The 120,936-nt window shown below is 34.2% G+C and overlaps 7 protein-coding genes and 1 pseudogene across 8 annotated transcripts; 2 read left to right on the top strand and 6 right to left on the bottom strand.

Moving 5' to 3' along the window:
* Positions 1 to 5,570: 5,570 nt before the first annotated feature.
* On the top strand, positions 5,571 to 12,433 carry LOC133790349 (linoleate 13S-lipoxygenase 2-1, chloroplastic-like; annotated as a pseudogene).
* A 259-nt stretch (positions 12,434 to 12,692) lies between these two features.
* LOC133790350 (beta-glucosidase 13-like) lies at positions 12,693 to 17,621 on the bottom strand. Its single transcript, XM_062227954.1, has 13 exons — positions 17,391 to 17,621; positions 17,226 to 17,295; positions 17,022 to 17,080; positions 16,425 to 16,500; positions 16,258 to 16,335; positions 15,794 to 15,881; positions 15,090 to 15,345; positions 14,889 to 15,004; positions 14,049 to 14,272; positions 13,889 to 13,926; positions 13,358 to 13,460; positions 13,152 to 13,260; positions 12,693 to 13,043 (listed from the first exon to the last, which is right to left on the bottom strand). Exons 1-13 carry the CDS (start codon positions 17,571 to 17,573, stop codon positions 12,866 to 12,868), a joined length of 1,578 nt encoding a protein of 525 aa, XP_062083938.1. The 5' UTR covers positions 17,574 to 17,621; the 3' UTR covers positions 12,693 to 12,865.
* Positions 17,622 to 23,945: 6,324 nt separating this feature from the next.
* On the bottom strand, positions 23,946 to 32,212 carry LOC133790348 (beta-glucosidase 12-like). Its single transcript, XM_062227953.1, has 12 exons — positions 31,971 to 32,212; positions 31,765 to 31,834; positions 28,394 to 28,452; positions 28,208 to 28,283; positions 27,951 to 28,116; positions 26,769 to 27,024; positions 25,940 to 26,055; positions 25,216 to 25,433; positions 24,996 to 25,027; positions 24,778 to 24,880; positions 24,413 to 24,521; positions 23,946 to 24,300 (listed from the first exon to the last, which is right to left on the bottom strand). Exons 1-12 carry the CDS (start codon positions 32,175 to 32,177, stop codon positions 24,126 to 24,128), a joined length of 1,587 nt encoding a protein of 528 aa, XP_062083937.1. The 5' UTR covers positions 32,178 to 32,212; the 3' UTR covers positions 23,946 to 24,125.
* Positions 32,213 to 35,774: 3,562 nt separating this feature from the next.
* Positions 35,775 to 37,137, bottom strand: LOC133789703 (uncharacterized). Its single transcript, XM_062227476.1, has 4 exons — positions 37,052 to 37,137; positions 36,690 to 36,924; positions 36,521 to 36,610; positions 35,775 to 36,446 (listed from the first exon to the last, which is right to left on the bottom strand). Exons 1-4 carry the CDS (start codon positions 37,135 to 37,137, stop codon positions 35,775 to 35,777), a joined length of 1,083 nt encoding a protein of 360 aa, XP_062083460.1.
* A 21,787-nt stretch (positions 37,138 to 58,924) lies between these two features.
* LOC133790347 (uncharacterized) lies at positions 58,925 to 117,468 on the bottom strand. Of its 2 annotated transcripts, none has more exons than XM_062227951.1 (2): positions 117,137 to 117,468; positions 58,925 to 59,672 (listed from the first exon to the last, which is right to left on the bottom strand). In XM_062227951.1, exon 2 carries the CDS (start codon positions 59,624 to 59,626, stop codon positions 59,213 to 59,215), a length of 414 nt encoding a protein of 137 aa, XP_062083935.1. In that variant the 5' UTR covers positions 59,627 to 59,672; positions 117,137 to 117,468; the 3' UTR covers positions 58,925 to 59,212. The 2 variants fall into 2 exon arrangements, with proteins under 2 accessions (XP_062083935.1, XP_062083934.1); XM_062227950.1 differs by lacking the exon at positions 117,137 to 117,468 and adding an exon at positions 61,088 to 61,447.
* LOC133790344 (pentatricopeptide repeat-containing protein At5g59600-like) lies at positions 66,078 to 68,431 on the bottom strand. Its single transcript, XM_062227948.1, has 2 exons — positions 66,448 to 68,431; positions 66,078 to 66,351 (listed from the first exon to the last, which is right to left on the bottom strand). The coding sequence occupies exon 1, from the start codon at positions 68,280 to 68,282 to the stop codon at positions 66,657 to 66,659; it is 1,626 nt and encodes a 541-aa protein (XP_062083932.1). The 5' UTR covers positions 68,283 to 68,431; the 3' UTR covers positions 66,078 to 66,351; positions 66,448 to 66,656.
* LOC133790346 (phragmoplastin DRP1E-like) lies at positions 71,245 to 76,818 on the top strand. Its single transcript, XM_062227949.1, has 15 exons — positions 71,245 to 71,472; positions 71,566 to 71,629; positions 72,291 to 72,398; positions 72,926 to 73,027; positions 73,475 to 73,525; positions 73,635 to 73,696; positions 74,010 to 74,100; positions 74,217 to 74,281; positions 74,506 to 74,700; positions 74,808 to 74,927; positions 75,038 to 75,102; positions 75,377 to 75,602; positions 75,992 to 76,042; positions 76,154 to 76,525; positions 76,646 to 76,818. The coding sequence occupies exons 1-14, from the start codon at positions 71,344 to 71,346 to the stop codon at positions 76,355 to 76,357; spliced, it is 1,533 nt and encodes a 510-aa protein (XP_062083933.1). The 5' UTR covers positions 71,245 to 71,343; the 3' UTR covers positions 76,358 to 76,525; positions 76,646 to 76,818.
* LOC133789701 (vegetative cell wall protein gp1-like) lies at positions 102,034 to 102,543 on the bottom strand. The gene has a single exon (XM_062227474.1). It carries the CDS (start codon positions 102,541 to 102,543, stop codon positions 102,034 to 102,036), a length of 510 nt encoding a protein of 169 aa, XP_062083458.1.
* Positions 117,469 to 120,936: the final 3,468 nt, after the last annotated feature.

Here is a 120,936-nt window from a genome sequence, read left to right as displayed (position 1 = left end):
TTTTTTTTGGGTTGTTTTAACTTTTCTTTCAATTTTCTCTTTGCCTTTCTTGTAAACTCTTAAAATATTTTTTTTTTAAATAAATAAATAAATGGGGTTTGATTAGCGGCAATCAAGACCGATCTGTACATTTTGAATACTAAAGTCAACAAAAACACTCTTGATTAATACTAATTTTTATTCTTAGAACACCTTGAATAGCGATCTGACCGTTGATTAGGTCCGGAATAGTTTGTAATCACTCAAGGATGCCTTAGACTATCACATATGGCTGAGATCAACGACGATCGAGAACGATCTCTGCATTTTGAACACTAAAATCAACAAGAACAATCTTGATTAGTGTGATTATTGTTCTTAGAACACCCCGCATAGTGACATAACCATTGATTAGGTCTAGAATAGTCCATAATCACTCAAGAATGCCTTAGAATACGACATATAGGTGAGATCGACAGCGATCAAGACCGATCTGTGCATTTTGAACACTAAAGTCAACAAGAACACTTTTGATTAGTGCGATTATTATTCTTAGAACACCCTGAATAGTGATCCGATCGTTGATTAGGTCTGGAATAGTCCATAATCATTCATGGATGCCTTATAATACCACATATAAGTGAGATCGATGGCAACTAAGATCGATCCGTGCATTTTGAACACTAAAAAGTCAACAAGAACACTCTTGTTTAGTGCAATTATAATACCACATATGGGTCAGATCGATGGCGATCGAGACCGATTTGTGCATTTTGAACACTAAAGTCAACAAGAACACTCTTGATTAGTTCGATTATAATTCTTAGAACACCTCGAATAGCGAACCAATTGTTGATTAGGTCTAGAATAGTCTATAATCAGTCAAAGATGCCTTAGACTACCGGATATGGGTGAGATCGACGGCGATCAAGACTAATCTATGCATTTTGAACACTAAAGTCAACAAGAACACTCTTGATTAGTGCGATTATTATTCTTAGAACACCCCAAATAGCGATCTAACCGTTGATTAGGTCCAGAATACTCCATAATCACTCAAGGATGCCTTAGAATACGACATATAGGTGAGATCAGCGGCGATCGAGACCGATCTTTGCATTTTGAACACTAAAGTCAACAAGAACACTCTTGATTAGTGCGATTATTATTCTTAGAACACCATGAATAGCGATCCGACCGTTGGTTAGGTCCGAAATAGTCCACAATCATTCAAGGATGCCTTATAATACCACATATAAGTGAGATCGACGGACATCGAGACCGATTCGTGCATTTTGAACACTAAAGTCAACAAGAACACACTTGATTGGTGCGATTATAATTCTTAGAACACCTCGAATAACGAACTGACTGTTGATTAGGTCTAGAATAGTATGTAATCATTAAGGATCCCTTAGACTACCACATATGGGTCAGATCGACGGCGATCGAGATTGATCTGTACATTTTGAACACTAAAGTCAACAAGAACACTTTTGATTAGTGCGATTATTATTCTTAGAACACCCCGAATTGCGATCTGGCCGTTGATTAGGTCCGGAATAGTCCATATTCACTCAAGGATGCTTTATAATACCACATATAAATATTTGGAGATATATTTTAGGTTAGAATGTTTAGGAGGGAAAATTGGGGAGATTTACCATTTTGCCATCGAGGATGTTTTTGGCACCCCGAATCTTTAAGGTAACATTATAGACTTAAGTTAAATAAAACAAAATATAAGAAACCCTCGAAATTCTCTAAACCGACCTTATCTCCTTCTTTATCTCTCTCTTGTCTTCTCTCCTTTGGAAGCTTGGGAAAACCTTGGAGAATCTAATCAAAGACTAAGGAATCTCAGCTGGGATTTTGGGAGCTAGAGGCTTGGAGCTTAGGGAACTGATTTAGGGAATCACTTCTGCCCAAGGTAAGTTTTTTAATGTGTTGAATTGCAGCTGGTTTTCTACTGAAATTCTAGAGTATTGCATGTTGGATGGGTGTAGGATCATTCTTGAGATTTGATGAGGTTTAGAGCTAGTTCTTTGTTAGGTTTTGTTACTGGAAACATAGTAGAGCTTCAGTGATTAATGGTTTGATTTTTGGGTTAATTGAATTGGTTTACATGGTAAAAATGGAGGATTTTTCTGGGTTCGAAGGGTCGGGCCGCGACATTGTTCTTGCTGAGTCGCGGCCCTCTGAAGCAGAATGATGGCCTGGAAGAAGGGCAGGCCGCGACATGCCCTAGCTAGGGCCGTGACGCACCTGTCCTGTTTTGGGGCGTCTCTCGGGTTTGGGGCCGGACCGCGGCATGGCCTCATGGGGCCGTGACTCTTAGTGCATTTTTGGGTTTTAAAGTGTGTTTAGGCTTGGGAACTCAAAGGTTAAGGCTCGGGATGGATTTTATCACCTGGATTGATAGAATTCAAGGTCTCGGAGACTAGAATTATGACCCAAAGTTATTTAATGGATTAGAACTTGATGGATGGATATTGTTGGTGCGTTGTGACTATGGTTTCAGTGAGGCTCGAACGAAGGGACTGTGCTCGGGACATCAGTACTTAGGAAGCTCAGGATATAGGTAAGAAAACTGTTGTTCCCGTAGAGCTTGTGTTGCAGGGCACGACCCATATGATTGTGTTGTAGGGCTCAGCCCTATATGATTGTGTTGCAGGGCATTGCCCTTGGATTGAGTCTATTCATGTTTATGTATCTGTTTAATTATGATATGTGTGCATACTTGAGAATGAACGGCAATGGCCGGGAACGGCAAGGGCCGGGAACGGCAAGGGCCGGGAACGGCGAAGGCCGAGAGCGGCAAAGCCGAGAACGGCAAGGGGCCGGGAGCAGCGTTTAGCATGCGGAGTGCGAGTTGCCCGGGTGAGACCCTAAAGGATACCTGGGATATCCTCACAGTGTGGACTACGAACCCAGGGATTGGTAAAGCGCCTGAGACGACATGGCTGTATGTGTATAGCCTGAGGATGGCTTGTTTTCATGATTATGTTTTTGATATGCATATGTTATCTGCTTGTGAGGGTTTTCTTGTTGGGTTTTGGCTCGCGGGTGCTTATGGTGCAGGTAAGGGCAAGGGGAAAGTCGATCAACTATGAGTACGGAGAGCGTGAAGCGGCGCATACATGTTTGGCCTACCTGGCTGCCACGGCCAGGGGTACTTGGGAGACGGTTGTACTAAACCTAGATTTTGTCGTTTAGCTGACTTTAGTTATATTTTTGAGTTGTAAATATTTGTAAACAATATTTTTGGGATCCCAAATGTTAAACGCTCTATAATTTTCAGTAAATGGTTTATTTTCAAAGTTTACGACTCTAATTATGGTTTAATTACACTCTTGTCTTAAAACCTCAATTAGCGAGTTAATTACACGTTTTAAACTCACTTAGTAACGGCTCTAAGGCGGTAGGGCATTACTGCCGCCGTCATCATCAGAGCTCCGACGGGAGTTTTGGCTACCATTTAATTTTTTAAAAATTAAAAATTAAAAATTTTACGAGCCCTAAAAACATTCTTTTAGGATTCGCAACGCGAGTCCTAAAAAACCTCACTTTTTAAGGCTCTTAAACAAAGGACTCGCTCCCCACCACCTCTGCCACGATCTCCACTGCCCCTAATCATTCAGTTTCCAGAGATGATGCAATCAACTTATGATAGATTATATAGTATATAAATAGTAGTGTTTATTTGTTTTAATACTATTAAGGCAATTATTAATATTAGATTGTATGGCCTATTTTTTTTTTTAATTTTTGTTACACTATTTGCGGCGAAAATATATTATATTTGCAGTGAATTATTCACCGCAAATAAGCGTCAGACAAGACAAATCAGTCATTATTTGCGGTGAATAATAGGATTATTTACGGCAAATTATTTAAAAAATTTGCCGCAAATAATGGTCAATTTTGAAAAAATCCATGATTATTTGTGGCGAATTTATTGATATTTGCGGCAGTTTTTCACTGCAAATAATGAGGTTATTTGCAGTGGGTATTTTTTCGCCGCAAATAATAGTTTTTACGAACACCTTATTGCGACGAAGTATTTGCGGCGAATTGTTGTCGTAAATACTATTTGCAGCGAAATGTGGGGGTATTTGCAGCGAAATTGATCGCCACAAAAACCATAACTTCTTGTAGTTGTGGATACGACTTACTTTATTATGTACAAGGAAGGGGCTCATTGGGCTTGGTGCGGTTGTTTGGGATGATATATAGGTAGAATGGTGCGGTTCTTTGCAGAAAAAATCATTTTCACTGCGGAGTTGATGGTAGGGGTGAACATTTGACCCGAAAAACCCGCAAATCCGCCCAACCCACAACCCGAAAACCCGTTTTTTGGGAAAACCCATCAGATTCGGGTTAAATCCGACTTGAAACTGACAAAAGTCGGGTCGGGTTCGGGTTTGAAATTTGTTAAAACTTGGGTTCAGGTTCAAACTCGAAATAAAAAAAAATGGTATTTTTGAAAAAAAGTGTAAAAAATGGTATTTTTTTTAAATTTGGCTTTTCGGTCCAAAACCCAATTGGCTTAGCCCAACCCAAAATCAAACCCAAAATATGAAAAAAAATGGTACTCTTGAAAAAGAGTAAAAAATGGTATTTTTGCAAAATTTGGCTTTTCAACCCAAAACACAAATGGTCCAGCCCAACCCGAATCAAACTCGAAACCGAATCTGAATAAAACCCGAAACCCGAAAAAACTCGAAAATTTTGGATCGGTTTCGGTACCATTTTTCTCAACCCGAAACCCGTAAAGCCCGAACCCGATGAACCCGAAACCCAAAAATCCGACCCGTGTGCACCCTTAGTTAATGGAGTGTTTGGAGGCATTAAAGTGGTGCCACAAGGAAAGGGTTCGAGTCCATTTCTTCGGAAAGCGATTGCTAGTGAATATATATTTTTTTCCCAAAACTAATCACATAACAACCGACTTAAAAATAAAAACTTTTCTACATAATGGAGCTAACACTAAAAGATAGAGGGGCCAATTTTTTTGTTTGAATAAATATTATACTTATAAATATACAAAATATAAAAATGTATAGTTTTCTCAACAAATTTAGAAGGGGCAATGTACATTTATATATTTTTTTTTTCTAAAAATACATTGTAAGATAGAAAGAAAAAAAAGTGGTGGACGTATGTGGTAGGCACTAGGTAGGTAGCCATAAAAAGAGTTATTAGCTAGATGCCAATGGATCAAGTTACTATTATTTCTTTTTCCATTTTTGTGTTAATATTCATTTTTCTTAATAAATGATTGGCTAAGAAGGATTTTTTTTTGGATATCTCTTATCTTGACTGAATTATTAATTAAGATAAGAAATTTATTTCAGCAATTTATAAACGTGTAGGAAATGCGTATCTACTTGCAAGAACCTGTTTTTTTTGTTTCAAACGTAACAACAAAAAATAAAGATAAGAAACTGGTAAGAAGGTCGATATCGATATTGACCAGTCACGCTCTTATATCGATAGTGAATTGTTATAGTATGTGAAGAACTACCAAAGTTAGGTTATATATAGAGGTACATATATAAGTTATAATATCACATCACTAAATATAGATATAGAGACTTCTTATATATATATATATATATATAATGTTGAAGCCTCAGCAGTGTTCCCAAAGTAGCAGTAGTCCCCTTCTGAACAAGCCATTCATCCATGGAAATGGCAGTGTCCATTCTCATTCCCCAATAACAATTCCATTCAGCTTATTGTTAGGTTTACCATCCAAAAACACTAACAAAAACCTTCGTGTTGCCCATTCTCATGGCAACAATATAAGAGCTAGATTGTTTCAAATCAAAAAGGAGAAAACCACCAAGGTTACTACCACTGTAATCGTACAACGTTCCACCACTCCAAAACTATGGAAACGTGATTTCCTATCAGAAAAAACCCAAGATATCAGAGATAAATCTGATGATTTTCTAGGTGTGGCTGGTTTCAGTGTTGAGTTTGTTAGTGCTGAAAAAGATCCTGGTAAGTTATATAATCATTGATACTTTTTGTACACACTCCACACTCTGTTTAATACACTCGACACTATGCCTAATACTCTGTACTTTGTGTACACACTAGACGACGCTTTATCTAATACACTCTATTTTATGTACACACTTGACACTCTATCTAATACACTTTACTTTTTGTACACACTCGATACTCTGTCTAATACACTCTACTTTTTGTACACACTCGACACTCTGTCTAATACACTTTACTTCATGTACACACTAGGCGACACTTTATGTAATACACTCTACTTTATGTACATACTTGACACTCAATCTAATACACTCTACTTTTTGTACACACTCGATACTCTGTCTAATACACTCTACTTTTCGTACACACTCGACACACACTCGACACTTTGTCTAATACACTTCACACTATCTAATATACTTTAATTTGCTATATATATATTTATTTATTTGATGAAGAAACGGGAAAGCAACGAAGAAAAAAATGCTTCCCAACAAGAAAGGAGTTGAAAGGAAATGATGTGCACTACGAAGCAAAAGTTGATGTTCCACCGGATTTTGGTGAAGTGGGTGCTGTGGTCATTGAGAACGATTTCGAAAGAGAGATATTCATCAAATCTATTTCACTCAATTACAACGACAAGGCTAGTTCCAACAAGTCTGTTAACTTCTCGTGCGAATCATGGGTTCAATCTAAGCGCGATGTCCCTTTAGAACAGCATTTGAGGCTATTCTTCTCAGATAAGGTAACTTATAATTAATTATGATATATTAACCACAAATTAATGCATGCTTAATTGTTATTAGGTTATCCCGAACTATTAACTATATATTATCGTTCCTCTAATTTATTTACGGTATTGTAAATTGAGATGTCTTTTAAATTCTGTCCAATATGCTTAATAAAATGCTGACGTAGTTCTTTACTTGCTGATGTATATCAGCCACGTCAGCGCCACATGTGTCCCGAACTATAAACTATACATATTATCGCGCCCTTGATTTATTCACGGTGTTGTAAATTGAGACGTCAGTCTATTTCTGTCCAACATGCTTAACAGAATACTGAAGTGACTCTTTACTCGCTGATGTGTATCAGTCACATCAGCGTCACATGTGTAGTTTTAAAAAATTAATTCAAAAATATAAAAATCTATTTTCTTATTATTATATATTACAAGTAATTAGTTATAATAGTAATATAAATGTTGGATTTATGCATGTATAAATGCACAGTCATATTTACCATCGAAAACGCCAAGTGGGTTAAGTGAACTGAGAAAAGAAGAACTGAAAAAACTGAGAGGAGATGGGAAAGGAGCGAGGAAGGAGTATGAGAGAATATATGATTATGATGTGTATAATGATCTTGGAGATCCTGATAAAGATATCGAACTCAAAAGACCAGTGCTTGGTGGACCAAAACACCCTTATCCAAGACGTGGTAGAACTGGTCGTCCTCCTGCTAAAACTGGTACCCTTTTCATTCTCTCTCTTTATAAATTTATATAGTAGGGTAACATGTGTTTTTGCAAAGTATCATTTTGGTACCCTCTGTTTTCAATAATGCTCATATGGTACCCTGTATTTTAAAATCGTACATATTTGGTACCCTAAACTCAAATTTAATTAATAAAATTTTACCAATTTAATCAAACTGCTGTCAATTATGGAAGTTCCAAATTTAAATTTAATTACTTAATTATATATAACTGATGACAGTTTGATCGTATTAACAAAAATTTATCTATCAAATCTGATTCTAAGGTATCAAATATGTATAATTTTAAAATACAGGATAACATATGAGCATTATTAAAAACAGAGAGTAGCAAAATGATACTTTGCAAAAACATAAAGTACCAAATAAGTAAATTCTCATTTATATAAATATATATATATATATAAATTTCCCAGTCTTGTTTAAATTTCACCGATGATTGATAGTTATAATAAAAATAGTCGAGAAATAGGCAAGAACAATTATATACTAAAAATGGTTATTAAAAAAATACATTTATTTATATGATGACTTGTCACACCACAAATAAAATAATATTAAGTGGGAGGAAAAAAAGAATATATCATTGGGCAATTCCTAAGTGGTCCTTCTGAAAAGGCACTACACCAGTGTAAAAATAATTTATATGATTATATATATATTGTGTTCCTGTTAGTTCCCATAAATTCTAAATAATTTAGATTGTTGAGAATAATATTTAAATATTTTGTTACATATGTATATGTTTGAATTCTAATTTTAGCATAGTAAATTATTTAAAATTTATGGAAAAATAGTGAAATGTATCTCATATACAATATTATATATATGTGTAGACGTATCGTCGGAGTCAAGAGAGAGTGATGATGACAATGATGGTTTCTATGTTCCTCGAGACGAGGCATTTTCGGAGTTGAAGGAAAGTGATTTTGGGACGAGGAAAATTTTCTTAGGTTTAAAAACCTTACTGCCACTTTTAGAAGACAATGTGTTCGACAAAAAGTTCCCCAACTTCACCGATATTGACAAGATGTACAAAGAAGGGTATCAAATTACTACTGATAGTAGTAATAAATCTACAACAACAGCAGCCAAAAAATTGCTCTTAGATGTTGGATCTAAGATAATGACATCTTTTCTCGCAGCTGAGAGCCTTGTCGATAACATGATCAAGTTTAGGCAACCACCAAGCATGGACAGTAAGATACTTATATATATAAATATATATATATATATATATTTGTTAGACTTTTTTTATCTTAGTTTTATATATACTTGAGTTTAGTTTTGATGTGCTTTGAGTTTGGTTTCGGTTTTATGTTGACACCACAAGCTCAAACATAAGTAGTACATAAAAGCAAGAGACAGCAAAATCTATTTCTTATAAATAATATAGCTTGACATATATTGATTTATTTCTAACATACTAATTTTTTCAACTTGTTATTGACTAAATGTATTTTTCTTAACAAATTTGAATGCTTATTGTTAGTGGACAAGTTCTTTTGGTTTAGAGACGAAAGAATTTGCTAGACAAACTCTTGCTGGTCTCAACCCTTGCTGCATTCAATTGGTTAAGGTAGGTTTCGCGATTGATTATATATGTGGTGAAATAAAATATCGAGTTTTATACATGTTTTAATTTAAATTAAAATATGTGAAAATCGATATTAAATTATACTAATCACATTAATATAGTGAGTGATAAGTGTCATGGTGTGTCTTATAGAATTACTCAATCAGAAGAGAGATTGTGTATGGGCATTTAGAAGGAGAAAATAGCACAATTTAATTGAAAAGAGAAAGTGAGAAAATATAAGATTTTTGGGTAGTGATCAAGGTATATTAGATATTTTTTTTAAAAAAAAATCAAAATTTTGATTATAATATAATTTTACCTAAAACTTTAATCTTACTATTTTAATAATAAATAAATAAATAAAGACAATACTATTTTAAGAAACTAGGTTATCGATCAAAGTTGTGCGTGATTGGACCATGCAGCAATGGCCTCTAAAGAGTGAGCTCGACCCTGCAATATATGGTCCACAAGAGTCAAAACTCACCACAGAAATCGTTGACCAGCAGATTAAAGCCTACGATTATAATCTACTTAAGGTAATTATGACAACTTTATTAATTAATGCCTTTTTAGTTATATATAAGCATATATTGATTTAGTTTTGCACAAGAACTTGAAATAATAAAGATCTATTAATTAATTGTTATTATTATTATTATTATTATTATTGCAGGCTAGAAGAGAAAAGAAATTGTTCATAATAGACTACCATGATGTGTTGTTACCATATGTGACCAAAACAAAAGAATTGGGTGTAAATAGAGTACTTTATGGATCACGAAGCCTATTTTTTCTGACTCCAAATGGGACATTGATGCCTGTGGCGATTGAGTTGACTCGGCCACCAATGGATGGCAAGCCACAATGGAAGGAAGTCTATACCCCAACGAATCACTGGCATTCCACTGATGTGTGGCTTTGGAAGCTTGCAAAAGTTCATATCTTATCCCATGATTCTGCTGTTCACCAACTCATCAGTCATTGGTACGTATGCAATTGATTTTTTTTTTATTTTTTTTTTATTTTCAGTAACTAGATAAATTATAACAGAGTTTTTGAATAATAAGATGAATTTAAAAACAGAGTAAGTAAAAGAAAGGATGATGAACACCACAAGTTATTTGGTTACCAATTAATGGTCCTACATGTTGGGAGTAAACTCCCTAATCTTTTCACCATATAAAAAGTTCAAGTACGGCTCATCAGTCTTCAAAAAAGAACCTTCGAGTACACCCCATGACTTTTTCCTCTCAGTACTGCTCTTTTTTTTTTACTCACTTCTCAGCTTACACAAGTTTTTAACAAACTAATAACTGCAGTGAAATCAAGACACAAACTCCACAGTAGTGTACATTCTAGTTGTAGTTGTAGGAGACCTTTTACAAAATTTTAAGGAATCAAATAATTTGTATGATACACGTGCACGCGTGTATCTGTTTTGTTTTTTATGCATATGTGATCTAAAATTTTGTGGAAATCTTCTATAACTATATATATATATATATATATAAAAATGAGAATTTACAAAATACAAAGGGACTAATTAATGAAATAAATATATATATATATATATATCTATTGATGTTTCAGGCTAAGAACACATTGTGTGGTAGAACCTTATGTGATTGCAACAAATAGGCAGCTCAGTGCGATGCACCCAATCAACAGATTGTTGCAACCACATCTGAGATACACAATGGATATTAATGCTTTAGCTCGACAAATTTTGATCAATGCAAGAGGTCTTATTGAAAGCACATTCACACCAGCAGACTACTGTTTGCAGCTTAGTTCTGATATTTATGACAAACAATGGCGATTAGACCAACAAGCTTTGCCTGCTGACCTTATCCACAGGTATTATACCTACTAGTCTACTAAAATATCAAGTCACAATCTAACTATATAATAAACTTAATAAGGTGGTGTTAGGTATGGAGTAAAATAATAGTGAGAACGAGAATCTAATTTTTCTTTTATATTTAGTTCAAATTTTAAGGAGGTAAAGTTAATAATTTGTATGAGCCACACTTATATTTTAAGGATAAAGTGAACCATTTTGTACACAATAGTTTAATGTTACTTTCACCATAAGTCTCTCTATGCTTTTAAGGCAACTCAATTACTCAAAACAAACATTCCTTAAGGGTTTATAATTTTTTTTATCCTGAGTTTTCTCTAGTTATCTGTTTTGACCATGTTTATTTTTATTTTTTAAATTATGCATTTTGTAAAATGATTCAAATAGACCCAAAAACTAATTTTGACGAAGAAAACAAATTAAATATGACTACACATTTGTTATTCAGAATAATTATGCTTTTGTTCTGAATTGTTTGTTATTTAGTGAATTATTTATAATTTTAGTTAAAAAAATTTGACAAGGTTATATTTGAAATATTTTATAAAACTAAGAGTCTGATCATAAACAAGTATTATCATTTTCATTTTACATAGGAATAGCTAGCTAGGATCGATTGAATTTCATTATATATATATAGGGGTTTGGCGGTTGAGGACGAGAGGTGTGAACATGGTCTGAGGCTAACAATCGAAGACTACCCTTACGCCAACGATGGTCTTCTGATATGGGACGCCATTAAACAATGGGTCACCGACTACGTCAACCATTACTACACCAACTCGAGCGAGGTAGAAGATGACGAAGAGCTCCAAGAATGGTGGAAGGAGATCCGAACAGTGGGTCACCACGCTGCTGTAAACTTCGGACAATATGCTTTTGCAGGCTATTTCCCCAACAGACCATCGCTGACGAGAATCGCCATGCCTTCGGAAGACAAGGAGTCGAATCCTGATGCTTGGAAAGCGTTTAAGAAGAATCCAGAAGACACCCTTCTCCAGTGCTTTCCTTCTCAAATTCAGGCCACGAGGTATATGATTACTCTGGACTTGTTGTCTGATCATGCTAGTGATGAAGAGTATCTTGGTCATCACATCGAGCCTGCTTGGAAGGAAGATTCTCATATCTTGGCTGCATTCCAAAGATTCCAAGATAGGATTAAGAAGATTGAAGATATTATTGATGAGAGGAATGAGAATGAGGATTTCAAAAATAGACATGGAGCTGGGGTTTTACCTTATGAGCTTCTCAAGGCCTATTCAGATAAAGGTGTCACTAATAAGGGTGTACCATATAGCATTTCTATTTAAATAAAAATGTATTATAAATAAATGGCTAGCTAGCTAGCTAGCTAGTTATATATATGTAGAACCTTTAAATTTATATGCATGCATAAAATTTGTGGAGCTCTTTGAATTTGTGCTTGATTCAATCCACACGTACGTTAGTTGTATAGTACAAATAAAAATGCCAATTCACTAATTTGAGTGAAACTATCTATCCTGATAGTGTTGTATTTGGTATCTTAAGGTGTCCAACACCACATAAGCTCATATTTCAGGATTAGTTAACGATATCCTATAATACTCATTAAATTCAAATAAATACGAACCGATATTAAATTACACTAATATCAGTATGCCACCTACTTGTGATGTTGGGCACCGACCCCTTAGCAATTCTCATATATTTACTGCTTTGTTGTGCTTTTGTAATGTTCTCCCAACTTTATTGGAATTTTAAAGAGCTTTGAATTTATGCTTGATTCAATAATAATCCACATATATAAAAATGTCATCATCACATCCAAAGTCTAGCTAGAAGTCACCAATTCACTAATTTATATTTATTTAAAGAAACAACAATGTTCGATCGATCGATCTATATATATCCTTTAGCACCATCCCAAATATATATATATATATATTTTAGAATTTTTGTTGAAGGAAATTCTTAAACCAATGTGCTGAGAGTTTGGGGTGTCTTCTGAGACCATCGTTGTAATCCACGTAGTTAATGCCGAAACGAACAGTGTACCCTAATGTCCATTCAAAGTTGTCTAAGAATGACCATGCAAAGTAACCTTTCACGTTCACACCATCGTCACTGAGATCCAAATATATATATATATATATATATAAAGACATTAATTAGTACTTATATTACAAATTGAAAAGTTCATTTTGTTTTAAAGGTGTGCATGTTTATACTTACTTTATCGCTTTCTGCAAGTAATAAAGATGGCGATAGTGGTAGTCAATTCTTTGGTGATCGATGAGAGCTTCCTCCAGGGATAAATTTGGATCATTGAATTCATCGATGCCTATATTATGATATAATATATTTATAAATATATCTATGGACTTATATTTATGAATTCAAATTGAATTATATGTTAAAAAAATAAAAAATAAAAATACCGTTCTCAGTTATGTAAATGAGTAAATTATGATACTTTCTTTTTGTATAGAGCAAAATATCTCGAATTCCCCTTGGATAAACGTAGATCGCATTTGCAGTACCCTGTCATATATTAATTATTGAACCAATAATAACTAGTCAGAAAACACACAAGATCATTGCAACTTCAAAAACAATTAGTTTGAAAACACAGATGCAATGAGTTTGTGTTTTCTCAGTTTGATAATTTTAAAATACGCCGGAAATTTTTAAATTTTTTTGAATAATTTACTGTACAAAAGATAAAGTTCAAACAATTTATTTTTTTATACAAATACAAAAAAATAAGCACGCTTGCAATAACATATTTGAATCTTGTTTTCAGTATCATATAATTTTTTCAGAATTTTTTTTATAATATATGTTATAAATAATTACAATATATATAGTCATATAATTTTTTTTGGAATTACATCTATCAAAGTGCCGAAAATAAAAAAAAAAAACATTTTATCAAAAAAAAAAACAGATGACTATATATATAAACATACATTAGGTGTTGGACCAATAGGGACCCCATTACGCTCCGCTGCCACAAAATATAAATACGATGTCTTAAAGGTATCTATAAATATATTGTATCTATATATATACTAAATAGATATAAAGTCATATATGTATAGTAAGAGCAAGTTTTATTTTTGTACTTACGGGATAAGGAAGCCCAAGAATCTGTTAAGTAGCTAGAATTTTCAACAGTAGTATTATGCTGTGGAGCATAAGATGCATAATTAGAAGAGTAGTAGTTCAATCCAATAAAGTCAAATGACCCTTTTAAATTCATAGATTGCAATTTGCTGAATTTGGGCAGCCTGTTTCCCACTAGAGATCTCATACTTTGGGGATAGTCACCATTTGTCAAGGGGTCCATAAACCTGAAACAAGGCAATAAGTACATATATATACATACAATCTTAGAATATGTTAGTCCGTGTATATATATAAATCCAAACTACCACGACAAAAAAAAAAAAAAAAATTGAAAGAAAAAAATTTATAACTAAAATCACATGCATCAAGCATTATCATATCAAAGTCATTATTAAAAAGTTTGTCTAAAGTATCAGTTACAGAATGTTTTTTTTTCCTGAACTATAGTACTCGTAGAATTTTGCTGGTCAAAAATACCTCTCAATTATAGAATTTGTAGACTTTTGCTCATTCTATCCAAAATCGTAACAGTTTGTCCATAATTTAACTATCACGTTAACAAAACGTTATTATTTTGGATAAAAGTCTACAAATGATATAGTTCGAAAGGTATTTTTGCTATGGGAGCAAAAATCTACAAATACTATAATTCAGGAAGAAAATAACATTTTGTCCATAATTTAATTGAGCTTATAATCATAACAATTTTTATCATTATTATTAATAAATTGTGGACAATTATTTAGTCACAACAACTTGTGACTAAATATACTTTTTATTTATTCATAGCAATTTTCTGATATCCGTTTCTGTCTCTTACCAAACGCAAATTATACTTACCATCCATAGGCAAAATCAAGCGCTCGAAGAGCAGCATTTTTGTGGTGCTTTGCCTCAGAATATGGCACGATCCATAGGGCCACCAGTGTGATCCCAACCACACCTTTTTGACTTCCCTAAACAGATCGATCAATGCTAGCAAATCAAGTATCTGACTAGTTCTGTATATTATAATAAACTGGGGCTGATCAAAGAAAGTACCTGATACTTGTTCATATAAAGTCTAGCCGAGGCTGCATGGGCCAGAAGCTGGTGGTGTGTGACCAAATATGGCTCGGTGCCAGAATTCCCAGCAGTGCAATTCAAGTGTTGCCACTCAGAACACCTTCCTGGTGGGAACATTCCTGTTGCATAACCCACCACGCTATAAGCTATTGGCTCATTGAAAGTGATCCAATGCTTCACTCTGTCACCAAATTCCTTGAAACATAGCTCTGAATACTCCTTGAAATGGTGCCTAATGACATATAATTAAGGATGGAATTAGGAGCATAATACGAAGCTAAATCAAGCACTTGTTAATTGTTTCATCAACTTAATTAGTTTATGAAATGAGAAGAATCATGAGTCTCTGTCTAAAAATCAATTAGTTATTAGTGGAGTTAAAATTGGTAATTGGTAATCGTCCTTAAGATAGTGGCGATTTTTTGCTCACCAATCTTGAATCACCTGATCACAAGTGACCCATTTTTTTCAGCTCGCTTATTTTTTTGGATCTCAAGTATCTTTTCGCACTATGTGGATCTCGTGCGCCTTGGCTCACTACAAAAATCATGAGGCTCTTTCTAAAAACCAATTGGTGATTAGTGGAGTTACACATTTTCTTATTAATGGTTTAATATTTTTACACTTATTCTACGTGGGACACAATAGTCTAATATGAAAAATGAGAATCACGAGCTTACACAATGTGAGGGCTTAAGAAACCTCCATATTCATCTTCTAAAGCTTGGGGAAGATCCCAGTGGAAGAGTGTCACAAAGGGCTTTAGGCCTGCATTGATGAATTGTTAAAATAATGGGCAATGAAAATTGGCTAAAGTCAAAGATTATGAAAAAGGATATTGACGGCGAAAATGGAAGATTTGACCAGACTGACATGTGTCATGGTATTATATATTGGTCTATTTTATAACAATAAAAAAATTAAGAAATAATATAAATTAATTTTAAAAACAGAGAACCTAGAGAGACAAAAGAAAATGAATACTTGCTGCAGAGTTAAAAGTGGTGTTAATTAACTTAATTTGGAGATGAAAACCCTTTAACCATGTGCAATTAGTGATCACAGTAATGGTGGAATAAAAAAAAAGTACACCAATTTAAGATTGAACTATATATATATATACATGTATGAGATGTTTATATACCATTGGCTATGAGCTCATTAATTAGGTTGTTGTAGTATTTGATTCCTTCCTTGTTCACTCCTCCACTTAGCTTTCCACCTATTCATTGGTACATATAATTATACAATAAATACATGAATATATATAGGGTATAAACGTATATTATTTAATTTGTTAATCAAACTTACTTGGTAGCAATCTGGGCCATGAGATAGAAAATCTGTAAGCATCCATTCCCATTTCTTTCATAATTTTCACATCTTCCTATATAACACAATATATAAAATAGTTAATTAAAACGAATTTTCCATGTACGTATATATAAACTTTAATTTAAGTTTTCACAAAACTCTTCATTTGCATAAATCTATAGATATGAAATAATTCTCAATGGTTACTACCCATAGATAGATACTAACAATTATGATGATGTAGCAACATAGTGACTTGGTATAGCAAGTCACCAATATGTAAATATTTTTTTTCTACATTAATTTTGAATTTAGTTTTTTTTTCATAATTAATGTTGCTTCCAACCAATGAGAGACACTAACCATATTTAGAAATTGACATGTATTTAAAAAATAAAAAAATTACAATATTATATTTTTATAATAAATACACGTTTTTCAACCCTTCCAAAAATTTAAAAATATTAATTAACAATTATAAATATGTACAATTAATTTTAGTTAATATTAAAGTAACTGAATAATAATCATTAAGATATTGCACCCATATATATATATTATAATTTTCATTATATGAATTCCATGTGTACGTACCTTGTAGCGATGATATGCATCAACAGCCACATCCCCATTGCTGCCTCCCTTTATCTTGTCTGCATATTATATATATATATATATAAAAAAAAAAGAATTCTTAAATTTAAGAAGCATCTGGTGAAATATAATTGACATTTTTCAATGTCATTTTGGCAAATGAATATATATATATATATATATATGAAGAGAAAAAAAAAAGACCTGAATGTTTGTGGGTGTAAGTGTCCCATATACTTGGTCCCTTGCCACCTTCTTTGGCAGCACCTTCGTACTAAAACCCCACACCAAAATGTGTGTCATGACATTATATTATTTTGTCTTAATTAAATCTAACTTTTATAGTCTAAAATTTAATAATAATGGTACCTGATAAGCTGATGAAGCTGTTCCAAACAGGAAACCAGTGGGAAAACTGGTCCGATTGAGTGAAGCTGTGTCATATTGAGTAGGGATATTATTAATAATGGTTGCTGCCATTGATGACCCAAAACTACCAAATAATAACAGCAGCCCCATGAGCATGCACCACCACCCTAATTGACCTCCCATGATCACTATTACGTACTGCTTTTCTCAACTGCCTTATTAATAATGTCTCTCTCAACTCATCAAGTACTACTCCTACTCTTTAATTCGAGTGTGTATATATATATAAGAGAAAATGAGATATTAATAAATAATATTAATAATTTTTATTTATTTATTTATTTATACAAAGCAGGCCCGGTAGATCAACTATATATATATATATGAATTTATTTGTATATATTTTGAAACATTAATGAATACAATTAATAAAGGAACTATATAACATGATGATTCGGTTACAAAAAGTTAAAGACATGCACTTAAATGTTGCGCCGGCTAGCATATATGACCAGGTTTATTTTCTTCTTATTTACTTATAGTAATGTAATGATACCATCGAATATTTTTTTAGTAACTTTAAACTAAAACATTTGTCGTATATACATCGAAAGATATTAAGAGGTGATGTGGTTTACTTGAATCATTTATATATGTAATTTTTTTAATTTTTTTATTTAATAAAAGAATTAATTAATAATTTAAAAAATTCATATATTTCTAGGTGGTTTACAAACTATTGTGATGTTATACTTTTATCTTATTATAAATTACCATTCATTCATATTTTAATTTGTAATATGTCTAAATATTAATATTTTTTTTATAAAGGTCATTAATTTAACTCAATCTTGCCAAATAATTTTTTTTAGTTAATTAAATTTATATTAATATTTAACATATTACTTATATTTATATATTAAATTTTGTAGTATATATTTTTACATCATTTAAATTTGTAAATTATATATTGAAAAAATTGATATGTTATACTAGACCTATGCGGAGATTAGGTGACTTCCTAGAACTCCTAGAACTCATATGATAATAAGTGAAAAGTATTAGGAAATTGAAAAAAAAAATTGAATTAAATATATATGTATATATAAGGTATTAAGTGATGAGCTAATATATAAATATATATATATATATATATTCTGGTGAATTACACCAATATAACATTAAAAAAAATTAAAAAATTGAAGAATTACCAAAAGTATACAACAAAAAAATATATAATTTTCTATCATTATAAAAAAAATTGCAATTTTCTTACCCAATATTATATTCTTTTTTTAGAAAAATTATAATTAGCAAGATTAATATAAAAATTATTTAAATATATTATAAAATCGAACTAAAGGCAGTTATATATAATGGGAACATATATATTAGGTACGTGCCTCATTTTTGAAGAGATATTTTGTTCAAACACGCACATTAATTACTAATTGATTATTCAAGAACATACCCTTATAAAATAATAATATTGCAATATATATAATCCGTACAAATACATATATAATGCCATAATAATTGATTATATATATATATATAAAAAAAAACAACAGTACTAGCTGTTAAGAACCTGAATACTTAGTGGCACCCTATACGGCTACTATGCTCTGCCTCTACAGAATGTTTTCTCCAATTATTTGGCTGATTTGGTTGTTACACCTTTTGGTGAATATTCTTTGTAATCATTGTATTGGTACAATTCTGTTAGAATCGTTTTGTTTTATTATCTGTGTAAGTCAGGTGGCATATTGTGCAAGGCTGTAATTCTGTTACTCATCATTATATAAAAAGGCAATGCAATAGCTCAGAATTTCTTGAGCTGAGATTTCACACAAATTGTTCTCTCCCTAAAAATTCTCTTGGTATCAGAGCCAGGTTCGAGACACAATGTCAACCGGAAACTCTCAGACTCCCCTTCCCACTACTCCGGCGAACAATCAGCCCACACACCCAGCTGCTCCAATTTCAAGTGGAGCAGGAACTTTCACTGCAAATGACAGTGCACTTCAGAACTCAACCCACACCTATACCCAGCCATTCACTACATTAAATCAACCCTTCTCTCTCAAATTAGACAGGAATAATTACATCCTGTGGAAGACCATGGTGTCCACAATCATTCGAGGTCACAGACTCGATGGCTTCATCAATGGAAGTCGTCCCTGCCCATCTGAGTTTCTACCAGCTGAACCGACTGCAGAAGGCCAGTCAGGATTTGGAATGCGACTCAATCCCGAGTACGAGCAATGGATCGTGAGTGATCAGTTGCTGATGGGTTGGATTTACAGCTCGATGTCGGAGTCGATAGCCACTGAGGTGATGGGGTGTGCTTCTTCGGCTTCTCTTTGGAGTGCATTGGAGAACCTCTATGGAGCTCACTCACGGGCCAAGCTAGACGACACTAGGACTTTGATTCAAACTACAAGGAAAGGTAATACACCTATGGTTGAGTATCTTAGACAAAAGAAAATGTGGGCTGATAGCTTAGCTTTGGCAGGAGACCCATATCCTGAAAGTCATCTAATATCAAATGTTACCTCTGGTCTGGGTGCTGAATACTTACCCATTGTTGTACAAATTGAGAGAACTCGTATGACTTGGCAGGAACTACAGGATATTTTGCTTACTTTCGATAACAAACTTGAGAGATTACAGGCACTTGGAGAAATACCAAAAGCAGGAGGTTCAAGCGTAACTGGGCATATCAGTGGACCCTCTGCGAATTTTGCTGCTAAATCCAGTCATGGATCTGGAAGAGGTCGAAGTAGTGCTCATTTCGGTCGTGGAAGTACTCCTTTCAATCGTGGCAGAGGCTCGTTTGGACACAATGGAGAAAGAAGTGTTGGTCAGAGAACTCGAGGTAGAGGCCGTGGGTTCAACTCCAAACCCACCTGTCAGGTGTGCGGCAAATACGGTCATTCAGCTGCCTATTGTTATAATAGGTATGATGAATCCTTCATGGGTCAAGATCCCACTGCTAACAAGAGCTCACCAGGAGGAAGTCATGCCGCTTTTCTTGCATCACCCGAGGTTGTGGACAGCGATGTTTGGTATGCCGATTCTGGTGCGAGCAATCATATCACTGCCTCTGCGTCTAATCTGAGTCAAAAATCGGATTATGGTGGTAAGGAGAAACTTACAGTAGGTGATGGTAATCAAATAGAGATTTCACTTGTTGGTTCAAGTCTTTTGCCTACTAAAACAGATACTAAATTAGCACTTAATGAGCTTCTTCATGTTCCAAAGATTGCTAAGAATTTGATTAGTGTATCAAAGTTGACAGCTGATAATGATGTAGTTGTTGAGTTTCACTCTGATTTCTGTTTTGTGAAGGACAAGAAAACCAAGATGGTGCTGCTGCAAGGGATGCTTAAAGATGGATTGTATCAACTTGATACCTCAACAACAAAATCTGTCCATGCCCATAGTCACAATCCTGTTCGAAGTTGTCAAAGTGTGTTTCGAAAAACTGCTGCTGTTTCTATTTTACCAATTTCTGATGTAACACATCTCCCTAATGACAAGTCTTTACTTTCCAAAAATGACGTATGGCATAGGAGGTTAGGCCATCCTTCTGTAAAAATTTTAAAACATGTTTTAGAGGTTTCTCAAGTACCTTATTCAATGAATGAAACTTTGCACTTTTGTGATGCCTGTCAATTTGGAAAGTCCCATGCCCTTCCTTTTAAACTATCTTCAAACCGAGCCAAACATGTTCTAGAGTTGATACACACGGATTTGTGGGGGGCTTCCCCAATTGCTTCTAACACAAATTTCAAATATTACATCCATTTCTTAGATGATTTTAGCAGGTATACATGGCTGTACCCCCTTAAAACAAAAGACCAAGCATTAGAAGCCTTCATTCAGTTTAAAACACTTGTGGAAAATCAGTTTGAAAAGAAAATTAAAGTCCTTAGAACCGATTGGGGGGGTGAATTTCAAGCCTTTTCAAACATTGTCAAAACAAATGGAATTGATTTCCAACATTCATGTCCACACACTTCTTCACAAAATGGAAGGGCAGAGAGAAAACATAGGCATATTGTGGAAATGGGTCTAATCCTTTTAGCTCAAGCAATAATGCCTTTAAAATTCTGGGTAGATGCTTTTCAAACAGCCATTTATCTCATAAATAGACTCCCAACACCTGTTTTGAAAATGAAATCACCTTTTGAAGTTTTATTCAATAAAAGGCCAGATTACTCCTTCCTGAAGGTTTTCGGATCAGCTTGTTTCCCTTGTATAAGACCTTACCAATCTCATAAATTTCAGTTCCATTCACTCAAGTGTGTCAACTTAGGTTACAGTACCTCACACAAAGGATACAAATGCCTAAGCTCAACAGGGAGGATCTATATCTCTAGGAACGTGACCTTCAACGAGTTAGAGTTTCCCTTTAAAGAGGGGTTTCTGAACAATTATGCCCCTGAAAAAGAGGTTATTGTCCAAAACGCAGCTTGGTCCTCTTTACCATTTCTGCCTTTCACTCAAAGAACTCAATCCAACGCTCAAAATCTGGTTGATACAACTCCAACAGCTCCGGTCTCAGCATCCCCTGCAGCACCGCCATCACTGGCCAACGAACACACTGAGTATGAGGTTAGTAATCGAGAAGCTAAATCTGTTGAACAAGCTGAAGATATTGATTTAAATGATGCAGTTTCAGTTCAAATGGAATCCGAAACAGTTCAGCCTGCCACAGTTCAGAAATTACCAACCCATTCCATGATTACAAGAGGAAAAGCTGGAATTTTTAAACCAAAAGTTTATTTGAGTACAACCAAGTGGAATCTGCATTTGGAGGAACCCAGAAGTGTCAAAGAAGCTTTTCAGTCAAAGGAGTGGACTGAAGCTATGAATGCCGAAATAGATGCCTTGAAGAGAAACAGAACGTGGACTTTAGTCCCCTTTTCAACAGGTATTAACCCAGTTGGTTGTCGATGGGTGTATAAAACCAAACTGAAATCAGATGGAACAGTGGAGAGGTTCAAAGCCAGATTGGTTGCTAAGGGCTTTCATCAAAGGCCTGGACTCGATTTCGGTGAAACTTACAGCCCCGTTATTAAGGCTCCTACAGTGAGAATAATTCTTACAATTGCTGTATCAAGAAACTGGACTATAAGGAAATTGGACATAAACAACGCATTCTTGAATGGGTTCTTGCAGGAAGATGTGTACATGATACAGCCACCAGGATTTGAAGATTCTCAAAAACCAGATCATGTTTGCAAACTCCATAGATCGTTATATGGTTTAAAGCAGGCCCCTCGGACTTGGTTTGACAGACTTAAGAACACATTGCAGCAGTGGAACTTCAGAAACTCAAAGGCCGACACCTCACTGTTTTTCTACATGACAGAAACAACCATTATTTTTGTGCTAATATACGTGGATGACATAATAGTCACTGGTAATAATGTGGCTGAGTTGAGTGTTTTTATTGACAAACTGAACAAACACTTCTCTCTGAAAGATTTGGGGGCTTTGCACTACTTTTTGGGCATAGAAGTTCACAGGGATGAGACAGGACTCTATCTCACGCAGACCAAGTATATTGTAGAAATACTGGACAGATATGATATGTTGAATGTCAAGCCGTGCCCAACACCTATGATAACAGGAAAGACTTTGTCAAAAGCTGATGGAACAGTGCTCTCAAATCCAACAATGTACCGTAGTGCGATAGGAGCCTTGCAATATTTGTGCCATACTCGGCCCGACATTGCTTTTGCAGTAAATAGATTGAGTCAATTTCTTCAGACTCCAACAACAAGTCACTGGAGTGGAGTTAAGAGGATCTTGCGGTATTTAAAAGGTACATTACATCATGGACTGCATATTAGTTACTGTGAAAGGTTGAACTTAGTTGGATATTCTGATGCGGATTGGGGATGTTGTCCCGATGATAGACGTTCGGTGGCTGGGTACTGTGTTTACTTAGGTGATTCTCTTGTGTCGTGGTCATCAAAGAAGCAAGCCGTTGTCTCTAGATCGAGTACGGAGTCAGAATATAGAGCATTAGCACATGTGGCCTCAGAAATAACATGGATTGAGTCATTGCTAAAGGAGTTTAAATTCAAGCTGTCCGAAAGACCAGTTACATGGTGTGACAATATTAGTGCTAGTGTGCTGGCTTCTAACCCAGTTTACCATGCAAGGACCAAACATATTGAGATAGATATTCATTTTGTTAGGGACAAAGTGCTGAAAAAAGAGCTGGAAATCAGGTATATTCCAACTTCAGATCAGATTGCAGACTGCCTCACAAAAAGTGTCACTCAATCAAAATTTCAGGTTCTTGTTGACAAACTTGGTGTGAAGATGTCACCCCTTCGTTTGAGGGGTGGTGTTAAGAACCTGAATACTTAGTGGCACCCTATACGGCTACTATGCTCTGCCTCTACAGAACGTTTTCTCCAATTATTTGGCTGATTTGGTTGTTACACCTTTTGGTGAATATTCTTTGTAATCATTGTATTGGTACAATTCTGTTAGAATCGTTTTGTTTTTTTTATCTGTGTAAGTCAGGTGGCATATTGTGCAAGGCTGTAATTCTGTTACTCATCATTATATAAAAAGGCAATGCAATAGCTCAGAATTTCTTGAGCTGAGATTTCACACAAATTGTTCTCTCCCTAAAAATTCTCTCTGGCTTAATTATTCATAGAAGAGCCAGCGCATCTTATTATATATATGCATGGACTACTGCTCTCATTAATATTTCTTCATGAGAAAATTCTTAAACCAGTGTGCTGAGAGTTTGGGGTATCTTTTCTGACCATCTTTGTAATCCACAAAGTTAATGCCAAACCGAACAGTGTAACCTGAACTCCATTCAAAGTTGTCAAGCAATGACCATGCAAAATATCCCTTCACATTTACCCCATCCCTACACAAAATAAATTTATGCACAACTCACATTAATTAATTGATTAATATTGAAATATATATATAAAAAAAAAAGCTTCTTTTAATTAATTATATGTAAAGATAATTATTACTTGATGGCCTTTTTAAGGTAACTAAGATGTCGAAAGTAGTAATCAACTCTTTGGTTGTCGATGAGGGCTTGTTCGAGAGATAATTTGGGATTATTGAACTCATCAATGCCTGTAATTTAATTAGAAGTATATTAGCACACTTAATTATTATACATAATATCATCATAGAATTTAAATACCAGTATTACTATTTTACATCTCAAGGTGTCCAACACCACATGAGGTGGCACATTATAATTGGTTAAGAGACTTGATTTTGGATTGTATCAATAACAGTATGCCACGTATTTATGATATTGGATACTATTAGTACTCCTTAGTAATTCTCTTAAATAAGCATAAAATTATTTGATTATAATAATTACCATTCTCAGTGATGTAAATCAATGGATTGTTGTACTTTTTCTTGGTGTACTGTAAAATGTTATAAATCCCTACTGGATAAACATGGAGCCAAGGCGAAGCAGCCTGCAAATAAACCATATAATAAAATGAAAAAAAATAAAAAGATTTCGTACATATATATATTAGGTGTTAAAAATTGTACTTAATAATTGGTTTCAAGAACAAAAATTGTACACACCTTTGGACCAATGGAGAGACCATTTCGCTCGGCTGTCACATGATCATGTGATGAAATTAAAATTAATTATTCATTCAATAACATATGCATGTTAATTAATTATAGCTAGTGTATATATATAGTGGTGGCTTTAATTAACTAGGCTCGTTATTAGTAGCAAAATATATAACATTATTTTCAACACATTTGTATAAAGTTATATATATATATATATACTTACTTGTAAGGTTGGCTTTGGAGTCGGTGTTATAGCTAGGTTTGGCATTGTTGGGCAAATGAAGATAGGCTGCATAGTTAGCTGTGTAGTAATTTAAGCCAAGAAAGTCAAATGATCCTTTCACAAGTTTGGTTTCCTCTTTTGTGAACTTTGGGAGTCGGTTTCCCACCAGTTCTCGCATACTATGTGGATAGTCACCATTTGTTAAGGGGTCCATAAACCTGCAATTAATATTAGGTTTTTATTTTCACAAATATATATACATATATAGGGACAATTTTCTTATAGGGTTTTCATTTTAAGTCCTATCGGTGGAGCTCTTCAGTGTTCTTGACTCGCGAATAGTTTTCGGCGCGATTTTTTCTTATGATCGTGTATATTGTAGCTGTTTAAAACATCCTACAAATTTTTAGAAAATTTTGAATAGTTTACAGTACCAAAAACTAAGTTCAAATATGTTGTTTTCTACGTGCATAAAAAAATTAGTCACGCGTGCAACAACATGTTTGAATCTATAGTTTTCGGTACTGTAAACTATTAAGAATTTTCTAAAAATCGCGATGATGCTCTAAATAGCTACAATATATACGGTCATAAAAAAAAATCACGCCGAAAACTGTTGTAAGGTCGAGAACACTAAGAGCTTCACCGGTAGAGCTTAAAGTGAAGCCCTAGTGATCACTATATAGGGTTGTAGCTCTAAGGGCTCCGAAGTAATAATATGTACCATCCAAGCATGAAATCGAGGGCTCGTTTTGCAGCATTTAGGTTGTGCTTTGCGTTAGAATACGGCACAAACCAGTGCGACACCAATGTTATTCCAATCATGCCCTTTTGAGATGCCTATATATATATATATATATATGTAAATAAAAGTTAATGAAAAAAAAAAGTACATAAACATGACAATATTGTGAAAAATATGTACAAAATAGCATATATCAGGTACATGTGCAAAAAATTATGTACTAAAACATCAAATTTATTTTAAGTGGGACTCATCAGTATAATAATTTTTTTTTATCATAATTTTGGTATCATTATTCTTCTCATTATAATAGTTGAAGGTTGCACCTACTAAAGCGTACGTGTGCAACTTTGGCAATTACACAAGATATAAAGATATAAAAGAAGAAAATATATACATAAATATATTTAATATATGCTAAATAGTATAGTGTACCTATATGTATAGTGGGTTGGCATAACACACTAATTAATATAATGTACTAAATAAAGAAATATGTGATACCTAGCATTACAGTTAACTAGCTATACAATACATATTTTTTTGATTTCGTTTTCCCTTGGATGAATTTCGCTATTTCATTATGTAATTAAGTTTACATTTAATGCATATAAACTGGAACAGAACAGAGTTCATCCCTGCCATAACAAAAGTCTGGCCATTTTTATAGATTTAATAAGGGAAGGTCTATAGCTTTCAATGATGAACTACGTATACTTGTGTATTGTGATTGTGTTGTGCACTACTTGGTCTAAGAATTAATACTTAATTATGAGCATAAGAAATGAGATAATATAATGATGATTACTTGATATTTATCCCTGTAGAGTTTGACGGCGGCAGCATGAGAAAGAAGTTGATAATGGGTCACCAGATATGGCTCAGTCCCCGAATCTCCGCCGGTGCAATTGAGTCCTTGCCAGGCAGAGCATCGGAAAGGGGCCAACATTCCATTCGCATATCCGCCCATGCTGTACGACCATGGCTCGTTCAGTGTTATCCAGTGCTTCACTCTGTCCCCAAACTCTTTGAAGCAAAGCTCCGCATAGTCCTTGAAATGCCCCCTATACGTAAATACATTCATATTATATGCATATATATATATATACATAAATATAGAGAGATTCTACTATAGTTATTCAAAAAGAGCTCCATCGGTGGGGTTTTTGTGTATTCCCTACCCGTGAACAGTTTTTGACACGATATTTTTTTATAACCGTGTATTTGTAATTATTAAGAGAATAATGCAAATTTTTAGAAAATTTCGAATAATTTACGATGCTGAAAACTAGGTTCAAAACAAGTTGTTGCATGCGTAACTGATTTTTTTATTCGCGTGGAAAATAATATGTTTGAATCTAATTTTTGGCACTATAAATTATTCGGAATTTTTTGAAAATTTGCAAGATGCTCTAAATAAGTACAAAATACACGATTATAAAAAAGATCACGGCGAAAAATGTTCACAAGTCGGGAATACACAAAAGCTCTACTGGTGGGGCTTTTTTGAAGCCCCTACAATAAATCTCCCTATAAATATACACTTTTTATCCGTACTGTAGTAGTGTTTTATGTTTTCGATACTTGAGAAATTATAACCTAATTATTTTTTTGCATGACAGCGTACATGATAGTTATAGTAGGCATCACGCTAACTTTCAAGAAAGTCCGATAAATTTACAGTGCTAAATTTACAGTTCAAATAGTCTGTTTTCCACGCGTATAAAAAAAAAATTAGACACGCGTGCAACTGATTATTTGAACTCTAATTTCGGCACCATAAATTATTCAGAATTTTTTGAAAATTGGCAGAATACTTAATATAACTACAATATATGCCCTCATGCAAAAAAAATTGGGTATAATTTCTTATAGTGCCAAAAATAAAAAAACGCTCATACGGTAGGAACAAAAATGATATTTCTCAACCTAAAAAAAATTCCTATATATATTTATATAAACAACTATGGTCTTTGGCTATATTACTTACACAATGTGAGGACTTAAGAAACCACCGTACTCATCTTCTAAAGCTTGAGGAAGATCCCAGTGAAAGATAGTAACAAAAGGCTTCAAACCTTTGGCTATGAGTTCATCGATGAGATTGTTGTAGTATTTTATTCCTTTCTTGTTCACACCCCCACTTAGTTTGCCATCTGAATAAATTTATGAATTTATTAATTAATCATATATATCTAATTAATTAATGATTCAAATATAACATTCAAACTTAATTATTATACTTACTTGGTAACAATCTTGACCATGAGATAGAAAATCTATACGCATCCAAATTCATTTCCTTCATAATCCCCACATCTTCCTATATAATTAATTTCATAAATTTATTAGTACAACAAATTACTAAGCTTTATTATATAATTATTAATTAATTCATCATTAGCACTAATACATAAATATATAATTTTCTACCTTGTACCGGTGATACTCATCATTTGCCACATCCCCATTACTGCGGTCAGCTATTTTTTCTGCAATTTCATTATCACATAAAATATTAATATAAATACATATTTGATAAAAAAAATTAAATCCAATATATGATCAATGTTTTTTTTTTCCTAAAATATTATGATTATTAACTTAAATACTGAGTTAGAGTAAATTTATTAAATATTTTTATAAAAAAAGTATCTAACAATTAAAAACTATATATATAATTATTAATTTATGGATAAACATCATTAGCTAACTTCTTTTTGTAATTTATATAACATGATTTCTCCTATCATATATTTGGCTCTAGATTTTAGTCTTTGTATTAATTTATTATAATAAAGATTATTCATTCATAAGTATTAGAGTATGGTGTCCCACATAGAATAAATGTAAGAATATTGAGTCATTAATAAGACCATGAGTAACTCCATTAATCACCAATTAGTTTTTAGATAAAACTACATAATTCTTGTCATGATATCATGAGTCAATTTCCTAACAGACATTTAATCCACACTGATCTTGAGCCAACTTAAAAAAAAAGATAGACATTCAATCCACACCGATCTTGAGCCAACTTAAAAAAAAGATCTGCATAGTGCAATAAGACTCTTGAGAACCAAATAATGAGTTAAACTGCACGAGATTCACACATATAGTGCAAAAAGACAATTAAGATTGCTTGTGATGATGTCCGCTAATGACCAATTAATTTTTAAAGAAAATATGTAGGTGTGTGTAGAAATAGAAAAATTTACAAAGAGAAGTTTCTTGGAAATAAATTCATGGTTTTGTAACAGTCATGGGTTAATTAAGTTAAAAGCATTAATTATTATTATTGTCAATATATATCTCGAACAGTCCAACTTATTTTTTTCAATATATGAACATCTTACAACTTACGCAATATAACGTACGTGTGTCTTTATTATTTTGTCAAACACATTTTTCAATGTGGTCCTCTCTGTATATATTATTTATGTATATATTTAATTAAATTATTACTATATATATATACTGCCAAAAAAAAAAAACCACACAACGTTCAAAAGAATAGGATGGTTTTGTCAAGAATAAATAAATAAAAAATGATGCTACTATTATAATTCTTATATTTTCAGTTTGCCCCTAAACTTTTAAAAATTTTACCATTTGCCTCATGGAAATTTCTAATTTTAATATCAATTAATTTAACACTCATTATAATTAATCTACTTCATAGGAACTTTGTAAACATAATTTTTAGCCAAAAACAAAAAACCTTTAAGAAACCTATATCAACAAAGCTGAGTTTACTATATACTATATCATATATATATATATATATATAGTTGGGATCAATATATTGTTTCCTCCAATTTTGATAAAAAAAAATGTTTTAAACTCTTTCATTATTATTATTTTTTTTTTACCAAAATATGTACGTAGTAATTATAATTTTAAAATATTATTGATTAAATGATAAGTACTAAATTAGTTTCCTAGATATATAGAAAAAGAGTATATATAACACTATAAATTTATACAACTCTTTTTTAGAAGTTTCTTTTATACCCACTTGATTAAAGTTCTCACTCTCCCCCACTAAATTAAATTTAGGAATTGACATTTTTTTGGGATGAAATTTTATAATGCATAGACTAATCATGAAATGTTTTGCTTGATTGAATGTAAAAGTTTACACTTTCATGTTACCAAATTTAGTGGCGAATATATAATTAATTTATATGTATCGAATAGGCAACTACTAATTAATTATTAATTAATTTATGTTGCTCTCAATTGTTTAGTCACATGGTTTTGAATTTGAAATATCAAAACAATAATAATAACTATTGCCCTATTCAATATTTTATATTTTTCAATATTGTCCTTTATGCCCCAGCTGCTGAGTTGCATAACATATTAAAATGTTATATTTGTATAAATTTAACATATCAAATAGGACTTTAATTTAATAATTTAATTTGTTGAGAATTAGTATATTTTTAAGGTGATTTAATTCTTGACTATTATTAATATCTTAACAATAGGTCTTGGATTCTCTTTTTCCAAATTGTGTATTTTCCTCTAGTATTTATTATGTATTATTAGTGTAGTTTTTATTTGATTTTATCTTTAAAAAAAAGTTAATAGTTTCATTATGAGCTTCCTCCTTTCTCCCAATTGTGTTGTACAATTATTTTTAAAAATAATTAATAAATACACCATCCAATCAATAATTAAATATATAATTTTAAACCACAAATTCGAGTGTACTTAACCATATATATTTATATAAATTATAGATTATGAATTTCTCTATCATAATTAGCTAGTATATGTTAGTAATATATTATATTTTATATATTTAGAAAAAGAAAAAAAATAATAAAGATAATCATCATTTTGTCTCTTTGGATCATATATATTCCGTGAATTATTCAAGTCAGGACCCATGATCTCGGCTCCACTATAAAATAAAGTCTACCAGACTATATCATATCAAATGAGAATGTATATATAAAACTCTAACCTATATAATAATTAATAGGGTTTATATTTTTTTTTACTCTGTATTTTGATAAATTATTTTTTGGACCTTATGTTTTATAAAATGATTAAAATAGAACCCTAAACTCAATTTTGATGAAGACAAAAATTAAATATAACACAGTTTTGAAGCAGAATGATTTTATTTTTGTTCTGAATTATTAGTTTAGTAAATTATTTTTTATTTTAGTTAAAAAAACATTGACCAAAATCGGTTAGGGTTCTATTTTAACTATTTTACAAAACATAAGGTCCAAAAAGTAATTTATTAAAATATAAAATCCAAACAGGTAATAGAAAAAAAATATAAGGTCTAAAAATATATAAACCATAATTAATATCAAAACCAATCTATGCAATAATAATAATATTTAATAACAATAATAAACAATTAAATTAAAATGTAATGATAACAATTATATATATTATGTAAATTTATAGAGTTTTATTTCATTTGGGGTAGTAGAAAAAAAAATATTAATTCCTTCAAAATTCATCATTTTGTATGTTGATTTACATAATATGCAATAATTTATTTCTTAAATTTTTATATATATATATATATATATTTACAAAAATCTGAACTACATATTCTATGATGATGTAACACTCCTATTTATAGTCTATAGTATACCTTAAATATCAAATCACAAGCAAGGAAATATATAATAATAATTCAAGAGAAAATTAAGTTTCTTTTTGAATGACTCATTTGAATAAATAATTTTTTTTTTTAAAAAAAACTTACATACGCATCACAGACTAATAATATTCTTGAGAAAATAATATAAATTAGAAGAAGAAAAAAAAACCTGGATATTTGTAAGTGTAAGTATCCCATATACTGGGTCCTCTACCATCTTCCTTGGCAGCACCTTCATACTGAACAAAAATCACAAAACAAAGAAAAACCCATAATCACAATAAGAATGTAAAACTTAATTAAGGGTTTAATTATAATTATATAACATGATTATATAGTCATTATAATTATATGTATATATTAATTAGTTATTACCTGATATGAAGATGAAGCTGTTCCAAAGATGAAACCAGGTGGGAAACTGGTTCGGTTGAGGAGCATAGAGGCATATTGAGTTGGTACAACTGTACTTTCAGCTACCTTGGTAGATTTGGCTATGGCTGCCGAACCAAGAAGAAGAAGAAGAAGAAGAAACCCTAAGTTCAGTAAAAGTGATGAGTCTTTGTGATTATAATAAGCCATTGTTAGATTCTACAAAATATGATGTGTAACTTCTTGAAAACCAGTAGTGTGTCTTTATATACACCTACATGGCCAGTACTATTAATAAAATAATTTTTTTCGGTTATTTATTTATTTCTTTATTTTTGGGTTTTTGGTAAAATGGTACACTTTGTTTTAATTGTGATATTTTTTTTTAAGATGACTGCTGGCTATCAAGACAAGAAATTTTAGAAACTGGCTAAAATTCTAGATGATCATTTTGTAAAATATTATCAAAATTAAGTAAAAGTGAAAAAAAAAAAAAACTATTTTTACCTATTATTAAAAGTAAATTTATTATATACATATAACTAGAAACAAATTTGACAAGCAATATATTAATTAAATGGACAAAATGGGACGACCGATAAGTTATTAAATTTGAAAGCATCTTTATTAATTATGTGTTTGTACGAACATAATTGATACTTTTATTATTATTATTATTATTTTTTATGATTATTACTCTATTATTTTTGTATAAAGAACTGTTTTGAAGCTATATAATTTGACTTTACTGTTCACAAATGGACTGTCTGTTATTATCGTCTTAGCTTAAAAATTAATAATTTTATAGAAACGGTCATTTTTATACATGGAATAATAAATTATTGTCTCTGCTATCTAATTTATAGAATAATATATATATACACACGTATATTGTGTGCATAGACTGTTGTTAATGGTCAATGATGTATGTGATATATATCATATCCATTATTCTTTTTCTTTTTCTTTTTCTTTTTTTTTTGTGGCTTAAATATTATATAAGTTTAAACCCATTTATAAATATTTTATTTATTAATTAATTTTTGTTTATTATAAATATATGTATATGGTAATGGTAGTGGCAAACATAATAGTTATCATTATCTTTACTATCATTTGGACATTTCAACCATTTGAATATTTAGTCTTCTTACGATAACTAATAATTTTTTTTTGACAAATTATGATAAATAATAATTAAATATCAGTGATAGCTAAGATTCTCCTTTTTCTTATATTTTATTATTAAACCAAGGCATACATGTGTATTTGCATGGTGTTTATATATTTATGTATAAACTTGATTTGCTTAAGTTTTTATTTGTTGTTTATTAGTTTAATTAATTGCTTGATAAATTTAGGATATTATTTTAATTATAGGCAACTCGTGCAATACATGTGTGTATGTTCAAAATTTAATTAAAAATTATAAAATATTGACTTAAAAGTTATATTCTAATTAATTTAAATTGGTGAATACCACTATCACTAAAACCGGTTCGTCTTTAAATTATATATCAGATTTAAAGCTAAAAAAATGGAAAACATAATATATTATAAATTAAGAGAGAAATTCTTCCAATTAACCAAACAAATTACCATCTCCAAGTATGCACAATACTAATTATCTATGAAAAGCCTTATAGGCATACAATATAAAATGATTTAATATTTCATGAGATTTTTAGATCTAATTTCTAATTGGGTGAAATTTAATATAAAAAATATTAAATTCGCTTGGATAATGAATAATCATACATCCTTTAAAAGAAAACTAAGAGGATTTGTTTTAATTTAAGTATCTATTTATTGTTAATTAATTTAATTTCTAAATTTTAAATTAAGATATATAAAATAGTATTGTATTGTATAATTTATATATTTATATATAATGAGTTGATATTAAATTACAAGAAAATAAGTCACATGTACAATTATAAATCTCTGTGTTACTAAGGATATATGTTTGAGAAAAATAAATAGATTAGTTAATTATTAGATTATTAAATTAATTTTTTTAATAAACTCTTTAATTCAAAATTAATTCAATGAAGTAACTTATATGTATTGAATATATTAATTCAAAATTTATCGGTGGAAATTTCTCATATGTATACTTTTCTCACTTTCTTTTATTAATTAAGCATGTTAATTCGGCTATAATGAATAATACAATTCTCAAAATTTATAATATACTTATTGACTGACTGAGTAGTCATTATCTTTGGATCGATTTCATCACATGATTAAGATATATATCAGTTTCAAAAGTGTGAAATTTAGATTGAAAAAAAAAATACTTTATCTCTATATCGATCGGTGCCCTTGTGGTTATTATTCTCTAGTAGAAATTTTCAACATATCTATCCACTTTTTGAATTTATACATATTTATTATATATTTACACACGTATGTACCTTAATTAAGGCTAACTATATAGGTTTCGAAAACCAAGCAAATAACGAGTTGTGAATTTTCAAACTTCAACTTGTCTAAGCATTCTATTTATCTACGCTTCCAATTCCTACCACTAAGTTTTTTTTTTATCATTTAAGGTTTTCGTATAGTATTTCGCATGATAATATTGTTCGACTAATGTTAGGCACACACTTATTTTATACATTTAAAATGTATACAATAATATGCATTATTTGAGTATGTAAAATAAATGTGTCTATCATTATTCATATTATTTTTAGGAAATATTAAGGGGCGGCTTGTGAGCATTGGAGTTCCAAGGAAATTTTTGATATTTTTACAATATTTATATATAAAATTGTATTTTTGTAAAATTATGGGATCTTTTTGTATAGAAAAAAATAACATTTTTCAAAAATAAAAATAGGGCATTTTTATTTGGGGGCTCTAGGCCCGCCTATACTTAGGGTCGACCCTGGAAATATATAGGCTTGTTTAATATTGTTGTTTATAGCATAGAAAATCGTTTTGTTGTTTTCAAGATACAGGGAGTGTTTGGCTATAGTGTTTTTAAAAAAATTAAATATTGAACAAAAATTTAATAAATATATTGAAATAGAGAAAATATTGTGAAATTATGAAATAAAAAATAAGGAGAGAGAAAATAATGTGAAAATAAATAATGTGAGAATAAATGACGAAAGAGAAAATGATGTGAGATAAAATTATATAAGAAGAAGTGATGAAAAAAATAATAATTTCTATAACACACCACGTCACTATGGCTGCTTCCAGGAATGACGATTAGAAACACTACAACAAAAATGAGTTTTAGGGGCGACATGACCTGATGAGTCGCCCGTGAAAAAATGTCCCTAAAGGGAACATTAGGGACGACTCGAAGGGTCGCCCCTGATATTCAAATATCAGAGACGACACAGTCGCCCCTAAAACTTGAAATGTCGCCTCAAAATTTTGAAAATTTTGAATTATTTTTGTCGACATGTCGCCCCTGATACTCCATTAGTCGCCCATAATACATAATTATTAGGGGCGACGTGTCGCCCCTAATACTATGCTATGTCGCCCCAAATGTTTACACGTGGCATATTATCAGGGGCGACAGTGTCTCCCCTAAAACTATTTTATTTATAAAAAAAATAATAAAATTAACTATTTAAATACAATTTTAATTATTTATTTATCGAAATTATTATTTAAATTTTAAATAATTGAAAACAAATATATTAAAAATAAAAATATTATATTAAATATTCAAATTAGTTTATTAAAATAACAATTGTACATATTCATAATACATTAACATAACAAATAGTCATATTGTTCATAAAATTTAACAATAATTAATAATAAAATAAACCTAGTCTCCTAAATCAGCTGCCTCGTCCTCCTCCCTATTGTCTTCTTGTTGTGGTTGTTGCGGTGGCTGTGGTTGTGATTGCTGCGGTGGCAGCATCGGCCAAGGATATTGGGGAGGTAATGTGGACGATCCAGCTCCATACATGTAGGGATACGACGGCTGGGAGGACACTGGAATCGGCCACGGATAAGGTGTTGCTCCATACATATATGGAGGTACCATATGTTGAGACGGCGCTGCCCCGTACATGGAAGGATGAGTTGGAGCTGAGGTTGAGAAGACGAAGCCCTAGAAATATTGTCACTATCAGGCACAGGCGGCATCTGAACGTTTGGTGGACGAAATGAAGGTACAAAAAATTGAGATAAGAAATTAACTTGATCAGTCAATTTCTGTAGATTATTCTCCAATTTTTCTATATATTCTCTTGAATGATGAGGAGGAACTTGAGACTCGCTGAAGTGAGAGTGTTGGGTAGATGATGACCCCGACCCCGACCTCGACCCCGACCCCGACCCCGACCCCTTCAATTTGCGGGTCACTCCTCGCTCATGTCCACGCCTTTGGCCTAATACTTTTTGTAGCACCTCCACCTGATCAACTGATGACGGACTATCATTATTAGAAGCATCAGTGGATGTTTGCTGAGTTTGTAACTCAAAATCAGCCTTCAGTTTTTCCTGTTTTCAAAAAATGTTAGACACTAACATTACATATAACTCTATTTATATTAAAAAATATAATTCAAACTGACATAATCTTGGCGAGCATCATCGTTCACGAAATCATTTGTTGCTTTCTTCCAATGATAATCCTTCCATGACTCTATAAGGTCCGGGTTCGTCTAAAAAATATAACCCAAATGTTAGAGAACATATAATTTAAAAGAACATAATTTTGATAATATTTTATCTTTTACTTACTTTTTCAAAACGGATGGCTGCCAGCGATTTTGTACCCTGCGTTGTAGAATACTCTTCTTTCTTCCGATTTTCCTTATTCTTTACGGAGCGCGCAATAAATTGTGGACTTGTAAATAACTGACAGATCTGCTTCCACTCCTCCTTGTTAACATCATTGGTTGGGTTGTTTAGAACCTTATCCCAATCCTCCGGTCCATTGTAGTGTTTCTCAAAGTATTCGTGTCTTAGTGTTTTCCTAGTCTCAACATAGTGATTTAAATTGCACCAAACAGCACAGAATTTTAGCCAAGTCTAAGCAACGAAAATGAAAAAAAAAAAAAAAACAGAACCGTAAACTACGAAGGAAATCTATGAATATATACCTCTTACTTTGGACGGTTCTTGGTGTGTTCTTTCTTCTTCCAAACTTAGTACAAAACACTATGAACATAACAAGACCATTTGACATGAATTTAGAACTCAGAATCTAAGAGAAAAATTAACCCAAAGTAGGTTCGGACTTACGTTATTTTTGTATAGGCTATTCTTGCACCGAACCCTCAAAACACTTCCTTCTCTTGCTTTCTTCTACAATCAAACAGAGGTTCTTCTACAATCAAACAGAGGTTCTATATATTTATAGAATGGGTTAGTTTTATTTATATATTATACATATATATAGAAATACACACATATATATAGAATATGGGTTATACATATTTATATATTATACATATATATATTACATATATAATATATAAAAGCCGAGAGGTTACCTGTGTTGCAGCCGACCGTCTGGAGTGGGAGTCCGAGCCACGAGGGAGCGAGGTCGGAGGTTCGGTCTGGGTCTTGGGGTTGGGTCGGACAGGTCGGAGGTTCACATGATGGTGGTTCGGCCTAGGTCTTGGGGTTGGTTCGGAGAGGTCGGAGAGGTCTTGGGTCTTGGAGGTTTTCGCTGATGGTGGTTCGGCCTGAGGTTGGGAGAAAGATGATGGTGGTTCGGCCTGGGGTTGGCAGACAAGGATGATGATGGGGCGGCTGATGGTGGTTCGGCTGATGGGGTTGGAGAGGGTATGGAAAGGGAGGGAAGAGGGGCGGCTGAAAAATTTCAGAGAGAAATGAGTGAAGGAGAAGAGGCGCGGCTGGGAGGGGTTAGGTTATTTTAACAATATTAGGGGCAACACGTGTAACGACCCGAATTCGCTAATGAGGCTTAAGGGCCTTGATTAGTGTGTCTGGATAGCATAATGAGAATTATGTGTGACTTTAATGATTAAGATGCATGATTATGATTTAAAGCATGTTATATGACTATTTGAATATCTGAAATGCATGACTATGTGTATTAGTATGCATGTAGGCCCTGATTAGGTTAGAAGGGCATAATCGTAATTTTGGTCATTATGGGCGTAAATGTATTGATATATGTGATAATTGTTGAGACCACATTATTATGTGGATATATCTGTGATCTATGACTCGAGACGATCTTAGTGAGCAAAGTAGCGAAAAAGTCATGGCGGGGATTTATACCCGGCTCGGGGTGAGCCTAGGGGTATAAATGGGAATTTAGTGAGTATATTGGAGTCTATTTTAACATCGAGGAATATTATTGGTGATTAGTTAGGTATCGGGAATTAAGCGGTAAATATTTGAGACACTCGAGGAATTAGCGGGAATTTGGTAAAATGACTAGAATGCCCTTAAGTGGATTAAAGGGTTAGAGTTAAAAGGGAGGGCATAATAGTCATTTGGCTTACAGGAGTTAAGTGTTACTAAGGCTTTATGTTAGTGGAAATTGTAGAGAAATATAGATGTCTGAGGAAAGGGAGAAAATAAGGAAAAGGAAGAAAAAGGAAAGGGAGAAAACAGAGCTGGTTTTCTCTAAGGTCGGTTTGTGTCTTCTTCATCAATTTCTTGAGAAACTTTGGAGCAAAGCTCAGGGAGGAGAGCTGAGTTAGGCTGAGCATCAAGGATCCTAGGCTAGGTTTAGAGAATTGGCAGAGGTTTAGCAGGAACACCCTAACACTTGAGGTAAGGTTATAAAGTTTCTTCAGTTTTTGGTTTTGGTTTTTGAACTATGGTGCATAAGCTGAGTTTGATGGGAATTCAGGCCAAGAGTTGGGGGAGAGCAAGCCAAAGAGGTGTAGAGGTTGTCTTGAAATTGAAACCCCATTAAAGGTAAGAATTCTAAGCTTTTAACTCTGATGTTTTGACTGATTTTGCTGACTTTCTGAGCTTAGGGTTAGCTATGGTGAATTTTGGGATTAGAGATGCATGTGGTTGGGTTTTGAGTATTTGGGGTGAGTGGAGTATGTTCATAGGGTTGTTTTTGAGTTTGGTAAAGGTTTGGAGAGGTTTTGGTTGAGTTTGGTACGAGGAAATCGTAGGAAGGGAAAACTGGTGTTTGTCTGTCTGTGACTAGCGCTACAGCGCTAGCCTTTGGGCGCTGTAGCGCTAGGCCATGCATGCTGAGGGGATTTTGCTTCTGTTTGTAGCGCTGTAGCGCTACCCTGTCTTCTGAAGGGGATTTTAGGGTTGTTTGCAAGGGTTTTTGACTAAGGGTTTGGGTTTTGATTCCACCACCTTGTTTGGTGGAACTAGGACTTCCCAAGGGCTCGGGATTGGCCCCGAGGCTAGGTTTTGGACTTGAGGTTTGATGATGACTTTGGCCTATGGTTGTGTATAGGTGAGCGCTAGGGCTCGAAAGGGATCGTGCTCAAGGAGTCAAGTGATCAAAGCTAGTAAATCAAAAGGTAAGAAAACTGCACCCGATTATTTGATTGTGATGGGACTAAGTGCTCTTGATACTTGTATTGTGTCAATGATGGTATCATGCCATGGGACATGTGATAGCGGCCTAAGAGTGCCGAACACAATATTTGCGCACAGGGCGCGGCTTGGCCACTGGTAGCCAAGGACAGCTTAATTTTCACTGAGCTCGGTTTAAGCGGGCCGAAGTCAGTGGGATAACGGAGGGAGCGGCCTAAGGGCGCTAGCCCTAGTTATCATTTGTGAAATGATATGTGATGTGAGTTAATATGTTAGTATGTTGAATACTTGATTGTATTGGATGGTTATATGGTTGAGAACTTGTGATGCGATATGAGACATTGAGTTGTCTGTTGATTACTTATGCTCTGTGGTTGCGTTTTCTTACTAGGCATTGGCTCACGGGTGCTACGTGGTGCAGGTAAAGGCAAAGGCAAGCTAGACCAACCCTGAGATGGAGAGCTGCGGGGTTGAATGTACATAGCCGGCTGTTCGACCGCCTTGGTCGAGGAGTGGATCAGGACAGGGATTGCCTAACTGTCTGTTTTGCCTTAATATGGCTTCTTGTTGTATCTAAACCTTATGACTTTTGTAAACGGTCTTCAAACTTAATATTTTTGGGATCCCGTGAAAACAGGAAATGTTTCTTATGATAAATGTGGCTTTTAAGACCAAAATGCTTTAACCCTAGTTCCTTTATAGTTTCGGTAACACGTTTTAAATTAAATGACTTGATTAGCAGGTCTAGCACTTTATAAACACACAGTGTAGCGGTCTTGGCTATCCAGAGCGTTACAACACGTGTCGCCCCTAATATTAGAACATGTGTCAAAATTATTCTTATCAGGGGTGATGTGTTAGAACATTAGGGGCGACACGTGTCACCCCTAATATTAGAACATGTGTCAAAATTATTCTTATCAGGGAAGTTTTGTCATAATATTAGGGGCGACACGTGTCGCCCCTAATATTTAGAGTAGCTGCCAAAAATGATATATATCAGGGGCGACGTGTAAGAATATTAGGGGCGACTGCCAACCTGTCGCCTTTGATATTTCCTATATTAGTGGCGACATAGTGTCGCCCCTGATATTGTCGTCCCTAAAACCAATTTTTGTTGTAGTGTCTGCAAACCAACACGAGTCTTTCCAGCGTGCTTTGTCCTCATTCGCACGCTTCCTGAGAAAACTTCCTAGGAGGTCACCCATCATGAGATTACTCCAGGTCAAGCACACTTAACTTTAGAGTTCTCAAGTGATAGACTACCGAAAAGAAGAAATATCTTGTTGGCATAGGTAGTATCCATCAATCCATTTAAGTCATCTTCAACTGTGTAGTCTCATACTTACACAGTCTTAGAATCATCACACTTGACCTTCCCCAGGCGATGTGGGATTGCACAACTTTTACCCCGTCTTTCCCCATGCAGATCACGGGATTCTGACTGTCACAATCATCCCCCCTTTGGGGTCCGACATCCCTGTCGGCCACACTTCCGGCTGGGTCAAGGCTTTGATACCATTTGTAACACCCCATGTCACTCAGTCTACTTCCAGGAGTGACGACTGGCCCTGCAAACCAATACGAGTCTTTCACGCGTGCTTTGTCCTCACTCGCATGCTTCTTGGGAAAACTTCCCACGATGTCACCCACCATGAGACTACTCCAGGTCAAGTACGCTTAACTTTAGAGTTCTTAAGTGATGGGCTACCGAAAAGAAGATGCATCTTGTTGGTATAGCTAGTACACATCAATCCATTTAAGTCATATTCAACTGTGTAGTCTTATACCTACACAGTCAAAGAATCATCACATTTGACCTTCCCAAGGCAATGTGGGATTCAACAGCTTTTACCTGGTCTTTCCTCCTGCGGATCACGAGATTCTGACTGTCACAATTTCTTTTTATGGAATATAGAGACAGACTTTTTATTGTTCTCAAAAAAAATTGTGTTTATATAATTTTGTTTTAAACAAAATTGTTATTTGAAAATAATGTCAAGTACCCTTAATTACTTGTTTTATAGTGTTTTCCAAAACATAAAACAATTTAGATGCCAAACAAATTTGATATCCTATTTTAAAATTTTTATTTACTAAATGTAAACCTCTATTTGATTTTAATTGAAATACTATTAGTTATTTTTTAAGTAATTTTTTTTATAAAAAAATCATGAACTCTTTTTATTATTTTATATACTTTTAATTTTAATAATAAAAACTATAATAATCTTAATAAAACTATATTTTTTATAATTATACTAGAGTAAAAATAAGGATTTATACTTTTTGGACCATATTTTTTGTCTTATTATGTGTTTTGATAAATTATTTTTTGGACCCTTTTGTTTTGTAAAATGATTCTAATAAACCCCTAAACCTAATTTTAATGGTAAAAAAATTTAATATAACAATATAGTTATTAGCCAAAATGATTGTGCTTTTGTTCTGAATTATTAGTTTGGTGAATTATTTGTGATTTTAGTTTAAATTTTTTTGACTAAAATCGGGTTTAGGAAGTCTATTGAACTATTTTATAAAATACAGGGTCCAAAAAATAATTTATCAAAAATACAGAGTCCAAACAAGTAATGAAACAAAACACATAGTCTTAAAATAATAATCTTATTAAAATGTTTTGTTTTGTTTACCAAAAGCCGGTGCAATATATATATTTGTATAATTTATAAAGTTAAAAATTTATAAATAAAATTTGTGAAAATAAAGACTCAAATATAATATTTAGCTAAAAAACTCCAAACCTTATGTCAAATTTTGATGTTTTTTTTTTCTTGGGTTTATACTTTTTTGGACCTTGTGTTTTGTCTCATTACCTATTTGGACCCTGTATTTTGACAAATTACTCTTTGGACCCTATGTTTTGTAAAGTGGTTAAAATAGAACCCTAAAATCAATTTTGATGAAGAAAAAATTGAATATAACAACACATTTTTTAAGCAGAATGATTTTATTTTTGTTCTGAATTGTTAGTTTGGTAAATTATTTGTGATTTTAGTTGAAAAAACATTAACCAAAATCGGGTTTAGGGTTCTATTTTAACAATTTTACAAAACATAGGGTCTAAAAAGTAATTTGTCAAAACACAGGGTCCAAACAAGTAATGAGACAAAACACAGAGTCCAAAAAAGTATAAACTTTTTTTTCTTTTACTTTGATTCTAGGGGAAGGAAACTATACATGTTGGGTTCTTCTCTTCCTAAAGAAATAAGGCATAATAAACTGTATATGTTTTTCCACTACCCTTTTTTTCTCTTCACAATCATACATCTTTTCTTATATTATTTATTATACGTACTATCAATGACAAAGCCAAGATTTACAGAAATACAAAAATAAAAAAGTATATAGTATATATATATAAATTATATTCTTATACTTCATAATCTTGAAAATTCAAGTACACCAAATTTAACATATAATCTATACAAAATAAAATATAAATATTTATTCAACATTGAGGAGTTTTTTCACGTTACACAATTGACTCAACAAAATTAGAAATTTAATATTTTCTCACAAGGAAAAAAAAAGAAGTTGAAATTGAATTGTCAAGCAGCTAGGGATAAGGCCAAGTAGTCAGACAATACTAATTGTACTAATGTAAATCGATCATAAAAATTGACATCAACAATATTGTTCATTTCACGTTTAGCTTGGGATAGGAAGGAATTGACTGATAATTATTGTAACGCCCTACTAATATAGGACCATTACACAATGCGTTTAAAATAGTGTTTAACTCATTAGGTGAGTCATTTGGACTCAAAAATATAATTAATGTAAACTAAAGGTTTAAGTCCTAAAAAATTTGGTCAAAAGGTTTAAACTTTTCATTAATAATATAAAATTTTTACATAGGATCCCAAAAAGGGTTAATCAAAACATAATTACAATCAGTAGTCTCAAAAGTAGTTGACTTAAGCGACAAAATTGACTTTCTAACCCAAGTCCCTCAGATGTCCCGACCCTGACGACTGGGTAGGGCGAATATGTACGCGTTGCTCTAGAGCCCTCCAACTCATGGCTGGTCCACTTTCTATTTGCCCTTACTTGCACCATAAAGCACCCATAAGTCAAGGCCCAGCAAGAAAACTCAACAATGCATAATAAATATTCAGTTAAATATAAATAATAAATAGCATGCTTTGCAGATTATAATCAAACTCATTTAAGCATATAAACAATTTACACGGCCTATGTCGAGCGAGGCGCATCACTGGGGCGCCAAGTTTACGGCCTGTGCCGGGGTGAGTGTTTACAACACCCCCATAGTGACATTGTCATCACAACCTACATTATGCATGATTATATCGTCGAATACGGCCCATGCCGATCAACCACAGAAAATTATAATGTAATCAGATGCAACCAGTACAAATATAAAACAATGGTAAATAACCTTAGCTAAACCTTCAGGGCACACAGTTGTAACGCCCCCGATTACTCCAAGACCGTTACTGTGAGCTTTGAACCGTGTTTAACTTGCTAATCAAGTTCTTTGGTTATAAACGTGCATCTAGGTGTTATTAATAGGCTAAGATGAAAACCAATAAAAAGGAAATTATATATTTTATTTAAAACATAAAACTGTTCATGAGCCCATAAAAGCATTTACAAGTTATTTACAATACAAAATGGTCATTACATTGTAAAATTTACAACTCACCGACCTAAGCGGCGAAAATAGGGTTAAACCCTAGTCCCTCTGAGAAACCCCTTGGCCGTGGTGGTCAAGCAGCCGCATATGTACACATCGCCACCTAAGCTCTCCACTCAAGGTTGGGTGAGCTTTTCTTTCCCTTTACCTGCACCACATAGCACCCGTGAGCCAAAGCCCAGCAAGAAAACTCATTACTGCATGTATATAATATCAAATGATTATCATATCATCCAGGACTTATAGCCCTAAACAGATGAGTGACAGATGTAAAAGTCACTAATGTGGGTTTCGCACCCTTTACAAATGAGTGATCGAGTCACTAGCTTAAACCAGGTGAGTGACTGATGAGCAAGTCACTAATGTAAACCAAATGAGTGATCATGGAATCACTAGCGTGGGTTCCGTACCCTTAGCCGTGTGACAATGGAGTCACTTGGGCCTTCTGGCTCTGGCTCTAAGTGACTAGTCATGGAACAATACAAGCGCTTTTAGTTTTCATCGAACTTAGGGTCGGTCCGGCATTAATGCTCATGATGAGTCATTCAATGCTGATGTCGATTAGATCTAATCTTTTCGGCTCTTTGTTCATGACACTTATGCCGTTCCTGACTCATAGGTCAATAACATATGACCAGTGCTCAGTCCTACTGTCGAACTTGATTAGTAAGTCACAGCTTCACAGTCAGTTCTGACACCATTGCTGATTCTGACTAATAAGTCAGTACCATACACAAGTAAGCAATAATTGTTAAGCGTTTGATATGCAATAAACGTCCACTTTTAAACATTCAACATGCCTCATGAATAACCATGCATGCTACGTATGGTGTGCATTTTTCTTACCTCTGGTTCGAGCGGGAATTAGTAAAAGAACGACCCTTGAGAACGATCAACCTTTTAGTTCCTTGACGGTCACCGGGTCATAACCAATTATGGGATTCCATCAATAAAATGAATCACAAAAGGTTCCCGGACCAAAACCTAGCCTCCAGGACATTGAATCCTACTAAACCAGGTAGTAGGAACGATCCTGAGGCCTAAGGTTTGATTCCCCAAGCCAAAAAATCAATTTTGGCCAAAATGCCACTAAGGGTCGCGGCCCTACACCACCATGTCGCGGCCCACCTCCTAAAACAGAAGCAGCCACCCTTCAATCCCCAACATGGGTTGCGGCCCTCCTTCACCATGTCGCGGCCCAACGGCCCTTCAGCTCCACCCTTCCTCTTCAATGAGCTTGGGCCACGGCGCTCTAGAACAAAGTCGTGGCCTCATCTGAAACTCAGCCAAAAACCCTTGTTTTTCCCCTTCGAACTCATTTCAAAACCTTATTAAAACACTCCCAATATCACAAAGCAAAGCCACCAACTATTACCATAACTTATCTACCATATAACCATCAAAACCTAAGCCTTAAACCAATCAAAACTTCATCAAATTCCCATTTCAATGATCAAAACTCCAATCTCAAAACTAACATAAAAATAGAGCAAGGAACCATAAACTTGAACTAAAACCTTACCTTAAGCTTGAATTGAAACCTCTTCAATGGCTGAACACTAGCCTAAGACCTCAAGCTTCAATCTCCAAGTTTGAATCCCCAAACTTGCTTCAAGATGATGATCGTGAGGGAGGAAAGACAAGGCTCTGTTTTGGCTAACCTTCCACAGTCTTCAACTTATATATATAGCCTAGGTCAAATGACCAAAATACCCCTGATGCTTAATTCATCTCTTAACAGCCCCAAGGGCAAATCCGTCATTTCCCGCTTATCTCGTTAATCATAATTAACGCCTTCCAATTTCTGTTATTCTCAAATACTAATAAAATCATATCCCATTACCCTTTAATTCCCGGTAATGCTCTAATCATCAAATCACCCCGAGACTCACCCCAAGCCCCGAATTCAACCCAGTTATGACCAAACCAATAACTTGTATTCAAAGATCGTCTCATGTCGAATAGCTCGAAAAAATCCACATTATAATGTGGCCTCAACAATAGTTCACCAACATGCATGAAAGTATACAAATATGCCATCAAATGGTCAAATTACCAAAATTCCCCTATAATGAAATGTGGACCCACATGCATGCATTTATCATCATATAATAATATAATTCACATAAACATGCACATAATAGTTTAATGACATAATAAATAAATTATGGCCCTCCCGGCCTACTAATCCAACTATTAAACCTCATTAGGGATTTTGGGGCATTACAATAGTCATAATCTTTCACATGTCAATATCGGGCCAATGCCCTGCTCTATGGGCGTATGCCAATTTTCTTACCTCAGGTCCTGTGTGAGAATTAAGATGAACTCGAGTGCTATCCTCTCCCGAGCCTCTCGAAAATCCTAGTCACAACATTCATTAAATGCTTGTTAGGAACTAAGTCCATAGGTGGTCTCAAGTACCAAGCCATAGCTCTCGAGACCTCAAATTCCATTCAATAGGGCAGTGGAATTTTCCTCCGAGCCCCTAAGTGGGTCCCCAAATCAGGTCCCAAAAATCCTTGACCTAACTCACAAAATTTAGAAAATTGCATTTTCGAGGCATCTGGTGCAATCGCACCAACAATCAGTTTAGACTTTCTGAGGCACTAGTGCGATCATGCTCGGACCTAGTGTGGTCGCGCTATTGAACATTTAAGGGCCTTCTGGGACACTAGCACGGTCGCGCTAGGTCCTTGGAAACCCAAATCACAACCCAGAATTCTGTTCTTTCCCAATTCTTTTTCCCTGTGATTTCAGACCCAAAAACCCAACCCCGAACAGTTGTTCAACAGATTTTACACAACAATTCGACCGCAATTCATCAATATAGCACATATACCACATCAAGGTACCAATAAACATACCAATAACACACTAAAACCACAATTTGCAACTTAGAGTTTTAAACTCAAACTTTTGCCCCAAATCCGAAAATCCAAAGTCAAATTCATGATTTCAATCATAATTCAAGAAATAATCCAGTAGGTTAAGTAGTTTCTATCATCGATATATACTCACATAGCCTAGGGTCACGAATTTTCAAAAACAAACTCAAAATCCCCAAGAATCCCATCAAGAAAAGTTACCAACTCAAGAACACATGAAGAACTTCAAGAACTCATACCTTAGCTTAAATTCAAAATTTATAGCCTATTGATGATGACCTTAGCAGCTCCTATCTCCTCATGAAAGACTAAATCCCCTCTAAAATCCTGAAGTCTCCAAGCTTTTTTTGTGGTTTGTGTTTTTGAGTGAGTTCTCGAAGAGAACCAAGGAGAAGGGAGAGAGAGTAGTCTAGAACGTGAAAAGAAACCTTCAACACGTGGTTTGCTCTTTTCTCAATTTTGTCGTCAAAAGACCCTTTTGCCTAACTCTACTTAGCTCTTTAACAAACCTCAATGGCATTTCGGTCATTTGCCTATAATTCCCTCTAAACCTCAAATTACACCACTAATCCTCAATTATCAACTAATATCCATCAAAAATAGTTATTCCACCACTTAAGTTCATTTTACCAATACTCTTAAAATACAAAAATTCACAAAATACCCCTAGGGTTGACCCGAGCCAGGTATTTATTCTCGTTGTGACTTTTCTGCTAAAATCGCTCAAAAAGATCCACTCATGCCGAAAATCACAAATATCTACATAATAATGTGGTCTCAAAGCACATAACACATAATAATTACAAATATACCCTCAACATGTCAAAATTACGGAAATATCATTTTTTAACAAAAGCGGGTCTTTAAACACATTTAATAAACATAATCATGCATACTCAATTATATAAGAAAAAATACCAGTTTAGCCCCTATATTTTTCTCAAATACGCGATCGAGCTATGTGTTAAATGACAATTTGAATCCTGTGTTTTACAAAATATATCAAAATAGTACATTATACCCAATTTTGGTAAAAAAAAGGTTCAAATATAATATTTCATTCTCAGCTCCTCGACCACTTTCTCCACTTCTCTGAACCCAACGCATCATTAACGACCCGATAATTGATCTTATAATTGAAAATATTTTGATCAAAATCAGGTTAATGGTACTATTTTGATCCATTTTGTAAAACACATGGTCTGAATTGTCATTTAACAAAACACATGGGCCAATCGCATATTCGGGAAAAACACATGGACCAAAATGATATATTCCCATTATATAATAATATAATTCACATAAATGCCCCTCGTGCCCGATGGTGGTTTGATGGTGCTCGATGAGACCTTCAAAATCATGATTTTTCATGAAAAAATGACTTTGCTCGATGGTGGTTCGATGGTAGCTCGATGCCAGCTTGATGAGACCTTCAAAATCATGATTTTTCATGAAAAAATGACTTAGCTCGATAGTAGCTCGATAGTGGTTCGATAATGCTCGATGGTGCTCGATGCAATTCTTGCAAGAGACATAATTTTTCACTCGGGTGTCCATTTGGAGTGATTTTTTTTTTAATTTTGGGTATTTTTTCAAGATCTACATGTTTAACATGCTCATATGCATATTTGGGAAGTTTAAAACTTAAAAATATACCAAAAGATGTCTTAAACATGTCTAAATCTGTTCGAAATATAATATTTAGTGTGGTGGTGGTGTTGTGAGGTGAGAGAGAGTGAAATAAGAGAGAGAGAGAGAGAGGGAAGAGAGAAGAGAGAAATGAGAAGTGAGGAGGAAGTGGAAATGACATTTTGAGTAAAATGCCAAAAAATAGTATTATTTTGTCATTTTTAATATGCATAGCATTTTTTTGTAATTATAAAAATGATCAAGCATACAAATTGAAATTTCCCTTTATAAATAGTTGTTTGGTTGGAATACATCTTTCTGATTTCCCAAAAAAAAAAATATTAATTCTAATTAAGTTGAATAAACGTGATGAGGCCTTGTAAAAGGAAGATGACAACACGTGGTAGAAACGATAAAAATAAAATTTATTTTAAAATAATACACGTGAAGAAGCTAAAAAAAGAACATAAATTAAATATAGGACCCTTTCAAAAACATATTATGATTTTTTTTTTCTTTCATAAAAACGAAAATAAAGAAAACTCTTAATTATGTGTACACAGCGAAAAACAATTGTATCAAATATTAGGGGTTTATATTTTTTTGGACATTGTGTTTTGTCCTATTATCTGTTTGGACTCTGTGTTTTGACAAATTATTTTTTGGACCCTATGTTTTGTGAAATGGTTAAAATAGAACTCTAAACCCGATTTTGGTCAATGATTTTTCAACTAAAATCACAAATAATTTACCAAACTAACAATTCAAAACAAAAATAAAATCATTCTGCTTAAAAATTGTGTTGTTATATTCAATTTTTTCTTTATCAAAATTGAGTTTAGGGTTCTATTTTAACCATTTTACAAAATATAGGGTCCAAGAAGTAATTTGTCAAAACACAGGGTCCAAACAATTAATGAGACAAAACATAAGGTCCAAAAAAGTATAAACTCAATATTAGGCTTAAACTTGTTTTAATCTTGATTTTTTTAGAAAAAGAATAGTTATGTTATGGTATTTATTTTGTCACACACATGGAAACAAGTGCAATCAATTTTTAAAAAAAAAAAAAAAAAAAAAAAAAGTAAATGTGTAAAATAGAAGTGAATAATAATAAAATTTTCAAATTAAGTTAGATTTTCTGATAGTTTTAGATTCTCTCTAAACACAAGTTATTTTCTAAGTTTCTTTGTTATTTTCTCTTCTTCTCTTTATATCTATCTCATATGTTGAGAATTGCCCACACTAGTCTAGGTGATTCTAAGAATACATTGGAAGGCTGTGAAGAAAATAGAAGATCGGTTTAGTTTCTTGATAATACTCTGCGACAGAAAGGATACAAGAGTTAGAGAAACTGAAAGAATGACTCTTTCATTCCGATGCGTATACTATAAGTATTCTTGTCTTTGTTTTTCTTTGAATTCAATTTTAGAAACATGTTCTAAGTTATTTCATATTAATTTGTTTAATATTAAATCTACATGAAAATAAATAAATATTATGTATAAGTTTTACCAACACATTCATGGAAATAAGTGCAATCAATTTAAAAATAATAAAATAAATAAATCAAAAAGTAAATGTGTAAAATGGAAGTGAATATCTTGGGATTCCAATAATATTGTTCAATATATATAAAAACAGGTAATAATACCAAGTTGTATCATATCATGTGATCACTATTAAGTCACAAGGTTATTAGCTCATTATATAAATATATATATAACTCAATCAAATAAATTTAATTTATGAAATTATATAAGATAGTTTTAAAGCTTTTTTATTAAGGAAAAATTACAATATTCACGGCAATGTTAAAAAAATATCATTTTTTACGGTAAACTAAAATAATTACATATTTACCTTAAAATTTGTTTTTACTTCCCGTATAACACTTCTCTTTCCCTCAAAATTTATTTGACCAATCCTCAAACTAATATATTATTTATATCTAAATAGATGTCTATATATATATATATTTATATAATAGTGGTCACTTATCGACTGCAAAATAAATATATAAATATATATATGATAATATCTCACTTTTCTTTTTCCATTATGTACACTTTTGTTTTTTTTCTGTTGTCTTTTTTTCGTCAGTAATTTTAGTTCATCTCCATATTTTTTTATGCTAATAATAATAATTAAATATGGGATTTTCGCTTTTTTTTGCTCTCTATTAATATTACTTTTTATAATTAATTTTTTTATCCTATTTTTATTTAAATTGATATAAATGATCTTTCAATTTTATTATATATATATTCATAAATTTTTGTAACATAGTAGGAAATATAGTGATAAAAAATATTATATTGTTTTGAAAATCATAGCTAGTCAAATCTGAACACTCAATGTTAAACTAATATCTTAATCTTGTCAAAATTTAAGTTTTGTTGCAAAAATATATTTTAAAGTTAAAAAATTAGTTTTGTAAATTTTTGTAACAATCATGTTAAATAAATTTATAAATATTTATGTAAATGATAGTTACAAAAATAAATTTCTTGATTGTGAAATTAATTTTGCAAACTGTTGTTACAAAATTATTGTAATTCACTAATTTTTATATAAATATATATATAATAAAGTATTTTTATAAATAATGAATATCTTAAATTTATATGTTTAAGTTGAATAATATAAATGTGATGGTTCCTGTAATTTTTTGGTACAATATTGTAACATATGGAAAAATATAATATTTTAAAGTAAATTTTGGTTACAATTTCTTAACTATAAATTATTTTGGTAAATGTTAGTTACAAAAATATCTTTCCTAGTTATGAATCTAATTTTGTAAACTATTGTTACAAAAATAAAAAATTAATTACGAATTTGTTCGTAAGTTTTATGTACAAAAAACTACAATTTTAAAACTGATTTTTGTAAATAGTATTTACAAACATGTAATAGATATTTACAATTTTGTAACTGATATTTACAAGTTTGTAAACGTTGATTACAAAAAATTGTATTTATTTACGATTTAAAAATCATTCCATATTTACGCTTTTACCCCTCCATATTTTTATCCAAAAATTCCGTATTTTTGTAATTCACCGTATTTTTCATATTTTCTTTTAACTTTTAGTGCATTTTTGTAGATGTCCTTTTTTTTTATTCTAATTTTTTTGTCTCTAGCTCTCGACAGCCCAGCAAATTCTGTTATATTGGTGTTAATATTATTAATTATATATGTTACTTAATTCTTTATAAAATTACATTCATTTTTTTAATTATATATAAATTTTATGTCTAATTTTTTTTTGTGGCTTATAATCTATGTAAATTAATGGACCAAGTAATCTATCTAGAAGCATAAACGACTTCTTATAAGTTTTTTTTTTCATGCTTGACTAAGACTTTTATTGTTTATTATTTCAAAAAAAAAAAAAAAGACTTTTATTGTTTTACAATATATTTAATTATTTACAAAAATTTATATATAAATATAGGACAATTTTTCTACAGGGACTTCACTTTAAGCCCTACCGGTAGGGCTTTCAGTGTTTCTCAACCCGTGAACAGTTTTCGGCGCGACTTTTTTTTAAGACTGTGTATATTGTAGCTATTTAGAGCATCCTGCAAATTTTCAGAAAATTCCAAATAGTTTACAGTACCAAAAACTAGGTTCAAACATGTTGTTTTCCACGCGCATAAAAAAAAATTAGTTACGCGTGCACAATTAAAAAAGTTGATGCAAAAATGAATCATCAATCATCAATTATTGTTCATTTAATATTTATTTAAAATATAATTTTCTTTCTTATTTTATTATTATCTCACTAAAGAAATAAAAAATGAAGTAAAATATCTACATTTACATTTAATGCCGACACTAAAAATAATAATAAAATAATAAAAATAGTATAAAGTAAATAAAAAAGTAATTAATTAATTTTGATCCAAATATGCATTATGTTATATTGTGTGTCAAATTTGACACATTATTGGAACAATTTTTTTTAAGTTTACTATATTTTAGTATTACATCACGGATTTGCTCCTCTATTGGAGATCTTCTTGAGTAATGGAGACTTGTAACTTGTAAAGAGGAAGATAATTGAAGTGATAATAAATAAATTAATGCTTATAATAGTTAACTTTTACCAATACTCTCAAAATACAAAAATTCACAAAATAACTCTAGGGTCGACCCGAGCCAGGTATTTATTCTCGTTGTGACTTTTCCGCTAAAATCGCTCAAAAGGATCCACTCATGCCGAAAATCACAAATATCTACATAATAATATGGTCTCAAAGTACATAACACATAATAATTACAAATATACCATCAACATGTCAAAATTACGGAAATATCTTTTTTTAACAAAAGCGGGTCTTTAAACACATTTAATAAACATAATCATGCATACTCAATTATATAAGGAAAAATACCAGTTTAGCCCCTGTATTTTTCTCAAATACGCGATCTACCCATGTGTTAAATGACAATTTGGACCCTGTGTTTTACAAAATAGATCAAAATAGTACATTATACCCAATTTTGGTAAAAAAAAATTCAAATGTAATATTTTATTCTCAGCTCCTCGACCACTTTCTCCACTTCTCTGAACACAATGCATCACTAACGACTCGATAATTGATCTTATAATTGAAAATATTTTTATCAAAATCAGGTTAAGGGTACTATTTTGATCCATTTTGTAAAACACATGGTCTGAATTGTCATTTAACAAAACACAGGGGCCAATCGCATATTCGGGAAAAATACAAGGACCAAAATGATATATTCTCATTATATAATAATATAATTCATATAAATGCCCCTCGTGCCCTCCTAGCACGTTAATTAAAATACTAAACCTCATTAGAAGTTTTGGGACGCTACAATTATTGAAAACTAGAAAATATAACCGCGCTCCGCGCAGTCTTTTGTAATTATTAAAACATATATATTTTAAAATATTTTTTGGGTGATTGTAGAGTGGTGATTCATTTTCACCATACTCGTACAACATGTTCTTTATATGGACACGTGAAGACATCTTGACCATAATTTTTTATTTCGTGATGGTGTTCACTGTTGTTGTATAGCGAACCTCTTGTAGGTTTTTGAAAAATTCTGACAAATTAAAGTACTGAAAACAAAGTTAAAAAAACTTGTTATACATTTACTTTTATATATTATTATTATAAGCTTTGCATAGTTCTTTTTACAAATCAACTTGTAGAACTCAAGTTTTGTCAAAATATTAAAATAGAAATGGATAAATATTAAATTAATATGTATATACATTAATATTTTTAATTGTTAAGATATTTTAGAAAATAAAAAATGAATAAAAAAATTAGATTAAATGAGAAAATAGAAAGAGTGATTTGAAGAGGTTTTAGAGAGCCACATAATCTCCTTGAAGCTCTCATTTATATATATATAGAAATATTTTCTAAAATATTAAAATAGAAATAGATAAATATTAAATTAATATGTATATTTATTAATATTTTTAATTGTTAAGATATTTTAGAAAATAAAAAATGAATAAAAAAATTAGATTAAATGAGAAAATAAAAAGAGTGATTTGAAGAGATTTTAGAGTGCCACATAATCTCCTTGAAATTCTCCTTTTTATATATATATATAGATGTTTAATGTGAAAAAATATTGGTTTGGACACAAATCCACCAATAATGTCAAAATCACCAAAAGTCCCATACCAAATTTAAATGATCTTCTATTTTACATTTCCATTTTTTTCACTCCACACTTATTTTTATATAAACCCCTCATAAATATTCGAAAATTCTTTCCATACACATTATAATAAAATTTAAGTACAAAATTAATCGATTTCGTGGGATCCTTCATTTCTTTAAGCGGAACGAACAAAGATAAAATTATAGTGTCCATTAATAAATATATATATTTTTTTTTTACATTTATATCTATTATTTAAAAATATTAAATATTTTTAACAGTTTTTTAAAGAATGATTTAATCACAAATTTTATTTTTTAACTTAAAATAAGAACAATATAAAAATATAATAATTTAAAATTAGAAAAATTATAAAATTACTAATAAAATTAAAATAATTTATTTACACGCTTCTAAAAATTAAAGTGTATAAAATTTTTCATTGAAAATAATAAATTAATTAGTAAATAAATGATATATTAAATATTTTGGAAACATGATAAAAAAAATCAACATTTATTATTTCTTAATAGTATATAAGAATTTATAATATATTTGGTAATATTGACAAGAGATGGCTAATTTGTGAGTTGGGAAAGAGTAACTAGGAGAGAGACAAAGACCTCTTTTACCGATGTGAAACTAAACTAAATTAAAAAATTAATTAATATTCAATATTAATTCTAATTAAGTTGAATAAACGTGATGAGGCCTTGTAAAAGGAAGATGACAACACATGGTAGAAACGATAAAAATAAATTTTATTTCAAAAAAGAACATTAAATAAATATAGGACCATTTCAAAAATATTTTATGATTTTTTTTCCTTTCATAAAAACGAAAATAAAGAAAACTCTTATTTTTGTACAGAGCTAAAAACAATTGTATCAAATATTAGGCTTAAACTTGTTTTAATATTGATTTTTAAAATAAATAAAAAATAGTTATGGTACTTGTTTTGTCACATGCATGCAAATAAGTGCAATCAATTTAAAAATAATAAAATAAATAAATCAAAAAGTAAATGTGTAAAATGGAAGTGAATATCTTGGGATTCCAATAATATTGTTCAATATATATAAAAACAGGTAATAATACCAAGTTGTATCATATCATGTGATCACTATTAAGTCACAAGGTTATTAGCTCATTATATAAATATACAAAGGACAATTTTTGTACAGTGACTTCACTTTAAGTTCTATCAGTTGGGCTTTTAGTATTTCTCGATCTGTGAATAATTTTTTGCGCGACTATTTTATGACCGTATATATTGTATCTATTTAGAGCATCTTGTAAATTTTCAGAAAATTCCGAATAGTTTACAGTACCAAAAACTAGGTTCAAACATGTTGTTTTCCACGCGCATAAAAAAAATTAGTCACGTGTGCAACAACATGTTTGAATCTAGTTTTTTGACTATAAACTATTCGAAATTTTCTGAAAATTTGTAGGATACTCAGCTACAATATACACGGTCATAAAAAAAATCACGCCGAAAACTATTCACGGGTTGAGAACACTGAAAGTCTTACCGGTAAGGCTTAAAGTAAACCCCTATAGGAGAATTCCCATATATATATATATAACTCAATCAAATAAATTTAATTTATGAAATTATCTGATAGTTTTAAAGCTTTCTTTTTTATTCTAATTTTTTTGTCTCTAGGTCTCGACAGCCCAGCAAATTGTACTAAACATGTTCTGTTATAATGGTGTTAATATTATTAATTATATATGTTATTTAATTCTTTATAAAATTACATTCATTTTTTTAATTATATATAAATTTTATGTATAATTTTTTTTTTGTGGCTTATAATCTATTTAAATTAGTGAACCAAGTAATCTATCTAGAAGCATAAACGACTTCTTATAAGTTTTTTTTTTCATGCTTGACCAAGACCTTTATTGTTTTACAATATATTTAATTATTTACAAAAATTTATATATAAATATACATATATATATATATATTTATATCATAAAAATGGAATGAATTATTTGAGTGGTCTTGCCGTCTATGGCTAAGCCGGAGTCATATCCCATTTCCAATTAAAAGTTAACAAAAGGAAAATTTTAAAAGAAAAATGTTTTTTTTAGTATTATCTTTTATTACAACTTGTGGATTGGATAAAATAAAATATTAATATCTATACCAAACTGATCCAAGTTGTCTTAAATTTCAGTTATATCTTATTGGTCAGAAGGAAATAAGAGTATTGTAATGGCTTCCAATATCATTTTATATTAGTTTATACAATTTAGCATAGTATATTATATATAATTTTATAAATTAAAATATATGAGATTCGATATTAAATTATATTAATAGTTATATAACGTGTGTTGGACACTATTGTTGCTTCTTAAACCATCTTGAGATATAAATAATTTACTATATTTAGCACAAAAAATCAATAAATGATATATTTTGCGTAATTTTTATAATTATGCTCCAACACGTAATTGTAAAAGTTGATGGAAAAATAAATCATTCATTAATGTTCATTTAATATTTATTCAAAATATGAAGATAAAAAATAGTTTTCTTTTTTATTTTATTATTATCTCACTAAAAAAATAAAAAATGAAGTAAAATATCTACATTTACATTTAATGCCGACACTAAAAATAATAATAAAATAATAAAAATAGTATAAAGTAAATAAAAAAGTAATTAATTAATTTTGATCTAAATATGCATTATGTTATATTATGTGTCAAATTCGACATATTATTGGAAACAGTTTTTTTTAAGTGTACTATATTTTATTATTACATCACGGATTTGTTCCTCTGTTGGAGATGTTCATGAGTAATGGAGACTTGTAACTTGTAAAGAGGAAGATAATTGAAGTGATAATAAATAATAGTTAACTTTTGGTGAAATTAATGCTTATGGTATGAGCTACAAGTTATTCCAACTTGTACAAGTATTATTTAATCAGATTTTGAATTTAAATTGGATATGATAAATTTAAGCCTGCAGCCACACAAAATTCATCTTCCGACGAAACAAAATCCAAATTTTCATTATTTAAAATTTGGGTCTCCCTAGTTTTTAGTTGAAGTAGTCAACCAATACAATTTGTGTCGATGTAAGTGTTTTGTTCCTACGTTACAATATATATATATATATATACACACACATTAAGATCAAATTAAAGACAAAATTCAGAGGTAAGAACTTTTGTCTTGTCCATACTCGAAAGCTTTCACTTTAGCTTTGTTTCAATTCAAATCTTTGGTTGGAACTTGAAACTAAAGTTGTCCATATTTAGCTTTATTGTAACGTATAATATAAACCCAACAAGTGTTTTGATTCAATGCAAAGACTCGTAAACGTGGTTACTCTCTCAATTTATTTAAATATATATATATTTATAAAAGCTTTCATTTCATGGATAAGGTTTATTTGTCAGTATCTCTAAAGCTTGTCATCCAATATCCACTACAACTCAACTCGATAAGAACAAAACCCTACCCTGAAATAGATGATATACTTTGCTTGTGAACAACTCAGAGGCCATATTTGAATATTTTTTCACATGTCAACTCACACTTGTAAACTCAACATTAACACGTTCCTTCCTCTAAAATATTTCACTTACTTTTTTATAAATGTTAAGAAAAGAAATCATTGTATACAAACCTTCAGTGTATCTACTAAAACTTGTTCCATTATAGCATTGCAGATAGATAAATCTGAAATTTATCCCATGTTTGACTCACAACAAAGTTAGAACGATCGAACAATTATTAATCATTAAACCTACTCAAACTTGTTTCATCATAGCATTATAGATAGATAAATCTGAATTTTATCACGTTCTTATTCAACTCACAACGAAATTAGATTGATCGAACAATTATTAATTGTTATATCTACTTAAACTTGTTTTCATTGTAGCATTATAGATAAATAAATCTGAATTTTATCCCGTTCTTGATTGACTGACAACGAAATTAGATTGATCTAACAATTATTAATGATTGCAAATTTAAATATATAAAACTAAACTAAAATACTCAAGGGAATATAAAGCCTAGATAGATTTGAAGCCAAGCAGAGAATAATATATGTTATCTACAAACCAGGTGGACCAGTCAACAGAGCATATATATATATATATGACTTATATCAGAATTCCCACTAGAATTCCTTGGTACTGCAAGTCAAAAACAAAGACCCTAGTAACGTGCTCTGTGGTTCAGAAAAACTTCTTTTCAAAGCATCTCAAGTTAACTTGCTTGTCTACTACTAAATTTAAAGTCATATTTTGATGTCTAATCAGAGTAGGAACCAATAATGCATATTAAGGTATTTTTCTTTACAAATTAAAGTTTTATTTTCATCATATCATGGTGAAAATCTTCAGATATCAAATTAAAATCCCCAGTCACAGAACAAAAGTACATGAAACATGACATGTTCCTTTGCAAAAGACAAGTTAGAGGGACCAAACTGAATTTTGAGTACATGACCATAATGTCAAGTTAGAACAGAGAGTACAATACAAACACACACATAATATATATATATATATATAATATAAATATATATTACCTGATACCAAGCTATATGTTGTATCAGTAATTGCAATCAAAGAAGACGATCTAAACAAACAGCAGCTGGTCAAGTATGTCTTGCTAATTATACAATATAAATAACTAGTCAATTGAAATATCAATATACCATTAAAAAAACTACAACCAGCAAAATAAATTCCAAATTTCAAATTAAATAAGAACGAAATTAATGACATGGGATCACCAAAAAAGGTAGGAACAAAAAAACCTGCAAGACAAAAAAGATAGAAACTAGAGGTTTACTATGCCTCAGTTTCTATGACAATGTGGATGTAGGAAAGGAAACCATTGCAATAGGTGACTACTACAGTCTCACTCACTTGCACTCAACTCCAGCTTCAGCAGCTCGACGGGGCTTGTTTTTTCGCCTGCTCCCGTTATGCCGAAATCCATTAGATTTAGTTGAGTCATCAGTGCTTGATCTTGTTCCATTACCATTTTCTTCCTTAACCGAATCCGACTTCTCTTTTACCTGTGTATATCGCTTCCTCTTCTTTCCATTCTCTGCTGCAGTGGGACTTTTCATCTCTTTGGTTGTTATAACAGCTTTTGCACTCTCACTGTCATCCTCTTCTATTTTCTCAGCTTCTTCTTCATCCATCTCGTCCTTCAATGGCTTTTGAGGTCTTCCCCTTCTCTTCTGTGCAGGTATCTTTTCGTCCTCGCCACTTCCAGGATCATCATGATTGCTGACAGTCAACCTCTTACCCTTTCCTCTACCTCTACCCATAATCTTAAAACTCCACAAAAGAATAACTCATGCACAAAAACAATTTCTGCCCAACAAAAAACAAATCGCAACATAAAACAGTATAATTTTTACTTGTACAAAATTGTAGTCAAGTGGAAAAGCAAAAAAGGGGGGCAATATCTAAATAATATTTGAATAAACATAAAGCTCAGAACAACTTGAACACAGAATATTTCCAGCAAATCTCAAGCTAATATTCATTTCATTACCTTTTAACATAAAGTAGCATAAAAAGTGATACTTATCACCATGTCAGGGAACAAGTTTTCACTTTCAATAGTATATCACAGATGCTCAATGTCTACCACCAGAATCCACACTACTCAAAGACAAGGACTTGTTTGATTTATATACATCTCATTAACATATTAACTGGCTTAAGATAATATAGACTTTCTCTCCATAAACACACACAGTTAAGTTTATGGACAAAAAACTTGTTATAAACATGTTATCTCTTATATACATCAATTAAGGCAACATCTTAATCATTCACTTTATCCAAGAGCCACTGAGAGTGCCTTCTTCTATCATAATATCCCTAACTATTCTATTATCCTTGGTCTTCTCAAAGGTATGAGAAACCCCTCTATCTTATCCTCTTGGCTCACCACCTTTTTCTTAAACTCAATGGGTGGTTTATACACAACAGAAAAGGAAGGGTTTCACTTAATAGTTTTATGCTCTGGCTGTTTGGTGAAAGTAAATGAAATACTAACAAAAGAGATCACTTCTTTTAGTTTGATTTACAATATTCTGGACTAGATAACAGTTTAATAGGATTATTAGGCTGTGGTATTAGTGGATTTTACTTATCTTCTTTCAATACCAATCAAAAATAATTTTCAGCAAGACAATTAGCACCAATAGAAGTCAAATTAAATAAAAATAAAGTTTGCAGTTTTAGCAAGTATTTGCATTACATAATTGAAAACCCAATTAAAATATGAAAAATTCATCCTTTTTTTTTTTTTGTCAGAGGGATGAAATTTATGTTGGTTGACACTAACTAGTTAAGGCAAACCAGAATAAACCATGGAAAAGAACTGAAATTGGGATGAACAAGTATCACTATGAATATTAATATTGACATAAGGGTAAAATAAAAAGTAAAGATAAGAAAAATCATATTATCTTCAAAACCAGATATGACTTAATCCAATATATGAAAAAAATTCCTTAAAAACTCAAACTTTCCAGAAACCTATACAAGCGAGATCGATCAAGATACGAAGAACAGATGCAAGTATTGCATGAACTCCCTGGGACTGGGCTAATAGTAAGAATATTCCCCAATTAACTTCAACCTCCAAAACCCACAATAAGCAAAGACATAAGACATGAAAACACATGTTTCAATCACAAACACAAAGACAAGAGAATAGTATATGAGAGAGAGAGAGAGAGAGAGAGAGAGATGGAGTGATACTGATTACTGACCTTTTTTTTTTATGCAGTAAACCTTAGTGCCTCTTCAGAATGAAACCCATTACTCTTATTATAGGACTGAGAAAATAACAAGACCCAAGTGGGGTTTTCCTCAGTAAGTAGATTCGTTGAGAGAAAACAGAGAAAAAAATGAAGCTTTTAACGGTGGAAATCTATGATCTGAACAGGAAAAAGTAGATGGCCAGATCAAGAAACTTTGAGATTCAGAAGCATTAAAGAGTGAACAACGAAGAAGAGTTGGGAGTAAAGAGTACTGGTATGGCGCCACAAGAACAAGCCAAATGAAAGAGAGAGAGAGAGACAGAGAGATTTTTGTTGATTAGGCTCTCTCTGTAGTCTGAGCCCTCTGTAAAAACTGGGATGTGAGTGAGTATGTGTAAGAAAAGAAGGTCATTTTGGTAATTTTGTGTAGACTTGAAGAAATTGAGGACTCAAAATAGTATTTTATTTTTTATTTTAAAAAAGTTCAATTTTTTTTTAGGGTACAATTAATATGAGTTCACATGACAAGTATTGTAATTTTTAACAATGTAAATGTACTATAAATATTCAAGGTACAATGCCTTATATTACTTTACTCACTTTACACAACAACCGATCACAATTCAAATAAAATTAATATTTCTAATTCTAAGTTAAGTAATAGGTGAAAGTATAATTTTTTTTAGGGTTTATGCAATTTTAGATTTTGTATTTTGGCTCATTATTTGTCTGGACCATGTGTTTTGATAAATTATTTTTTGGACTTTGTATTTTCTAAAATAGTTCAAATAGACCCCTAAACCTGATTTTGATTAAAGTTCTTTGAACTAAAATCACAAATAATTCATCAAACTAACAACTCATAACAAAAATACAGTCATTCTGCCTAAGAACTCTGTTGTTATATTTAATTTTTTGTTTATCAAAATCAAGTTTATGAGCATATTTGAATCGCTTTACAAAACACAAGGTCTAAAACATAATTTGTCAAAACAGAGGGTCCAAACAAGTAATGAAGCAAAACACATGGTCTAAAAAAGTATAAACCCTAATTTTTTAAATAAAATTTTGTAAAATGTTTTATATTTTTTGTGTATTGAAAAGATTACTTCGTAAAATAATATATTTTATTTTGTCGAATATCCCTTTTAATTACTATTAACTTAAATTATATTTTTATTTAATAATTGTTGTTTTTCCTTAATAGGAATTCAAAAATGGGAAACCACACTTTGTTATTATAACATTTTTTTTCTTTTTATAGTATAAAGTATATTTATTTTTTATTTTCATTTATTATGTGAAACTATTTACATTTATATAATATACTAATTATATAATCAATTATAAATTAAAAAAGTAATTTGATTTTTATTCATTAGTTAAAAATAGAATATTTTCTCATATCTCATTTATTTACTTACCGATTTGTTTGTATACTTTATTTTTTTGTTGCTTGGATGCTTGATTTGATTGATTCAGTTTAGTTAAAACAAAAAAATAAATTGAATTAGACCATTCATAAACTAAATGGTTTGAAAAAATACTTTTGTTTAGTTTTAAAGTTATTTATTACAAAAAAATTTGGTCATTGAACTATAATAATTTAATTAATTATATCATTGTATTTAAATGTAACTTAATAAAAAAAATAACTTATAGTAGTATTTTTATATGGCGATAAGCTGGCAAATAAAAAAATCAATCAGTTTATAATATTTTGCACATAAAGAACATATTATTATTGGTTGAAGAAAGAAACGTAATAGTTATTAAAATAATTACAAATAGAAATCAAGGGAGGTAAAATAATCTTATTTTTCAATCACTAAATATATGGTTTATTTCTTTAAAATATAAAAATCAATGACAATTGACATTATAAGTAAGTTACAAACCAAATAGTTTATAAAGTAAAGTTTTCAGCCAGTTTGGGTGTGATTTTTTTAATTAATATAATTATTATTATTGTAAATTGGATTGAATAAGGGAATATTAATAAGAATATATTATATTTATGGTAAGGATTACTTTTTATTTATATTAATGCCTCTACCACGGTTAACTCATTTTTGCACTAATAGTTAAAACACAAAAATTTGTAACATTATTATCATTTCTTTATAATATTAGTTTACTAGTGAAAAAGTACTTAAAAAAATATACTTAAAATTAATAATTACATTAGTTACTTACACATAATTTATAAATTATGAAAGTTAATTGTAATTATAGTAAGTAATAATTTCCATCTTTTAAATCATAATAACTAGGTTTAATTTTGAATTTAGTAACTTATAAGATACATCTTATGCGACAATTTAAAGATGCTTTACAGCAATAAATCTACATAATAGTAACATGTAAATATAAGTTATTCAACTTGGAATTAATTTTAAATTTGAAATTACACATTTCTTAATGCATTGGCTAAGAATTGTTTTAAGTAAATTCTACTTTCTTTGACAAGATTTATACCCAAAAAGAAAAGAAAAAAAAACTTTATTTTGTTATCTTATTCTCATTGTTTTGAAACAACTTAAATTAAATTAAATTAAATGAAACTGACATTGTGGTTCTATAAATTGAATATCGGTTCAACCAAACTAAATAAATGGTATAGGAAAACATTTCACATGAATTTAAAGTTAAGACAATAAAAAAAAATTTAAAAAAAGAAAAAGAGAGACCTAATTGATTTAAATCCCTTCAACTATGTCATTTAATATCTTTTATCACATTAAATCATATGGGCCTAAAGACAGACCATGTACTATCATTTTATTTATTATTTTTATTTTTATTTTGTTTTAAGCTGCAGTAAAATATAATTGAGACAAAACTGAACATTTTTCACAAACCAGAACCAGATCCATAAAATGCTGATGGGTTGGATATATCCAAAAACCCACCATTACTAATATTGTCCATATATATATTTATGTTATTAAATAAAGAAAATAAAGAAAAGAAGAAGCACAACTGTTAATTTGGCTTAATTTACTTGACTGAGAATCTGAGATATATTTATATATAGGAAAGATAAAGGAAAATAGGGAAAAAAAAAGGGTTAAAAATAAAATAAAACAACTAGCTAATAAGACATATTAATGGATGACAGCCAACTGATTATGACAGTGGTTTTTAGTCCACAACTTTGTTCAAATTCTGGCTGCAAACCGTGTTGGTGTTACCTATTAAAAGATAAAATCTTTGACTTTCTGGCAACTTTTTTTTTTTTTTTTAATTTCTGCTTCAAAATCAAATGCAAGTCCATATTACCATGCACCATGTAATAAAAAGTACATATATTAAAATAATGAAGATTATTCTATAGTTTACAAAAGATATATTTATATATATATACTTTGTACTCCGACCAATTTACTGATTGAATTATGGGAATATACTTATTTGGTACCTTATATTTTTGTAAAGTATCATTTTGGTATTCTCTGTTTTCAATAATGCTCATATGGTACCTTATATTTTAAAATTGTAAATATTTGGTATCCTAAACTCAGATTTGATAGATAAAATTTTGTCAATTTAATCAAACTACTGTCAATTATGTAAGTTACAAATTTAAATTTAATTACATAATTATATATAACTGAAGACAGTTTGATCATATTGACAAAAATTTATCTATCAAATCTGAGTTTAGGGTACCAAATATGTACGATTTTAAAATGCAGGGTACCATATGAGCATTATTGAAAACAGAGGGTACCAAAATGATACTTTGCAAAAACAAAGTGTACAAATGAGTATATTCCCTTGAATTATTAATGGAAAATGAAAAAAGAAAAAGATACAACTAGAAAATTTAATAGGGGTATGTGAAATTATGACCATAAGTTCAAGATTACAAACATAACCATTATATTACTCAACTTCCATATTGAATGATTTTTTTTTTAAAAAAATTTTATGTATGGCCTACACACAATAATGTTATTAGTACCACAAAGGTTCTATTTTCTTCAAGAGGATATGCTTTGTAACAACCAAAATCTCATTTTAAACTGTTGTGAACCCATCAATGGATTGTCTTTGGCAACATTTTTGGGTGCTTGTGGGTCACATGACAAAACAAATTGAGGCATGGGGTGGTCCATGGGATCCCCTAATACATGGACCAACAACCACAGAAGCTTTGCAGGGTATGGTCTTTTTGGAGTGTATTAAATTCAAACTATTAATAAACATATTAGTGCTTACTTACACTTCACTCAATCTCTAAAAAAAACAAAATACCAAAAGAAAGTTGGAGCCTAAAACCATCTTGATATGCTATGCAATTATTGGAAATCAAAAATACATGCATGCATCTTCTTTGAATGGTTTGGAATACTTGCAAAGAACTATGAAAATAGCAGTGCAGTAGTTGGGATGTCTGTTATGAGAACTCGGCTAGGCCCTATTCAGAACCTGAGATTGATATTTGGTCAAAGGGGATTTGAATGTAGTTAGCACCACATGATCTCTTTTTGTGGAGAAAAAGAGAGAATTATTTGAAGAGTTGAAGTTAAAAAAAGATACTGTATATGTCAAGAATAAAATCATTTCATTTCCAAACCACCTCAGTCACATAATTCAAAGTTGTCCTTTTATATATATATATATATATATATATATTTATAGCTATACCCTGTTTTTTTGGCTGATGAAGTGTTATCCTCTGTCAGCAAATCACTAAACAGTGTTATGTTTTGCTAAATCTGCATATCATCCAATAAGAATATTTAATCAATACATGTGGTTTACTTGCGTAAACGTTATTCAATCCAAAATAACTATCAAAACTGTGTGAAATATCTTCAGTCACCCTTTCTTTTTTGGGAAAATATCTCTTTTCCAAAACTTGAAGCTCTTTCATGTCATGATGATGACCCTTTCATCTCTGGAAAGGCCAGTCAAATTTTCACATTTATTGTAAGATAGTGCAACCGGTTCCATACTGAAATAATAATGGAGGCTGAGAAAAACCCAGGTGGAGATTCAATCCAGAGGTGTGAAATGCATTAAGAAAGAAACCAAATCTAAATCCAAGGCTGAGTTACAATCAATATTCCAGGACAATCAAGCTAATCACTTACAGTCTTTGTTATTATTTCAGAAGAATGAAACAAAGGAAAAAGAATGGTATACAATAACGAAAATGACCGAATGATTATCAAATTAGCAACAGTACAAAGAATATTTGTTCAAACACAGACTTTAACATCACCTGCATCTTTCCATTCGCTACCATTTTCGTCCATTTTGACCTGTTAAACAAAAAGGAATGGATCAAATTAACTAGTTTAACTTTAAGTTTGATTAAGAAGCTAAAACGTAATGTTCTTGTATTTGTCTGTGAGTACCTTCTTAATGATCTGCCAGTCAAATGTAAATATGCATTCAAACTTTTTGCAAAGTTCTTAGATCTGAAATCCATTTCAGATTATATTGGAACTGCGTTGAGTACAAAAATCCAAATCTACAGAACTGATGAAATCTTCTTTGAGATCACACCTGCTCCAATAAAATCAATTCTGTTGCCTTATTTTTTCACTAGTTTAGTTAGAACAAATCAATCTCTTTTTTCAAGCCAGCTAAAACCAGGGCTTTTATGGACCTGCTTCTCCTTCATAACCTTTCTTACACTCTGAACCTCTTCCCACTCTCCATGAGCAGCATAGATATTTGATAAGGTTACAAAAGCTCCAGGTTTCTTCAACTCTATTTTCAAGATATCTTCAGCCATTACTTTAGCCAAATCTCTTCTTCCATGGATTTTACAACCACTAAAGAAAGCTATAGCAATGGACTCAGTTATATCCATTGGCATGCCCTTCACAACTTCGTACGCTTCTTCCATCTTCCCTGACCGGCACAAGAGATCAACTACACAAGCATAATGCTCTTTACTTGCCTCAACCCCATACCTCTCTTTCATGGAGCTGAAAATCTCTAAACCCTTCTCAACTAAACCACTATGGCCACAAGCAGACAGAACACAGACCAAAGTCACTTCGTTTGCTCGCATTCCTTCTTCCTCCATTCTCTCGAAAAGCTGCAACGATGAATCAACCATACCATGTTTCCCGTAGCATCCTATCATTACATTCCACAGTGCAACATTTTTGTTATGAACACTGTCAAATACACTTCGAGCATTCTTGACACCACCACATTTTGAGTACATATCAACAAGAGCACAAGCCACATAGGTGTTTACATCAACCCCCATTCTGTATATCAATCCATGAATTTCCAGCCCTGTTTGAACTGAACCCATTAATCCACACACAGGGAGTAATCCTGTGATGGTCACCTGATTGGGTCTGGTCCCTGAAGCTATCATGTTTCTGAACATTTCTAAAGCTTCACCAGCATGTTGGCTTTGAGTAAAACCTGAAATTATTGCATTCCAAGTAACCAAATCGGGAACACGTCCTCTTTTTCTCATCCTAGAGAAGAGCTCAGAGACTCCATGGGTATCTCCACACCGAGCAAACCCAACAATCATGGCATTCCACGTGAACTCATTTGGTTCCAGTCCTTGCAACTTCATCTCCTCAAACAAATCAAGTGCAAGCTCACTCTTGCCTGCGTTGAAATAACCACAAATCATGGATGTCCAACAAGGAACATCTCTTTGAATCATTTTATCAAACAACTTACGACCATAACACACGCTCCCACATTTACAGTACATGTCAATCATGGCATTCCCCACAGAGGCATCATTTTCAAAAGCCTTTTTATATACCATAGCATGAACTTCTCTTCCCTTATTCAAGTCCATCAAACCAATACAAGCTTTGAGCACAATCGAAAAGGAGAACTTATTTCCAGTGATTCCCAATTCTTGCATCAAAGAAAAGTACCTAACTGCTTCTCCATAGCTCCCATTAAACGCGGAAGCAAAAACCATCCAATTCAAAGCAAAAACATTCGGCTTTGGAATTTGATCGAACACATATTTTGCAGACCACATATCTCCACAACTCGCATACATAGCTACAAGCTTTGAATTCAAAGACAACACGTTCATGTTCATTCCAGTGCCTAACAATGCCGCGTGAATCTGCTTGCCTTGTCTCAACGCTTTTCCTTTGAGGCATTTGTTCAAACACAAACCAAACTGGTCTGGGGAAAAGTTTGACAAGGAAAAATATGGTATTTTCATAGTTTCATTAGAGTTCAAACCCATGAATCATCGTCCATGGCTGTTGTTTAGCATATGAGCCATGTAGTGACCAGTGAGACTAAAAACAACAAAAAATCTTAGGACTGAGGAGGAAAAAAAAAGTGTGATTGTCCCCTCCGAGAAAAAAGAAAAGAAAAAAAAAAGAAAAGAAGAGAAAATTCTCGTTTGTAAACAATTCTGTCGTTTTCAAACAATGTCGTTTTATCAATAAAACTGTCGTGTCTTGGACGAGAGCCGTCGTTTCTTAAAATTCTTCGTTTCTTTAAAAAAATGTCGTTTTTAATAATAATCGTCGTTTCCGAGAAAATTGTCGTTTTTCAAAAAGAATATTATGGTGTATTACAGTTTGCTGCTTAAACTAAGTATTTTGAGTCATCTTTGATGAGTTTAGCTTCTTATAAGCTTGGTTTTTCTGAATGTGCTTGTTGAAATTATACTTGTATATATCATATAATAATAATAATAATAATATTTCATTAACACCAACTAAAAAATTGTCTGGTTTGATCCTTGATGAAGGGATGACCTCAAGCCTAAGAATTCAATCCTAGAGATTTTAAGATTATTGAGAAATTAGTAGGATTTTCTTGAATGGAATTCATTTTTAAGCATTCAATAAAACGACCCATGGTTTTGCTCATAAACGACATGCAATTGTCATCAAATATAGTAAAAAATTGTTATAGTTCTGCAAAACGACATGTAGTTTGATGTTGCTACCATATAATATAATGTTATTTTTCGCAAACAGGACTGGACAAGTAGAAGCTGTGAACAGAGTTGTAAATGTGGGCCGACCCAGCGCGGCCCACATTTTTGTGCTTCCGAATAATTCGGGTCGGGCCGGACCGGGCCCATATTCAATTCATGTCGGGCCGGGCTATATTTGAAAGAATAAGCCTAGTACGACCCACATTTTCGTGCTTCCGAATAATTCGGGCCGGGCCCATATTTAATTCATGTCGGTCCAGCCTATATTTGAAAGAGTAAGCCCAGCACAGCCTATGGGCCTGGCCCATGTCGTGCCGTGTCGGACTAACCCACTTTCTTTATTCGAGCCAGCCCACTTTTCTTATTTGGGCTCAAAATTGGGCTAACTTTTAGGCCCATTTTATTATTGCCAAAAAATTGTGAGATGGGAAATTGAACCATCTACCTCATCTTTAACAATCAATTGACTCACCACCAATCAAAACATATTTCTTTGTTTAAATTATAGTTTCCGATATTTTTATAAACTTTTTAACAATACTTTACACAAAATTATATCAAAGATAATTATAAGAATTTGAATACCTACTAATAAATGCTAAAAAATTTAACTCACAAATCTTAAAATAAATTAATATAATTATAAAAATATAAATATTGAGAAAAATAATAGACTTTTATTATCATTTTAATTTATAGACAATTGACAAATAAAAATTTATTATCATTATTAATATCAAAATATTGTGCTTTTTATCGTGTCGTGCTTTTGGGGTAGTTTGTTCGTGCTTTCGTGTCGTGCCTTCGAACTTGTCATGCCGTACCGTGCCATGCCAATTTTCAATTCGTGTCGTGCCTGGCCCAAGTCCATATTTTTTCGTGTCGTGTCGTGCTCGTGTCTCCCAGGCTCGTGCTAGTAAGCTCGACCTGTATTTACAGCTCTAACTGTGATTGAATTATCGAGTATTTGTTTCATTAGTTCCAAAAAACGACATGTCGTTTTATGTTGGAACCATGAACACGGCAGGTAGACTCTCCATGGGCCATGGAGAGTACTGTACTACCATTACTAATTAACCAATTCAAGAATTGGGCTATGTTATTGAACATATTCTTTTCTTTTCCACTTAATTGGACTCTTGACCTGAATAGACTCTTCTACGTGTCCTTACAATGATTAGCAAAATATCACTTAAATATTGTGATTTTACATCTGTGGCCGGGCCTGCCGAATCAACATCACATTAAATTTATGACACTTTATATTAAAATTTAATTTATTATAAAAAAGTATTAGCAGTTTTATTATAAATAAAATATTAAATATAAAGTATCATAATTATATTGGTTAGACATAAGACACACAAATTACACAGAAAATCTTGATTGGGCTGGCCTCGCCTAGTTTCTTGTGAGAAAATTGCATGTAGTACTCAATTTTAGACAATCACTTTCATTTTGACCAACTATTTTAAACTCCCTTACTAATACCCACAATTTCGAATTTCAATTAAGATACATATTATACACCTCTCATAGATTATTTAAAACTTATAAAGTAATTTAAAATAAAAATTAATAATGCTTAAAAAAACTATAAAAAGTAACTGCCAAATAATATTTTAAAAGATTAGCTAGATTACAATCTATATCATTTATTACAAATAAAAAATATGTAATAAAATTGAATGTCACCCTTTAAAAAAAAATTGAATATAAACAGTATTACTTAACGTACATTATGTAAATCTATCTTAATTAATTAATCAATCAAATCAAAATAAAAGTGAGTGAGAATAATATATATTAGAATCGTACTCATTATTTTATTAAGTTGTTGATTAAAAAAAGGAATAATTTTATAGTGTTGACATTATCATAAAACAAAATTGGAATACTAAGATTGTTGTCATTTTAAAAATGATATATTTTTTTTATTTGCATTTACATTTACATTTACATTGTTTACATATATTAGCAAAGTAGACATATGTTTTAATTTAGAAATCTTTCCTATTTATTTCCATTATTCATTTTCCTTTAATATATATTGCCTTGATTTGGTGGTCATTAAGGAAATATATGATTTATTCTTTTTTTTTTTAAACTAAGTAAATAAATAAAACAAGTAACTCCTCCAACTTTTCAGCTCTAATATATTTAATTTAATTATTAAAACCGATTCTTTATATATTTAATTTAATTATTATATATAAATACATAAGGCTCAAAGTTCGTCACCCTCCACAGTTACCCTCGTCGTGAAGTCAAGCTCGTTCGTTCGCACCGGGAAATCCTCTTCCTCTTCGCTCGTACCTCGCCAGCCACGTGGCGGCATTGTGGAGCGGCGACCATGGAGAGCTTGATCGGACTCGTTAATCGTATTCAGAAGGCTTGTACTGTACTCGGCGACCATGGCGGTGACTCTTCTTTGCCTACTATTTGGGAAGCTCTTCCTTCTGTTGCCGTCGTTGGTGGCCAGGTTCGAAGCTTTAGTACTATATATATATTTTTTTTTTGAATTTTATATTTTGATGTTGTGAGTTTGAGGTTTTGAGAGTTTTTTCATGCGCAGAGTTCTGGAAAATCGTCCGTTTTGGAAAGCATCGTTGGCCGTGATTTTCTTCCCAGAGGATCAGGTTTGTTGTTTCTTACTTGTGTGCGTGTGTGTATGAATATATATGTATATATATATATTATATTATATTTAAATAAATGTTATAGCTTTTGAATAATAATAATATATTTCGAGTTATCTGCAATTTATTATTATTTTTTGGTCGGAATTTCAATATAAAAGAATTCAAGTTTAAAGTCGTCAACTGTTTATCCCTGTCTGCCATGTTTAGGAGAAGAAATAAAAGGAGAGTCAACAAAGTCAAACTACTTTTTCTCATCGTATTGGGACCGATTTCTTTTTCTATTTCTGTTCTTTTACATAAAAACAAAAAACAACAACACTCCTTCTGGGGTGAGGGAGTGGCCAGCATAATAAATAAATTCAGATGGGGAACCATTTTTGGCACCCGAATGCTACTTTATAATCATTTCATTTGGTTTCAGAAATAGAGCGAAGAAAAAAGATGGCGAGAGATAATTTTACTTGGTTTCTGGTAAAATACAACAAGGGAAAGATCAAAAAAAAGAAAGGGATGGAAAAACGTTTAGAAGCTTAGCTTGCACAATTGTCCAGTTAGATTTGCATGAATTTTATATCAATAATTACAATATCTTATTCTTCATTCAACTGTATAAGATAAGTTTTATGTTCTTGAGCTCTTATTATAAACGGATTTACAGGAATTGTCACTAGGAGACCGTTAGTTTTGCAGCTGCACAAAACAGAACAAGGTGTACAAGAGTATGCAGAGTTCCTTCATTTGCCAAACAAGAGATTCACTCATTTTGGTATGTTTCTTTTTACTTTGTTTGGCTGTGTTGTGGCATATGACTCTATTTAATAACTAGAATTTGTTATCCAAAGAGTTAAACTTTTTATCATGTTAGTTTAACCATAGTTGTTACCTCAAAATCTTGGAATTGTCTAGGTTTAGAGCCCATATAAGAAGGCTTGGTCCTTGTAACTATAGTACTCACTTTGTAACTTTTCTCTAAAGTTTTAATGGGAAGTGTGAAACTTGCCTGATTGGGGGGAGAGGTTCTTTTAATTGGGGTTTCTCGTAGGCCATTAGAGTTTTTATAGGGATAATCTTGATTACTATTGTTAGAGTTTTCGAGTGTGTAGTAGTGTAGAGACACCTGCCTTGGATGTAGGCTACTAACAAATATCTCTTGTTTTCTTATTGTAGTTGCATCTCGTCGTTTGGTTTGTGTGATCTTAGTAAAAATACAGCTGAGTTTGCAAAACTGTTCAATAATTTGCCTTGCATTTTTTGAAATGAAATGCAATTTCTTTAATTTGTTTTCTTGCACAGCTATGATTCGTAAGGAAATTCAGGATGAAACTGACAGAATGACAGGGCGGTCGAAAAAGATTTCTCCAGTCCCAATTCATCTCAGCATTTTCTCCTCAAATGGTAAAGCAAACTGGAATGAAAGTTTACATATTCCGAAGAAAAAATAATAATAAATCTTTGTGTTGGTTTTTCAGAAGTGTGTTTCCGGCATTTTTATTTTGATTTAATAAAGAAATATCATGATGTTTTGATTCATTAGATTGTTAAACCTTTTTGCATTCTTGGTTTTCCATAGCACCACTCCTTTTCCTTGCATTGCTGGTGCAGTGAATTAGTTTAATCTTACTCTAATAACTTGGACAAGTAAATAGTTTATTTACCTTTTTCCCTGATATTCTTGAGGTTTATGTTTGATTTCTGATGTCAAAACTAGTAGCATGGCCATTCAATGTGGCTATCAGTCAAAAGTTGCAAAAATATATCTACATATTTTCAATTTGCTTGATGTGTGAATTAATCTTAATGTTTCCATCCATTATCTGACAATCCATGTTTATCTTTTGGCAGTTGTCAATTTGACTTTGATTGATTTGCCTGGTTTAACGAAGGTTGCTGTAGGTATATTGGCTTCAATGTTGCTATTTTTCACTGGTGTTAACTGGATGTACATTTTTTATGTTCATTTCCTTTGAGAAATAATTAAGCAAGAGATGTTTGTTATTTACAGAAGGACAACCAGAGAGTATTGTTAAAGACATTGAAAATATGGTTCGCTCCTATGTTGATAAGGTAGCTTTATGAGAAGATCTTTTACTCTTGTTGAGATAAATCGGTGCTGCTGAGCATGTTGTTTTGCTGGTATACTTATCTTAGTGAGCTGGACTGATGATCTTAAATAAATTGCATACTTCAATATGCAAATATAGTGAACTATTGAAGTAAAATCAAGTGTATTTATTTAATTTAGTCAATTATTATTGTGAAATCAAGCGCATCTTCCCATTGCAATATGTCTCGTGTTTTAATGGAATGTTCATTAATTATGTTTACATATTTTCCTTGTGTTTTATGAATGAACTTTTGAATCTTGATTTGATTGCAGCCTAATTGTATCATTCTGGCCATAACTCCAGCTAATCAGGATGTAGCAACATCTGATGCTATCAAGCTCGCTAGAGAAGTTGATCCCACAGGTTTCCTTCTGCACATATGTCTAATTTCCTACTTAATGATTAAACTGTACCGCCTTTATATGGAGAAAGACATACATAGTTTCCTCTTCTTCTTACTGGACTTATTTCTTAAATAGGGGACAGAACATTTGGTGTGTTGACAAAGATTGACTTGATGGATAAAGGAACAAATGCTTTGGATGTAAGATATTTTGTTTTGTTTTTCTTTTTCCTACTACTTTAATCTTTGGAAGTTCAAAATTTGACATAAAGTTAGACTGACTGGTTATTACCAGAAGAATGTGTGATCCAAAGTTTGGTGTTCCATTTTAAAGCATATATTATGCATTGATCAAACAACGGAATCTCAACACCTTCATTGTGTGCTATTTACGGCAACACATTCATGTTTTATTGTATTGCCAGGTTCTTGAAGGAAAATCTTATCGTCTTCAACACCCTTGGGTTGGTATAGTGAACCGTTCACAATCCGATATAAACAAAAATGTGGAAATGGTTGCTGCTCGTCGTAGGGAGCGTGAGTTTTTTGCCACCAGTCCTGAGTATGGGCACTTGGCAAACGAAATGGGATCTGAATATCTTGCGAAACTTCTCTCAAAGGTTCTACTTGTTTTATTTGTTGTCTTCATTTTACATGTTATAAAATCTAGTAGGTTCCCTAGTGTCATACATATAGTAGTTGTCTTATTAATGTCATATGGTTTCAGCATTTAGAATCTGCAATTAAAGCTCACCTCCCAGAAATTTTGTCTTTGATTAACAAAAGCATTGATGAAATTGAAAGAGAGATGGACAATCTTGGTCGGCCTGTTGCTGTAGATGCTGGGGTGAGCAGCTCAAAGTTACATATTTGGTTGTTATTATTAATATTATATATAGGAATTCAAGTTTTTGATAATATTACCTTAACTGCATTGCTTATGTTGATGGGGCGCAGTTATATACTATTCTAGAGCTATGTCGTGCATTCGATCAGATATTTAAGGAGCATTTGGATGGAGGGTAATATTTTGTCACCTTTTGGTTTTTTTCGATCTGGAACTTCAAGGAGGAAAGTTATATAATTACTTAAATGTTACACACTTCATAACTAACAGATTGGCTCAAAACATTCATATTATAATCTGTCATCTAATCTATCTGGTCATGCTTTCATGAAGATTTTTGTTTAGTATACTTTAGATTCTTATTCTATCTTGTTTGATTTGTATATGGCAGTATCATCAATTATATATATAATTAGTCAATTTTTATCATTTATTCTCTTTTATCTCAGACGACCAGGTGGTGATCTTATTCATGACATATTAGAACGCCAGCTCCCATCTGCTTTGAGGCAGCTCCCTTTTGAACGTCATCTTTCTTTTCAAAATGTAAGGAAAGTGGTTTCTGAGGCAGATGGCTACCAGCCTCATCTAGTCGCACCTGAGCAAGGTTATAGGCGCCTTATTGATGGTGCGCTTAATTATTTCCGAGGTCCAGCCCAAACCTCTGTAGAACTTGTAAGTATTGCTCTTCTTTTTTCTGGGTGATTTCTGAAGGCCAGAGTTGATTAATGATTATGGTCAATGCCTATCAGTTTAAGATGTTATCATTGTAGAGGAAGCTCAATTATTTCCACCTTGGATCAATTGGTTCTGTTTGATCATCATTTGTCATCAAGAAAGAAATACTGTTTGAGATTCAATTGCTTTCTTTTCTAGATTTCTGTACCGAATAGTAGGCTAGATATTTTAAAGAAAGGGTGCTCGTTGCAGGAGTGAGCTGTTGAAATCTCTAACTTCTAAACTGAAGTAGTGATTTGCCAAGCATACTCTGATATGTCATGTCATGTCACAGGTCTTTGCAACTTTAAATTCTTATATTTTTTACCAGCTTTCTGGCACTGCAGGTTCACTCTGCTTTGAAGGATCTCGTGAGGAGGTCGATTAAAGAAACTAAGGTTCATACTACGTTTCCAATAAATTCATTTCATACTCTTCATAGCATAGCAGTTGTGGTTTGGTACCAAGTGAAAGCAAGCCATAGGCTGACCTTTTTGTTAATGGAGCAGGAGCTGAAACGGTTTCCAACACTTGAAGCTGAATTAGCAGCAGCGGTAAACACAGCACTGGCGAGGTTTCGTGAGGAGAGCAAGAAGACAACTCTGCGATTGGTAGACATGGAGTCGTCATACATAACTGTGGAATTCTTCTGTAAACTTCCTCGGGTAGTAGAGAATGGGGGAAACCAAGTTGCATCCTCTTCTGGAGACTGATATTCGGAGGGGCACTTTCGCAGGATTGGATCCAATGTTTCCTCCTACATTGGGATGGTTTCAGAGACACTGAAGAATTCCATTCCGAAGGCTGTTGTTCATTGTCAAGTCAGAGAGGCTAAACAGTCTCTACTTGATCACTTTTACGTTCAACTGAGCAAAAAAGAGGTATGCAAAAATTTACCTATCTCTCTCTCTCTCTTTATATACATATAATTATATACGTATTTGCATTCTGTGAAAATAACTGGGATGGTTCATATCGGTTATTGTCATGTACTTTTATAGGGAAAGGAACTTGCTCAACTGTTGGATGAAGATTCTGCATTAATGGAAAGGAGGGAACAATGTGCAAAGCGGCTTGAGATGTACAAGTCTGCCAGGGACGAGATTGAGTCAGTTTCATGGTCCAGATAAGAAAGCTGCAATCTAATCTAAATGTAGCTAACATTGGAAAAAGAAAAAAAAAAAGGGTTTATTCCTTTTTGTTTGATTTAATTTCGCATTTTATATATATATATATAAGGTATTGCTATAGTGCATACCTTTCTGACTTTTAGTATTTTTTTTGGTTTGTAAACAGTTTTTGGCGCGAGTTTTTTTTTATGACTGTATTTATTGTAGTTATTTAGAGTATCCTGTAAATTTTCAATAAATTTTGAATAATTTACAATGCCAAAAACTAGGTTCAAACAAGTTATTGCACGAGTGATTAATTTTTTTTATACGTGTGGAAAACAGTTTGTTTGGACCTAGTTTTCGGCATTGTAAATTATTCGGAATTTCCTGAAAATTTGCAGATGCTCTAAATAGCTACAATAAACGTAGTCATAAAAAAAATCGCGCCAAAAATTATTCACAAACCAAGAAACAAAGAAAGTTACAAAATGTATACATCGATGCATACCTTTTTAGGTATACACCACATAATTACCCTATATATATACATATGTCAAAGTATGCAATTTTATACTTGTGCAGCTAGTGAATCATAATGAAATTGACTTTAAATGTACAAATTAAAAAATAATTTCTTGAATTAAACAATTAGTAAATCTCATCAATACATTGCATTTATAGGAAATGAATTTGTTATTTATTTTTTAACAAAATTTTATATTTAAAGATTATTTTTTTAATGAAATATTTAAAGATTATTAGTAGTTGTTGATTAGCAAAATAAAAAGTATATTATATTATTTTTTCAACATAGAATATATTTATAGGCGACCCTCACTTATTTTTTTAGCTTTGTCACTTTTAGCCATTAGATTGAATTAAAAAGTAAACTTAGTACATCCTACGGGTGAAATTTGGCAATACAATTTGGGAGGTAAGAATAAATGGCAACTTGTTTTCCTTTGTACTACTATTAATTCATTATTTTAGTAACAAATAAAATAGTGTTAAACTTTGTTGTCTTGTATTAAAGTTTTCGCAGTCATTTCCGAACCTTTTTTGTCTTGTATAATATATGTATTTGGTGAAAATATCCCACTACACATAAAAAATAACGAGAACATATATTATTATATAAAAAATGTTTAATATTGATACATAAAAATATTAGTAATGACACTTGTGGTATGATAAGCCTTGGATCTACTGGACTGACTTCACGCTCTCTAGAAGCTCACTGCAGAGGAAGGGAAAGTTCTTATTCCTAGAACATAAAATCAAAGAAAAGAAAGATATTGTTCAACGGGAAATAAAAGGACTTCTAGAGCGGAGGGGAATACTTAACCACGCCTCGAGTCCCAGTCTCCTAGTGGTGGGATGGTAAAAGGAAATGTCCAGTTCTGGCCAAGAGATGTCTTTGCTCCGTCCCCCTTCTTGTTGGTTGGCACAAGCCCTTGTAGTAGTCAGTCTTTCCCCGACTACCTGCAAATCTGGTTAGAGACCAATAGAACAGTAACAGAGCAGAAAACCCAGAACAGAGAACCAATAAGCAGCTCAAAGAAACAGTGAAATCTGAATTAACCAGCCAAATGGTATAAATTCCACAGGTATTCGAGAGCCTGGGACTCTCCAATTGCAAGTAGCAAAAGCTAGCTCATGCATAACATTCTCTTTCCTCCTAACCGAATATATTCAGCTACTACTCATTATTAGCTACAATTACTAAACAGCCCCCCATACTCCTCCTAATAGACCAAATTACCCATGTTGGGTGGACTTGGCTCTCCTAGCATAGGTGAACCTAATAGCAGTCCTAACATTACCCCCCCCCCCCCCCTATATCTTTAACCTTGTCCTCAAGGTTAAAGGACGGAAATTGATTGCGAATGGTATCAAACTTCTCCCAGGTGGCTTCAAACAGCGGTAGGTCCTTCCACTTGATTAACACTTCCAGCTGCTGGGTTGGGTCGTCCTTGGCATGGCAGACATTGAGGAGCGCTTCTGGTTCTACAATCAGCTCCAAATCAGCAGTCAAGGTTGGAGGTAAGGTGGGAGAGGAGTGTGCCACCCCGACAGTCGCGCGAAGTTAAGACACATGGAAGATAGGGTGTATGGCCGAAGTAGCTAGCAGGTCCAAACGATACGCTACTGCCCCAATCCGAGACAGCACCTTAAAGGGACCATAAAATCGTGCCACTAGTTTTTCATTCTTCCGAATTGCCAAGGACTTCTGTCGGTAGGGTCGAAGTTTCACAAACACTGAATCCCCCTCCTGAAACTCCACATGTCGCTGAGACAAATCTGACGCTGCCTTCATCTTCTGCTGTGCCCGCAGTAAATGCATCTTCAAATCATCTAAAAATGCGTCCCTATCCTCCAACATCTGCTCTACGACCACTGCTGTTGTTTTTCCAGTCTCGTAGCGGATCAAGGATGGAGGGTCACGGCCATAAAGCACTTTGAAAGGGGTGCATCCTAAAGCTGAGTGAAATGTCGTATTGTACCAATATTCAGCCCAAGACAGCCACTTCGCCCACACCGAGGCTTCTCTGATGCAAAATAGCGTAAATACGTCTCAAGGCAGCGGTTGACCACCTCAGTTTGGCCGTTGGTTTGGGGGTGGTAAGCTGTGCTCCGCTTCAATTCTGTACCTTGTAAACGAAACAGTGCTGTCCAAAAGTTGCTGAGAAAGATTCGGTCCCTGTCAGATACTATAGAGCGTGGTACGCCATGCAATTTGACCACAAAGTCAAGAAATTTCTCAGCCACGGTCCGGGCATTGAAGGGATGTTTTAGACCAATAAAGTGGCTATACTTACTTAGTCGATCCACCACTACCAATATCGAATCCACCCCTTCCAATTTGGGCAGCCCCTCAATGAAATCCATTGACACATCTTCCCAAACCTGCTCGGGCAGCAGTAATGGTTGTAACAATCCCGCGGGTGACATGGCCATACTCTTGTTCCGTTGACACACCTCGCACTGTCGCACAAATTCCGTCACCGCTTTCTTCATGCCCGGCCAATACACATCCTGTCGTAGTCGCTGATAAGTACGCGACTCTCCCGAGTGCCCCCCAACCGGGGAACAATGATAATCCCTAAAAAAATATGGCAGCAAGGATGAGGACGCTGTCAACACTAATCTGTCCTTATACATGAGTCGCCCATGCTCCCAAGTGAATCCCAGAACCACTCTCGCTTGGGTAAGGTCAACGATCACCCCCCCAAACAGCTTGTCTTGCTGCACTTCCCGAGCCACCACCTCCCAATCCAACCAAGTAGTGGAGGACAAAGCAACGCAATCCACCTGTGGCAGCCGTGAGAGTGCATCAACCGCACTATTACCCACACCTGGCTGAAAATGAATCTCAAAGTCATAACCCAAAATTTTTACCAACCACTTCTGATGTTCTTGCGACACTAGGCATTGCTCCAACAAAAACTTTAAACTCTTTTGATCCGTGCGCACTATAAATTTCCTACCCAACAAGTATGGTCGCCACTTCAAAATGGCTAGCACAATCGCCATGAGCTCCTTCTCGTAAATTGACTTCAATTGGGCGCCCGGTTTAAGTGCTTGACTGAAATACGCAAGCGGGCGTCCCTCTTGCATGAGCACCGCCCCAATGCCATATCCCGAGGCATCTGTCTCCACCTCAAAAGGTTTGGTAAAGTCCGGGAGAGCCAACACGGGCACGGATACTAGTGCTGTCTTGAGTGCTAAAAAGGCTTCAGTGGCTGCCGTGGACCACCCAAATTGGTCCTTTTTTCAGTTGGTCCGTGAGAGGACGGGCTATGGCCCCATATCCCGCTACAAATTTCCGGTAGTAACCGGTCAATCCCAAGAAACCCCGCAGCTCCTTAAGCGTTGTGGGCAGCGGTCATTCAACCATGGCTTGAACCTTTGTGGCGTCAACGGCTACTCCCTCGGCTGAAATGATATGACCCAAGTATTCCAATTGAGATTGGAAGAAACAACACTTCTTGAAATTAGCATATAGTTGATGCCGAACTAAAGTCTGCAAGACCAATTCCAAATGTTCCATATGTGTGTCGCTGCTCGGGCTGTAAACAAGGATGTCGTCAAAGAAAACCAGCACAAATCGCCTCAAGAAAGGCTTGAAAACTTCATTCATGAGGGACTGAAACGTGGCGGGGGCATTCGTCAGGCCAAATGGCATGACCACAAACTCATAATGGCCCTCGTGAGTGCGGAAAGTCGTCTTGTGAATATCTTCCGGTCGCACTCGTATTTGATGGTAGCCCGAACGTAAGTCTAACTTCGAAAAAATTCTGGCCCCATGCAGCTCATCTAACAGTTCGTCAATGACGGGAATAGGAAACTTGTCGGCGACTGTCTCCCGATTAAGTGCTTGGTAATCAACACAGAAACGCCAGCTGCCATCCTTCTTCTTAACCAGCAAGATGGGGCTTGAATAAGGGCTAGTACTGGGGCAGATTATACCAACTGCTAGCATTTCCCCCACCAAACGCTCTATCTCGTCCTTCTGAATCTGGGGGTAACGGTAAGGTCTCACGCTGATCGGTAAGGTGCCCGGACATAAGGAAATGGCATGATTGTGACTTCGGTGTGGTGGTAATGTGGACGGCACATCAAATACCGAGGTGTAAGTCTAAAGTAGTGCCATGGCTGTACTAGGCAGCTCCCCCACTGTCGACGCAACCGTGGACATTCCCAACTCTACCCAAACCCATTGCTGTTCTTGCTGCAAAATCTTCCGCATGGTCTTCAAAGAAACTCTGGTCTTATGCAGGGAGGGGTCACCTCGCAACATAAATGCTTTGCCGCCAACATTCAGCTTCATAATGTGGTCCTTCCAGTGATGGTACATGCTGCCCAAGGTCTCAAGCCACTGAATTCCCAAAATTACATCCGTGCTGCCCAACGATTGTGGTAAAAAATCATCAACGATCTCCAATTCCTGTAAAGCCAACGGAACCGAGCGGCACACCCCTTCCCCCTTGACCGCCTATCCCGTCCCCATTTGAACCCCACAAGCTTCAGTGCGAGATATAGGGAGTTGTAGCTTCGAGGCTAACTCAGCGGTAACGAAGTTGTGGGTCGCCCCACTATCAATAAGAACAACCACCTCTTGGCCATGGATACTGCCCAATAATTTCATTGTCTTAGGCGAGGTCAAACCCACTGCTGAGTTCAGTGACACTTCCACCAATTGGGCCTCCAACCCCATCGCCGCCAGCGTATCCGAAGCCATACCCAGAAGCTCTTCAATCAGCTCGTCGGTCTCCTCCAAAGGAGCATCATCTTGCACCAAAACGATCTGCAACTCAGGAAACTTGCACTCATGCCCCCGACGCCATTTTCCCTCACATTTGAAACAAACTCCGCGAGTTTTCCGATCCTGAATTTCGGTCTCTGTCAGGCAACGATAGGCTGTCGTGGGTGTAGTCGGAGAAGACGCTTGATGCGAAGTAGCCGCCGAGGAAGGAAACATACCCCTGGATGTGTCGAGCTGCAAAGGACCCAACTGCCGATTAGGGTGTGGGTTTGATTTGGGCGGCCCAAGCCCAACCCGAGAAGCCCTAACCAAGGATTGGTTAGCTTTAATCACTTCTGCCAATTCCATTAACTGGGCCAAGCCCGCGGGCTTAAGGATTTGCAATGGGCCTTGGATATCCATCTTCAAGCCCTTGAGGAACGTGGACACCGACATTGAATCCTCCATCGTCCCGAGCGTCGACGCAATGGATTCAAACTGCCTTCGGTAATCCTGGACCGTAGACGTCTGCCGGAGGCTCAACAGGCGGTCATAAAGGGAGCCCTCCGTCACCGGACGGAAACGTTTGACGATCAAAGATTTCAATTCTTCCCATGAAGCAATCGGCCGTCGAAGATTCGCCCAGCGAAACCAATGGAGGGCCGCCCCCTCCAAACACATCACCACAGCTTCCAATTGCTCGCCCTTCGATAACCGTTGCAGCCCAAAATACCTCTCCGCTTGATAAGTCCACTCATCTGGGTCAGCCCCCGAATACACAGGGAGCTCAATCTTTCGAGCTCTGAATTCAGGCCGAGGGCCACCGTCGTCCCCACGAAAAGACGACCCACCCAGCGGAGGTGAGCCGGCCGAGGAGTGGTCGCCCGCGCCAGAAGGACGGTCGGGACCAAAACGACCCGCTGCCAACTCGGAGGCGATAAGGGCCTGTCCCTTGATCACCATCTCTAACTTCTCTGTAAGAACAGCGAGGCCGTGCGACTGGGATTTCACGGTATCCTGAAGGGTAGACAATTGAGATTCAACCGAATCAATTCGAGAGTCCATCCGAGTGTGCAGCATTCACCAGGAACGAGAAGCTCTGATACCAATTGATAAGCCCCGACTACCTGCAATCTGGTTAGAGACCAATAGAACAGTAACAGAGCAGAAAACCCAGAACAGAGAACCAATAAATAGTTCAAAGAAGCAGTGAAATCTGAATTAACCAGCCAAATGGTACAAATTCCACAGGTATTCGAGAGCCTGGGACTCTCCAATTGCAAGTAGCAAAAGCTAGCTCATGGATAACATTCTCTTTCCTCCTAACCGAATATATTCAGCTACTACTCGTTATTAGCTACAATTACTAAACAACCCCCCCATACTCCTCCCAATAGATCGAATTACCCTTAGTGGGTGGACTTGGCTCTCCTAGCATAGGTGAACCTAATAGCAGTCCTAACATGGTAATAGTTATATTGCCTTGTGACATAACTTTTAAAAATAAGTGAGAAAATATATCATAAATTTTACAATTTTAATTAAGTCGAAAAAAATACCATACTACATATTCATTCTTCATTCCTGAAATATTGTTAGGAATTTAGCAAATTAATTCATCTCTAACATTGTTAAGAATTTTAGCCTAGTGTGCTCATTATTTCACAAATTCTAAAGACAGTGTGAAATTGAGGGAGCAACACTTCAGACTTAGATGGGATTTGTCCATACATTTGGCTCTTTGAAAGCAGTATTACAATTCTCTCTCTCTCTCTTATTTGATTATTAATAATATCAAAAATTACATGCAAAAAAAAAGTTAGCCCCATATTTATAAAATGGTTAAAGAAATTTATATTTATTCAACACATTTTAAACTCATATAATATGCCATTCTCATTATTATGCTCTTTCATAATTTATTTTCAATAAACTATCTTTTCTTTCTTTACTCAAGCTCTTGTATTCCACATCTTAGATTTTGAAAATCTAAAATTATAAATTAAATAAAAGCTATAAAAATATAATTTAAATTTTTGATTTTTTTTATTGAAATTTGAAGACAAATAATTAAGTGTTTAGTCTAATAATTATTAACTAAGATGATGTTACATATGTGTGTATTTATACAGAATTATTTAGTATTTTAAAAGTGTGCCAAGAGATGCATTAAAATTATTATATAAATTAATAACTATTTGTTATATTCAACAATATAGGTGTAGCAATTGTTTAATTAAGAAGAACAACGTGAAAATAAAAATTACTTCTAAAGTTAAAAAATCTCCATACATACTATCAAATTACATAATTTACTTTTATTATTACTGGTATCTCCATTTCCTGCCTTGGGTCTGGGGCAGTGGTCCAGGCCCACTAACTGGGTAATTGGGGTTGGGCCCAGCCCAAGCCCGTTTGGCAGGAAGTGATTGACATCGACGACCCAAGTGTGGGTCCAGACCTGGACGGTGTCTAGGAAGAATGATCCGGGACGTTCATACGGGAGACGTACAGTTGTTTGGGGTTACGGTTGAGATGTATGCAGACAGTCCCGGAGCCTGGTAAACAGTCTGGGCTCTAGGTAGATGATCCGGGCTTACGGTAAACGAAGAGGGACAGAGGTAAACGAATCCGGGTCAAGTCCTTAGGGTTGGCAGGATAAAGCATCCGTGGCCCTGACTCCGCCCCATGAAGCGTGGGGGTTGTCCCCATGTTTTACCTGCGGAAAAGGGCACCTCGAGATTGTACGTCGCTGGTTCAGACCTGTGCCGCCACTACTCTGACTGATCTTGTCCCCTGAATCTGCCTCGTAACTCGGAATTCCCAGACCAAAAGCCCCATTTTTTTCGAGTGATAGATAGGCTTTGGGCTGCCCCAGTGGGCTCTGATCATTGTTTGTCTTTTATGTTTTTATCCTTTGTATTGGGCTTTCGATAGAGAAGCCAACGATATTTATATCTTTGTTGGGCCCGGGTCAGCCCGGCCCAAGCCCAGTGCTCCTGTGAGCCTATAAATACAGGTAGCAGAGCACTTGAGAAATGATCTTTTTTTGGCTTGTATACAGTTACTCTGCTAAAATAAAGAGAAAAATTTCATTGTTTTAGACTTTCCAAGCTCTAATACAACTATCTCGTGGACTAAGCCTCATTAACGCCTCAACCACGTAAAAATCTTGTTTATATCTTCTAAATCCATTATCATTAATCTTGCTTAATTTTTATTAATATAGTTTCTGAAAATCTCGGTAAACAATTATGTTGATGCCGTTTTTCGTCAACAGATAAAAGAAGAGAGCACGTAAACAATTAAAGACAATGGCCAAAAGACACAAACGAATTAAACACACAGTTTTTTACGTGGTTCAGCAGTTAAATCTGCCTAGTCCACGAGTCTCTGTTATTAACCTCAAGATTATCTCTGAACAATTCTTTAGCATGAATTCTCCAGAGTTTTCTCTTAAGGATCAGAATTTCGGTCCTTTACAATGGTGCATGGCTTCTCTATTTATAGAGAATGATGCAGAATACTATCCCACATATTTTGGGTAGTTACTCTTTTGTGAATAAAAATAAATGGCTTTAAATGCCAATAATCAGATATAAAAGGAAACGTCCCCCAAAGATCAGGGGGCGTATAACTGAATAAATAATATCCCACAATTCTTGGGGATTTACATCAATTAATGAGGGTTACATCTCATAGTTATAATACTTGTAGATATTCAAGGTGGTTATAACGTATCTTCAAGGCTCCAGCATTTCAGGTTTCATGTCATTGTGCGGGCCACTGACATCTCCCGAGCTAACGTTGCTTTCGAGATGGGATATCGAGCTCAAGACCCATGCTCCGAAGTTCCTGAAGATGAAGGTGTTCTTGGAGCTACCTTTCGAGATCGAAATCATTTCGAGATCACCGCATTCGAGATCATATATCATACTTTACAGGCTCGACTTACAATCCTAGATCACTCTAATCCTCACGAGACCATTTGCTGCGAACTTAGCTTTCGAGGTCATATTTACTATGGCTCGAAATCTGGGTATAACATCTTGCCCCCTCAAAAGTATTTGTTCGAATCCTAAGAGAAGGAAACTTTTGAACTTACTCTTTCTGGGAACCATACCGTCACACTCTTGAAAATGGACACGTGCCAGATGGGTATTGCTCAATTTAGGTACTTGAGTACCTTGGGAACACGCCCACGATCGTCCGTCTGACAACTTTTCGGCGTCATCTTGTCACCGATCCCCATCCATTCGATCTGTTGAGGATTTTAATCAACGCTCCTGATTAATTTAGTTTTCCCACCTATATATACAAGACCCCCTCTTCGTCTTCTTCACATTTGTTCATCACAAGCCAGAAAAAAGAAAAACACTCCCTAAACTTCTTATCACAGTTTACACTCAGTGCATGTTTTCTAGGCCGAAGAAACAAAGGAATCCTGGTTTGTTCGAGTCAGTGAGTTCTTTCTTGCAACCTCTTCTCCACTCGACGATTTCGCTGCAATCACCATCACTGTGTAAGTATGCCATTTTGTTTTTAGCTCTTTTTTTTTTTTTTTATCCATGTCGTACTTGTTGCGTATGCTAGTTTGCGTTATTAGAATGATACGATAGGAGGTTTTGAATCGAGAGGCTTTTATGTTTTCTGGATTTTCTTTCTGGATGTTCGCCTCTGGTTTATACCCAGTTTTTGTCCTTTGAACGAAGTTTCAACTTTCGGGGTTTTGAAAATTCTAGGCCATGTTTCTTGTACAATAAGTTTTTGGGTAAGAAACCCTCGTTCTTGACAATTGCGTGAAACTCAAAAATGCCCTTTCCTGGCTAACCGCCACTTTTCTTTCCCTTGAATTTCAGGATTTTCAAAAAATCATCAACGCTCTTTTTTCTTTCCTGTGGAACACGCGCTCTGACTCTTTAGTGAGGGTCTTAATACTTAGTTTCTTGTCCTTAGATCTCCGAGCTCATCCCATCGAGCTCGTGATTCTTGCATGCATGGCCCTCACCATTTTTTCTTTCTCGTTAGATGTCACAGAATCCGGAAAGACGGTGGGGGTCATTACGGGCAATCCCTTACGAGCCCAAATCTCCGAGCCCGGAATCGGTCTTTGCCCGGAACCAACGTCGGATAAAAGAATACGAGCTTGCGCGCGAGCAGGAAGACATTCGAGCCCACTATCGTCGTCAGATAGACGAGGTCATTGAAAAGAAGAGAAGAGTCCTTCGGGAAGCCATCTATCCGGAGCCCAACCCAGGACCTAGGCCAATTCCCCTCGACCCAGCGTTAAAAGTCACGGTTGCATACCACCCAGGGGAACTCCAGTTTTCCTTAATGGCGGAGCCTTCGTCTTCGCAGCCTAGGAGGGAGATGTTTGAAGCCAAATTCTACCAGAGCTCGGTTACCACCACCGACCAAATAACTGATATCTTGGCCCTCCATGGCCTTAGTTCGTTGGACACACTGAAGTGTCGAGCTCCGACAAGGCATGAATGGAGCTGTTTCGCTCCTGGGGGCCGCGGTTCCAGTGTGAAATACGCGGCCTGGAGCCAGGAACATATAAGGGCAGGAGCTTTGCTGCCCCTGAAGTCCTTTTTCAGAGACTTCATTGATTTCGTTGGGTTGGCTCCATTCCAACTCAACACCAACTCATACAGGTTGCTGTCTGCCCTGAGGTCCTTGTTCCACGAGCTGGGGTGGACAGGGCCTTCACCCCAAGAGATTTTATATCTCTTTTATTTGAAGAGTAATCCCTCCCGAGCTCGGGGAGGAGATGGTTTTTACTATCTTTCGAGCTACCCCAAAGAGACAAAGATCTTTGAAGATCTTCCGAACCACCCTCCTGACTTCAAGAAGGCTTTTTTCTGGACAGACAGTCTGTCCCCGTCTCGACACTGTTCGTTCAGGCGGATTCGTAAGTGTTCTCGTTACTTTCTATTTTTAAGCTCGGAATTTTAGCCCTAAAATCCATATTTAGTTGAAGTGTACCTCGTCTTTCAGCTAACTTTCAGCGTCCCACCCCTGACGAAACAATGAAGGAGCACAGAGAGGCCCTGCTCCGACTCCCCTATGGCAGGAGGTCTCTCTCATTTCTATTACATGAGGACAAGCTACGAGCTTGTGGGTTGTTGGGACAGGGCCAGTCAACCTCTGACTGGTCCAGTAAAAAATATGAACGCTGGGAGGAAGTGCCACTGCCCACAGGCATCCTTCCTCCGAGGAGAGAAAGGAAAGCATCTCTCCCAATTCGCTCGAGAAGTCCGCGGTCGGGAAATGAGGCCAATGACGAAGCCTCGAGTTCGGACTCCGGTGGAGGTAAAACCCTTCCTACTTCGCGAATGTGGTCCCCCACTTTATTAAAATACAGGCCCAATAGACTAGTCTCGTGCCCACAGGATAGATACCACTTCTACATATGGAGTTGGGTAGATGACTGTGTCCATAGGTTTGATAGTGGGCTCGGGAAATACGACACAATGTACACCACAGACGAGGTGTGGAATGGGATAGCTGTGCAGTATGGGACCAATGATTATAGGGACCTTTCGAGGTTATCACCAACTTATAGGGAAGGCACTCCCCCCGCCTCTTCTGAAGACGGGGGAATTTCATGGTCCCCAAGCTCGAGCTCGGGGGAGAGTCTCAGTTAGGTTTTTTCTTCAACTGGTTTACATCTTTTCCCAAAGTTATTATCATTGTTTAACTCACTGTCATTATGCAGGTGCCATGAATCCCGACCTCGACGCCGTGCTCTTTAGCGATGGGGGAGCTGGCGCCCAGAAGAGCAAACGCCCGAGGATACCAAAGAGGCCCGACCGACAGTCCAAGGTACCTAAACATCACGAGACGACTCCCACGGCCCAAATCACTGCGAACACCTCCAAGGAACCGACTGCCCAGGTTGATGGGTCAGGCCCTACTGCATCCATCTTGCAGCTTCCCACCGAGACCCGGTTAATAGCTGTTCGGCCCCCGAAGAAACCTTCTACCTCAACGGTTCAGCTGCCAACGGCCCGAACTCATACTGAGGAATATGTACTTGATGGCGCCGCTGGGACAGAAGGGGCTGTACTCAGCTCGGACGTCCTTTCTCAGGTGGGTCAGAGCTTTTCGGGCTTTGGCGCCGACCACTAGGATCTCGTGCGCAAGGCCTCGGACTGCAACACTCTTTATGAGAAGAGTATCGAACTCTCCGCCGCGGTAGCCTTCTCAACTCTATTTAGAGTATTTATGTCTCAATTTACAATTCTGATTCGTTCTTTGTGTTTCAGGCCCTTGTTGTTTCAGCACAACTCAACTACAAGCTGACCAACGAGGTGCAAACGAGCTTATCTCTGGCTCAGAAGTCGAAGGATCTCGAGCTAAAGATGGCTGACGAGCTCAAAGACTCGAAGTCTGAACTTGAAAAATTGAAGACCCGTCTCGAGGAGCTTGAAAAGTCAAACGCTGAGCTCGAGAAGGCCAATGCCAAGCTCGAAGACGAGAAGTCTGCCACCCTCGATTTCATGGAGAGCGAGAAGACCCGCCTCCTGAATGAGTCTAAGGAGCAGAGGGAGAAAGCGGTCGACCAGGCCATGTACAAGCTTTGGGCCGACAATGCCGAGCTTGACACCAGCTTCCTGGGTCCTCTCGAAGCCACATATGTTGAGCGGTGGAATGCCCGTCTTTTGGCAAGTGTAGCTGCTCGAGAGGCGACCCAGCAGGATAGTCATGCTATTCGTCCTGAAGGGTCTGGTGATGTTGATGCCGAGAAGGCCAAGGATACTCCTCTTCCTTAAATCCGATCTCGGAGAAATCGGTTATCGGGGCTGCATCCCCTTATTTCTGTAGTTATTTAAATTTGTGCCCACGGGGCTGACACAATTTCTTTAACTATTCTTTTATATGCTTTACATTTCTTGGCTCGAAATATTTTGCATATTCTATATTGATGAACTGGTTATGTTTATTTAATTCTTACAAACATAGTTTTGATTTAGGCTCGAAATTCGATGCATTCATGCATAGTTTATCCGAATTATCCGTTTCCAACCTCGTTATTTATCAAGGTCGGACATTACTTTAACCATGAACTGAAAAGTACTTTAATGGCATGTAATATGAATGATTTGGTTAATCTTTTTTTTTAGTTACTTTTCCTCATCCTCAGTATTTTGGCTCCGAGGTTAAGAGTTCGAAACTATATTTCTAAGATATTCCAGCCTTGACTTTGACTTATCTCGCAATAGGTTTGGGCTCCCATTTATCATCGATCGATAATTTGGCTGGTTTGTTCCAAACCTGTTGTATTTGCACATCTGGTTAACTCCAAATATTTAGGTTTTTTGATGGTTCGGTTATATCCGAACTATCTAAGCGAGCTTAGATATCCGAACTACCGCAGTTAGTATAATGGCGAGGTTCCACAACCACCTGACCATTAGACGGGTGACGCTTCGTCGGTCTTCTACCCGCATTGCTCTTCCTAGGCCGACCCACCGGTTTTTTATCCACTGGTACCCCGACTCTCATGTTCTTGATGTGTTCCGGTAGTACCCAATCATCCTCCTCGCCGACAACATTACTTGTTGCATCGTAGGTCTTCTTCCACGTGTCTTTTGTGTAGTACGGGGAGCTAAGTGCGTACAGGCTAGCATTCTGACTAATTGCTGCGGCACATGCATGAGGACAAGGGATTTTTAGCAATTAGAACATTCCGCATGTGCATGTTCTCTCGACTAAGTCCACATCACCACCTCTCTGACCTTCAGGACCCGTACCAACGTTAAATAATTGCGCACCATTACGATAGACACTCCTGAACCTATCATCTTCATGTTGTGCTTTTAAATCATTCTCAAAAGTAGTTGCCAAAGGGGTAGTGCACTTACTTGCATTTTCGAGACGATCAATAAACCAATTTTGCAGTGTGAACCTGGTGAATTCAACCAAAGTAGTTATTAGATATTTCCTGAATTCTTCTGTCACGTTGTTGAAGCTTTCAGCGGCGTTGCTTGTCATTATATTGTACCGATCGCCTGGACAATAAGGACGAGCCCACTTTTCAAATCCTATTTTCTCGACGTATGTAGCAATGAGAGGATCCATCCGTTTGAGTACCTCAAAATGTCTATCACATTCAGTCTTCGACCATGCGTAGGCTGCCAGCCATATTTGCATGTTACATACATTAGTCTTGAACTTGTGCGTGACATTCATAGTAATATGTTTAAAGCAAAAACAATGGCATGCTTCGGGGAAAACGACATTGACAGCATGTTCAATGCTTTGATGCCTTTCTGATACGAACACAAGGTTTTCAACCTCCCCAATGGCTTCCCTTAACTTCTGCAAGAAATACTTCCAAGAGTCGTGGTTCTTACTGTCGACAATTGCAAAGGTCATCGGAAACAATTTGTTGTTTGCATCGTACGCAACAGCAAGTAACATTGTGCCCCCATACTTTGTTTTCAAGAATGTTTCGTCAATACTAATCACAGGACGACAAAACTTAAATCCCCTCCTACAAGCATCCAGTGACCAAAAACAGTATTTGAACCGATCGTCCTCTCTCACAATGTCAGCAATAGTACCCGGATTCTTCTGTTCCAGCATGTACAAGTAACCATATAACTTTGTATAAGATTCTGCTGGCGTACCCCTCACATACGTAAGTGCCTTCTCTCTGCACCTCCAAGCCTTCTCATAACTAATCTTGATGCCATATTCCTTAAACATATCCCTCTGTATGTCTTTTGCCATGTACTTAGTTCTATCTGATGTGTACTCTTCCTTAATAATGTGGCCAATAACCCACGGTGCTGCTTGACGGTGATCAGAATTTCTAAAATCCAAGTTACATGTGTGTTCGTTGTGGATCACAGTAACCTCGAACATGTCACAACGTGCCTTCTTCCTCCCCCTTAATCTCTATTTACAATTTTGATTCTTGCAAGTAACGTACAACACATCAGTGTCAGACTTCCTCACCATCCACTCAAAATTCTTTTTCAGTACGTACCTTCCCACTACATTCTTAAATTCTTCCTTGTTTGTGTACAACTTGCCAAGATGTATCTCCCCTGAAAGCGTACCACTAAGAGATGTCGTATAGACATGATTTTCCTCTATGTCTTCCCTAGTACACATAAGAGGTTTGAATTTGGTACAAACTTCAAATTCAGAAGCAGGAGTACTAATGGAAGGACCTGGCCGACTGCTACTAGTTCCTGGTGTTTAGTGATTCTCATTACGGGGGGGTGTTCTTTGTCGCTCTGCTTGGTTGCTTGGAGTTAGTTCCAACCTCAAGGGAGGTACCTGTACAGCTCCATCAACTTCCAGCTCCACATCATCACCCTCATCCAAATCTACTACAGGATCATCGTTGTAATAGGGACCATCGAACTCATCTAAATGTTCAAATGCGATATCGGCTCTGTGGTAATCTATATTATTAGGTAGTTACTCATTCAAACCAACCCCTGATCAGTTTCTGGGACAAAGGTCCCTACCACACTTCGAGGGGTTACAGTTGGGGGAGTAGGCTCCAAATTCACATTCTTCTTCACCTCAGTCACAAATAGTGGCAGCAAGTTGTCCACACTCATCTTTGCTTTCATGCTAAAAAAACTCGTAGTTGACTATCTTTCACTAAAACCTCCGGCGGAAACTTGGTGTCTTTTATGTACATGTAACAGACTTCTAATTTCAGTTCATACACCAAAGGATCTATATACAAAACTTTACGCAACTTTTCCAGAGTAGTGTTAATGTCAAACATCAACGTCTTACTTGTTGGGGAATTGAATACCCAGTTGAAACCATCGACAGCCCAAACACCATCATACAATACAAGCACAAATACAGTTGAATCTTTCACAAACAAAAAAATTTAAAATCATAAAAAAGTACAAATAAAATCGTACAGATTTAAAATCGCACACATATCATTCAATATCGCAAAAACAACGCACAACTATCGCAAGAAATTGTGGACAAAATTAATATAGACAAAATCGCAACGATATCGCACAGGCATCGCACACAGATAAAGTCGCCCAAAAATCGCCCTAAAATACTTAGTTTTTGCCACACATATAACATCGTCAAAATCGCAATGGCATCGCTCAAATGTCGCATAGTTTCATCCCTAACCTCTGACTTTGGTAGAAATCGCAAAAAAACGAAAAACCAAGAAAAAACACAGAAAACGGAGCATAGTCTACTTTCATTTAAGAACACAAAATGGACAAAATACAACCAACAATGTACAGATTCATACAACTTACACTAAATATAACAAAAGCTAACAATATTTTGCATAAAAAACACTTACCCATTGCTTTTGGGTGAGAAAAATGAATGTGGAGGTCGGTTGAGTGTGTGGGAGGTCTGGCTGAGGTCGTGGTGGGTGGAGGTCTGGCTGACTGCAAGCCGTGGTGGTTTTTTTTGGTCTGAGAGAGAGAGAGAGAGCGAGAGATGGCGAGAAGGAGGAGAGAGAATGGAGTTAAAGAAAATGGGGAAGTTGAAAAGTGAGGGGTAATTTGGGGAAGAAATTGAAAAAGTAGGATAACTTTCCTATGTTTATTTTTTTGGTTTAATTTTTTACCTTATTTAATTTTTTAGCATATGATATCAAATTTCCCATCTTTAACAAGTGAGGGACTAAATAAAAAAGCAGTCTCATATATATAACCTCATACGTCAATCTTTAATAAGTGAGGGACTAAATAAAAAAACATAAACCTCAGAAAATAAAGTTTGGGCTTTGCAAATAACAACATAGTCTCATATATATAACCTCATACCTCAATCTTTAATAAGTGAGGGACTAAATAAATTTTTTTTGTAACGATCCTAGGCTAGTCTAGTCTAAGCTTAGGTGCAAAACACGTTTTCTAATATAATACAATAGCTGTAATATTATTTTATAAATATACTTACAATTTAAAACTTTTAGTTTAAAAAATAGAATTACAAAAGTAAATATATAGCTATAACATTCTTTTCAGCTCAAATATTTTCTTAAAAAAAAAAAATCAAAATCTCTACAATAACTTATTTTACAACCAATTTGTTTTTTTTTTAACATAATGCTAACAAAAAAAAAAATTCCAAAAAATAATTAATATAAATTTATTCTTCCTTCTATTCATATTTTTTTTTCAAAAATAAGAATTCTAAAACTTTACATAACTTATTCTTAAAATAATGTATTTTTAACCATAATTTTGTTTAAGAAACCAAATTAAACTATTTTCTTACACAAACTTTCAAGGTTAAATAATTACAAAAAAAAAAAATCAATATGCTTATATTTCTTTTTTTTTATCAAACTACTAATTCAATATTTTTTTTGTGTACAAAACTTACTTTCAGCTGAAATATTTTAATTTTTTTAAAAAACGTTTGCAATAACTTTTTCTTATAACAATTTATTTTAATTATATATATTTTTTTCAAAATAAGACAAGAAAAGAATATAAAAATGAAAAAAAACACACGCTTAATAAAATATTAAAAAACTCAACAGGGTTGTCTTTCTTGGAGAAAGAAATGTTCAGTCACCGTTTACCCTCACTCCTCCATGCTCCTCTCTTCATTATTTAATTTTACCAAACTACCATTCCTCCTTCTCTCCCTCTATATATATAGATTCATGGGTGTGTATGCATTTTGTACAAAAAAAAAAAATGTATCAATTCGAACCGATGATTGCTTTGGCCATTATGGTGGCAGCTGCTCATTTTTTAAACCGTCCACCTGCTCCAATTTCGAGCCCAACACCCTCTCCTCCGCCCAACCCAAACTTATTAGCTATCGTGCCTTATCAACCACAGACTCCGACTCCGATTCCAGCTCCCTCACCTCCGCCCAGCCCCGACACACTAGCGATAGTTCCTTATCAACCACCTCGTCTGATTCCAACCTATGACTCCCCAATACACTACCACCCTCCCGGACCACCCCCAGCCACCAACTCACCTGTTTCATCTACCACCACAGTGGAAATTCACTGTGATGTGGCCTCCCTCACCCATCTTCCAGCCCCGATATATGACATATACGATGGTGAGGAGGATGGTAATAACAATAATGATGAGGAGGATGGTAATAACAATGACGACATTAATAATATGATTGCTCAGATTTTTGAGCAGTACCAGCCAATTTTCAAGGAGTACCAGCCATTCGATGGGGGGCTTCCTCTTCAAGGCTAAGAGATGATAAAGAGCTTGTGGGCTTCCTATTTTGAGAGTGTGTTTTCTAATTTCTAGTTGAACTTTGTTTAACCTCTTCTCTTCTAATCTGATCATGCTTTAATTAAGAGTTTTGTTGAGTATACTTTGTATTTTATTTATATATATAATTAGTCAAAAAATTTACCAGGTTATTTTGCAAGGTTCTTAGACCTGAAATCTAGTCATAGTTTCTGATTTCTGACTATATTGAAACTTACTTGATGAAATCTCCAATAAATTCAATTGTGTTGTCAATATTATGTATCTATTTTTTCTGTATCTATATTAGTTTTGTTTGTCAGTTTTTCTAAATTTTTTTTCCATTTTCTGTGATTGTAGTTTGAATACTCTGTTTTGTTTTGGAACAGTCGAGAAAGAGAAAGGAACAGAGCTCCCGTGATCTGATCACTGCCTTTCAACTAGAAATTAGAAAACACACATACTCTCAAAATAGGCGGCATCTGGGACAAATTCCTGCACATGCATCGGCATAGCAGACCAAGTGAAACCGGTGGTTACACGAATGTACAACCACCGTGGTATCGTGCAACTCCCGACAACAATAGCAGCACACAAGCGCCTCATCATCTCTTAGCCTTGAAGAGGAAGACCCCCCATCGAATGGCTGGTGCCCTAAAAAATTGGCTGGTACTGCTCAAAAATCTGAGCAATGTCATTGTTATTACCATCCTCTTTATCATCATTGTTATTACTATCCTCATCATCGTATCTGTCATATATCGGGGCTTGAAGATGGGTGAGGGAGACCACATCACAGTGAATTTCCATTGCGGTGGTAGATGAAACAGGTGAGTTGGTGACTGGGGGTGGTCCGGGAGGGTGGTGGTGCATCGGGGAGTCATAGGTTGGAATCAGACGAGATGGTTGATAAGGAACTATCGCTAGTGTGTCGAGGCTGGGCGAAGGTGAAGGAGCTGGAATTGGAGTTGGAGTCTGTGGTTGATAAGGCACGATAGCTAATAAGTTTGGGTTGGGCGGAGGAGAGGGTGTTGGGCTCGAAATCGGAGCAGGTGGACGGTTCAAAAAATGAGCAGCTGCCACCATAATGGCCAAAGCAATCACCGATTCGAATTGATCCTTTTTTTTAAGTACAAAATGCATACACACCCATGAATCTATATATATAGAGTGAGAGCAAGTGGAGGAAGGATAGTTTGGTAAAAATGAAGAGAGGAGTGAGGGCAAACGGTGACTGAACATTTCTTTCTCCAAGGAAGACAACCTTGTTGAGTTTTTTAATATTTTATATTTTTTGAAAAAGAGACAGAGGTCAATGAAGGTTGACCTCCTCCCAATAAAATTGAGAGGCCTCACTTATGGCGGAGGAAAACGTGGTTACAAAAAGGAAAAAAAACCCCACCCCAAAAAGTTAAATCCAAAAATTTCCCCAATCCCTAGAAAGATCAGAGAAAGGGACTCCAGCAAAACATTTGTTTCTATACACCCAAGTAGCCACTCAAAATTGAATCTTATCCCAAATATTCACTGCTGAGTTGGATATATCTTCAAAAATTCTGTTATTTCTTTCAAGCCATAATGCCCAAAAAGTGGCCAACACGGTAGTTTTCCAAAGTAAAGAAATCCTTTTTCTGCCCCCTAGCCTAGATAGAAATAATTGAGAACAGTTAGAGGGCATATACCAAACTCATCGAAGACTTTCCCCCACACCTCTTTTGAAAGGAGACACTCCAAGCTTTTTAATATTTTATTAAGCGTGTTTTTTTTTTCATTTTTATATTTTTTTCTTTTCTTGCCTTATTTTGAAAAATATATATAATTAAAATAAATTGTTATAAGAAAAAGTTATTGCAAACGTTTTTTTAAAAAAATTAAAATATTTCAGCTGAAAGTAAGTTTTGTACACAAAAAAAAATATTGAATTATTAGTTTGATAAAACAAAAAAAAAATGAAATAGAGGGAAATATAGGTATATTGATTTTTTTTTTTGTAATTATTTATCCTTGAAAGTTTGTGTAAGAAAATAGTTTAATTTGGTTTCTTAAAAAAAATAATAGTTTGAAAACAAAATTATGGTTAAAAATGCATTGTTTTAAGAATAAAAATACATTGTTTTAAGAATAAAAATGCATTGTTTTAAGAATAAGTTATGTAAAGTTTTAGAATTCTTATTTTTGAAAAAAAAATATGAATAGAAGGAAGAATACATTTATAGTAATTATTTTTTGGAAATTTTTTTTTATTAGCATTATGTTAAAAAAAAAAACAAATTGGTTGTAACTTAAGTTATTGTAGAGATTTTGATTTTTTTTTTTAAGAAAATATTTGAGCTGAAAAGAATGTTATAGCTATATATTTACTTTTGTAAATCTATTTTTTAAACTAAAAGTTTTAAATTGTAAGTATATTTATAAAATAATATATAATATTTTTGCACCTAAGACTAGACTAGCCTAGGATCGTTACAAATTTTTTTTATTTAGTCCATCACTTGTTAAAGATTGAGGTATGAGGTTATATATATGAGACTATTGTTATTTGCAAAGCCCAAACTTTATTTTATGAGGTTTATGTTTTTTTATTTAGTCCCTCACTTATTAAAGATTGAGGTATGAGGTTATATATATAAGACTATATTTTTTTTATTTAGTCCCTCACTTGTTAAAGATTGAGGTACGAGGTTTTCTTCTGTTATTTAGTTCCACACGTGTCAAGCAGATGAGGAGCTTGACATTTTCTACTTTTGGGTTATTTGCAAAGCCTTTCACATATATTATAATAATATTTTTTTTTTGTTGCTTAGCTTTTTTTTTTGCTTGGTAGAATTTTGTTATTTAAAATGTTAAAATCATTAACTGAATATTATGTTTTTATTTGATATGTAACTTTACAATGTTTTGAGACAATTAAATAAATTTTTGCCAAATAAATTCCTAAGGTTCGACTTTTTCAATATTTTAATTATTCAAATTCATAAGTATTTTTCTTGAAAATAGATAAATAAATAATTATTTGATGAAAATAAACATGCACACTGTATACTATATGTAAACTACAAAATAAAAATAGAATTCAGATTATTATGGGCTTCTAAACATAAAACAAATAAACGACATCATACAATCGCTACACCTAAATTGTTATGGAAATTTTTTAACTTAGAAGTAATTTTTATTTTCACATTGTTCTTCTTAATTAAACAATCGCTACACCTATATTGTTGAATATACACAAACAAATAGTTATTAATTTATATAATAATTTTAATGCATCTCTTGGCACACTTTTAAAATACTAAATAATTTTGTATAAATACACACATATGTAACTTCATCTTAGTTAATAATTATTAGGCTAAACACTTAATTATTTGTCTTCAAATTTCAATAAAAAAAATCAAAATTTAAATTATATTTTTATAGCTTTTATTTAATTTATAATTTTAGATTTTCAAAATATATATTCGTTAAGAAATATATATTGTCAAGTGTCAACTATATATCTATTCTATATAATAAGTGTAGATAACGAAAATTCTTGGTTTTAACGGTTTTTTATTTTTTAATGTTAATTTTAACGGAATATTCTTATATTTAAAAGTAGTTTGTAAACACTTAAAGTTAAATAAAATAGAATAAATAATTATAAAAATTAAAATATGATATTTTTGAAATATTTTACAATGATAATTATTTAAAAATAATAAATCATTAAACAAATTAAAATAAGATATTTTTATGATATTTTACAATAATAATTATTTAAAAATAATAAATAATTAAACAAATTAAAATAAAATAATTTTGAGATATTTACAATGATAATTATTTAAAAATAATAAAATTATATGTTTTATAACTTCAATAAAAATTAAATAAATTTAAACTCATTTATTAGAATAATTTCATATTAAACATATAATATAATTTACTGTTAATTAACAACAAATTTTTTTTTTTTTAAACTAGCAAGGTATAATATTTAATATTATATTAAACATATAATATATAATCTCTTGTATACATATATGTGTATGGATATATAGGCACAATGGATCAATTGTATTGGGAAATAGATATCAGATAGATAAAGAGCACTAAGAGTATACGGTGCTCAACAGGGTTGTCTTCCATGGCCTCGACGAGAAAGAAATGTTCAGTTACTATTTGCCCTCACTCCTCCATGCTCCTCTCTTCATTTTTCAATTTTACCAAACTAGCCTTCCTCCTTCTCCACTCGCTCTCACTCTCTCCCTTTATATATATAGATTCATGGGTGTGTATGCATTTTGTACTTAAAAAAAAAAGGATCAATTCGAATCGGTGATTGCTTTGGCCATTATGGTAGCAGCTGCTCATTTTTTGAACCGTCCACCTGCTCCGATTTCGAGCCCAACACCCTCTCCTCCGCCCAACCCAAACTTATTAGCTATCGTGCCTTATCAACCACAGACTCCAACTCCAATTCCAGCTCCTTCACCTTCGCCCAGCCCCGACACACTAGCGATAGTTCCTTATCAACCATCTCGTCTGATTCCAACCTATGACTCCCCGATGCACCACCACCCTCCCGGACCACCCCCAGTCACCAACTCACCTGTTTCATCTACCACCGCAATGGAAATTCACTGTGATGTGGTCTCCCTCACCCATCTTCAAGCCCCGATATATGACAGATACGATGATGAGGATAGTAATAACAATGATGATAAAGAGGATGGTAATAACAATGACATTGCTCGGATTTTTGAGCAGTACCAGCCAATTTTTTAGGAGCACCAGCCATTCGATGGGGGGGCTTCCTCTTCAAGGCTAAGAGATGATGAGGCGCTTGTGTGCTGCTATTGTTGTCGGGAGTTGCACGATACCACGGTGGTTGTACATTCGTGTAACCACCGGTTTCACTTGGTCTGCTATGCCGATGCATGTGCAGGAATTTGTCCCAGATGCCGCCTATTTTGACAGAAAATGGAAAAAAAATTTAGAAAAACTGACAAACAAAACTAATATAGATACAGAAAAAATAGATACATAATATTGACAACACAATTGAATTTATTGGAGATTTCATCAAGTAAGTTTCAATATAGTCAGAAATCAGAAACTATGACTAGATTTCAGGTCTAAGAACCTTGCAAAACAACCTGGTAAATTTTTTGACTAATTATATATATAAATAAAATACAAAGTATACTCAACAAAACTCTTAATTAAAGCATGATCAGATTAGAAGAGAAGAGGTTAAACAAAGTTCAACTAGAAATTAGAAAACACACTCTCAAAATAGGAAGCCCACAAGCTCTTTATCATCTCTTAGCCTTGAAGAGGAAGCCCCCCATCGAATGGCTGGTACTCCTTGAAAATTGGCTGGTACTTCTCAAAAATCTGAGCAATCATATTATTAATGTCGTCATTGTTATTACCATCCTCCTCATCATTATTGTTATTACCATCCTCCTCACCATCGTATATGTCATATATCGGGGCTGGAAGATGGGTGAGGGAGGCCACATCACAGTGAATTTCCACTGTGGTGGTAGATGAAACAGGTGAGTTGGTGGCTGGGGGTGGTCCGGGAGGGTGGTAGTGTATTGGGGAGTCATAGGTTGGAATCAGACGAGGTGGTTGATAAGGAACTATCGCTAGTGTGTCGGGGCTGGGCGGAGGTGAGGGAGCTGGAATCGGAGTCGGAGTCTGTGGTTGATAAGGCACGATAGCTAATAAGTTTGGGTTGGGCGGAGGAGAGGGTGTTGGGCTCGAAATTGGAGCAGGTGGACGGTTCAAAAAATGAGCAGCTGCCACCATAATGGCCAAAGCAATCATCGGTTCGAATTGATACATTTTTTTTTTTGTACAAAATGCATACACACCCATGAATCTATATATATAGAGGGAGAGAACGAGTGGAGCAGTGGAAATTCACTGTGATGTGGTCTCTCTCACCCATCTTCCAGCCCCGATATATGACAGATACGATGGTGAGGAAGATGGTAATAACAATGACGACATTGATAATATGATTGCTCGGATTTTTGAGCAGTACCAGCCAATTTTCGAAGAGCACCAGCCATTCGATGGGGGGCTTCCTCTTCAAGGCTAAGAGATGATGAGGCGCTTGTGTGCTGCTATTGCCGTCGGGAGCTGCACAATACCACGGTGGTTGTACATTCGTGCAACCATCGGTTCCACTTGATCTGCTATGCCGATGCATGTACAAGAATTTGTCCCAGATGCCGCCTATTTTGAGAGTATGTGTGTTTTCTAATTTCTAGTTGAACTTTGTTTAATCTCTTCTCTTCTAATCTGATCATGCTTTAATTAAGAGTTTTGTTTAGTATACTTTGTATTTTGTTTATATATATATAATTAGTCAAAAAAAATTACCAGGTTGTTCTGCAAGGTTCTTAGACCTGAAATCTAGTCATAGTTTCTGATTTCTGACTATATTGAAACTTACTTGATGAAATCTCCAATAAATTCAATTGTGTTGTCAATATTTTGTATCTATTTTTTCTGTATCTATATTAGTTTTGTTTATCAGTTTTTCTAATATTTTTTTTTTCCATTTTCTGTGATTGTAGTTTGAATACTCTGTTTTGTTTTGGAACAGTCGAGAAAGAGAAAGGAACAGAGCTCCCGTGATCTGGTCACTGTCTTTCAACTAGAAATTAGAAAACACACATACTCTCAAAATATGCGGCATCTGGGACAAATTCCTGCAAATGCATCGGCATAGCATACCAAGTGAAACCGGTGGTTGCCCGAATGTACAACCACCGTGGTATCGTGCAGCTCTCGACAGCAATAACAGCACACAAGCGCCTCATCATCTCTTAGCCTCGAAGAGGAAGCCTCCCATCGAATGGCTGGTGCTCCTCGAAAATTGGCTGGTACTGCTCAAAAATTCGAGCAATCATATTATCAATGTCGTCATTGTTATTACCATCCTCCTCATCATCATTGTTATTACCATCCTCCTCACCATCGTATCTGTCATATATTGGGGCTGGAAGATGGGTGAGGGAGACCACATCACAGTGAATTTCCACTGTGGTGGTAGATGAAACAGGTGAGTTGGTGGCTGGGGGTGGTCCGGGAGGGTGGTGGTGTATCGGGGAGTCATAGGTTGGAATCAGACGAGGTGGTTGATAAGGTACTATCGCTAGTGTGTCGGGGCTGGGCGGAGGTGAGGGAGCTGGAATCGGAGTTGGAGTCTGTGGTTGATAAGGCACAATAGCTAATAAGTTTGGATTGGCCGGAGGAGAGGGTGTTGGGTTCGGAATCGGAGCCGGTGGATGGTTCAAAAAATGAGCAGCTGCCACCATAATGGCCAAAGCAATCATCGGTTCGAATTGATACATTTTTTTTTTGTACAAAATGCATACACACCCATGAATCTATATATATAGAGGGAGAGAGTGAGAGCGAGTGGAGAAGAAGGAAGGGTAGTTTGGTAAAATTGAAAAATGAAGAGAGGAGCATGGAGGAGTGAGAGCAAACGGTAACTGAACATTTCTTTCTCGTCGAGTCGAGGCCAAGGAAGACAACCCTGTTGAGCACCCTATACTCTTAGTGCTCTTTAGCTATCTGATATCTATTTCCCAATACAATTGATTCATTGTGCCTATATATACATACATATATATATATATAGTTGACACTTGACAATATATATTTCTTAACGAATATGCAAGTGGTTAACCAAAAGGTCCTTTAGCTTTTACGTATATAAATATACAATATATATTTATATATATACACAAGTACTCGTGCCCAATATATACAATATATATACAAGTATATATAACAAAATTGCTAACAGAAATTAACATAATTCATTTTGTTTTTTCATTTAATTAAAATATAGGAGACTTTTAATGAACCAACAAATATACTATTGTCTTGTTTGTTTCAACTAATTATATATATATATATATTTTTTGTTTTCTTTTCTTTTTTATCTATTTTTTCCCTCTTTATTTACAATAGTAAAAAGTGAAAAAAAAAATACACAGCAAAACGTAAAGAAATAAACAGAACAAATTAATAGTTATATATAACATATATTTCATTTTGGTCTCATTGCTATTTTTGTAAAATCTAGTAGTTATATATGTATATATATATATATGCAAGTATTCATATTGAGAAGGCACAGGCTATATATAGCTAGGTTGCCAAATGGCTGCTCATTGAGGGAAATGAATGACTTGGTAATATAACATTAGTAAATCCTAAGCTTTTCTTCATTCAGTCACAGAGAATGCAAAATTGACTGAAGTTCAATGGTTGAACTAGTCAAAGGACATTTCCAAGTTACAAAAAGTCAAACTACTGTCATGAAGATTATTCTGTGAAGATATAATATGCTTCTTTGATATGATCGAGTATCAACATTATAATGTTTTTATGCATAATGGATTTATCTAGTGCCATTATTATCTTTTCTGATGCCAGAACCAATTAAGCTCAAGGAAACATATATTTAGGTTCATCACTCACTGCACAAACTAATGGACCCAAGTTTTATCCATCTCCACTATACAACAATTATAACCATTCAATATATTGACTAAGAAAATCAGTAATACACCAAACCATCATTTTTTAAACTTTTCTTCTGTTAGAAGGGACAAGAAGAAAACTAACATATATAAAACAAGAAGTATAAAAGGCTATGCTATATGTGTATGCCAACACGCAATAAGTACATTCATACAATTATATGTTATAATCAAACCAATCAAACAAGCAAACACAATTCAATTATAGGATAATCATAGACAAATCTACATAAAATCGAACAATATTTTCCCTACACTAGCAACCAACCATCTGCCAATATCAATTCAAACAACACACAAGTTTTCTTCCTTATCTCCGCAGCACACAAATTTCTCAGATCCTACTTTACTAAAACACACAAGTTCTCAACCTTCCGTTATCAACACAGTAACAATCCCATCCCAAAACCTACTACACTATGGATGAATATTTAAGATATTCAAACACCTCTAATATTTGCATAGTATTAAAATAAAAGTTAGAGGCATACCTCTTGCAAACTGTTGCCAAAAAAGTTTATTTGAAGTTCGTCTCAGCACATAAATACCTTTACAATGTAATAAGATATAATGAAAGTGAGTCAAATCTAAATTCATAAAATACGTGACAATTCATAAATATATATTTTTACCAAGCAAAAGAAGAGTTAAGGCACATGGAGAACAAGGGTATACTCCAATTAAAATAAAATACATTTGCACCAGATCCTATTTTATTTTATGTTTTCATTTACTTACTGTAATACTTTTTAAATACACTTATTATTATGCATTATGAAACTATTTTGATTATTTTATTAATTGAACAAATCCTAGATGTCCAAAAAGGATTACACAAAAATAGATGTTGGCCAATTCTTAGTGGTGGCCAATTCTCATTAACTAATGTGACATTGCTTTATAATATCTTATTTGATGAAATAAATATATATTAAACTATAGATAAAGATTTCCAGAGAAAATAATTACTATATGCAGTAGATATCATTGAGAATTCCTCTAGTAATCAGGCCTCTCATATGCAAATAATATTATTTGGAAGATCAGAATTCTATTTGGAACTAATACAACACATGATTCTATGAAGAAAATCATTATAAATAAAGACAGCCAATGAATATTTTTTAGCAAATACCTCAAATCTGGACGAGGTTATTTTCTGATAGAGCCACCACGTGAGCTGCTCAACATAATAGCCATATGCAAATGAAAGACAACATAATGAAAGAAAATAAAACTTAGTATAGTCTAACAAACAATATTAATTTAAAGTTTAATTATTGGGCTATGTACAATATATAAAGTGAATTTATTAAGGCATAATGGTTTTATATATTTGTATATAGTATTTCAATTATGCTAATCCTGATTTTGAAAGATAATAATGTTATAACCTATTTAAGATATACAATTGATTAAAAGCATAGATTAGTGTTGACATTAAAATAGTCACACACATGACACATATTTGTATCATATATATGTTATTTCAGGGTGACTAAGAAGTTTGGACGACCACTACATGGTCCTTGCATACTCAATTTTACTGTTCCAGTCATCCTCTCTAAAAGAAACAGCAGAAAAGCAAAGGGCAGAACAAAGACAAGGGCAAAAACAATTAACCAAAATTGGCACAAACAGTATATAATTCTCATTTACTGAACTTAATTAATGCAATAAAGCATACAGAGGAAATCATGAGGAGGAGGCTGGCATTGACAAAAACTGATGGTCGAACACACACTCCTCTCCTGAGCAAATTTTTGGGTCTTTGATTACTAACTGAAGTCGTATATGTTGTACTTATGTGGATATCATATTGACAAATTTCAGGGCATAAAGTTACTAAATCTGAAGGGGAAAGCTAAAATAAGGAACTCAAAAATAAAGGTATGGTTATGGCTATGTTAGGCTAATGCGTGTTTGGAAACAGAAATAAAGAGAGATTTCATACTCACAATTATAGAAAGGTAGTAGCAATCCAAGCAAATTGATAGAGCAATCGTTAAAGTTAGAACAATTGTAAAATCGTCGGAGTATTCGTCAAAGTTAGAAGAACAACCGTAAACTCGCCAGGGCAATTGTAAAAATGGTGGATCAATTCATCTAAAATCGTCGGAGCACATCAATTCAGTCAGTCGGCACACACAGAGGAAGCTAGGTCATTCACACAGAAGAAGCTGAAAAAGAATTTTAATTCATCTAATCATATTGGGCCTACTTTTCTCCTTTAAAAAGACTTTTAATTTGCAGCCCAATTTCTGAAAATTCATACTTATTTTAATTGAAGCTTACTGTGGTAAAAGAATAATTTTATTCTGTATCTTTTTCATAGAGAATAGGGGTATATATATACACATACAAAGCAGCTAATTAATACAGAAGAGGAAACGATACCTAGGAAAATAAAATACAGCTGTAAATAGGAACTAAGCAAAGCAGTAAATCTACTAACTAGGAAAAGAAAACAGTAATAAATACACTTGAATATGAATCGACATCTTGATATTCTACACTCCCCCTCAAGATGGACGATATATGCTTGTCAAACCAAGTTTGGAACTCAGATCCTGAAAATTTGGACGATGTAGAGCCTTAGTAAGAATATCAGCAATCTGAAAACGAGAAGGAACATGCTTTAGTGAGATTACTCTGCCTTCAATTTTCTCACTTATAAAATGTCTATCAATTTCCACATGTTTTGTTCTATCATGATGGACTGGATTTTTGGCTATGGCAATAGCAGCTTGATTATCACACATCATTTCTATGGAGTCTTCTACATTGATTCTAAGTTCATCCAACAATCTTTTTATCCAGATCCCTTCACAAATTCCATGAGCTAAAGCACGGAATTCAGCCTCTGCACTACTGCGAGCAACCACCTGTTGCTTTTTACTTCGCCAAGTAACCAAATTACCCCATACATAGGAGCAATAGCCAGAGGTTGACTTTCGATCAATTGGGGACCCTGCCCAATCAGCATCTGTGTAAATTTCAAGCGAGCGATTGAGAGATTTCTTAAACATGAGACCTTTTCCGGGATCCTTTTTGAGATATTTTAAGATTCGATATACAGCTTCCATGTGTCCCTCTGAAGGATTGCTCAGGAATTGACTAACTATACTAACAGCAAAGCTTATATCTGGGCGAGTATGAGTTAGATAGATCAATTTACCCACAAGACGTTGGAACTTCCCTTTGTCTGTCACTATTCCTTCACCACGAGGCTCCAATTTAATGCTAGGATCCATGGGTGTCTCTACAGGTTTGCACCCACTCATTCCCGTCTCCTTTAGAAGGTCCAAAACATATTTCCGTTGAGAGACAGAGATACCATGACTGGAACGAGCAACTTCCATTCCTAAGAAGTACCTCAACTGCCCAAGATCCTTGATCTCAAACTCCTTAGAAAGCAAGTTCTTTAGATGATTGATTTCCTCCTCATGATTTCCAGTAACTACTATATCATCAACATACACTATCAATAATGCAATTCTATTGTTGTACGAGTGTTTGACAAATAAAGTATGGTCAGCTTGACATTGTGAGTAACCATCTATTTTAAGTACTCTTGCAAACCTTTCAAACCAAGCACGAGGTGATTGTTTGAGCCCATAAAGAGATTTTCGAAGTTTACATACCTGGTGCTTAGAGTGGTTACTTTCAAAACCTGGCGGAACATCCATATATACCTCTTCCAAAAGATCTCCATTCAAGAATGCATTTTTAACATCTAACTGATACAAAGGCCAATCTTGGTTCACAGCAACAGATAAGATGACTCGAACTGTGTTTAATTTGGCTACAGGAGCAAAGGTTTCCTGATAATCGATCCCATAAGATTGAGTGAAACCTCTAGCCACCAAACGAGCTTTGAATCTTTCTATGCTCCCATTAGCCTTTTGTTTTACTGAAAAGATCCATTTACATCCCACAGTCTTCTTTCCAGGAAGTAAATCAGTAATCACCCATGTCCCATTCTTTACAAGGGCTCGGATCTCTTCTAGAACAGCAGCCTTCCATTCAGGTATCAAAAGAGCTTCATGAATAGTCTTGGGAATCTGAATCTGATCTAGGGCTGAGATGAAAGCTCTGAAGTTCTGAGACAAACTTGAGTATGACAAATAATTTCGAAGTGGGTGTTGAGTGCATGACTTGACTCCTTTTCTCTGAGCAATTGGCTTGTCTAACTCTGAATCACACTCAATACGAGGGTCAAGTTCAGTTTCTTCTTGCACAATCTCAGGATTGATTGGTCTCAGATTGGACTCATGGCTTTGCTGAACTGGCACAGGCTGTTCACAGGTTTTCCTTCTTGTGTAAACCTTGATATTATTTTTTGGAGAAAGAAGGGGAATAGATTGAAATGGAGGTTCAGGATGTGTAGACTTAGGACAAATACTAGTTGATGGCTGGTCAGGATGTGTAGACTTAGGACAAGTATTAGTTGATGGCTGGTCTAGAGGTGTTGGAATTGATGAATGAAGTTTATGAGTATTTGGCAGATTCGAATCTATAAACCATTCCCAATTCTGTGATTCATGGTTGTAGTTCTCCCCCTGAATCGCAGAGTTGGAGAAGTATGGAAGGTGTTCAAAAAAAGTTACATCCATTGAGTGAAAAAATTTCTTGGAAGTAGGACAATAACATTTGTATCCCTTCTTGTTGGGTGAGTATCCAACAAAGATACATTTTGTGGCTCTTGCATCCAATTTACCTCGATTTTGACTATGGATATGAACAAATACAGTACATCCAAAAACTTTGAGAGGAATTTGCGAAGCCAAGTGAGATTTTGGAAAGTATTCAAGGAAAGTTTGCATTGGAGTTCTGAACTTTAGAATTCTAGAAGGCATTCTATTGATAAGGTAGGTTGCAGCAAGAACCGCTTCCCCCCAAAATCTCTTAGGAACAGTAGAAGTGAAGAGCAATGATCGAGCCACCTCAAGCAGATGTCTATTTTTGCGTTCTGCCACTCCATTTTGTTGTGGTGTGTCCACGTATGAACTTTGATGAACGATCCCATTAGAAACAAGGTAAGGGCCAAGAGAGGAATTGAAGAAATCTCTTGCATTATCTGTTTTGAGCACTTGAATATTCATTTGGAATTGGGTTTGAACCATAGCATGAAAGTTTTTGAAAATTTGACTTGTTTCAGATTTTTCTTTCATAAGAAAGGTCCAACTTAGGCGTGTGTGATCATCTACCAATAACAAGAACCATCTGGCACCAGTGATATTGGATATTTTTGTAGGTCCCCAAATATCACCATGAATAAGAGAGAAAGGATGAGATGATTTATAAGGCTGAGGAGGATAGTTGCTGCGGGTATGTTTTGAAAATTGGCAAACATCACATTGGAATATTTTTGGATTCTTATTATTGAATAACGAGGGAAACAAGCGCTTTAAATACGTAAAATTAGGATGACCTAATCGTTGGTGCCACAACATAATTTCACTATCTTTACTAGACTCAAAACTGACATTTTGACACTGATAACTAGGAACACGACATGAAGAGGAATTGTTTCCTTTGAGGATGTATAAACCAGAGCAAAGTTCAGCATTGCCAATCGTCCTCCCCGAATCCAAGTCCTGAAAAACACAAGAGTTTGTCAAGAATTTAGTTTCACAGTTCAAATCTTTATTAAGCTTGCTAACTGAGAGCAAATTACAGTCAAGATCAGGAACAAATAATACTGAATAAAGAGTCAGGGTTTTAGAGAGATGTATGGTTCCTTTCCCAGCAACTATGGCATGAGAACCATTTGCTATCCGAACGGTATGACGACTCTTAGCTGGAGAGTATTGAGAGAAAAATGACTTGTCACCTGTCATGTGATCTGATGCGCCAGAATCGACAATCCAAGGGCTAGAAGATGACTTTGCAACATGTAGAGAATGATTATCGGACCTTGGCTGAGTGACTGCCCCTAAATCAAAAGCCATGGTTGATTGAGAAGGCCTATTGAAAAGCTGTTGAAGCATCTCAAGCTGATCTTTTGTGAAAGGCACATTTTGCACATTGGGCAGGGTCTTTTCAACTTCAACTGAGGCCATATTGCTTCTGCTATCCCGATCTCGTCTTGGTTTCCAATCTGGTGGTTTGCCGTGCAGCACCCAACAAGTCTCCTTGTAGTGTCCAGGTCTCTTACAATGATCACACCATGGTCTACCTTTACGAGCCCGATTGTCATGATGTTGAGGCCCCCCACGACTATTAAACGCTGTTGAATCGGGTATGACTTGAGTTTTGAGGGCTACCAAGGCTGATCCATCCATTTCTACAGCAGATTCAGGCTGTCCCATCATCACTTTCCTGCGACTTTCCTCTCTACGAACCTCAGAAAAAGCCTCCCGAAGACTAGGTAGAGGTTTGGTACCGAGTATACGACCTCTCACCTCATCTAAGGATTTATTAAGGCCCAAAAGAAACTTGAAAACACGTCTTTTCTCAGTGATTCGTTTGAATTGGTTGCTGTCATCTGGACACCTCCATTCATAAATTTCAAAGAGATCTAGTTGCTGCCAACATCGATTAAGGGCAGAGAAGTATGTGGTAACGGAGTTTTCACCTTGTCGAAGGTCGTGGAGGAGATTTTCCACATGAAACAATTCAGAAGTATTATCTTGGCTGGAGTAAGTATCTCGGGCTGCTTCCCAAATATCTTGTGCTGTTTGGTAGAGAAGAAAATTCTCGCTAACTTCAGTTGTCATTGAGTTGATTAGCCAAGACATCACCAAGTTGTTCTCAGTACGCCAGCTCCTATATTGCGGGTCATCAACACTTGGTTGAACGGCAGCCCCAGTAAGATAGTCGTCACGTCCTCGACCACTGATGAACATCATAACAGATTGGGACCATTGAAGATAATTCTGACCGTTGAGTTTGTGACTGGTCACAGGAATAACAGTGTTATCTGATGGGAGCAAAGTGACCGGAGTTGAAGATTTTTGAGAATTAGTGGTGGAAGAGGAGTCGCCACTCTTTGGAGATGTGTTTCCACCATTTGCCATTGAAGCAAATAGCAAGAGATCACAAATAAGAATGAAATAATGATAAGGAGTAGTTGACAGAAGGGTTGTACTTCTGAGGAGCAGGAGCTCTGTTTTGGTTAGTGAAAAACAGAGGTGAACAGAGAAGCCAACTACAGCTCTGATACCATGAAGCTTACTGTGGTAAAAGAATAATTTTATTCTGTATCTTTTTCATAGAGAATAGGGGTATATATATACACATACAAAGCAGCTAATTAATACAGAAGAGGAAACGATACCTAGGAAAATAAAATACAGCTGTAAATAGGAACTAAGCAAAGCAGTAAATCTACTAACTAGGAAAAGAAAGCAGTAATAAATACACTTGAATATGAATCGACATCTTGATATTCTACAATAATATGCATTATGAAAACTTATATTTGTTGTAGTGGCAGAGTCTAAGTTATAGCACCAGGGCACTAGATATATGTAACTATTAACAAGTTAACAAGTGATTTCATTGATAGATGATTATGTATACCTGCAGGACCCCAGCAGCAAATAAAATCTGTTGGACATGGCAGATAGATGCAACAGGCTTATTGGCTTCCATAAAGTGCTTCACTATGGCAATGACTTTCTTATCCAGTGCTAGATAGTGCTAGATACTCTGGAGCTCGTGATTGACCAACAATCAATGACACTAAGTTAGCTACCGAAAATACTTTCATCATTGAAAAATTAAAAATGTAAATACAACTTTCATAAATCGTATCAAGAATTTTTTTACACCAATATTTACAAATAAAGCAAATAGAGAAAAATAGTACAAATAAACATTTACCAAAATTAATGGTTGAATAGAAAATGGAGCCATGCATATACAAAAACAAAAAGCAAAAAGGTACAACTATACATGACATTAATAACTACAATTAATATTGATTGAAAAAGAAAATGAGCTATGGATGGAGAGGTAGCGGAATTTGTCTTATTGATTCCCATATCACAATCACTCTGACCTCTAATTTCTTTTTGGTTATTAACTAGCTAAGAGGCTCAGTCGTATATATATATGTATATAAAAATATATGTATATGTGTGTGTGGTGGTGCTATTCAAAGCATGTAGAATTGCAATATATCTGATTTCAAAATTTATTAACTCAAAAAAGCATCTTGATCAAAAAACTAATACAATGTCGAAACTTATAATTGTATAAACTAAAAAAAATGTAATTCGATACTAGACATGATCCTAGATCTAACAGATAAGCATCGTATCGAAATTAAGCTTAATAGAGCAATCGTAAAGTAAAAAAATCAAGGGCATACCAGAGCCATGGCTACACGGAAAAACGAATCGCTCAGATTTCAGATCTGAGCACATAAAACAAGCAAAAACAAAGTAATAATCAGTAATCGAGAACGAAATTGCTTCACACCAAAAATATATAGATAGATACAGACATTGAAAAGAGAGAAAGAGTAGTCGGCACAATCTTTGCTAAGTTGGGCTGGTTTCCCTGCTTCTCCTGCTCGTAAGCAAAAGGGTGTTCCTCTGATCCTTAATACCTTCTTATTACGTGAAAAGTGCCATGCATCAGAGCTAGAGCAAGGACCCAACGCCAATGGACCCGATTGGGATTTTCTTACAACACATTGACCAGTTGCAGGGTGTGAAGAAGGAGAAGAAGAGCGAGAGACCTGTATGAGTACGTATGCGAGCGTTTGTCTACAGTATAAGAAAAAGGCCTAATGCCCAATTATTTCAAGACATGGGCTTTTCATTTATATGCAGCCCAGTGTTAGTTTTTAAATACTTGTTAAATTTTTTTAATAAAGTTATAATCATATGTTGTAGAAAGGGTATTTTGTTGTAGTGCCATCTGGCGAATTCGCCTTTGGTTTCCAGCAAATCCAATCAAAAGATGGATTCCTTATTGCTATCTGGTTCAACAAAATGCACTATTATCTGGTCAGCCAATGGAGATAGTCTAGCTCCAGTTGGATCCAAAGTTGTACTGACTGCATCTGGTGTCTTTCTCAATGGTCCAACAGGAGAGAACATTTGGGATACTGAGGAAAGAACTAGCAGTGAACTTGACAATGGAAACTTTGTGATAGTTAACAAGGACTCTACTATCATATGGAACATTTCATTTTGAGCTATCAGATACAAATATACAACTTAAGAAAAGAGCCTTCCCTCTTGAAGCTAGTTATACTGCTTATTGGAGGAGTAAGGATGTATTGAAGGGTGAAAGCTATTATTTAACTTTTAACCAGTCTGGTTCTGTTCGTGTTGAAGCAGATAATGGCACCATTTGTTTTGCTCTATTGAGGAGTAGTGTAATTCCAAAACAGGATTTCTATTGGAGAGCCGTTCTTGAGCATGATGGTGTCTTTAGGCAGTATGTCTATCCCAAGAGAAATCTTTCAAGTCCTGGGCAAGAGTGGAATATAGCATCATCAACATCCATACCATCCAATATTTGCTCAAATCTTATTGAAGGCACAGGAAGTGGAGTTTGTGGGTACAACAGCTATTGCACAATGTCACCTAGGTGCTTAATGAAAATCGATATTAGCAAAGCCTACGATTCTATTGATTGGGATTTCCTTGAAAATCTGTTAAATACTTATAAGTTCCCTGGCAGGTTCATTAAATGGATTATGATTTGCTTGAGAGGTTCTTCCTATAGTATACTTATGAATGGTTAGCTCTATGGTGATTTTAAGGGAGGTAAGGGGTTACGGCAAGGTGACCCTATTTCCCCCCTTTTATTTGTCCTAGTTATGAATTACCTCACTCGAGCTCTTCATGGGGCTGCTAAAGATAAGCATTTCAGATTCCACCCGCTTTGTAAATCTTTGAACATAACTAACCTTTGTTTTGCGGATGATTTGTTGCTAGTTTGCAAAGCTCATATCAACTCTATTCAGATTATGCAGCAGGTTTTTAAGTCTTTTTCTTCAGCTTCAGGTCTGAGCATTAATCAAGCCAAGTCATGCATTTATTTTGGAGGTATTGATTCAGCTGAGAAGGAGAAACTTCTGTGTATATCTAATATGAGAGAAGGGCAGTTTCCCCTAATGTATCTAGGTGTTCCTTTGCGGCCTACTAAGTGGAAAGCTAAGGACTGCGATCTAATTATTTCAAAAATTAGACAAAGACTTCATGGTTAGGCTAGTCGTAACTTGTCTTACGTTGGGCGTGTGCAGTTAATTCAGTCAGTATTATTGGGGATTAGGAACTTTTGGATGAGCATATTTCTCCTTCCTTAGAAAGTTATCAAAGAAATAGACTATTTATGCAATGTTCTTATGGGGTGGCAATGGTTTTTGAAATAAATTTCATCTAGCTTCTTGGGATCATGTTTGCAGGCCAAAATCTTATGGTGGTTTAGGATTTAAAGAGGGTGTTCTTTGGAATAAGATTAATCTTGCTAGATATGTTTGGGCGACCTCTTCTAAACAGGATAGCTTGTGGGTCAAATGGGTCAATTGCATCTATTTAAAAGGGGTCCGGATCTGGGATTATGTTTTGCATCAAGATACTAGCTGGTACTGGAAAAAGCTAGTTAAGGTGAGCAAGTTAATGTCTGAATCTGAGATAAATGCTGCTGTTTGTAAGGGGAAAATAAGGCTGAATAAACTATATCTGCACTCTATTTCTGGTTCCCCTAGCACAGGTATGAAGAATATTTGGTGTAAACTCTCAGTGCCTAAACACAAGTTTATTCTTTGGCAAGCTTTTCACCAGAAGCTGCTTACCAGAGATCTTTTACATCACTGCAATATACCAGTTTTAACTCAAAGCTGCCCAGTTTGTGAGACTGAAATGGAGAGCCATGCTCACCTTTTCTTTGACTGTCTGTTTTCCAGGAAAGTGCTTCAGGCAGTTGCAAAATGGTTGGGAAATCTAATGTGGCCATGGCAGTTCCAGGATTGGTGTTGTTGGCTGGAAGAGCCAAGTAAAGATGATCTGGCTCGGGTTGTTGCAGCTTCATTGGCTGCTTCAATCTACTTTATTTGGCAAAATAGGAACAAATGCTGGGTGGAAAGTTGCTGTTTTTCAGTAGCCCATGTTGATGATCTTATTAGAAATTCAGTTAAGGCTAGAGTTAATAATCTTTGCCGTAGGAGTAAAAAACAGACTTTGAGGGAGAAACTAATGATAATTTTTTTCTCTAAAATGTAATTGAGGGGGAGTTATCTACTCCGGCCTTAGTTTGTATTTGTTGGTTTATCAATATAATTTCCATTTCTTGATCAAAAAAAAAAAAAGACAAAACTGTCATTGTCCAAAGGGTTACACAACCATTGATCCAAATGAGACAATCAAGGGCTGCAAACTAACATTTGAACCTCATAGTTGTGATGAATATTCACAAGAAGCTGGTCATTTTGACTTTCATAAAATGAAATATGCAGACTGGACTGAAACTCATCATGAGCATTTTACACCAGTGACTGAGGACTGGTGTTTGAAATCTTGCATGAGAGACTGCTTTTGTAGTGTTGTTTATTTTGGAAGTGGTGATTGTTGGAAGAAACAACTTCCTCTTAGGAATGGGAGAATAAGCCCCAGCATTCGTGGGAGTGTTATGATCAAAATAAGAGAACAGGATTTTACATCCAAGGGTAGAGGGCCAAGGAGTAGTGAACCAACAAAGAAAGATCAGCCAACAATGCTGCTCATTGGACTTTTAAGTAGCTCAGTTTTTCTAAACATCATGCTTATACCATGGTCTTTAGTTCTTTACTGTCTCAGTAGGAACTCAAAGGTGATTCAACCACTTCATGTCATGCCAGGCATGAATATGAAAACATTTTCTTATGAAGGGCTAGACAAAGCTACTAATGGAATCAAGGTGAACAAGAATTAAAGGCAGAAGTAGCGCAATTGGTCGAACCAATCATAAGAACTTAGTGCAATTGATTTCTTTCTGAAACTAAGGACAACACTGCCTTCTTGTTTATAAATTCATTAGCAATGGCTCCCTAGCAAGCTTTCTTTTTGGCCATATTGGCACCACAGAATCCAAATTTCCTTGGGAATTGCAAAGGGGCTATTTTACTTGCATGAAGGGTGCAGCACTCAAATCATACAGTGATATCAAATCTCCAAATATCCTCTTAGATGACTCTTTTACAGCAAGAATTTCTGATTTTGGACTTGCCAAGATTTTCAAGACCGACAAAACTCAGAAAAACAACTAGAATTAGAGGCACCAAAGGGTATGTTGCTCCTGAATGGTTTAAAAGCATGCCAGTGACAGCCAAGGTGGATGTCTACAGCTATGGAATTTTGTTGTTGGAGCTGGTTTGCAGCAGAAAGAATTTTGAAGAAGAGGCAGAGGACAAAAAACACACACAGATAAGTTTATGGACAAAAAACTTGTTATAAACATGTTATCTCTTATATACATCAATTAAGGCAACAGCTTAATCATTCACTTTATCCAAGAGCCACTGAGAGTGCCTTCTTCTATCATAATATCCCTAACTATTCTATTATCCTTGATCTTCTCAAAGGTATGAGAAACCCCTCTATCTTATCCTCTTGGCTCACCACCTTTTTCTTAAACTCAATGGGTGGTTTATACACAACAGAAAAGGAAGGGTTTCACTTAATAGTTTTATGCTCTGGCTGTTTGGTGAAAGTAAATGAAATACTAACAAAAGAGATCACTTCTTTTAGTTTGATTTACAATATTCTGGACTAGATAACAGTTTAATAGGATTATTAGGCTATGGTATTAGTGGATTTTACTTATCTTCTTTCAATACCAATCAAAAATAATTTTCAGCAAGACAATTAGCACCAATAGAAGTCAAATTAAATAAAAGGTAAATTTTGCAGTTTTAGCAAGTATTTGCATTACATAATTGAAAACCCAATTTAAATATGAAAAATTCATCCTTTTTTTTTTGTCAGAGGGATGAAATTTATGTTGGTTGACACTAACTAGTTAAGGAAAACCAGAAAAACCATGGAAAATAACTGAAATTGGGATGAACAAGTATCACTATGAATAATATTGACATAAAGGTAAAATAAAAAGTAAAGATAAGAAAAATCATATTATCTTCAAAACCAGATATGACTTAATCCAATATATGAAAAAAATTGCTTAAAAACTCAAACTTTCCAGAAGCCTATACAAGCGAGATCGATCAAGATATGAAGAACAGATGCAAGTAATGCATGAAGTCCCTGGGACTGGGCTAATAGTAAGAATATTCCCCAATTAACTTCAACCTCCAAAACCCACAATAAGCAAAGACATAAGACATGAAAACACATGTTTCAATCACAAACACAAAGACAAGAGAATAGAATATGAGAGAGAGAGAGAGAGAGAGATACTGATTACTGACCTTTTTTTTTATGCAATAAACCTTAGTGCATCTTCAGAATGAAACCCATTACTCTTATTATAGGACTGAGAAAATAACAAGACCCAAGTGGGGTTTTCCTCAGTGAGTAGATTCGTTGAGAGAAAACAGAGAAAAAATGAAGCTTTTAATGGTGGAAATCTATGATCTGAACAGGAAAAAGTGGATGGCCAGATCAAGAAACTTTGAGATTCAGAAGCATTAAGGAGTGAAAAACGGAGAAGAGTTGGGAGTAAAGAGTACTGGTATGGCGCCACAAGAACAAGCCGAATGAGAGAGAGAGAGAGAGAGAGAGAGAGAGAGAGAGAGAGAGATTTTTGTTGATTAGGCTCTCTCTGTAGTCTGAGCCCTCTGTAAAAACTGGAATGTGAGTATGTGTAAGAAAAGAAGGTCATTTTGGTAATTTTGTGTATAGACTTTAAGAAATTGAGGACTCAAAATAGTATTTTATTTTTTATTTTAAACAAAGTTCAATTTTTTTTTAGGGTACAATTAATATGAGTTCACATGACAAGTATTGTAATTTTTAACAATGTAAATGTACTATAAATATTCAAGGTAATTTTTTATTTGATGTGCTTAGCTAGCTTAGTATTACTTTACTTAATTTACACAATAACCAATCACAATTCAAATAAAATTAAGTAATAGGTGAAAGTATAATTTTTTAAATAAAATTTTGTAAAATGTTTATATTTTTTGTGTGTTGAAAAGATTATTTTGTAAAATAATATAATTTTTTTTTGTCGAATATCCCTTTTAATTACTCTTAACTTAAATTATATTTTTATTTAATAATTGTTGTTTATGCTTAATAGGAATTCAAAAATGGGAAACCACACTTTGTTATTATAATATTTTTTTCTTTTTATAGTATAAAGTATATTTATCTTTTTATTTTCCTTTATTATGTGAAACTATTTACATTTATATAATATACTAATTTTATAATCAATTATAAATTCAAATAATTATTTGATTTTTATTCATTAATTAAAAATAAAATATTTTCTCAAATCTCATTTATTTACTTACCATATTTGTTTGTATACTTAATTTCTTTTGTGTACGTATTTGTTGCTTGGATGCTTGGTTTGATTGATTCAGTGTAGTTAAAACAAAAAATAAATTAAATTAGACATTTTATAAACTAAATGGTTTGAAAAATTACTTTTGTTTAGTTTTAAAGTTATCATAATAGTTACAAAAAAAATTAACATGTCAGGTAATTGAACTATAATAATTCAACTAATTATGTCATTGTATTTAAATGTAACTTAATAAAAAAATAACTTATAGTAGTATTTTCATATGATGATAAGCTGGCAAATAAAAAAATCAAACAGCTTATAATATTTTGCACATAAAGAACATATTATTGTTGCTTGAAGAAAGAAATGTAGTAGTTATTAAAAATATAAAAAGCAATCACAATTGAAATTATAAGAAACTTACAAACCAAACAGTTTATAATATAAATCTGTTAGTTTATAAAGTAACTATCTCGAGCATTCACTCTCTTGTTCGAATGAAAGTTTTTCAGCCAGTTTAGATGTGATTTTTTTATTAATATAATAATAATAATTATTATTATTATTATTAATTGGATTGAAAAAGGGAATATTAATAAGAATATATTATATTTATGGTAAGGATTACTTTTTATTGGGATATTTGTGGTAAAAATACTTAAGTTCTTTACTTTATTGTAACGTCTCACTTGCTTTTTGGAATAATGACTAGCCCTACAAACAAAAACAAGCATTTCCAGCATATTTTGTCCTCTCTCGCATGCTTCCTGGGAAAACTTCTCAGGAGGTCACCCATCATAAGATTGCTACAGGTCAAGCACGCTTAACTTTGGAGTTCTCAGGTGATAGGCTACCAAAAAGAAAATGCATCTTGTTGGCATAGATAGTACTCATCAATCCATTTAAGTCAGCTTCAACTGTGTAGTCTCATACCTACACAGTCTTAGAATCATCACATTTAACCTTCCCCAAGCGATATGGGATTGCATAGCTTTACCGGGTCTTTCCCCTTACGGATCACGAGATTCTGATTGTCACATTTATAACACTTAAATACCCAAGTCTTTTTTTGTTTGCAGCTAAAATACATAACGTCACACTTTCTTGACATCCGTAAATACCTGGCCGTTAAGTGTCAGGTAAGCGCCTACGTGGTGGCTTCTGATTAGTCCACATCATTTATTATTTAATTTTTAATTAAGAAATTCATTTAAATATTTAAAATATAATAAAAAAATAAGAAAATACTAATTTTAATTAAATTAAAAAACCAAACATATATTAAACTACAATAACCAAATCATTAAAACTAATAAAAATAAATTAAATTTAAAATAGATCAAAATTTATAGAAAAAAAAAAAAAACTCTTATTCTTCTTCTTCTTCTTCTTGCGGCTCGACTGAGAAGGTTGTCACGTAGCTTCGATGGGGGAGGCGGCGATGGAATGGCTGGGACTGATGGGTCTTCGTGCGCCTCTTCGACATGGGGCTGAGATTGAGACTGACTAGTGGTCGTGGTTGGGCTCCAATGATTGAGGGAGGCTGGGCATCTCCTGATGCTTCATCTTCGGTTCAAGAGGGTTGATGTAATGCCCCGAATTCTCCGATGTATTTTAATGGGTGGATTAGTAGGACGGGAGGGCCATAACTGTTTAATTATGCCAATAAACTAGTTTATGCATGTATATGTGAATTATATTATAATATGATGTTAAATGCATGCATGTGGGTCCACATTTATAATACAGGGGTATTTTGGTAATTTGGCCGCTGGGGGCATATCTGTGTATTTTGGGTGCATGCTTATGTTTAATTGTGAGGGCACATTATAATGTGGATTGGTTTGAGTTATTCGGCATGAGACGATCTTTAAGTATAAATAATCGGTTTGGTCATAACAGGTTTAAGTCCGGGGCTCGGGTTAAGTCTCGAGGTGTTTATAATGATTAGAACGTTGCCGGGAATTAGAGGGTAACGGGATAAGAATATTTGGTATCTGAGAATATTGAGATTAGCGGGAATTGGAGAGCGTTAATTATGATTAACGAGATAGGCTGGAAAGGACAAATTTACCCTTGGGAAGACTTTAGAAACTTTAAATGACCTAGGGGCATTAAGGTCATTTGGCTTGGGTTATATTTGACTTTGAAGGCTGTAGAAACATACAAAACAAAACAGAGCAAAACTTCTCCTTCACCCGTGCATCATTTCCTCTTCATTCCCCTTGGAAGTTTTTGGTCCCAAATTGAAGAAACAAGCTAGGAAATTAAAGCTTGGGGGGTTATAGTCTTAGTTAAGCCATTGAGGAGGATTCAAACTAGCTTGAGGTAAGGAATTGGCCCTGAATTTTAAGTTATACTCTGTTTTTGGTTTAAGTTTTCAGCTTATGATTTTGTTGGGGATAGTTTGAATTAATGGAAGTTGTGATTGATGTTTAACTTGGGTTTTGATGAGGTTTTGATATAGATGAAGTTTAGGGGTTGAATTGAGTGTTTGGATGATGTTTGGGACTGGTTTGAAGGATTGGTTTCAAGGAAAAACGCAGGGGAAGAAAACTGGTGGCTTGCTGATTTGCGTAAAGGGTCGCGGCCCATAAAGGCATTTTTGGCCAGAAATAGGTTTTTGGCTTGGGGATTTAAGCCTTAGGCCTCGGGATCGATCCTACTACCCGGTTTAGTAGGATTCGATGTCTCAGAGGCTAGGTTTTGGTTTGGGAACCCTTTGTTATTCATTTTATTGATGGAATCCCA

Source organism: Humulus lupulus, chromosome 7, assembly GCF_963169125.1.
Source record: "Humulus lupulus chromosome 7, drHumLupu1.1, whole genome shotgun sequence".
Taxonomy (NCBI): Eukaryota; Viridiplantae; Streptophyta; class Magnoliopsida; order Rosales; family Cannabaceae; genus Humulus; species Humulus lupulus.
This window is presented reverse-complemented; position numbering and strand designations above follow the sequence as displayed.

Coding starts and splice junctions, on each gene's coding strand:
- LOC133790347 (XM_062227951.1), bottom strand. CDS start 59,626: ATGGGTAGAGGTAGAGGAAAGGGTAAGAGGTTGACTGTCAGCAATCAT.
- LOC133790346 (XM_062227949.1), top strand. CDS start 71,344: ATGGAGAGCTTGATCGGACTCGTTAATCGTATTCAGAAGGCTTGTACT. Junction 74,928..75,037: donor CTGTTGCTGTAGATGCTGGG/GTGAGCAGCTCA, acceptor GATGGGGCGCAG/TTATATACTATTCTAGAGCT. Junction 76,043..76,153: donor GGTCGATTAAAGAAACTAAG/GTTCATACTACG, acceptor TTAATGGAGCAG/GAGCTGAAACGGTTTCCAAC.
- LOC133790348 (XM_062227953.1), bottom strand. CDS start 32,177: ATGGCTTATTATAATCACAAAGACTCATCACTTTTACTGAACTTAGGG. Junction 28,284..28,393: donor ATGAGTATCACCGGTACAAG/GTAGAAAATTAT, acceptor TTAATTATATAG/GAAGATGTGGGGATTATGAA. Junction 25,434..25,939: donor CTCGATTTCATGCTTGGATG/GTACATATTATT, acceptor TATTAATTGCAG/GTTTATGGACCCCTTAACAA.
- LOC133789701 (XM_062227474.1), bottom strand. CDS start 102,543: ATGATTGCTTTGGCCATTATGGTGGCAGCTGCTCATTTTTTGAACCAT.
- LOC133789703 (XM_062227476.1), bottom strand. CDS start 37,137: ATGTCAAATGGTCTTGTTATGTTCATAGTGTTTTGTACTAAGTTTGGA. Junction 36,925..37,051: donor AGAACCGTCCAAAGTAAGAG/GTATATATTCAT, acceptor TGTTGAGACTAG/GAAAACACTAAGACACGAAT. Junction 36,611..36,689: donor CAGCCATCCGTTTTGAAAAA/GTAAGTAAAAGA, acceptor TATATTTTTTAG/ACGAACCCGGACCTTATAGA.
- LOC133790350 (XM_062227954.1), bottom strand. CDS start 17,573: ATGGGAGGTCAATTAGGGTGGTGGTGCATGCTCATGGGGCTGCTGTTA. Junction 17,081..17,225: donor TTACACCCACAAACATTCAG/GTCTTTTTTTTT, acceptor TATAATATGCAG/ACAAGATAAAGGGAGGCAGC. Junction 13,261..13,357: donor CATTTACATAACTGAGAACG/GTATTTTTATTT, acceptor ATCATAATATAG/GCATCGATGAATTCAATGAT.
- LOC133790344 (XM_062227948.1), bottom strand. CDS start 68,282: ATGGGTTTGAACTCTAATGAAACTATGAAAATACCATATTTTTCCTTG.